The sequence below is a fragment of the Amia ocellicauda genome, chromosome 8 (assembly GCF_036373705.1).
Source record: "Amia ocellicauda isolate fAmiCal2 chromosome 8, fAmiCal2.hap1, whole genome shotgun sequence".
Taxonomy (NCBI): Eukaryota; Metazoa; Chordata; class Actinopteri; order Amiiformes; family Amiidae; genus Amia; species Amia ocellicauda.
The window spans coordinates 38,077,057-38,221,235 of NC_089857.1; the positions used below are offsets into that span (position 1 = coordinate 38,077,057).

Here is a 144,179-nt window from a genome sequence, read left to right on the forward strand (position 1 = left end):
CTGTTGTCTTTTTTCTATGAAGATTACTCCTCATCCAGCTCCTTTGGTGTGGTACTTTTTTGTTTTTTAAGTGAATTCATTTGCTGAAACAGGGCTTGTTTACTCTTAAGAATTCACTGAACTGAATATGTATGTGTGAACATATTGTTTTCTACAATGTTTTAGTAATTTCAGGCTATTCTTGACATCGTGATTTTTCTGAGAATAAAAGGTTGGGTATCCGACAGGGTCGACAGATGCGACTTTGTGAAGCAGCAGTTTGGTCTCTAGGTCATGATTCTCTGGTCTAAACGAAGTGTGAAGGGAGGCCATGTACCTTATCACATTTAGGTTTTCCTTTAAGGTGCAACCATAATACTAATAGAAGTCTAAATTGACTAGATAATCTTCTTTCTATCCCTAGCTCAACACAAAGCATAACCTATGTCTGAAGTGGATGCAAAATAAACTGATGGACATCAATCGAAAGACAGAGCATTGTGCTCAACCAACAAGTAATTGTTGCCTATAATGTTCACTACTTGTTCATGTCTAAATAACATTTGAGAATGCATATATGAGTAAATGTTGTTAGAAATGGGTTAATTTATAATTGTCTTCAATCCTTTTTGGATTACACTTGCTTGTCTCACTGACATATCTGTAACTATAGTTCATGTGAACTAACACAACAAATAAATAGTGGGTAATATAAAAGCTGAAATTAAATTAAACAAAAACAAGAAAGAAAAGAAAAAAGAGAAGGTATTAACATACCCAACATATCATTACACCATGTACTTTTTAAAAAGGTTTAGTTTTTTGGAATTGGTCTATATGTCAATCACTGCTTGCAACAAGTTACACATTTTTAAACTAGTAGCCCGGGGGGTACAAAAATTAGATTGTTAGATTGTGAGAACAATGCTGGAAGTAAAAAATATGAGATCTTTATTGCATGATCAAGTTGCTTCTCATAGCCCAAGGGCAACATTTTCTCATTACATGAAAAATCTATTACTGCCAGAGAAGGGAGTCTATTTGCCATCCTACCGTCAACATGCTAATGAAAACGCTACATTTTCCACGGTGGGGAACATTCTATACAACTCGGGGGATTTATTTTACAGAAAAAGGGATGAATGATAACCTTTTCCTCTATCTCATGCTTTTGTTTGATTTATTTTTCTATTGTTTATTTATTGTATACAGATGCAATAAACAAAGTTTTTTTCTTTTTATGCCGAATGACACAAGCTAACATGGAGATTAATTTGTGTATTAGCTGGCAGGAAAATTGAGATTCACATTCTCTTATGCAGCAATCAGGCTATATTTTGCATTAGAATAAAGTCTTATAGCTCAGGTTAGGGTTAAGCACTGTATTTGGCTAGGGTTAATTGGCTACTTACAGCACTAACCATAGGCTGCTATTAATGTTAGGGTTGCATTTCCTTTGCAAGTAAGAAAAATAACTCAAGACATGATGAAAATGAACTGAAGACATTGAGAATAAATTACCAAATTAAGATATTAGAGCTAAACTGTCCTTCAAATAATAAGACAGTTTGTCCTCAGGCTAGGAGTCTGTTCTGCCAGGGATTGGTTTTGAATTTTAATGCTCCGAAGAAGCATTCCCATGACTTTTTCCATTATAGATTTGTTACAATACTCTCCAATTGCAGTCTCCTTAAATGTGTCATTCTGTAATTTGTGAAATACTTTATTACTCGATTTAAAATTATATTACTACTTCTGTGGTTTTCTAAGGAATACATTCTAATAAAACTATAGCTCTGAAAAATATGTATACATGTGTGCAACATAAATAATACCTGATTATTGGCTATCTAGCCTTTTAGAGTTTTATATTATTACTCCCCTGCTGGAAACATATTATTTAGAATGACTAGTTCTTAAAATTGTAAGTCAAATTTCAGAAATATTGTTACATAAATAAAATAATAAACAAATTACGCAAAAACTATCATATATGCTCTTGTGGAAATAACATTTAAAAAATATTAAATTGCTTTTGTGGCTCAGGAATCTGATTAATGTATTGTCAAAATGGATACGGGAATGTATTGTGCTAGTCATCAACTCTGTTTAAACTGGTGCTTCCCGTTTAAATAATATTGTATTTATATTAGTCTTGGTGTAATAATTTTAAATCCAAGAAGTGAAAAGCTGTTTGCTTTGAGTTTTTTTCTTCTCATTTTAAACAACAAGCTTTGTATAATTAATCCTTGATGCAGATAACATTAATGAAATTAGTTTCTATGCCCACAGAATGCCTCACTCTGTTGAGGAGGTATGTTTATGAAATCTGTTTACAACTTCATATATATATATATATATATATATATAACTTTATAAGTATCAGGAATTCATAACAGTGGAAACATAGGAAACACACACAAAAATATTCTATTCTCTATATATTTCCTGTCTATTATTGTATATCTATTGCAGACAGTCCCTCTGACTAAGGCATTTCTCATTCAAAACAAAAAATAAACAGGTACATTGATAGTGCTCATAACAGTTGTGTTGTAAAAATTATGATTCTGTATCTGTAGTCACAGCAGTGATAATCTTTTTTTATCTAACTCAGTTGGAGTCAAGTAGAGCAACTAGGGAATATTTTAAAAGTATACAAAACCTTATATTCCACAGAGGTAAATCACAATTAAAATAACAATGTAATCATTTCTCGATAACAATGCTTTTTTTTATTTTCCAATCTATAATGTGAAAGCTACTTCTCATACATTTTTCCCAAGTTCAAATAGGATCACAACTATGGCAAAGCAGCATGTTACCACACCTAGGGGTGATTATCCCGAGAGAGAGGTGAGTATTAAATCTGCACAGTGTTCACTACCTTCTAAAAAAAGCTTTTTCTGTAAATGAATGGAAAGTGAAAAGATTAAAGTAAGCAACCTCCGGGGGATTGTGGTTCAGCACAGCCAGCAATTATTTCCTCTTTTCATATTTGTTCCCTCTTTGTGGATTTTGTTTATCAAGTAAAATCGAACAAAACCAAAGACTCACCCCTCCATCACTCATTTCAATTATATGGTGTATGCAGAAAAAAAGAAAAAAAAAACACAAAAAAGTTATCCAGTACAGATTTAATCTGCAATTTGAATCCACTGATGTATTCCTTGTCTTTGGTAATTTGTCAAGAATCCGGCCTACTAAAAACTTTTGTTGATTTATTCATTTTACTAGCATAGATACAGTACAGATCAGGGGTTTGATGCCAGACCACTGTCTACATTGTTTCCCCTTGCCTAAGCATGCCCACTGAAGCATAATGACTGTCTTATAGCCTGGGGCATATTATTGATGGCATCAGTATATGGCCTGATATTATTGATGGTCTTTTCTAGTTCCCTTTTTGAGAGACCCTCCCACTGGACGTTGAGAGTGTAATCTATCACCCTGGAGGTCTCTGCCTTGTGTTGGCTTGGCTTTCCTGAGGCAAGAAGGACCTGTAGAGGGCTGTGAGGCAATGTATCAACAGTAGCTGTGCTGAGAGCCCAGTGCTTGGGATTAAAATCTAATGTAGAAGCACTGAGAGAAATGACATAAATGCTCTCACTGTACAGCATGAATTGACCTTATAAGCAAACTCTATTTGCAATTTGTAGGCTGCCTGACCAGTCAACTGATATACATACCAGTGATGATGCCTCACCTTCAGTGGTGGTCACTGAGCTCACTGGTGCCGTTGAGTAAAACCATAACAACATAGGATGTGTTCTGCCTTCTCGCAGTACAACACTTCCTTTAAAAGATTTACTCCTTGTTGCTGCAAAGAGTGGAGAAAGGCTACTCAGAGGTTGTATAGAGTTTTGTTCTGATACCCCAGCTCTATCAGCTTCACAATGATGTATCTTGACCGGTTCCTTTGTAAAGGAGGGTTTGATGTGGACATAAAATAGCAGCCAGATATGGGCTTCTCAATCATCTTCTGGCTTCTTTAAGAGTAGTGTAGACTGTATCTTGGTGCAGCACACTGATGGCATTATAATCCTAGTTGATAAGTAGCATGTATTATACTATTAGTTTTACTTTCCTGTTGACATAATAAACAGACCAGTTAAAGAGCAGATGTGTGAGTTGGGCCAAAGAGGACAACGGAGAGTAATGGCCATCATTGTCCCTTCACCTCCACATCCAATTAAATAGACTGACATGTCTTTTCCTCACAAGGTCACCCCTTCAGCGTGTCCTTGAGTGGCTGTCTGATAAGAGTCTCCACTCAGTCCAAGTTTAGCACTATATGTCAAGCTGCCAGTAAATCACCTCACTGTACCTTATTTTCTTTGTCAGTACTGATGCTGAAGCGTTATTTTCATTTGGGGGAACTGTAAGAAACTAAATCTGACCAGTGTATCTGTACATATGGAGAACTCTTTTAATCTTTTTCAATAGAGAATCTGATCCTAAGCCATAGTTTAGTCAAACTAGTCAAATTAACTGCAGTAATTTAATAGATTTTAAACTCAAACGTAGTTCCATTTTTATTATAGTGATTGTTGAAACATTTATTAAAAATGTGTGTCATTACTAAATCCAAATTTTAGGAATACATATGTATTCCTTTTGCATTGTTTACGAATGTAAACACCAGACAATGATTACTTTAATGCAAAAAGTACAATTTAATGTAGTGCAGTGGGGTTTATGCTAAGACAATACAACATACTCTATAAGGAACCATATTTGCAGGCCAATCTATATTTGAACAATAACATTTCCAGAATAGACTTATTCATTCAACACTAGAATTGGTTCAAAGAGTGCACCCCTGGACTGACCTAGAAAAAAATAGACATATGTCATCCCAGACATGGACTGCCAAGCTGATTTGTCTTTTTCACAGCCTGTAAAGAATTACAACGTGGTGGTACTAAAGACACGATCTTCAATATTGGATTCTCTCTGGAGTGGAACTGCCTTTGACTTCTCCAGAGGTCTTTGAAGCAAAGTTAAACTGAGTATCAAGACACAGATTAGTGCTACATTGTGTACTGATTTTGGGGTCAGTGTTTTGATTGCAGGTGTGGTTAACCCCTGCTGCTGATTTCTTTTTTTTAATTATTATTTTAGGCAGTTCACAGACAAATTTTCCCGTTGTGGAAAAATCTGAAACTGATAACATGTCATAAGCTGTATGACATCAAGACACAACCAAAAGTCACTTTCCACAAAGATTTTCATCATAAAAAATGTGTCGTTCAAGATTTTACATCAGTTGACATCATATTTAATGTGAAATGTTGTAGGGTTCTGACAGAAACCGTAATACAAAATGATACAAGTAAAGTATATTTAAATTACAGTCAATTAGATAAAGTTAATGAGCAGTGTACATGGCTTGATTTGGCAGATAAAGTGATCTTCTTGCAATCTCAATGTTGAGACATACATTTGCAAATTAATTGTTTTTCCAAAGTCTAATTATTACATTTAATCAAGACCCAAGAGATATTTGTAAGCCTGTATAAATTAAAAAGTGTTACAGGCACAATTCGGTGTCAATTATTCTGTCATTTTCCACTATAAAACCACACCTTATCAGCACTCTGCAACACCTATATTAACCTATAGTGTAGATAATAAAATGTGTTTTTTGTTTGTTTTGTTTTTCAAATAGCAAAACATACATAATCAAATAATGATACTCTGCTAAACTGACAGATTTAGGCTGGTACAATATAATTCAAATATGGTGTGGATCTACTCAGAATTATTTACATCTCCTATGAATTTCTTTAACAGCTGCCTATAAGAACTGCATTGGCATCTAAAGGCAATGCACACTAAATATGTCACTGCCAATATTCCCACTCAAAGTGTGCACTTGAGCTCATATTTATCCAGTACCATATTGGGCTATGTGTGTGTGCTCAGAATGCGTTATTAGATATTGTACAGTTTATTCTACATCCTCAGAAAAGAAACCTAAACAAATAAGAACAACTTTGTATCGATCACCTCTAAAGCTTCAAAAGATTTTGTATCTTTCTTATTATTTCTAGAATAAATTACTGCCATTAATCTTGATCAGAAAGGAATGTATTGCAGGTGGTACAAAGTGCATGTAACTGTGTCATTGGAATGCTACCGATTCAGGTAATATCAAGATAATATAATGGGTCATCTCCATTTAGTTAAATCGAAAATCTGTCCGTCGGTTACAACATTGAAATAATCTGATCAAAACAAAAAGCAAAACATAATATTATATTACAGCAGCCACTGATCTGCTCTGGATCCTATCACTTAATAATTATAAAGCAAAGCTGTGCAATACTAAAAATCTTCCCAATTTCAATTCCTTAGATCACTGACAAATATCTTCAGAGGAAACAAACAATAGGATAGGATACAAGGCTGCTCCTTTGTAGATAACTCACATGATATCATTAAATATTTTATCTTGTGAGCACCCCTGGTATTGTGCTAATTCGATTCTTTTCAGAAAGCGTAATATATTATATATTTCATACCACTTGTGATGATTTCACCAAAATGGTATTGCAGGAAAAATATGTTTTTTTTCTCAGTGCATATCACGTATATTATCTTTGTAATGCTTAATGTCTTAGAGGCAATGGATTTTGTGTGGGAAGGCAAAGATACAAAATATTAGCAAATAAGTCATCCTGTACATTTAAAGGCCATAAAAACATGAATGACCAATGACAAATTGATTAACTGAGTAGAAACATGCTCACGGCTCCCTCTGTACCTTTTAATACTGACAGTGAACAAGGGAGAGGGATGTTCAGCTGGTCAATCTCTATCTGGCTTTATAATTAGTGCCTTTGTTGTACAGTTTGTTCACCTGATCCTTGAGATCAGGGGCGGACTGGGCCCAAAAAATGGCCCTTGACTTGTACCCAGGGGGGCGATTGCTGGTGAAGTCTGGGTCCCAATAAAGTGTGGTTCAGGGGGGCGGGGGGGTAACATCACCATCATCATCATTATCATAATAATAATAACAACATATGTGCTGATTGTTAATATAATATAATAATAATAATAATAATAATAATAATAATAATAATAATAATAATAATAATAATAATAATAATATTCACAATCGGCTCAGTTACTGGGATTTTCACGCACAACCATTTCTAGGGTTTACAAAGAATGGTGTGAAAAGGGAAAAACATCCAGTATGCGGCAGTCCTGTGCGCGAAAATGCCTTGTTGATGCTAGAGGTCAGAGGAGAATGGGCCGACTGATTCAAGCTGATAGAAGAGCAACTTTGACTGAAATAACCACTCGTTACAACCGAGGTATGCAGCAAAGCATTTGTGAAGCCACAACACGTACAACCTTGAGGCGGATGGGCTACAACAGCAGAAGACCCCACCGGGTACCACTCATCTCCACTACAAATAGGAAAAAGAGGCCACAATTTGCACAAGCTCACCAAAATTGGACAGTTGAAGACTGGAAAAATGTTGCCTGGTCTGATGAGTCTCGATTTCTGTTGAGACATTCAGATGGTAGAGTCAGAATTTGGCGTAAGCAGAATGAGAACATGGATCCATCATGCCTTGTTACCACTGTGCAGGCTGGTGGTGGTGGTGTAATGGGTTGGGGGATGTTTTCTTGGCACACTTTAGGCCCCTTAGTGCCAATTGGGCATCGTTTAAATGCCACGGCCTACCTGAGCATTGTTTGTGACCATGTCCATCCCTTTATGACCACCATGTACCCATCCTCTGATGGCTACTTCCAGCAGGATAATGCACCATGTCACAAAGGTCGAATCATTTCAAATTGGTTTCTTGAACATGACAATGAGTTCACTGTACTAAACTGGCCCCCACAGTCACCAGATCTCAACCCAATAGAGCATCTTTGGGATGTGGTGGAACGGGAGCTTCGTGCCCTGGATGTGCATCCCACAAATCTCCATCAACTGCAAGATGCTATCCTATCAATATGGGCCAACATTTCTAAAGAATGCTTTCAGCACCTTGTTGAATCAATGCCACGTAGAATTAAGGCAGTTCTGAAGGCGAAAGGGGGTCAAACACAGTATTAGTATGGTGTTCCTAATAATCCTTTAGGTGAGTGTATATATAAGCTGTGTAGTATTTCAAATGGTAGCCCATATTTTGTACAATCTCTCAAAGACAGAACACCTCAGAAAGTTATTTTTAAAATACCAATAATTACACGAATGTATAATTAAAACATTAAAATCAGCAAATAATTACATTCGTGAGTAACTTTAACTAAGTCATGCTCCCCCACTGTTAGATTAGCCCTTTACACCGTAGAGGTTCTCTCTCTCTCTATCAATGTCTCAATGTAACGATTAATGTCTATATATGTATATATCTATGTATCTATTTCACTTCACCCAGTAATATTATGTATGTATTAATTTAATGTTATTGATATAGGCTAGCAATATTGGAATAGCATGCCATTTGCGCACTTGGAAACTGTGAGATGTAAGGATTAAACAAGGGCATATCGGCTTCTTGAGATGCGGAGCAGGCGGGCTAAAGCGTTGCCTTGTGTGGCACCTGGAATCTGCGAGATGTAAAGCTAAAGCAAGTGAATGCCAGCTTCTGGGGGGCCGGGAAAGCATAGGATATATGGGGCGCCAAATGTAAAACGAGTTTCTTTTTTAACACATTTAACTTAAATATTCTGTTTTTTTCCAGATTTAGTAAACACTTAAACCATTTTTTCCACATTTATAAAGATTTAGTTTTTTAAATAAATGCTTAAAAAATTCTTAATCTCCGTTTTTGAAAAATAAATATTTATTGTTTGATTAAATATTTAACTAAATCCTAAATCTTTGAGTCACAAAATAAATATATAGCTTTTAAATAAATATTTATTCTACATATAAATGTTAAATGTAAATGTTAAATATAAATGTTAAATATAATTATAAATGTTAAATGTGGAGTTTGCAAAATAAATATATAGTTAACATGCAAATACAGTCCCACCCCTCTCGTCAGGTCAGCCTCTCACAGCAGTGGGGCGGTACTTCAGTAACCCGTGTAATGTGAGCCATTTTGGTGCATCGTCGGGGCATCAAATTGTCTGATTGTGTTTTCGTGATGCGGTCAGTGGAGCTATTGGTCACTGATCCACTGAGTGGACACTGGCTCCCAGTAATATACCACAGCCACGTTGTCCATCTAGGCCAGGGCTTTCAGTTGCTATCCACCGACACCTGAAACCTGGAATGGCTCCAAACAGAGGACAACCCTGTTGAACCCCCGACCTGACCGGAAATGGTTCGGTCAGGTGGCGGTTCACGAGGACCCTGGTGCTTAGGCTGCTGTAAATGATCTTAACCCATCTCCTCAAGCCAAGAGCGAGACCCATCCTCTCCATCACTAGCTGCAGGTATTCGTGGCCCACTCTGTCGAAGGCCTTGTCCTGGTCCAAGCTGATCAGGACCAGGGAAAGCCTCCTCTCATTCAAGTAGCCATGACATCCCTGAGCAGCATGGCGTTTTCAGGCGCCAATCTCCCTCGGGGTACCACAGACCTGGTCCGGACCCATGACTTGAGGGAGTGGCTGCTGCAGCTGGAGCGTAAGTGCTTTGGCCAGTATCTTGTAGTCAGTGCACAGGAGGCTGACAGGCTGATAGTTTTCAGATCCTTTGGGTCTCCCTTCTTATAGAGAAGAGTAAGAATACTCTTCTCCATAGAAGGCGCCAGTCTACCCTCTCTGTACACCGACCCCAAGACCTGTGCCAGATCTTCCTTAAGCACCTCCCAAAAGATCTTAAAGAATTCAGCAGGGATCCCATTGGGACCCGGTGTCCTTCCAGAGTTAAGACCCTGTATCACCTGGGAGAGGTCAGTGGTGGTGATCTCTGGATCCTCCTCCTCCTCGTCCCCCTAATTGCGGGACTCAAACAGGGACAGAAAGTGATGGATCAGATTTTGATCCACAACCTTCTGGTCATATAACTCCCTGTAGACCACCGCTGTGCACCACTGTCTCAACAGCCTCTCTCTGCCCTCCACCTCCTGCCCCGAGGAGTCAATCATGGAGGACATTGTAGGCTGTCTCTCCTTCGTCTTCTTGAAGAAGAAGTGGCTACATTTCTCATTGTCCTCAATGATAAAAACCCTGGAAAGGACCTAGATCTTTTCCTGTTCCTCCCTATAGAGGGTGGAGAGGCTAAGTTTGACCCAGGCCACCTCATCAGCCAGGTTGAAGCCTCTGAGATGTAACAGACTCAGGCACTGGAGGCAAGTGTTCAGATGGGAATATCTCGCCCACCTCTCGTGAGCTTTCTGTTTCCCTAGCTGAATGAAGTAGCCCTTGGTTCTAACCTTCACCATCTCCCACCACTCTATAGGAGAATCAAAAAGGTCCCTCAGAGTCCTCCACTCCTCGAGGTGATGCCAAAGGTCTTAACGACATGAGGGTCATCGAGCTGAGAGGTGTTGAGCTTCCAGACCCCAGTCCCCGACTCCTGTGTGCTCAGAATGCCTGTGTCAGGAGCCTGTGGTCTGAAAAGAAGACCGCCTCTGATGACATGGCGGTCCTCTCCAGTGGCTTGCTGAGGAGGACGAGATCTATCCTGGAGAAGGAGGAGCCAGAAGACCTCACCTAGGTGAACCGGGACACCAGGTCCTGACCTGCAAGTCCTCCACGAATGCAGCAAGATCCCTGCTGGATCTTTTGTTGCAGGGCTTACTCCAGTCTACATCCCTCAGGGCACAGTTGAAATCACCTGAAATGACAACTGGTAAGGTGCCGATCAGGAGCGGGAATAGCTGAGAGAGGACATTGGACATTGAGCTGAAAGAGGACTCTCTCTCTCTGGCTATTGGGGGCAGTAAAAACTCCCTGTAAAAACTGAATAAAAAAGTATAAACTCGTAGAGAATTGTTTCCCCCTTTGATACACTGGCCCACAATCACAACAGCATATTGAATTTATAATAAATAACATATAGTCCTGGTCATCAGTGGTCATCAGTGGTCATCATTTTCTGTGTGGAGTTTATATGTTTTCCCCATGTCCACGTGGTTTTTCTCCAGGCACGGTTTCCACCCACCATCCAAAGACATGTGGGTTAGGTTGATTGGTCAGTCTAAATTGCCCTGTGTGTGTGTGTGTGTGTGTGTGTGTGTGTGTGTGTGTGTGTGTCTGCCACCCGTCCTGGGTGTATTCCTGCCTTGCGCCTATGCCTGCCGGGATCGGCTCCGGCTTCCCCGCGACCCTCACCAGGATACGTAGTTTTGAAGATGGATGGATGGATGGATGAAAAACTTAGCTTTGTGAGCTGCACTTCCTAAGCACTGATGAAAGCTGAAACATCTGTTGCTTTTTTCTATTGAGCCTTTAAGACCTGATTCCACAAAAAAAATGTCTTTGTTTCCTTTTCAATGCAGTGTGCGGACAGGATCTCTCTTTTCTTCATAACAGAACAAATTATGTATTGGACTCGCTGTCACTACACTACACTACTCTACCACCATTTACAGGGATCATGCCCCCCCACTGCTGTGAGAGGCTGACCTGACCAGAGGGGTGGGACTGTATTTGCATGTTAGCTACATATTTATTTTGCAAACTCCACATTTAACATTTACATTTATATTTAACATTTATATTTAGACTAAATATTTATTTCAAAGTTAAATGTTTAGTTTGCAAAGCCCATATTTAGGATTTAGATAAATATTTAATAAATCGGTAAATATTTATTTTTCAGAAATGGAGATTTAGCATTTAGTTAAGTATTTATTAAAATAAACAAAATATTTATAAGTGTGAAAAAAACCCCACAAGATTTAACTTAAATATGTGAAAAAAATATATACATTTGGCAACCCATAAGGATAAAGCAGCGTTTTTATGCCACTAGCGGGGACCTGTGGTAGTTGTTCCATAGACTTACAATGGGGGGCTATATCGTGAAGGCTCAATGCATATGCCTTTGTTTCCTGGAGCTACAGGGGCGGCCCCCACTCACTTCGATTACATAACATTTTCTTCAATGCATGTAGAATCGCGAGGATCGGGTGGTTTGTTGAATCAACACTAATTGTCCTGCTTGGGAGAAACAAAACCAAATACACCTCCAGCCTGCAGGAGGATCTTAGCTTGACTGAGACACAGTCTGACCATGTCCAGATTAATGGCTCCCTTACTCAGCACTTTCGTTTCTACAATTCTGTCAGCTGTTTAAAAGTAAAGTTTTTTCAAATGAAAAATAGCACATTTTGTTATGAAAAACATAACTATGGTACTGCCCTCGGAATAATGGATTTACAAGCTTTTCCTTTGAATGTATATATCCTACAACCTAAAGGAACAATAACATGAATTTATAATTTAAATAATGTAACAATTATCTCATTCTAGTGTGTGCATGTCACATATACAAAAGCAGGAATAAGAGTGTGTCAGGGAAGTTAATTTCATAGGCATCCTAGACCCAAACAGTTCAGACACCAAGTAACATATTTTGCCAAATGCGTAGCTGAAGCTAAAGTGCAGACTTCAGATGCTAGCTCTACAGGACCTCTTGGACCTTCCTTGGATTAAGATTAAAAAAATCACAACTGCTTTTGGATTATCCAACCTTAAATCAAAGAGAGGACTCATCAGCTATGTATCTGGAAACTTGGTCACCTAATTCAGGCAGGTAGGTCATTTTGTTGAGTGCTTGGAATCATATGTGATGTAGTTTAACGGCCCTTGAACTGAATTCTTACACTAGCAAAGCAGTCTAAATACTGCTGTAGTTAACAACACCAGGGGCACCTTCGATGCTTAACAGAGCCAGACTATGCCATTAAGCAGGCCATTTGAAAAGTTGCACATTTGTTCCCCTGGCATTCCTCTTAATCTGAACCATGTGTTCCCCCTCACTTTAATCACTGCTTTGAGTCCGCTGAGGTCTGTAGAGGTACTGTGGAGAACAATTAGTTGATGAACTCACTGAAGTTGAAATGATGCTCGGCTTCAGATATAAAGGTAAAAACGATCCCATGAAGACATCCTACAATACATATAATAATGCCAGTGCACCCTTTGACAACAAGCAGATTTAGTTTTAATTCTTATCCAAAGTGGAATAAAAGTCCAATACCACACCAATAATGAATTGCTTTGACAACAATGTAACTAAGTACAGTTTGCAAACTAATTACTTCTCTGGGTTGATCAGTTCTTGCCATGGTAACAAAGAGTATATCAAAGAAAGACAAGGCGGGCCTAGCAGCTTCCCTGAGGAGAAACAGGAGGACAGGACTGAAGGAAAAACAAATCCAGTCACATCAGTAAATGGAGTCAGTCATACAGAGGGTGCACAACTGAAAACTAGGACACACAGGGCTTGACCAAATCAAAGGTTTGACCTATCCTCAAATTGCAAAGTACAGACCTGTACCCTATCGCAGTTTAATTTATTGTTAGAAGCCACTTTATACTGTTTATAAATCAAAACGCAATAGGGTACAACAGTATAATTTGCAGGTGGGTCAAAGTTTTGATCTGGTCTAGCACTCAGCCCAGGAGCAGGGGGCCAGGTGTTTAATGTCAGTCAGGGGGGATTGGTGGAGGGTGGTGTATGTGTTACACAGCTTCATTCTGGCACATATTACACATAATCTTTTATTTCATTGTAATATTACTGTATCCTGTGAGACTCAGTGACATTAATATGTGAAAAACATACTCTCTGTGTGTGTCTGTGTGTATGTGATCTACTATTGTGTTCATTTCACAACACATGGTGAAATTATTTGTCAGTTCTTTGCCATGTACAATACATCATAGGCTATATGGTGAGGGGTTTTAAACAGTTAGTATGTTTTAAAATACTGATTTCACGAAACAAAAGGATAGTCATTTTAGATGGTTTCCACACTGGATCTAAGTAGAGGAAATGCAGAAGGAGGTGTGATGTGTCTGGACCTTATCTTTTGCCAAATTACTTCAACTACATCCTAATAAGACCCTTTGGTCCTTGAAGCACCGGACAGGGTACAAACCCCTTACTTAATTACACTAAGTTGGAAACACTGAGGAATAATGGATATGTATATATTGAATTTCCAGAAAATATTTACATGAAAGCTTGAATACTAGCATTCATTTACAGTTAACTTAATTTTATAACTGTCATGTTTGATATTAAGAAATCATGTTGTACCTAAGAGGCATCATTATAATTCACTTTAGTACTTCCCATATATGGTTTAAAAAAATCCATGCTATTTTTTATGATGTGCAGAATATAGAATTTTAGACTAATTGTATTTCTCCATCTGGTGCCTAATCCTATCTAATAGTGCAAGGAACAAATACTGTCTGTCACTGTCATAAGTCATATTCATCACTTTAAACACTCTGCAGATATAGAGGAAACAGACAACAGCACCACTAAATCTGTCACAATCTATTTCTAAGCAGTATTACAATTTCTCCACTTATTCCACAAAATCACTTAAAATACCAAAGGGAGAGTTTCATAAGCACTGGATACAGATCTGCAATTTCAAGCCTATCAAGTAGTTAATCTACCATAGACTTCAATTCAGTAAATTGTGCCTACTGGTGAATTTATTCTTATACATTGAATTGCAATGTAACTGTAACATAATGCTTTAGAAGAAGCTTGAATATCAAGAAAACATACAGATAAATATATCTTGTTCTCCCTTTGAAAGGCCTGTATTTTTCAGCAAGGTCGGGGCTAAAGACGAGATTTCTGAAGATCGGCACATTTTAATTAGTTTCACAACATTAGCGAGAGTCACGTCACAATTGCAATGCTGAGCGGCTGCTGGACAGGTCTGACTGCACCGTGGGTTTAATTTATTTAAAATCACTAATATTTTAATACTTTAATTAAGTATTATACAGGGACATCTTTAGCGTGTGCTATTTCTGCTGATCTTCCCAAATAGGTCACTATCTTCACAGTTAATCTAACGTTATAATTGACTACATTTAATTTGAGCATACCACGGTCCTTACTTTCTACAGAGGGCAAACCGTGGGCTCATTTCCTGCTCCAAAGCAAATGAATTAGACGGGCCGTTTGCCCTACATGATCAGACTTCATTTTGAGGATTTATTAACCAAAAAATAACTACAGGAAAGAAATTCAGATAAAGCCTCCAAGACTTTCTAGTGGACTGTTAAGAATATGAATGAACAATTACAGTGTTGTTTTTCTAGAACTGCTTCTATCTCAAACAGTAATGCATATATTAATGAAAGGGATCAACCTTTAAGAGGTAGAATATACAGTTATAATTTGTATGCCATTTGCTGTTGCAGGATAAAATCCAGTCCCAAGAATATATCAAAAGCCATGTATATTAAATATGAGCGATCTTGTAATCACTTGTAATCACTTTCTGTATTGCACATGAATATCCCTGATGATACACTGTGGATATTGATATAGGTATCCAAGAAATATGAAGATTATTTGTGCCTGTCAATTGTTGATGTACAAGAGATATTCTTTTGTATTCTTGGCACCGCACTTCATTTCCTTTTATTGCACTGGATCAAAATGTATCAAATTGTGTACAGACTGAGTCTATACTCTTGAATGTATTCTGTGTTTTTATTTAGAAAAGAGAGCTAACGCAGAGCTAAGGGGACCAGATTCTTAGGACGGATAAAGACACTACATGGTTTACATAGCCTACAAGAAAATAATACACTGGGGCAAACTCACACTATTTTCAAATAACATTTTATTCAAATATTTTTGTAGAATTCTTAAAATAAATAAATAAATAAATAAATAAATAATAACAATAACAAAAAGACAGACTTAATTTAGTAGTTTAAAATGAAAACACACATACAGTGGTTCTCAAAAGTATTCACCCCCCTTGGACTTTTCCACATGTCATTGTGTTACAACATGAAATCAGAATGGATTTAAACTCCTGATTAAATCTATTCTGATTTAATGTTGTAACACAATTAAATGTGGAAAAGTCCAAGGGGGGTGAATACTTTTGAGAGCCACTGTATTCAGTCATATTTAGGATCACACTGATCTAATTCGTCCTTTAACTAAGGATGCAGATATCTGTTTTAATAGTTGTGTAACTGATGTACATTGTCAATCAAACCAAGAGCCCTTTTTGGAATTTACTTTAATTTTACTGTAAGCTCTTACAGTTCAAAAGTCAATCTAACTAAAGACACCTGTTGTTACTCACCTCCCACCCCTGACACCTGACCAATATGTATTAAAATACATATATAAAACTAAATAAATAGCAAATAATAATAAGAACAACCAAAATAAAAATGGCTGTAAGTGTGGTAATGATTTTGGTTGTGTCACACACCACTGTTAGCCTTCATATTAATTTATATCTGATTGGTCTTTACAGTCTACATGTGTTTTGGGAGTACGTAATTGGTAAAATTGTATATATTTTTTTGTACACTTTTTTTAACTTCAGTGTCCTTTATCTATGATATTTGCCATTAAAACATGAATCAGTACATATTGTGTTGTGTAGAATTTTGAGACAAGCTCAGACAAGTTGATTATATTTTATAATATTACAAAATCTATGATTTGGTACAAATAGATTAGCTGGTGATATGAAAGTGAAATAAGTTCTGATGAGTCTGCTCCTTATGCAACTGCAAGGTTTTTTTTCCTCAAGACCTTTAAAACACATCTGTAGGTCTGTAAAAACTACAACAGTAGTGAACTGATACTGATTCATGACAGATAGAAGTTAAGCAAAGCAACTTCTTATTCTAACGTCATTCTTGTAGTTATTGAATTCAAATGTAGTTTACGAAGAAGAAAAACATGTTAATTTTCTCTTATAAGCTGATAGAAAGAACTCATAGACGACCAAGCTCTTTAGAACTATTTCCCTAAAGATATAAATCCAGTGAATCAAAACTGAAATCTCTGGATCTGAGGTCTTCTTCCACCAAAGCATTGGAAAATCTGTTATTCATTTGAATGCATCATATTTTATTTCTAATAACAAAACATCAAAGCACACAAGAAATGTTGAGTGCTTGAACCAAAACTATAAAATAAAAGTCAATTGCAGTCCCATAATTCACTGTGTCCTACAAAACTAAATAACAATAAAGTAATTACAAAATATATTTTAAAGCCCCAAAACTGGCCTTGGCAAACTATGTTTAATTAATATGATTGTTAGACTGTGAACTTATTTACTCCTGGTTTTTGAAGAAATCTACTTCATGAAAATATTTAATGTGAGAATTTTACACTCAAATTACATTTTAAATGTCAAAATGCACCCATTCTTAAAGATTTATATAAAATTGAACCACAGTTGCTGTTACTGATTAATAATTTTGAGAAGGAGAAATAAAAGGCACTGTCTGGAAACTGGACTTTGAAAAGTCTAACATTCAAGCTACTTCTTCCCACTGAACGTCCCTTCCTGCTGAGGCCCATCAGCATTTGAAAATCTCCCTGGGGGAAACGTCCTTATTACTGATAATGGGAGGCAAAATTATTCAAATTTTAAAATCCCCTTTAATATCACAGACATTGCACTTAATAGATCTTTTTTAATAGGACTTGAGGGCCACCGTACAAGACCACGTTGATATTGTAACCTGCATAGTTTTGGAATGAAATCAATATACTCAACAACACTGCATTCTTGCACATACACCGTCATAACATTATGACCACCTGCCTAATATTGTGTAGGTCCCCCTTTTGCATCCAAAACAGCCCTGACCCATCAAGGCATGGACTCCACTAGACCTCTGAAGGTGTGCTGTGGTATTTGGCACCAAGACGTTAGCAGCAGATCCTTTAAGTCCTGTAAGCTGTGAGGTGGGGCCTCCATGGATCGGACTTGTTTGTCCAGCACATCCCACAGATGCTCGATTGGATTGAGATCTGGGGAATTTGTAGGCTAAGTCAACACCTTGAACTCGAGATTCATCAGACCAGGCCACCTTCTTCCATTCCTCCGTGGTCCAGTTCTGATGCTCACGTGCCCATTGTAGGCGCTTTCGGCAGTGGACAGGGGTCAGCATGGGCACCCTGACTGGTCTGCGGCTACGCAGCCCCATACGCAACAAACTGCGATGCACTGTGTGTTCTGACACCTTTCTATCAGAACCAGCATTCACTTTTTCAGCAATTTGAGCTACAGTAGCTCGTCTGTTGGATCGGAGCACACGGGCCAGCTTTCGCTCCCCACGTGCATCAATGAGCCTTGGCCGCCCATGACCCTGTCACCGGTTCACCGCTTTTCCTTCCTTGGACCTCTTTTGATAGGTACTGACCACTACAGACCGGGAACACCCCACAAGAGCTGCAGTTTTGGAGATGCTCTGACCCAGTCGTCTAACCATTACAATTTGGCCCTTGTCAAAGTCGCTCAGATCCTTATGCTTGCCCATTTTTCCTGCTTCTAACACATCAACTTTGAGGACAAAATGTTCACTTGCTGCCTAATATATCCCACCCACTGACAGGTGCCATGATAATGAGATTATCAGTGTTATTCACTTCACCTGTCAGTGCTCATAATGATATAATGTATGTGTGTTTACCATTCATGATTTTACAGAATTATTTGTCATTCAAAATTGAACTACAGGCTGTAATTTCTCAATTTAAATACTGATATTTTTAATCCTGATATGTAAGGTTTATATTAGTCCCTTAATTTACATCATATAATAGGATAACATCAGAGAACAAATATATATGGCTACCTTGTGCAAGTAATTAAAATTGGTAGATCAGTTTTCAAACACATTTTATTGACAGCTGGTACTGTATGTGAGGCTCTGAAAGGGTGAAAAAATTTTATCAGCAGCAAACAACATCTAAAATGAATGGATTGCTCCTGCTAACTTAACCTTGCCATGGTCAATCTCCAAAAAACAAAGTGAAAATAACAAAGTTAGGCACCTGTTGGGTGGCTCAGTTCCCACAAGTCAAAAGGCATCATCATCTGTTAGATACAAATCAATAGGCCACGGATAAAAGAGTAAGAAACGTGAATGCTGCTTTTCTGAAGAATGTCAGCTCATTAAGGTACATATCATAAACACTTTACAATAATGAACAGTGATTCTTAATGAGTAAGTATGATTCCCTCATGCACTTCCACTGAGTTCTGATGTTGATCACATGTATAAACCCTAACCCTAAACCTAGTCTGTAACCCTGTCTCTAACCCCGACCCTAACCTTGATATACATGTGATTAACAGCAGAACTCAGATGAAGGGCATTAGGTATTCATGTTTTACTCATATATCAATATATTAAGAATTTGTGCCCATTATTGCAATGTGTGGCCGACCCATTAAACATATACCACTCGTGTGTAAATCAAGGTACAAATTACAAGGTACAAGGTAACAAGGAGATCATTTTCACTCCCCTCCCTGACATTTATTTGCAGATACTCTGTTGAATTAAATTCAAATGGTTCTTGATGCATGCCACACAGCCTTTGTACGTGTTATTGGCACTGGTTTTTCACTGCATCCACCCACACAGATTCCTGGGCTGCTGACACAGTCCTCTGTTTGCAGTACCTCTCAGCTCCATCCATTTCTAACAAAACTTGGCATATGTACGCTTATAAATAGGACATAATTGACAATTAGAGGAGATTTAAGTTTTTATGCCAGTGTTTTAAATTCAGCTTCAGGAAACAAAAATGCAATTACTAAAATGAGGAAAATAAAAACAATCATTTCACCCTCCTTTGGTGTTGGTTCAGAATAATTTGGAAAAAATGCAAGAAAGGGGATGTAAAACTTGAAACACAAGCAATATTTTCATATTAAAAGAGTAAATTAACATCTCAAAATGCAAAGAGACAATGTGTAGTATGTAACCCAGTCAGGGGGAAATGAAGGGCTGCAGTTATTATATCTATACCTTCAGAAAATAGCCTATGTAATAATATATAAAGAACATTAAAAGAAACTTCATATAGTACATCTTTAACTTCAAACAGAGACCAATATTCTGCAGTTAATACAGTATAGTGATGATAAAAAACAGGAACAAAGGAGCATCACAGCTAGAGAGGTAATAAAACAAAGGGAATAACCTAGTTTTTACAAGCAAACAGTTGGCTTTTTCATGTAACTTATTGTTATTTTTTCTCTGCATATATTTATTTTTGCCACATCATTGAAGATTTACCAGGAGTTGCTTACTTTGGAGAAATGTTTATTGCAAGAGTTGAGTAGGATTGGAGCTCTTGAGTTTTTAACAGATCCTGTTTTGTGAAGATTGGAGCGTAGATGTTTATTTTTAACACTTGTCACATCATTCTGGTATAGTGCTTTGACTTGACCTTTCCAGTAAGGCAATACACAAAGCAAATTGTGCTGGGAGCATGCATGTATTTATGGAAATAAAGACAATCCTACCACAATTGCATGCATTTTCAGTGACTTAATTACCAGCAGATTTTATAGTGCAGATTGTTTACTATATTTTTAGTTTAAATGTATAAACTGCTGGAAGTACATGATTCATTATTAGTATTAGCTCTAAATAATACTTTACAGATGTACTATTGTAGTATATTTCCATTTAAGTTGAATTTTAGTGAGATCTCCAGTTGATCCCATTATTTTGACCGTCTGGGGAATGTAGCCTACATTGTAACATATCCCTCCATATGTTTCCAATAATGTTCAGCAGTTTGTTAATCTTTGTAACCGGAAATGTCTTTCAAATGACATCACTTGTTTGATGTAAAAATGAAAGTATAAGCTATCTGAAAAGAGGAAGGCGAAATGACCAGACCAATATGACACTGTTGGCATTATTGTAGGGTAGGGAAAGTCGACAAGACATTGACAAAACGTATTTTGCTTTGGCTTTTATTTCACAAACTGTCAAGGTTAGGAAAAGTGAACGTGAAATCAACAGTTTTCTGGACTCTGCCTTTGCTAGTGGCTCTAATGGGGTGTAAATAGTGCGTTTTCGTGTTAGTAAAGGTAATCAGGGACACACTTGATATAAGTCGATAAAAGCCAGAGTTGTTTCCTTCAAATAAACCGGGAGAAAATAAGAATAGCAACACAGTAGATGGATTTCACCGGCTGCGCCCTGTCAGAGGATTTCTGCAATAAAACACACGCTAACAAAACAGCTGTACAGTTTGAAAAGACGACCTTGAAGTAATATGTATGAACGCATTTATTTGTAAAACAACGAAACAACAAATAAATAAATAAGTCTGACAATCCGTGTGAATAATTGTCCTGCAGTTTTAGTAGTAACCACTAGATCATCTCTGCCATCCACCGCCGGAGTGGACGCTTTGCAATCTTATTCCCAAGCAATTTTTGGCGAGATAACCCGCTGGCATCGGAGTTGATTTTACTTACTAACCCGTACTGCCTGTGTAAATAGTTCAGATGCTGATTTGTTCTGCATTGGTACAATTTCCCCTGCAGATTTGTCAAGTGCAGGTCCTCTAATGATGGGGTATTTGAACGCTTAATGTAGATGTGTGCTATGCAATGCTGAAGGGAAGAGCAGACTCGAGCATCTCTCACTATTCCCAGATTTCTACAATACATGTGTATCTGCGGATGGCTGGATCCTGATCTTTAAATATATCATGCCACACTGTCCTGCACGATCCAAGCTGATTTCCTACTGTTGATTGCAAGAAATACGTGTCTACATGGAGAAACGTACAGGAGTTAGGGAAAAGAAACACTCCTCTTGCAAGAACGCGGATCTATCTTTCTGAGACCAAAAAAAATGAAATGGAAAACCTGGAGAGGCGTTTTTTTGGTGTAGCATTACTATTTCCCATTTTTTAAATTGTATTTGATTTTTTTCTTCTAATTTTGACATGCACTGTCGCGCAGGCGTGCTGGCCGGGATCCTGCAGCCCTGGCTCGGCACAGTTGTGGTCCACGGAAAGGAAAGTGTAGCACACAGACCCTAAAAATGAAGGGGGCACACGTTTCTTCCTGTGGTGAGGGGATTTATTCGTGATCCTGAAATACCTCCTGACCTTACAGAAGCATGTCAGGGAAACCAAAGGCAGAGTCGTCAGAGGGAGCAGCCTGCAAAGCCAAGGTAAAACAGCAGATCAAGACCATTGTGGAGGATCTAGAAATGGTCCTGGGAGACTTGAAGGATGTAGCAAAGGAACTCAAAGAGGTCAGTGGCTTTGTTTTTTGGGGGTTTTCCTTGATTTGTTTAGATCCTCGAAATTAGAAAACTTTTAACAAGTTAAAAGTGGAACTAATTTAAGTTTCTTTTTTTTGTTTTTGTTTTATGGCTCATGGCTTAACAAATTAAGCAATGGGAAATGTGCAGATATTGTGTTTTCAATTGTGCTTTGTAGACCTTGCCTGGGGTTCATTGTCAGGGGACTTGTTATGGGCAGACAGCATACACACATCTGCTTACAAAGTGTGTTTGTGTACCTGCGGAAATAAGTGTTTTGTTATTTTGTTATGGCGCAAAATTACTTTTGTGTACTTGAACAATTGCCATGTCTTCATAAAGACTCCAAACATATCTATACAATGTATGCAATGTATGATTGTTGTTGCTGATGCTGTGCATGTTGCATGCATATAGACGTGACCAGGATCTATTGAATCAAGACACTTTACCAAAGTCGAGTCTCGTTTATTCTGCCAGTAATCATGGATTGCCTTTTTTTGTGTTTGTTTTGCTTCTTTTAATAATAATAATAATAATAATAATAATAATAATAATTATTATTATTATTATTATTATTATATATTGTTGCTGTTGCGAAAAATATACAGACTATGGCTATGCTGTCTAGCACGTCATATGATTGCATTGAACTACATAAAAAAAAAAACACAATACAACAATATCCTCATTACAAATACACACATTCCACTTACATCAATGTCAAAAGCAAGCACTGTGTTTTATAATTCAAATATCTCTCACATGTTTTTGATTCATTGGTTTATTTCTTAAATGGTACTGTTAGCTGAGCGGCAGTCTATACATTTGGTATTCATTTACTTTGCTCAGTTCTTCATTTACTTGAAAAACAAACCTTCTGGCATGAGTCATGTTGTAACAATGTAGTTGTGGGAGACTGCGTGCATGATGCGTCAGTGGATTTAGTAAGATCTCAAAAGAGAGGCTGCTTTGTGGATTATGTTCTGGTTTAAAATAAGACATCAACCGAGTGTGTCTGTATGTTAAAATCTGCCAGTATTTCTTGAAGATGTTTTTTTTTAAACCTTTCATCCTTAAATTGCAGTGGTAGTTTCAAAATTGGCATATTTGCAATGTAATGTACGCAGTAAGCGAAGTCTGCCGTGGATATCAGCTCGAGTTACTTCGACCTACTTTTTGGTGCCATTATTTAGATTTGAACAGTATTGTAGGCCAAGTTATATGTCATTAGCATGTTATACAAATGATGATTGTTTGTTTTCTGTCCGAACATTATTGTTTTTTTAATTAGTGTGCCAGGTTTGTAGGAAGGATATATTTTAATGGTGGGCACAAGCTTGGAAGCGGGTTCAAGCAGAATGTCGCCCCCTGTCGGCGAACTTGTATCGTGCATTTACACCGAGAAAGTTTCAATCTATATATTATTGCTTTATTTATATGTATAAGTGATGCTTCAATCCAATATATTAAGGTGTGGTAGACCATTGAGTCTTGGAAATGTAATCTTAAAACATTCAGGTGTGTAACATTTGTATATTCTCTACTATCTGCTCAAATTAAAGCAAGGGTTTCCTAGTTCTCTGTTCTTTGTATATTTTAAGCAGTACAATGTGATAAATGCTCATTTTAAGAAGCTGAGACTATATATTGAAAAACAACACGATTTAGTGTATTCCTGAAAAATGAAACAAAAAAACAACAACAAGCATCTTGCCTTAAGCATGTTTTATTAAAGACAGCCTATATCCCGGCAGGAATAGTCTGTTCAACTCTTGACTATGTACTTCACACCGGTTAAAGGGTTTGCAATATACCTGCTGCAGCTACCGTTCTCATTTCCCTTCCTCTGGCCCAGCGACTGCCAAGGGCTGCGACCCAGACTCACATGTCAGCCTTGCTCTTTATCCCCAGTGCAAACCCAAGTGACAGCAACATATCCAACCCTAGAGACAGAATCTGTGTTAGTGATGGGTATCCCACTATACCCTCCGCATGCGGATGCACTGTTCTGGCACCACCATGAGTCTGTGAAGAGACGCTGAAGAAAATATTAATGCAAGACCATAAAAAGGGAATTACATTTTAAAAGCAACTATATGTCTGCCTATTGCTTCTGTTATTGAATCCTATGTGGTGAAATATGATCAACAGTCCGAAGCAGCAGTGGCAGTATAATGCCATCTACATTTAAGTGCCCTGACACAGAGTTCATCTGTTTACTTATTTTAAAAACAGATAGTTGCCCTGACAGAATGCATTGGTCATTCATACCAACCAGTTTAGTGTTTCAAGGTACTGAGTGTATTCTAAATGTATTGAAAAACAAACAAAAGAGAAAACATTGAGCAGTTTAGGAAATAATAGAATTTGCCACATGGCTGCTAAATATTATGTAATGGTTGCATGTGAATAGTGTACATGCTTTTTCATTTACATTTGTATTGCTTATATTCCACACTGTCATTATTATTTCCCTTCCTATTCACTGAGCTAATGATATGCATAATCAACATGTGCTAAATGTATATTTTAAATACAGCATAATGTGCTGTGTCTAACCCACTGTCTGGAGTCACATGGTTCTCCAGGAAATGGCCACTCATAAGAAGACCTTGGTGACTATCCAGTGAACTGTGACAAAGATTAAACACTTGCCAAAGTACTCTGTGCCAAAAAGTACAGATATGTCAGCTGAAGCATCAACCTGAAGCTTTGGGTCTGTCACAGCAGCCCAGTAGAAGATATTGAGGAATCTGAAGGTCATGGATCATAAACCGAACATATTAGCAGAAGAGTTGGTGGGGAATTATGCCAAATCATGCTGCAATCTGACAGGACAAGCAGTGAAAAATAAATGCACATGGGTCAGATGAATGCAGTATGGATATGATGAAAAAAATATATATTCTGGACAGATTCCAAAAAGAAGAATGAAAGATAACTTTTCTTGAATGGAGTCAACAAAGCAGTAACTGTAAAGTCCCATATGGGAGGCAAACTTGTATAATAACATACTACTACTAGAACCTGATGTTGTACTCTCCAGTTCACCAGTGCAGAGACTGTGATAAAGAAGAATAAAAGTACATGTTTCTGAAGTAATGGAATAATAGGCTGTTGTACATATTGTAGTCTTGTTCACTGGTTTATTTTTTCCTGCCTGGGTTGGGTTCCACTCTGTCATGTACCACTTCTGTACAATATACCCCATAGTTCACTTTGGGAATTTTAAAGGCCCTGCAGACTTACTATCAGTCATATATGCAATATGCTAACCAAAACAGCAGTCTATGCTTATAGCCTTTTCATTTTCTATGCATGCGCCATTCTGGCTAGAACTGGCTACAGCACATTGCAGGATGTATTAGTACACAATTACACATTACTGTTGCTCTGTTACTATATGATGAGTTGAGTGTATTGTTAAGATAACACGATACATAAATGGACTCAAGACAATACAAAATGGGCATACACATACGATGAAACACATTATGAACAGTATTTTTTTTCTTTTGTCTGTTGAAGGTTGTAGGTTGCTTGATTACTCTATACTCGATACTCTACAGTACATACAATGGTATAAAAATAAATGGGATTTTCATTACTTCATCAAATTCTTCTATTGGCATTGGAGAAAGACTGGCCAGCATTTCTGATGATTGACTGAAAACAGACTGCCATAGACAAAATTATATATTTTGTAATTGAACGTAGGTGTAGTAGAAGGAAACCAAAATCAACAACTTAAAATAATAGATTCCAGTGAAGATATTTCAGTGAAGTATAAAATTAGTATGTGTCATTTCAAAACTTGCCAAGGTAGAAGTTTTTTCCTAACATGACAGACTTAAACAGACTTTAATTAAAAGTTTGAATGACTCTTGTGTGATGTGTTTTCAAATAGGTGAAGTAATTTGTCTATTGCATTTTATTATCAAATGATTACAGTTTGTACATAAAGTTTGGTCTTTAAATAAGATATTAGTTCCTTTTACGCTGGTGAGTTTTTATTTTTCACCAAAATATTCCTGTAAATGTTGATACATGATCACCAATGACCATTGCCCCTTGAATGTGTCATTTGTTAAAACTAAACATTGATTACTATCAAAGTACAATTAAAATCCAAGGTAATATATGAGGTCACTGATTTGTATATAAGAAATCATCAACTGTTGTATCATGGTAAGCTAGCCACATAATACATAATAAAGGTAAAGATTATTATGGAACAAGTAATCTTAAATGTTCAATGTACAATGATCATTTGTGGGTCTGAAACAAGTGTTCTTTGGAAATTTTTCCGACTAGTAAAATTACAATGAGTTTTAACAGTTTTTCTGATTTGGATATAAATATAGTATAAGATGTTATCCTGATGTACCTTCAGTACAGAAGACCTTTAAACACCCTTGGAGGGATTTTGGTTCCAAGTTAATGATGCACATTCAGCTCTAATCTGAGTCATTCTGCATCTAATTCATGTTTTTCCATGTCTTCCCTAATAAAAATGAAAATCACATGTATGTATGTTATAATACTAGTGTATAATTGATACCTAATACTTAATCCTTCACCCAATTGACTGATTGACTTCTTTCAGTTGCATTTATTTGCATTTATAATATCTATATACATTGTTATATTATTTCCACCTGGATAAAAGTGTTGAAAAGGAACTTGAATTTGATCAAAAGGCTGTAGCATTATCAAAATTGCATTTTCCTTGTTGTTTTATGAATTGCAAAATCATTAAACCAACACATTAATATCTGCTATAAGAGGAACACTTTAAAAACATTTAGGCTAATAGAGTGACAGGTCTTTGTAAGATGCTCTTATGGGAACTTGTATTATGTTAGTTTGCTGCTCAGAATTAGACTTCCAAATATCTCTCCATTATATCCAAGACATGTCCATAAATCTTCCTGTAAATATGTACATGTTTTTTTCTGGACACAACAGCTCAATTTTGGTAAGAAATCGTTCATTTGACAAAAATATGTTTGATGAAGTACAAGTACCAGTACAAGTACAAGTACAAGCACTAGGATATGTGTTGGGAACACATTCATAAATGTAAGCTGTAAGGCTGCAAGGAGTATTATGTTTGCATTCAAACCAAATTGAAATAACTGTAGTTATTGTCTGAGAACAAGGGTAGGAGAGCTATTTTGAGCTTTGACATTTGTAGTGGAAAGGAATGCTGACTGAATAGTCATACCTCATATCCATACTACAAACACATTTCAAGCTGTGTACTTCAATGAGGTTTGCCCACCTTCCATGTTATCCCCATTATATTGTTTTCCGTGGAATCACAGCTAGTTTTGGGTAAAAATACCTGATACCTGATGCCTGATACTTAATGTGTCAAAATGAAGGGTGCATGTCCGTTCATTATCACAAGGCATTGTCATTAAATGACAACTGTGGTGTCATGGTGGTGCCATGTTAATGAACTATTTAACATGTTTTCTATTTAAAAATAAAATAAAAAAGGCTATTACTCATTCACCAACTTTCTATTATTTTCTCCCACTTTCTTTGACTACATCTAGTGCCACATCATGTGTTTGTAATGATTGGACACCTGGAAGAATGTATTCATATGGAAATAGAACAGTAGTTTTAGAGTTTTTTAAACAGAAACATATAGTTTTATAAAAGTGTTGCACATCAAGTGCAAGTGAATCGAGAAAATATAATTAAAGGTTTTTTGTGAATATAAAGACACTGACACATTACAATACTGGTTCCTAAAATAGAACATTCGTGTACATCTTTGTTTGAAACGTGTATAAGGGAGGATTGCAGAGATCTGCACAGGCCATATGATGTACTGCTGGGAGGTTCGAATCAATCAGGCCTATAGCTATTCTATAGTGCACATTCATTCAGATTATGGTGAGTAAGTCATGATGCATCACAGCCCCACTACTTGCTGTTGCCTAACACACCAAGGACCATCCTTTACATCTTTATTGTTTTTAAGGTTTATTGTATAATAGGATTAAGATAAATGATAAGCAGTTAAGTATTGAGTATTGAACAAATAAATTGGTGATTTAATTTTTCACATAGTCTTTCAATCTCAAGGGTGTTTTTAATGTATTGTCTATTGTCGTCTGTATTCTTCTATTGATTTCACCTAATACCTCACAAAATATATTCATGCAGTTATGTTGAATTCTAGGAAAGTTGCCATGAATGTAGCATCTTTGAAAAGAGCTGTGCTGAGAGTTTTGTTCTTCAGATGACCACATTTTTTTGTTAACAATTATTTAAGCAGGGCTTAAGATATAACTAGAAAATATGAGGCATAGGCTATGGTGAGCAAATTGAGAAACATAGTAGGTACATCTACAATACATTTTGGTGCTGTGTAAAAGAAGTACAGTTATTCGTAGATGTGTTCCAGTTTTTTCTTTTCCTAATTGTCCCCTTTAACATGACAGTGGCTATTGCAATGAACCTTTGATTAAAAACTTGTTGATTGAAAGAGAAGATTTACTAACTTGTATTTCCTACTCTGAGCATTTTCATTGCATAGAATAATTTAGGATACCAGTACAAATAATGTGTGCAAGTTATTTACTAAGAAAAGCTAAATTAATTGCTTTGACGATCTTGACAAGAGAGTGCTAAAGGGTTATGTTGAAAAGTGTATTGTTAATATTTGTACTGTGATTTCATGATGGAATACTGCTTTGTTTTCATCCACTATGGTAAATAATGTATTGCATTGTTTTAATGTAATATTGCTGTACTTTTCTTAAAATCTAAGACAAATATAATATTGACTGATTATGTATTTTTGAAATGTACACTTTTATTCCTTACATGGGAACTGGGCAAAACCACATTTGGTGCATCTGTTTCCCTTTGCACATCTGTAGATTGGTTTTATTTGGAAGCAGGTGATTTGCATTAGTGATATTTTAACCAAAGTTGATATTGCTTGATTTAATTATGGCAAGAATAACCTTTGTGGTAATGCATCATGTGATCTGAGCATTGTAGAGGATAACACTACTGGACATACACAGCTGTCCTGTACTTCTCTGTAGAGTAAAGGTTTAAGTCAGTGTTTTGTATAGGGGACTCTATAAAGTAGCGGTGCTACAAGATCACCTCAAGCCAGAAGGAACTATTCCAACAACCAAACCCAAAACAGGAGAAAGTTTGGGAATCAAGCTGATTTCTCAACAAGTGAAAACTTGTATCTTTGATTGTATCTCAGTTAAAAAAACTGTCTGAAAATAAATTGATCTCTTGGGTTTCTACAGAGTTTAGGAATTGGAGTGTGTTGGGGGGTACTTACCATAATGATTCATCGGAATCCAAGTGATGTAACTCAAGAGAATAATGATTGATGCTGCTGTGCCTGAGAGTCAGTTTAACACATGGAGGCGGGTGTTGGACAGTGTACAGTGCTGATGATAGGAGAGGAGGGAGAGTATTTACTCCAGGGATTTTCTGTTGTTGAATATATATATATATATATATATATATATATATATATATATATATATATATATATATATATACATAGGCATATATAAATTCAAGCCTGTATTTATATTTTTAAAAACTATTGTTATGTGTTATAAAACTGAAGATTAAAAGTAGTAATTTTCAGAACTGTATGTCTTTATTAGTAATGGAGATAACACTATTCTCTGGATAGCTAGTTTTCATATTAACTACAAAGACATTGTGATGAAAAATTGAAACCAGATTTATATTTTAGTTGCCATTGGTGTTTTCATTACAAGTACATCATTTATTGATTAAAACTGGCTCCCCAAGGAACGTACCTTTGCATTTAAACTCCAAATAAATCTTGCCTTAAGTGGAGATTACATATAAAATAAAATAAATAGTAGGACACCCTGAAGGCAAGATTTGAGCATGCAAGAGTTTCCTACAAAATAACATTCTTTAATTATCGGGTTATTGTACACTGGTAAGGGACTGAAGCCTTTTACTCTACCATTGATAATCTGCAGTGGAGGAATGTGCTACCACTTTGCATAAATGGAAACTGGGCATTAGAGCTCTCTTAGTGCAGTAACCTTAAGATCATTACTCATGTTTGCTTGTGAAAGTATAGGTTGGCATTTATAGAAACTGGACAGACAGTGACGTTGTGACATTATTTATAGGATAGTGTTCAGATCAGATAATATATACACTGGTAGTCATAATTATGGGGACACTTTGGATAATCTTGTTGAAATACAACTAAGAATAGAAGACTAAGCATGAGCTATTGATTTATGTGACCAATGAAGAGATTAATTCACTGCAAACTGTTAATATCTCCCTTTGCTAGCAATTACATCTGCATGTACTCTAAATGTTCTGTTACACAACTTTGACAGTGTATCGTCATCTATTTCTTGCTGCTCTGTCTTAATTATCTCCCAGTGTACATTTGTTTTGGTTGTATATTTTCAATCTTGTCAGACTCCCATCCCATGCCATTTTCAAAACTGTCTTAAATTATTGATCTGGTTTTAATTATTTAGTAAACAAGTGCACAAAGTCATTATAATGCTGAAAAACAAGCCTTTCACTCAAAAGTCTCATTCCTCAGCTAATTGCATGATGTTGAGGAACACAGTAATATTATACAGTACTGATTCAAAATTAGCTATTCTTGCACCAGCAGAACATCGCTAAACTGTCCCTTATTGCCCAATTCATTTTCCTGCTAACCATGAGGATTATGAAGTGTCTGGTCACACATGTGGGTAATTCAAATTTAGTTTCCTTTGACCAGAACATACATTACTTATCCCATTGTGCCACTTTCCATATTTTATATCAAAGTGAAAGGTGCAGATATTCTCTCCTGCCAGCGCTTCTTAGCACTTTTCTATTTACAGCACACTAACATGGAGAATATCTTGCAAAATCTGTTAGGTCCTTAAACCACGCATTGCTTAGTTTACAACATAAACATACAGCAGTAGTTGCTCCTGACTTTAAACCGTGGGTAGGCTAAAAGTCACTTTTACTTTGGCTTAAGCAGTTGTGGGAGACAAATTGCCTGTGGCATAATTGGCCATTCAAGTGCACTGAAAACAAGTGTGAATTGAAAATAATGTAAAATCAGAAAAGTAACGTAATGTTTCAGCTAACACATTGTATGCCATTTGTATGCACTTTAATTCATCAGCATAAGACACTTTATCAGATATATTTTAATATATATTGAAAGACATAATTAGTAAAAAAGTACAATTGTTGTTTCATTTAATTTAATGTAGGTTCACTCAAACTTAATTATAAGTGAAACATTCCTGTTTGTCTGTCTGTTGTTTGTTCTGCTTACAAGAAGCTTTGAGACCCTATTTATAACACTAATGGTGTTAAGTACTTGTAGTCATTTGTTACATTTTAAATACCAGACAGTTAAACAGGGTCTGTTTTGATTCTCCCTTTTAAGAAACTCCAATTTAGGGTTTGAGCAACCATCATTTTATATACTTATATGACAAATAGATCCAAACATGTCTCAATATGGGCAATGCAGGCATGCCTCAAAATGGGAAAATGGGATATACAGTACCAGGTTAGTCTATAACATTAAACATTAAACCCGGTACCACCACCTGTTTAGAGGCTATAGAAATTAGCTGCAGAGTGGGTGGGAGTTTGTCATCTTAACCAGTATCAATGCAGTAGACCTTGCAAAGGATGGCATAGGTTTAGAAATCAAACAGGCACACTATGGCAAGAGATAAAATGTGCTTTTAACTTAATGTGATAAAAAAAAAAAATGTTTTACCAAAATGACACACAGGCCTCCGCAACCTCTAATGGTACGCTGCCTCTGAACTGCAGGGACAAGGGTTTTTGAAGTGCTGGGCCATGCTGCTTTTCTACAGATGTGTTGTTGTTTTCATTTATCTCTCATCTCCGTGCCTCCAGAGCTGCAGGATACTCTGGTTTTCATTCCACCCACCCTCTTAATTAGCCCATGTTTAACTAAGTATTTGCTTAATCGAACCAATTTAGCGCTTTTCTCAGGTCTTCAGCAGGTGGTGATTTAAAGAGACCTATAAAACCTACAGCAGATCAAGCAACCAACCTAATTTATCTAGAGTGCAATCTCCAATGACCAGCATTGTTGGGTACTGGAATGATTCAAAAGTAGATTATTTTATTGAATTACTAAGGAAAGAAAAGACAATACTGAAATACAGAAATGTTTCTACTTTTGTATTCAGATAGGTTGTTTGTTATTTTGCCCTCCTTTTTCTGTCAAAATTATTTCACAGATGTTACATAAAGAAACTTTTTAAAGCTCTGGTTTCATTTTCAATATAATACGAATGAATAAAAGTGTGTACCTTTCTGTGAGGTTTTATGAGACGCTTTAACAACAGAGGAGAAAGCATTCACTGGTTTCTTCATTGGCTGTTTCCCTGCTTGTTAAAGATTTGTATAGTTTAGAGTCCTCTTACCTAGATGTGAGTTTCAAATTATTACAGTGGAGACGATTGCATATATTATATACTTTGCATATATCAAGGATGTTAATTGGTCAGGCCGTATAATCTGTTGGATTTCTGAGGAATAACCTGATTGAATTTAATGGACTTAAGGGTTGTGTGCTGTAAAATTGCTTATTGGTGCAACTATAATGCTGTGACATAAATCACGAAATACAAATATTTTGAAATATTTCTTCTTTTCATGATGCACGAGATTTTCTTCCAGGATCAATGTTTTCATATAGAAAATGATGGGCATTGGTATATTATTTTAATAACTGTAGGAAGATTTCCATTGTATGTAGTTCACTTATTTTGTGAGCGTATGCCCCTTGGTTTCTCCCTCAGTGCGTTCAAAAAAGAGTTTTCATGATAAAACTAATATAGACATTCAAACATGTGTGCTGAATCATGAGAAATTTGTGTGGGGTAGTGTTCTAAAAAATCTTTGTGATTCAGGGCCTATGAGGGATTGATATTGACATGAATCAAGTGAACTGTGCTACAGTACATCTTTGTCAATAACCCACTCACTCAGATGCACCATTATATTTTAATTCAGACTGCCATGGTTAAAGTGTGATTTTTCTGTTCCTGTGTGCTTCAGTTTTATTTTCCCAATTGTACTGTCACCTGCAAAATCATACTGGAGGATGATCAAATCCAATTATCTACAAAGGAATGGGGGCTGCGTATGTATTTTTTTTTTAAGAAAATGTAGCTTTTTTTTTTACAAAATAATTCAAAATGCTTTCATAGTTTACTTGACACTAAGTATGAGAATATGCTTAGCCTACAAACTAGGAGGTCATCCTCTGGAAACATGGTTTTAGAATACTGTCTTGATCCATTTTTCATATACATTATGTGTTTCATATTAGCATTAATCTTAATTCTGCATCAAAAACCAATAAAATATGTCATGCCAGGAAGTCACCTTAAAATGACTCCCTATACAGTTTCCAGCAGTAGTTGAAAGTATTCACACCCTTAATTTAAAACAATGTTATTCAATGATTCATTTAGTTGAATTTGTATTTTTCACTAACTATAACTAGACTTGCTTATTAATGATATCTTTGCCGACACCTTTTGTGTTGTTTCCAATTTTATAATTCTTTGAATATTTCCATATTAACTTAGTGTACATCAGTCCAATTGAGAAAGTTACGTCATTCAGTATAATTTCTCCCCATGCGCAACCTTGTTTGGGATCCCTAGCTGCTTGGAACAGCCAAAAGCATGTGGGCTGAATCTCGAGCAGCCCCATCAATCACAGCACTAGAGTCCCAGCCAGCCACACAAGCAGTAGCCTGATGATTCTCCTCGACGATTGTATCTCGGTTAACACTGGTGTCACTTGGCTAGCTTTACTGTGGCCCACAAACTTGGTTCAACCAGTGACCTGTAGGCCGTAGGTCTCTTCCTATACTCCAAGCTGAATTTAGTGAATGAGATACCTAGGAGGCTTTATGCCCAATGTGTTAATTTCTCTCCATCACAGAGTAAATTAACTTCAGTTTATTTAAATATAAATAAACATTATATGCAGATGTAATCTATATATTATTTACACAGCAGTTACATTGATATAGAAATTGACTTTACTGGGCAAATCAGACAACACCCAACGCATAATGAATGTAAGAACTTCACAGACATAAATCTTATCCATGAGCTTTTCAAGCTCAGCTGCACCAAGTCATGAGGAGTCACAAATGACACACACTTCTTTAAAAGTGAGAGTAAATGAAATCATTAGACCCTTTCTTCAGATGCTCAATGGTATACATGAAATGACATGTTTTAAAGCGAACCCTTCTGCAGTGAACTTCCCTGTCACACCGTCTGGTGTTAAGAGAGATGTTACCAGGCTAAGGGAGCATATCAACAACTGATCAAAGGAGTATCTTTGGGGAGAGATCGGATGAGATGGATAGCCAAGTAAAGGCTTGTCAAGTTCATCTTTGAAAAATAAGAGCATCATGTGCCATTGTAATATGGTGGAGACACACTGTTGCCCCCAGTCAAAATTCTGAGTTAGATTTGTCATGGATGAATCAAGTGTGAAACCAAAGCATAGATATGTTCCTTACATGTAGTCACTTTAGAAATCAGTATAATTCAATTTACTTGGGACATTAACCCTTTTAGACATTATACATGTTACCATGAATATGTTTTATATTAAAACGCTTATGAATTAAGATTGTGATATGATGTGTTGTGTTAGCCCTGATAGCATCATTTTGGAAGCATACAATGTAATTAAAACTTAATTACAATATGTTTTTATATGATAATGCAATTACCACATTTTATAAAACAATAACAATGAAAGTCAATAACAGTAAATAGTCAATTGTATTAATATTCAGACTCTAAATCCATTTCCATTCAGGTTTTGATGTATTTGAAGCAAGAGAAAGCACCTTCATGATGGAAGGGTCTGAATGATGGCATAATGTTTAATATGACATGAAGCACAGTTGGTCTCAGCACATAGGAATCAAAGTGTAACATTTTATTCACAAAGGACAGGAATCTGATTTCTGTTTGTTTTGTCAAGCTTGACTGATGAAACACTTGCCCAGGAGATGAAGTGAGACTTCTCCTAAGGGGGGATTGAATGTGACGAGTGTGACTCTAATTCTTTTACATCCGTGTTTGTGGAAGTGCTTCAGGAATAAAAATGAGTTGGGGAGGTTGGAGTTCATGATCAGTGTCCAGGGAAGTTGTGTAACAAAATATGACGGCACAGAATTGAGAGTTTAGATGATTGCAGGATGTCTGTTTCACTCTTTAAACTTCTTGAAGAACAAAGGAGAGCATTCACAAGATATAAAAAAAGACTTGTGTACTATGCCATTTTTTAAATTAGATTTGTATCCATATATATTTTTAAAATATTGTTTTAAGTGATTTACTTACATTTTGCACTAAAAGTAAGCTCAGTAGTGCTCAAATTAGGTTAAATGTCAGTCTTGGCGAGGGTCAACTTTACAGTCCCCAATAAATGCAGACTATAAAAAGATGTGGACACGTGTGGGCCATTGTTTTTCACACGGGTTTAAGCATTTAATTATGAAAATTGTCATGATTTACATTTTTTAATTTAAACAGATGAAGACAACTGAGTAATGTGCTCTGGGAATACAGAAAGGAATACCGAGATTTAATTGCCGAATAATATATCGTAGTAGGGAGAGGTAAGATAGATGAGGGCTTTCTTTGTAAACCTGGGGATTTATTGAGGACATCGGGGTGAACTCCCCTGTCCATCTAAATACTTAAAACCTCTTAAATCCTTGAACTTCTTTACAGTTTAGATGTAAGGTGAACTTTTTACTGAGAATATGTCTGTACTGAGTAACTGGTTAAGCTCTTGAAATAGTAGCTCCCTTTATTAAATCACCTCCTTCCCCTTTTCTTGCGGCACTTTTCCTAGCAGGAGTGCAGGTCAGTCCAGAGGAACTGAAAATTGGTTTTAGTTGATAATGATTTGTGCTCTGACCTGGAAGCAAGATCTACCTTATTATGAGTATCTAAGTGGGTGAACTGAAGGTCAGATAGTTTAGCACTTAACAGCTGTAGGAACACAAAATGTTTTCTGGTAAAAAAACAACAACAGCATTTGATCTGTAAATCCTAAATGTTTGACTGCAACTAAAATGCATAGAACATATGTAACCTGGCTTTCTGAAGTGGGGTTACACAAACACAGTATTCTGATGTTTTTTTCAATCTTCTGTATTTTTGATTGAATAATGCAAATGTGGCGGAGCAATTATAAATTACCTTTCATGGCAGACGTAAGAAAAAGAGTTTGAGCTTTCTAATCCTCACTAGCTTTCAAACACCAGGTATGTGGTGACATCAAGTTAGTATTTTAAATGTATTAATGGAATGTGTTTTTAACTTTTAACTTAATTTTAACTTTGTATTCACTAATTCAATGAATAAATACAAACTTTCAATTCCATTTACTTCAACAGCTCTCTACACATGTGTGAGTCTCTGCTTATAGTGTTTTATTAGCTAGCTTGAGAAACCTCCCCCCCATACAGTGCCTTTGCAAAAGTATTCAGACCCTGTCAGTTATTACGCTTTGATGCTTTAACATGTGCAGTCATGACAATTTGAAGAAGGAATGAATGTATGTTATAGACACAACCTACTCCACACATTCAATGCAGAACCTACAAGAAATAAGTAAATAGGTAATTAATATGAAATTAAAATGGAAATGTCATGATAGCATAAGTATTCAAACCCTTTGGTGTGGCAATCCTTAATTAATTCAGTTGCACAAACTGACCTTATTAAGACACACACTTAGTTGAATAGGCCATTCAATAGGTCTGTCTGTGTGCAATAATAGTGGTTCATGTGATTTCAGAGTAAAAACACCTGTCTCTGTCAAGCAAAGATTCAACCGTGAAGACCAATGAGCTTTCAAAGCAAGTCAAGGATAAAGTCATTGAAAAGCACAGGTCAGGAGAATGGCACAAAAAATATCAGTCTCTGAATATCCATGTAAGCACAGCGCTCCGAACTGAGCAGCCAGGCAAGGAGGAAAGAGGTGAGGGGGTGCCACTGCGATCCCACTGTGAGGCCAGCAACAACTTTGAAAGAGCTACAGAGTTCAGTGGTTGAGATTGGAGAAATGGGCATCAGTCAACAATACCTAGAACACTTCACTAAACTGGCCTGCATGGAAGGGTGGCAAGAAGGAAGCCATTACTAAAAATAAGCTGTCTCAATGCCCACAAGGAGTTTGCAACAAAGCAGTACCTTCTTTGCATAATTGATATATTCTACAGCATTGTTTTTAAACAAGCCATTGAGTACCCCCCACCGACCGCACATTAACCCTCTTTCGTAAATACCTGTTCTCATTACATTGATCACTTAAGCAGTGAACAGCATCCAAGAACGTGTAATTTATGCACAGTCATAAACATGAAATAAATGTGAAATTGTGATGCATTCATATTCCTGCTTTTGTATTTGGGAGCATCAAAAATGAAATGAAATGATCACCATTCATGTGGTGCAACAGGCTAAATTATCATTAGATTGCCTGGTTGCTGATGTTGATTATATTGAAAAAATAGAACAACCACTTTATTTCCCATATGTATCGTATAAGCACTGGCATCAAAGGTAATATTGATAGAACATTGTTTATTTATTTGCAAAGAGATTTGTTTAAGAGATTAAGAAAGCTTATAGAAGACATCTTGTTTGTTTGGTTTTCTAGTGGCTTATTGATGCAAGGAACTCATCGCCGTGCTTTATGAGGGATCCCAGGTAATCATCTCTCTCAGAATGCCTTACAGTCAGCTTAATTTTTCTGTGAATGTTCAGGAAACATCCACACTTCAGTTTTTGCTCCCTCTTTGTAAGTTCTTTTAGAAGTTTAAGTGGTTGTTTGGGTTAACATTTTTCTTTCAAATTCTTTCAGCACAAATCTACACGAAGATTTCTCTCATATTCAGCATGTGTGTCTGTTACAGTGATAAAAAAACAAACATATTAAAGACTTCAGTTGCTCCACTACAGCTTGACAGTCAACAAGATTGGAGAGTACTGCATATATAGAGAAATAGGGTGGTTTGTCTTTCAGTTAAGTATCAGGTAAGCAACTGTGTTCATGAAAAAAGAGTGGAGAATACGTTTTCTTGTTAGTGGACATTGTCATGCAACATATTTCCACTGTATTGTTATTGTTATTATATTAATAGTCAGGAAGGTAGCCAAATCATTCTGAGAAAATATGAACGCCTCTCACTAAAAATATTATTATTATTATTATTATTATTATTATTATTATTATTATTATTATTATTATTATTATTATGTCCTACTTGGGTTTAATAACATCATTCCATGTTTCCCCCATCCTTTCACTGAAGTCCTTGTCCGTGTCTTATGTAGTTGAGCACTTGTCATATGAGTGCTTTTGTGGCAAAATTAATGGGGACATCAGCCTTCACTTTAATCTGAACCAGAATCTTATGTGATTGAAATACAAGACATGGGATGTGGTGCCAAAATTCTGCTGCAAGTCATTTTTAAGGTAATATAAAATGACAAAGCCTTGTGCACAGTCTGAAACAGTTACTAATTTTTACTGCGGACCATCTGCACAGAAATTGATACTGCACCATTTATCTTTTAACCCCTTGGGTTCTTCTTTGTGTCAGAATTTACTGCATGTGTTCATTGCAGTCCTCCATCTTAAAAGGGGTGATATTAATATGATAGAATAAACTTCCAAGATACTCCACAACTTTTACTATTTGTGATGCCTTTTTCAAAATATGTTTTCTCACCAGTGAGTCATTTATCACTTGCAAATACACCTAGGCAACTGTGCATTAATGTTTTGGTAGGTTGTTAGTAAAATTAACTCAAGAAATTTCATTTGGCATTTTAATGTATTAATTGTCATTTTACATTAAGTAGGTTTGTCTTTGCTGAGTGACTGATAGCCCTCAGTAAATGGAGATGAAAGTGGTATCGGTTGGCCTAGCTGAAGTTCTTAGTTGTGACAGATTGTTTTAAACAGTTTGTTTTAAAGATTTTTCAACTGTGCTGTTGGGCATAACATGTTGATGGAGTATTGAAAGAAAGTGAAGAGAATAAATTAAACCATTTAAAATTGACATTTAAACTTAATTTACATGATTGTGACTGATAGAAATTACAGCGTAAAATAGCTTTGGAGAATACTTCATTTCATGTAATTCATGTGTTGAAATAGCATGACTTTTAATAGTTTTTCTTATTTTAACCCCAGAATGAAGTCTTTGCCATTCAACCCATGATGCCACTATATTAACTCAAGGCTCTTTCTATGAGTGAATATGTCAGTGGGCTAAACATTAAAATCAGAATCACTCCATTTTGCTTTTTACATGGGTTTACGGAAATTAAGCCCTAGATGTTTCTAGACATGTTGAGATTTTTTTAAAGCACAATAAAAAAGAGTGAAGGTGTTGCTATTTCCTTGGGCATCATTCAGAAAAGGGACATCATTTATGTGTAGTTTGTATATGTATGTATAATCTCCTTGTAAACTGTGTGTGCCGATACATGTTGTCATCCTTAGGAAAGAACAAACCTGGCACTGAATCCACAGTAGGTATTATTATACCATATACCTGTTCAACTAACTAACTACTTAAAAGACTGATATAATCCCCATGAGTTTATATATTACCTATAAGGATGCCTGCTAGCTTCAGTATATCAATTTTTTAAAGAAATGCCATGCTGGTGTTCGGTTTTTAATGATGAATACATCTGAAAAAAGACTCGGAATCGGATCCTTGTCAATGGCAGATGTCTAGTGCTCATGCTACTTGTTGGCACAGGATGTCACTTCCCACTGAAGCACATCTCCATTGAAAAGGTCTTGGGATGAAACATCAGTATTGATAATGATAGAACACAATTATTCACATTTAATACATCTCTCTTAACAGCATGGACTGGACACTTCATTTATTTTATATTACTGCTGACATTTCTGGCTCTCATGCAGGACTGCGTGTATATTGTAACATTCACAGTCTTAGAACAAAGTCAAAGAAATCCAGTGAACGATCGAAGACATTCAAAAACACACCAGTTCTATCAGGTTCTAGACGAGGTTAAACATTCACATAGTGCAAAAAGTAATGGGACAGCCAGGCGTTCCTCTGCCATCTAAAGTGTACCAGCAGCCATGGCTTACTTACTGGGAATTATATGGTGGTGGAACCTCTAATGCTTTTAAATCTTCAGCAGATAACTGATGCTATTTAAAAGGTGATATAAGTGGACACTGTTAAATGCATTATATTATAGTATGAGTCTAGACAACCTTATTTTAACCATATTACTATAAGACATGATGCTATAACTCTGAGCTTTTTCCTTTTATGTGTAACTAATCTTCCCATTTTTAAATTGATATTTTTTTTCTTTTTCTTTGCTAGAGTCATGGTTTATTCCTCTGTTGATCTCTTAGCATGTTTCATTCTTATTACAGTGTGGATTCTTGCTTTCTTCTTCAAATACTGCCTTTGGTTATATGAATATTATTCTGGAAAAGGTGAACCTGTGAAAAGAGCAATGAAACAAATGGCTTAAATGTCTTAAGGTATTCCATTACTTGAATTGGCCACTCTACAATATAAGCCAAAATTCCTAGTAAATTAACATATGAGTAACACATGAATAATGCCTCATAGATTATATTTTATTCACTTCTTCTGAGTTCTGATGTTGATCACATGTACAGCAGATGAGCTTAGGCTTATACTCTGGGTCAGGGACAGATTTACAGATGGGTTGGGTTTATGGCTAATTCATGAATTAAGCACGTTGTGTCCATTGTTTTAAAGTGTTAACCCTTTAGTCTGTTGACTACAATAATGTGCTCAGAGGGGTGCTCTAACTGTTTTTCCCAACACAAGAAATGTTTGCAGATGGAGCAGCACCTTAAACGGCTCTTTTAACGTCCTATCTAATTAATTAACTAATTATTATTTAAATCAACTTTTCTTATATCAAAACAGAGCAATGGTAGCAAAAGAACATTTCCTGCACCCCATTGTTTTGCTCTTGAAATGTCAGGCCATGTTACGAATATATCTGTGCCAGTACAGAAAGGCAAGTGTCTTGACTAATTTAAAAAGAATATTTAAATCTGGATTGCTGTTGCTGATGCAAAAATGAAAGGCTACTGTGTCATAGTCGCTATGTGCAATTCTCCGAAGAGTTTCCTGTCTTGTGTTTGTGTCTCTGAACATGTTTATTTCATGTTTCGTTTGGTACAATTATCCAAAGGCTTTTGCATTGTGGGTTGCCGTTGTTGTGGTTGGAAATGCAGATAATGTGTCAAAAATCCAGTCACATCTTGATCTTTAAAATATGACCTTTGCGCTGCTGCAGTAAGTAAAATAAAACGGCTGCTGTCAAAATGGGCTTGCTGGTGAGTAAATATTTCAATTGAGGTTGAAAGCATCCAAACATTCTCTGTGACAGAATTCACTTAAAATGGTTACATTCTGCATTAAACTCAATTCCACAGCAAGAAACAACCTGCCTTCGTAGATCTAGGAGATTATGATTGTGCTTGATGAGCTTGATCCACTACCTTTAGCGATTCTTTAAAAGTATTTGAAAGCAGCTTGTGCATAACATACCAGATTTCTAGGATACAGTGATTCATTTATGCCAGATCAGCTTCTGCTTCACTATAGCTATAGACAGGGACTATGTATAATATGGGTCTCTCTAAAGTGCACAACTGAATACCATATAGTCCTTGATTTACATATTCACACCATTCATTACAATTTAAAATGCTGTTTAATACCAGCATATTGGTAAACATGTCGAGCAACTGATTACATATTTTTTGATGATCATTCTACATTTGTTGTGGATTGTGGTATTTAAGTGTAGTTTTGAATACTGTTAAGCAGCAGAATAAGCTAAATGATGTCATTATGCTGGGCGGAGTTTAAAGAAAAACAAGGAAATTCGGCAACTCCGTCCCTGCAATAATGTCGGCTGTTGTATATGTACTCTGACCTGCTTATGTGCTGTGTGACTCCTTCAAGAAATCATTAATGAATTTGTTCTTTGAGACTGCTACGATATTGATTTTCTCAATCATAAGTGACATTTCATGAATGGAAAATATCTGTTTCATAATAGGCAGATGTTGAGTTAAGTTAAGTGCCTTGAAAATGTGTCATTAAAGTATTTTATTTACTGTAGATAATAGTTAAGATTACTGATTTTTCACAGTCTTGAATTTAATGATTTGCTGACTAAAATACTGTAGTTCTGGATGTAAAAGCAGATATCTAGAGTAAAACCATGCTAGGCAATTACATCATGTTTAAATGTGTTTCACAAATGGCTTTTGAGTGGCATAGATTGATTTTGCTCTTTTCTGCTTTGCTACTATGTGATGGAAGCTATTGTTTTGAAGATATGCTTTAATGAATTTAATGAATGAAGTACATTGTCAAAAAAGTTAAAACAACATTTCCTTTTCCTGTCCACAGGAAATGTGGAATACATTAATTTAGACTTGCTGCCTCTAAACATTGAGGGTTTTTCAGCCAGAGGTTAATGCCACAGAATCATCCCATATACAAATGCTTCACTGTCAACAGTGACTTTTTTTTTCTTTTCCAAGTATAAACATTGTGTTGGCGGATACTGTCAGGGAAACTTAATCATCAGGTGAAATGCCCTGCAGGAAAGGAGTTACAGAACTGTCAAGAACAGATTTGGTTCTTTAGAGAAAGGCACTTTTGTCCACAGGGATTTTAACTGTTTTTAGGGTGGAATTGTTAAAGACTGTTAAAAAATTAATACTCCAATGGAGGTTAAGCCATGTGAACCATTTGTTGAAAGTGTGGCAATATAGATTGTATTTTTAGAAGTCCTCCATGCTTTATATATATATATATATAAAATGCATGTATTTATTTTATTTTTTAAAGATCCTTCCACAGAAAGTGTCGGGTTGTATTTCAAATCCTAATCCAGAAAAGGTTTATGCTGCACCATCAATTCTTAGATGGTTACTTTCTGATATTATTCAATTCCAAGTGATGTTGTCTTATACTACTTACCTAGCCATCTGTTCTGCAAAGGGCACTCAGTCATGAGGCAAGGCTGTGGTGTGTTTCCCCTGACTTTTCATCTCCGGAATCAGAGGTGCACAAACAGATGTCACAATCTACATTCATTCTGCAAAACATGAGTCAGTGCCCTGCTTTGACCCGTGCTGCACCGCCTAATATCAGTACATGCTTGGAGGCATGGCTGTTATTAACATGGAGAACGTAGCATTCCTACAAACTATGTGTACCTGCTCTGAACACTAAGCTTTTCGACTTCACACAATGGGGTATAAACCAGTGCATAAAGGGAATGAGTTGCCTGCTGTATATTATTAAGGAAAGTGCATTAGAAATGGTAAGGGATGCAAGATGGGTACAAGATTGGCACAGAGACAGTCAAGCAAAAAGAAATACAGGCACACAGCAAGATACCGTGAATAAATAAGGGTAGCAGAATAGGTGCCAGGGCACAATTATCATTTGACCTATTTCAATCTGTGTGACATGATACAGCAGTCTGGACAAGTTATTATACAAAGAGCTATGAGGGAAAGGAGTAAAACACACACTGCCAGGCCATAGTATTACATATGATGTTTTCTGCTGTTATACCTTAAACATGTTTAAATAATTAGACAACATAAACATAATATGGGAAATTATTAAGATTGAATGTATGATAATAGATGGAAATAAATTAATAAACCTAAAGGAGGGATTATTTCAGTGAGTGGTTTTTAGTAAAAGTATAGCAAATTATGTTCTTGCTTGCATTTTTTATTTGAATACATTCCTGAACGTTCCCCTCCTTTTTTCAGTTGTATTGTAGGAGATTAGCCCCATAATTTTGTTTTCAACATGCAATTTGTTTGTGCTCAAGAGTGGTTCAAACTGTTTCCCCCTAATGTAGGAATAAACACTAAAATACCTTGGCTGTTTTGGCTACTTACAGTATATATTGAAAATACTCAAAACATCTCTACCTCTATAGGTCTACCTATAGTAGAGTAATGTCAACTCTTGGGCCAGGGTAATCTATAGCAACCATACCTTTGATTTACCGTGAAGTACAGTCTTAAACTGGAACATGTGTAGATGTGTAATGCAGATGAATGGACAGCAGATATCTCTTCCACAATATAAAAATACACCTGAAAGTGTGCACAACAGAACTGTATTGAAGGGAAGAGATGCAAATGAATTAAATATGTATAGAAAAACAAAAATGGCTTATTCACAAACAGCCAGAGAACCAAGTGATTTGTCAAGTCTAAGTCTTTTGAAGGTACTTCACCTCTGATCCTTCCTCTATCTGTCTTTTCTCACTTGTCTAATTTCTAATTGATTTCTGCCTCCCTCTGACAGATGAAATCTCTCTTTATGCTCATGTCATTTAGCACCATTTAATTGCTCACTCACATCTAGCATGATGAGCATGAATCACAAATGTGTATTTTACACAAGCAATTAAAGAGAAATAAAATATTCATTACAGCCAAATAATCTAGACATTTAGACAGTTTCCCGAATTTAAAATAATATGTTTTATATTATAATAGAATATTATGGTTTCTAATATGATTTAATCTGTTTTTCCCCAATACACACTTCTAATTAATTAAATTGTTGGTAAATCTACCGCAGTAGCTGTGGGTTAAATGAAGAACTGCTAAGGTACAGACCAAAATTACACAGATGTCAAAGCTACACTGCCAGCCCCACAGCCATTATGTCAAGTGTTTGACTTTAGCAAATGCTCATAACACATTTATTTTAGTTCAAATAGTCTAGCTCTTCATAACACCAATGTAGAAATGTATGGAAACTGAAAACACTCATCCTGGATGTATTGTTTTGCATGTTTGCTTTTGTAATCAGTTCAAGTTATATAACGCTCATGTATTTTGGTAAACAGGCATTTATTGAATTTCTCAGTATTAGAACATTGAGCCTGAAAGAAAATTGCCTCTTGAAGGAAAGTATATTCACACAAGCTGATGATTATTTCTGGCCAGTAATACAATATACAATATAATACAAAATAAAATTATAAAAGTACTGGTTGATTGTTTAACAGAGGATTCAGACAACCTCCACTTCGGTATTTTACAGCACAAACTGTTGAACACAGGTTTTACCAATACAAATTTTGCAGAAGATTTTTGTAGCCATGCAGCAACTGTTCTACATTAGTTTTGTGTCTCTTACTGAAGACACTCTGAGAATAAACTGTTAACATATGTTTAGTGATTGGTAATTTCTAGATTTTTCATATTGTACTTCCACTGATCTACTAATTCTTATATCCACCCCATATTTGGTAGATACACAGCGTTACACCAAATAAAATGGTATTTGTAGAGAAGCGATTTCATTGACCGAAATGTAAATCAGAAAGACAGTTTCCATTTAAACCAGGGCATGTGGCCAAACCAAGCTCTTCTGTTTAGGTTTAAGAGATTGACCTGACTCTGAAGTCAAAAGGTCTGCTACCATATAACTGAGCTGTTCTGGCTGGTTCTGTCCGATTACACCTTTTAATGCATTTTATTTGTTTCCTTTCAGAAGACCCACACAAGCCAGCTAAAACAGGTCCAACCTCTTGTCCCACAGCAAAAGGAGGTATGACTCCATTATGTTTTGCCATAGTGGCTAAAGGCCATTTGTTTGAAGAATAATTGATTAGCTGTTAGCTGCTTAGCTGTGATTATCATTATACCTTTCCTTGAGATAAACCCAAGCTGTTTGTGTTTCCAACATATCCAAAATTTCCAACCAGATTTTTCAAGGAACAATCCCTCCCACCCCTCAACCATAAAGGCAAACACTAATAAGGATCCTCTTGAGTTTTTAGTCTACACACACGGAACAATCATCACTGGAAAATACTTTGACTGAACAAAGTTTTTCTTCCAGGATTATTCACGACTGTGTGGCCAGATCTGCTCAAGTATCACAAGCCTCTATGTCAAGCCCTTGAGGTCACCATTGACATTTTGAAATGACACAAGGTGTTCTAGCAGGAATACCGTGGCTTTCTTCATATTTGCTTTGGACGTGCATTTTTAAAGCATAGCCCGGGCAGACTGTCTTTGGCCTGATAATCCTTTCCTGATAAAACCAGACACAATTTAATTAATATTTCCTCAGATAGAAAGCAAGATAATATCAGCGATTCTCCATAATTTGTGTTTAAATGTAGTTGGTATCTGCAATCATGTATATTAACATTAAAGGCAGAGGTGATGAGTGATGTATCTTATTATAATTCTTATAAATTGCAGTAATAATAGTAGTTTTTATGCTTGGCTTAATAAAGGCTTTTACTCAAGATATGTATAGAGATCTCGCAGTCTCCACCATTTTATAGATCAGGGTAAGAGGTGAGATCATTCATAGGTACATTTTGGAAAATATATGTGCTGAGGATAAATTACTTTTCAAATTTACAAATTCCTTAAATTGTCAGCATATTTGTCATGTTCTGTGTACATAACTTAGATAATTTTAATTGATAGTAGTATGACTGAATCTGCAGTGGATGGGACCTGCTTACCAATCAGTGTGTGTGTGTGTAGTGTCAGGAATACAACAGTAAAACTGGAGTATAAAATCTATTCTCAACATGACATTTGCATAACTATAATTTATGTGAATTAATGACACAGAAAATACTGAAAGCCATTTAGTTCAAATGGAAATTAAAGGTCAGTCATCTAAGATCATAAACCTGCCTTGAAAAATAGCCTTATTATAACATGCAACATAAATAATTTTTAACATAGCTTGAAACCGGGAGGAGCTAGGATATTTAAAAAGAATTTCCTTAAAGAAAGTTAACTTCCCTCTTGTAATGATAGAGTCATTAGCATGAACAAAACACCATCAGCACCCCCCCCCCCCGCGCTAGTGTGAATGAAACATCGTCAGCCCGTCACTGTCTGATCTCAACACCGCACAATGAACCCTGTTGCTCTAGAATTTTTTTTTTTTTAAATGAGTGAACAGAATAATTACAGCAAAGAACAAATGCCCTATATGGACACATTAGAAGGGTTTTAATCTGTTTTAATCTATTCATGTTAGAACCAACAAAATGTAATTGAAGTCTGATTAAGGTGTTCAGAATTCTGAAGGAGACAGACAAAGACAGCCTCTTCCTCCTGCTGAAGCCTGAGCCAGGTTTGAAATTAAACAGATTAGGTAGATTTGGGATTGATAACAGGAGGTATGTCTCTAAAGCTTCAAGAAAAACACAACATCCTATCTCTGGTTGTCTATGGTTCACTGAAGAGTCTTAGCCTTTTAAAAATCTATTTAAAATTTTCATAAGACAAATTTCATATGGGCAGTGGAAAAAGGTCAACTATGATTTAAGAATTATTTTTGACCTTTTTGGCAAGTATTCCTTTAGGATACTATACTTTATTAGATGATGAATTATATATTAAGCTCTTCACAGCTTGTCCCTAAGCAAGCTTCGGGGCAGTCTTGAGCTGTGATTTTGCTTTCATTTTCAAAAAGGTGGCTGTGAAAGAAAACATGCCCTAAGGTACCAGCCAATCAGGGTTTTCTTTTTGCAGGTCATTCTGCACAGTTTTTTTAGAAAGGATATACTGTTGATTTTTATGACAGTGTAGCTAAACTTATATATTGTATTATAATTCAATAATAATATGTATGTGTGCATTAAAATAGGTTTATTGTGGTCAATGCCTTTATCTTGTAAAAAAACTAGATTTGCTTTGAAATGCAAGTGGGTTGTGGTTGTATTTAACTAAAAGGCACTGTGTAGGTTTATACCATAATCTAATGATAAAAACAGATTAAAGAAAATCAAATCACTCAGTAATGATTTTTCAAATAGGATGCAAAACGAGGAACATTATGAAGGAAATCAGAGATGCAGCTGGATAAAATATCTTAGATAATTCTGTATGGCTGTAAACTTCCAATTGATCTTTGTTCCTTTTTTAAGGCATTGCAATGGGGTCATTGATCTGATTAATAAGAGCTTCCTTCTTAACAGAATCAGCCATTTAGATGAGAAAAGACATGAGTATGTTTCTGGGCATTTAACCAATCGGAGGTGGCTCACTGAAACTGTGCAATCTAATGATGTCCCTGCAGACAACATTTCAAAATGGTGCCAATCTGGAAACCCACAAAATCCTTCCAGATGAAAGGCGAATAGGCCCGGCTGCATCTGCCACTGTGTGAGTTGCGTAAATGATAAAACTTCCTGTCTGACAGGAAAATGGGAGTACATTTCAGAGAGATCTTCCATTTACGTCTTTTGAAGTTCATATTTCATACTTGAAGTTCTCTAGATATTGCCTCCACTATCTATTTTTGGGTTAACAAATACCAATCTGTCACCTTTCGACAGAAAATTATAAAAAAATGTAATTTTACATATAAAACAAGAGGAATGTTGAGGCCGGGTAGGTAACTTTGAGAGACTAGCATTATGCTTTAGCTGTCAGTGATTGACAGAGGTGTCACAAAAACAGATCAACAGGTGATGGAGATTATGTAAATGAAGTTGATCGTATATGTACCTAACTGAGGTAACTGAGGACATTTAACAGATTAACAGGTTTACATTTCAAGGGACATCATGCCGGTAGTTAGAACGTCTTATTTATGTATTGGATGGAAAAAATATCTTAAATGACTTCATGAATCTTTTAGAGCTCTCTATGGTAGTTTACTAAAAAGTAAAAAAAATGTTTGACCACATGCTGTTTTTAGGCCTTAGGGGCACAGGCTCCTGCAGTGTAGCAAAGAGAATCTTTCTTCCACACAGGAAATCAGGAAAACCATGTTTTAGTGAACATATATCAAAAGTAAGGCTTTAATTGCTCAAGAAATCACTTCAGAGAGTCTGTATAAATGTTAAGGAAATTAAAGTATGTTTCAAAGGCTTGCAGATGCGGGTCTTTAGTGATCAGTATGATAAAAGGCAGAGTGAAAGTCTCAAACAAGGACTGATCTACCGATAATGTAGATGTTTGTCTTAAAAAGCTTGACTGCAAATACATTATGTGCGCTGTTCCAATTTTATGTCAACAGAGTCAGTGAGTACGTTGTTTAATTTATGAGAATTAGTCTGCCACAGAGGTTCTAAGGAAAACAAAAAATATGTCCCTGCCTCGCAATTTTGAACACAAAACCTAATTGAATCTCCTGGAGACATAGAATTCTTGTTTTAAGTGATGGAAGTCAAATAGTTCACATAACAAAGAAGTTCCACAGCAGTCTCCACTGCGCTAATATTTCAAATTAATTAATGCCAGTTAAAAAATATAGAAAAATTAAGTTTGGATAAACTAATGATTTAAGAAGTTGCATTTTTCAAAATTACAGTGAGGTTTGTTTACACTTAGAAACCCAAAAATATTAGAATAATTTAGTTAGTTGCTGATGCTTCCACATTAAAATATGCATTTAATTTGCTGTGACTAGAAAAAATGAAGTTGGCATTAGCTGTACTTATCCTTGGTGTCTTCAAGTGCTTAAGAATGTCCTAGAATATTCAGCAGGGCATTTTCATAATGATTAATTTGTTTGCCTGTAGGGTTGCCCTGTTAGCACATGTGTATATTTGATAGAAAATCAAATTGAGAAGCATTAGAATTAATCTGATTTAATCTGAATGACAGCAAATTAATTGGCATGTAATTATCAACATCCTAATTCTGTATGAACCTGTCTCTTCAATGTTTGGAAATTACATATAGACATTTAATACAAGATATGTTTAAAAGGTATTTATCAAAAAGGTGTTTACATTATGTAGAACCAATAACCTTGTATTTAAACAAATTTGATAACTCAACAAAGTAATACTCACATGTGAATTAAGATTGTCTCAGTCTTCTTTCATTTTTAATTGCTGTAAATTTGCTTAGCTGTAGTGAGGTGCATAATAAATATTCAGAGATGTCTGAAAGGCAACTTTCTCACTGATATATTTTTATAATTACCTAATTGAATCAGTCATTAAATGGTAAGATTTCGGTGTAATGCTGAAAACAGTTTTATGTCGTTATGAAGTAATTTAAATCTTATTAGATCTAATTGTTTATGGATTTAATTTAAAAACATGAAAGGAGAAAAATGCTGCACTTAGATGGTTCAGTGCTGAAACGACAGCAGGTATGTAAAACAGCTGGGGATTTTCCAGCATCTCTCTATCTTTCTACTGGGAAAGAGCTGGCTAAATCAAACTGTTCTGCAACAACTGAGAGGATGAGAGGACAGATTCCAAGATGGGTTTTGTTTCTTTTAGTTCACATTACACTCAATATAAACAATTTCCTCTCATCCTCTCTTTCTAAGATACCTGTACAGTTGTAGACACACTGAATGTTAAATATATTGAATTGTATAATTGTAAATATGTGGATGGGAGTTTTTATTACTGTTGCTGGAATTATGCTATACTGGCTTGAGTGGACTTTTAGGATATTGGTCAAATGTGTCTGGGGATATTTCATTTAACATCCCAGTTCAAATGTATTACTATTATTAAATACTTCAAAGTTTATAATTATGTAAAAACACAACAATTGCTCTATGATTAATATTCATAGCATATAGCATTTGCTTATAATACACTCTGCAACTATGAGCACACAATCTGTGACAATCTGAAAATGTTGTGATAAAATAAGTCTTCTGCAGCCTGGACAAAGAAAAAAACTTTAAAAACATTCTGCTCTAAGTTTAATAATAGAGAATGGTACTTTAAAAGAAAAAGAAGATTGTTTTTAAAACAGAAAATATTGTTGTCAACTTTCTTCTTTTTAATAAATAATATAATACGTTTTTTCTAATAATGGTTTGTTGAAGTTGCTTTGCTTCATCTAGAAGTTATCCATTTAAGTGGAATACAGACATTAATTTAAAGATTATACATTTTAGGGTCGAGTTTTGTAAAATGAGATGTGCAACATAAAAGATAATTTCCCATCTGTATAGCACACAACGTTCATTCAGTTTCAGTGTGTGTTTGGAGCAGGTTTGTAAATACATTAGTTGCTATCCACATGTGGACTAGTGTTAGTCCCAGTGCAACTCCCCTCATGTTTTATTAACAGAAACGTAAAAGACAATTTTCACTTTACGTTTAAGTAAATACTGATGTTGAATAGTTGGCTACATTAGCTCATTTCTTGTCTGTAGCCTTCATTCCTAGTTAATTTAAAGAAAATATGTTTAGCCAATTAAGATCCAGACTGAATGAAAAAGTTGACCAAATATGCTCATCGGAAAATCCACACCTGGGCCCAATTTCAGTTTCTCTCCATCACTTTCTACTCATTATAAATAAGAATGCAGGAGGGTATGTGTTTGTTTTTTGGCGATAGGGGACATTTGATCTCAGTATAATTCGAGAATGGAAATATTTTTTAATGGTGCCATGCGTTTTGGACCAGCTTCATTATAACATTGATTACTCATACAGAGATGGAAGACTGGGCATATGTTGAAAAAGTGAAGCGAAAATATTAACTTGAAAGTTGAAGAAGGGGGACTCCCGAGTGGCTCGTACAATAAAGCCCTCTGCTGAGAGAGCATCATTAGCACTTTGGGTTGGAAATTGGCCAAAGCTGGGAGGCTGTGCTGCTCATAACAAAGATTGCTGTGGCAGACCTGGTGCCTAGAGAAATAGACAGCTCCAGTAGGACTCTTGCCTGTCCTATAACTTCTGCTTCAAGCTCATGGTGGTGGTTAACAGTATGAAAAGAGGATATCTATCTGACAGCATGTGTTTGAGTGCTCTGAGTTCCCTTCGAATAGCAAGGAAGTGTAGCAGTGAGGCAGTTTCTAAAGTCTGTGTCATGTATTTATATATGCAAAAATATGGGCCTGGCAGTTAGGCAGATGCAGTATTTTTGCTAATGTCTTAATAAACAGACACATTGCAGCCCAGTGGCTTCACATTTGGTAAGCTGAGGATTGATATGAACAGTCGATGGCATTAACAGTCCTCTTGTGAATAGACAAAAAAAAACATGCTTTGCATCCACAATGAGTCTGACAGCTTTCACATTTGCTGAACAATTCAGACTCAGTAACACGATAATGATACAAATAAACATTTAGTTGCTCTGTTACAGACAACCAGTATAATTATACAAATAATAAGTAGTGTGGCATGTGTCTGAAACATAGATAATGCATACACATCACATACTCACACAAACTAGATTTGCATACACATTACACATCTCTGACTGAGTTGAATGAGAGGATCAGGGAAGGAATGCCTTTGACCTTGTCTCCCATTTTATCCCTTAACTCCTCATGAATGCCAGCTAAGATGTATAATACATGGGTAAACATTGTAGAAAGGCAAAAATATAGACCTTTGCCACAAGTAGAGCTAAGGACTACACATAATTATGTTTACTGAAAGCATAAATACTTGTTTTCTGCTCTGATTTTATCTTGCAATTGCCACGCATGCATTCCATGCATTGCCATTGATTTCAATTTCAACTACTGCCTCTAGCTAATCATTAATATGTTGAGCAGACAGGACCTCTATAAGGGAATGCTGAGAATATCAACATAGACCCATTTCTGCTAATCAGTAGGTGCCAACTAAAGAGAAATTAACATTTCCTTTATCTTAATTTCCAGACATTAGAAGGCTGAATGGAGATATTTTGAAGGTCCTAAACACATCACTTGTGACAGGAATGTCCTAGGGCTCTGTGGTGTAAGTCCTGATAGAATATGCAGTGAATAACACTAGGCAAGAAAAGGGTTTTTATTCCATTAAGGTTCTACATGCTAATCAGGAATAAAATTAAAGCCTTTTTTGGGGGAATTTGCTCTTGGTGTTATGTAGTGATTTTGGTATTGGTTAGTTATCACTGGCACTAGTAAATTGAGTAAATCTGCTAAACTGTCCCATGTATATTTAACACAGACACTCATTTCAAGATCTTCAAACAAAGCCCAGATGGCAGTGTCTTTGAGTCTATTGTATTGATGTAAACTTTGGTATACCTGACTGATGCAATGATTTAAGAAACCTTTTCAGATTTCTTAATTTCTTCATTGTTCTGCCTTATTAGTTATTCAAAAAAGGCTACATATTTGAATCCCATTTTTTTCATAAACTGAAACATACTCAATGAACATCTGCTTTGATGGATAAGCTTTTCTATTCTTCAGAGAAAATAAAATATCTATTTGTTTCGCTGATGTGACTCTTCCTGAATGTGTTGTCTTAATGTTTGCTGTGATTTGGGGCTTGTGTGTTTGGTTTAAATTTGTGTTGCTAGGAAGTAACATGATCCGTCTTGGCTTTGCTAGTCAGCAGCCTTTGAGGTATTCAAAACAGGTACTCAGTATTATTAGGGACTTAATTATGGTACACAACGATAGGTTGCGAATGCAACCCCGGTTATCTGAAAAAGGAAGCACTGCCCAAGGTGGAGGGTGGGTTTCTGCACACTTCTGTAGGAACCCGATCCAGAACGTCACTCTATCAAAGCTGTCATTGGCCCCTGCGCACGTCACTCAGAACAGGTCCCTTCCCACTTTCTGTTCTATACAACGTGACATCTGTGCAAGTTCGTCCTCTTTTGCCGGGAGCTAGGACTCCCGCGTGACCTTGCATTCACAACCTACCTAAACACCCTCCGCTTATAATAGCAAGGCCGGCTGCTCTACTAGTACAGCTAGGAGCGAGGCCGTAATCTACTTGCACAATATTTGGCACGGGCAATCTAGCAACTCATGTGGCCTCAGCGTATTATCATGGCAGTGGACCCCTGATCCAACAGGAGCGGGGTCACAGACCCACTGAAACATAACATAATACACAGTCGACTAGTCAACAGAGTAGCCGAGCAGAAAACCCAACAATATGTATCGCGTGGCAGCAGGAACATTCAACTGAACAGTATAGAGTGGAGAGCTCCACTGTGCTGACAACTTAAAATGTCATACAAGCTAACTATATACACACGGGACACAGGAACCAACTCATGCACCACCCGCAGAACACAGGAGCAGTTGACGCCTGCTGATTACAGCAGCTAACACAGGGCAACATTAGCTCTACTGTGCTGACAAATGAACTATGTACACAGCGGAACACGAGACCCCACTCAAGTGCTTACCGCTGAGGGAAGCAGCAGTGGTCACTTGCTCTATTGCACACAGCCAGAATGGCCACAGACCTACTGACCAAAGACCTATATACACAGCGAGGCGGTCCCCCGCTCTCACCGACCGTCACCCCCCCCCCCCCCTCACAGTATTTGACCCCCCCCCTCCTCGCTCTCACTGTTTTTGAACATAACCCGCCCCCCATGCTCTCACATTCTCCTAACCCCCCTGGTTGTCAGGTTGTTAATAATTAATATGAAAACAAATACAGACACACGCACTAGTAAAATGGTGGCGAACAACACAGCCATAAAGCCAACCAACCGAAAAACAGTGATAATAATAATAATAAGTCTAGTGCACACACAAGACACAGAGAGCTCACGTTCTTGGGTCCAGTGAAATGGCAAAAGAGGATGAATCTGTGCAGACATCACGCTTTATAGGGCAGGAAGTGGGAACGGGCCAGTGGCAGCTTTGATAGAGTGATGTTTTCGATCAGGTTCCTACGGAAGTGTACAGAAACCCCCCCCCCCTTGGGCAGTGCTTCCGACTTGAAAGATAACACAAAAATGGGAAGAATCCAGTGAACACACACAGAAAATGTGTAATCGCATGAAGCTAGTCTAAATAGTCTAAAGCCAGAACTACACTGCCAACTACAAATACATTACCTTCCAGCCTGAGAAGGATCAGAGTAAGATTCTGAAACATTCTAGGATAAAAATCTCTCCAAGCATGAAAAGTGTTCGTGGGACTCAAGGGTCAAAATAAATCCCTTTCAACATTTTGACATTTCCAGCTTGTTGGAATTGAGTCCAGCAATCTGTGAGGCATTCAATTGTATTATGATTATCCTAGCTACTTTATATTCAAGTGTACATTAAGGACAGAGAGGCCAAATCACCAAGCACCTCTTTATACTGTCATTAAAGTGCTTTTTATTTATTAAAGTCTTTATTTATACATTTGTCTCTTGCAATCACATATTTCGAGTAAGGAGTAGCTTCTCTAATGTGTGTTTTCAGATTTAAAAAATAATACGCAAAAGGTGATTCTTTTTTTTTTCCCTGTTAAAGCAGATTCATTTAATTTCTATAGGATAATATATGAATTTTAAAACAATGGGGACATAACTCAAATTGAATGAGAAGAGTGTATGTGTAATAGCCCCCATGAATGTTACAGAACATTCTGTTGAGGCACTCTTTGACCTTCGTCTCTTATGAATATATTTTGCTGTTTGACATGCTGGAAAAATGACCTTAAAGCTGTCAGTGTTACTACTGATCTAAAATGTAAGGATGCACAGCTCTTACAGATTAGTGTAGCGTGGGGGTCAGGTCAAGGATCATCAGTACAGAAAATGGTTAGTTAAAGTGTAGTTACTACAAATGGGAACTAAATAAATAAAACCAAAAACCAAAAATATCATGTCAGGGGGGTGATGAGCACAACTGCAAATAAGGCTTTGGATTTTCATTGGTTAATATGCAGTATATTTGCATTACACTGCTAACCATAACATGTTCCTTATTGCACATGCATATTTGATACCCACATTATGTGGTTTTATCTTATCAGTGATTTATTATTATTATTATTATTATTATTATTATTATTATTATTATTATTATTATTATTATTATTATTATTATTTATGTCCTGTATGGACCGGTAATTCATTAACTTCTAAAAGTGTTCTATATTAATAGTAAATCAAAAATATAATAGAATGTATGACTCAAAGGTTAATAGACTAAACAGTAAGACTAATGTCTGCCCCTATGTATGAAGCAATAGTCAATAATATAATATTTAATAATGTGTAATTCCTATCAGACAACAAGAACTGGAGTTAAACAAATATTCTATACCTATAGTACATTAATTGTTAAACACAAATTTGGTATAAATAATAGGTTATTTCACCACAGTGGGAGCTTTGGTGAGAATCCATGAGACATATTTGAGTCGAGTTGCCTTAAAATGAAAGTGATTTTCTGATATGGTGCATCCTTTAAAGATTCAAATGCTTTGTGTGTGTTTTTTTTTTTTCACGTTTGCATATAAGTGATTTTTTGGTTACATGGCACTGATAGTTAGATATCAAGCTTGCTGACCATGCAATTCATATGTTTCAATACATAAACACTGCCCAATCAACTGACTTTGACCTCTGGGGTAAGAAATGCTTTGCTACAGGCATTTGTTTTTCTTATTTAAAGTTGTCCAGTGCTAAAAAAAAGAAAAGAAAAAAGGGAAAAAATGTGTTTGTTAGGTTTAACTGAGCACGTAATACATATAACTGTTCCATTTTTAGAGGCATCTGTAGAAATGAATGCACTTTCCTTTGGCAAGCCAGTGAACAGAATGTCAATTAGTTCTTTGTCTCCTGCTTGGTTTCCCAGCCATGAACTCTGTGAGATAAACACTCACCTGAACAGAATTTATTCTTTAACTGGAGGTTGCAAAAGCCAAATGAGTAAGAAAGCACAGCTGTGCCCAGCATCACTCTAGGGCATATATTTAATCACATTAGGTATCATTAGGAAAAGTACAACTAATGGGATTGGCCTAGTGCTTGTTTTATATTATCTAGAATATGTGGATTGAAGTCCCAGCATTACATTTCTTGTTTTAAACATTCGTGCACTATGGCTTGAAGGGCAGAGACATACTTTCTTTTGAAATGACTAAATTACATTTCTTTCAAATGAAATGCATGTCTCATTTGCTTTTGTTGATCCTTCTTACTAAGATTTTCAGTTTCCAACAAATAAATGGTAACTGCATGTTGCCTTCATGTTGTCACTAAGAAGTCTTTAATCACTTCAAACATAATGTCACCTGACAGCTTAGGGTTTGTTGATCAGAATTGAAAATGTCATATGCATGTTGAATGCTGAAGACACCTTACGCTCTTTAAGTAAATTCAATTTGATTTGCATAATCTGTTTTTCTTCTAGTAAAATACTGCACCGTTGTTTGAACTAATATCACTGATCATACCATACAAATTGAAACTAAGACAAATGTTTGTTTTGTTTCTTGCCTGCTTCTGTTGAGGGTTGCAGCATATACAAATGTCTTAATTCAATATACATTTAATTCCTAAACGAGACTACAAGAGAACAGGTAAAACAATGAAAATCAGTAAAACAGTAGCCTTAATTCAAACGTTTCAAAAGAGACACACGCTATTCACACTCTTACCGGTTGGAGCCATTGAACAGTATCACTGCTATCTGAAATCACAGATTGTAATCATGTTGTCTGGCTGTGCTTGTGATATTGATATCTGAGTGTATTTCAAATAAAATGTATCAGCAATTCTGTCTAAAAGTAACACTAGAAGATATAATGACTGATAGCCTCAATAATATTAAGTACCCAGAAGGAAATCAAATCGATATAAAAACACACACAAGATAAAGAAGGCTAGAGTGAAATTAATGCCGCAAAATATGTGTAAGGAAAGAAATAAATGCAGTATAGAATTCATCAGACTTGACTGATGTATTTTTTAATGACAGTTTTTGCTGTTCTCCTTACATTGTGTAAGAGTTTTATTTTAATCTCCTGCACAACATATGCATGAGGGTCAGTTTGGCTTTGTCACAATATTCTTGCACGCTTCAGTAATGTGTTCCAGGCTCTTCCTTTTTTCCTGCTGGTGTCTTTGTGTTCAGCCCTGTTTTTATCTCCTGCTGCTAAGGTTCAGATCAGGCGTTAGAACAGTCAAGTCTTCATTTGTTTACTTTGGTTACAACAATGTTATGATGAAAATTACCGGTGGTCATCCTGATAGGGTTATTATGAGCAGAGAAAAACCAAGGGTATTATATCACTTTGAAGAAGGGGACTAAAGCATTTCTGTACAAATGTTCATTCTATTGTACAATATCACCTGCGTCTGCACAAAGTAACTCCAAACCTTCATATTAAATCACTGTGTTTTACTGTAGGCATGACACAAAATTGTTTGACTAACCTCTTGGTTTTAGACCTATAATTCCCTATAGTACTAGTTTCTCAGACAAACTTCTTTACTCTCTCCATTCATATAAATAGATATGATGTGAACTTGATGGGGAAATCAATCTGAGTGTGTGAAAGGATTAGATTTGAACTTCCAATCTGTTTTTCTGTCTGTCTATCTTAATGTTTTATTTTCTTCCTTGTTTTTACCAATTTACATAGTACTTTTGATGTATTGGTTCATTCTGTGTTATGCTGTATAACATTAAAGCTGGACAATTCTTCCTACAGAGAATACCCTTCCTTATGAGTTCAATTTAAGAACATAAGAAAGTTTCCAAACGAGAGGAGGCCAGTTGACCCATCGTGCTCGTTTGGTGTCCATTAATAACTAGGTGATCCGAGGATCCTATCCAGTCTATTTTTAAATGTTCCCAAATTTTCAGCTTCAACCACATCGCTGGGGAGTTTGTTCCAGATTGATGACTCTCTGTGTGAAGAAGTGTTTCCTGTTTTCTGTCTTGAATGCCTTGAAGCCCAGTTTTCATTTGTGTTCCCGGGTCCGTGTGTCACTGCAGATCTTGAAAAGCTCCTCTGGTTTGATCATCTTCCTCCATTCAATGGTAAATCCTATAAGAGATAATAGTACCTGAGATCAAACCTTTTATTTCATTGTATTTCTAAAGCATATAACACATTGGTATGGTGGTAATGTTTTAGTTGCCCCCTTCTTAAAAGGGTTTCACAAATAATTTTGGTGGACAAATTTTTTTTATGCAAGCTAAAGATGTATGTATTAATATAACTGAATATGGTATTTGTTGATACTCTGTTGTTTGGTTGGAATATGGATTTGTACATGTGTACATCTTATCAGTCCTTTTATGATCATGCAATTCCTATATATCTTACTTGTAATAAAGTAGTAGAAGGTATTTCTGAAGAACATTTTAATATAACTGATCTGCCTCATTATTTTGCCACAAATTATGGCTTAAGATAATATTTATGTTACAGTAAATAACCTATGTGTTATACATGTTTTATGTTATTATTTTTTACTCTTCACAAATGCTGTTTCTCTCTGCATGACAGCCTCTAGATTTAAGTGATATTCATGGTGATGTTTATTCATGTGAAAGCTGTCATAGTTTTATCTGGAATGCAGTATACTTCGGCGTTGCTATGTGGTTATTGTTGTGTGCTTGGTGTGCATCTGTGTTGCTGTGGTACATTTTTTCAATAAGCAAAATATCTTAACATGTTTGCTTCCTAAACCATTAATCACCATTTTACAGATACAGATTTAGAATGGGAACTTACAAAAACAAGCTGCGAAAAATAAACTGTACTTGATTTATTGTGGGTGTAAATATTTACTGCCATTGTAACACACGTAGTACGTAATCTTACTGCATGTGCATACAACATTGAAAAGATAATGATCTATGACTAAATGTTCCTGCTAATAAGGAAATGTAGCATCAATTATAACCAAAACAAACCATAAACAAAATGGATTCTGGGCTTATTTTTATGCCAAAGTCTCATGTGTCATGTTCTACTTTACAATTCACAGAGATGACATTTGGTCTTCGGTTTGACATTTATTTTTTGTAATGTCAGAGCATTTTAGATTCATTTGGAGGTAACTGGGTCAAGTTTATAAATTTGTCTTTAATTAAATGTTCATTTTTATTACATTTGTTGCTCTCCATTATTGAAGCTTTTTGTGTTACAAATAAATACCCAGAATTATTAAATTAACTATGTATTTCATGCATACATAACACATTTCTTTTATGTGCATATACTGGTTCTGTTACATTCACATTCTCTTATTGTGAGTTTGGGATTAGTCTACCTTTTGGGACTCTGATCTGCTGAGATGATCTCTGCTAACGACATTGTTGTTTGAATCTTTTACTGTTCCACTTCTTGAACTAGAAATTATGATGTTCACACCATATGTGTATTTAAAGATAATTATGTCTCATCTCTTCACACAGAATATTTTAATTATACATAATCTAGGCACAGCATACTATTACCAAACTTTGTAAAATTTAAACACTTCATCTCTTTTTTTAACTAATGATAATCTCTCTTCCTTTCTGTCACTGCACCTGCAATATCTGCACTCTGAAACGGTCTTAAACATCAAGGCATGTGAGATAAACATTACACCAAAAAAACTGTTTTTCCATGAACCTTCTGAAGGACCTTCTGAGTTTCATTATATTCTAAAATTATCAGACTGGATTTGGATTTGGATCTTTTTACATTTTTGACAACTGTTTCTAGAGTTTGGCACATCAGAACAAATTCATACTCCAGCCTTTTGTGTTTGCTGACAAGAAAGTCAGGGGGTATGATATAAACAGTCAGCAGTCCTAAATTTAAGTGATTTTGTTCTACAAAAATAGAAACAGACATTTGAAAAGCATTTAATCCATCCCACGTTATCATGTTTTCTAAAGTGGAAAAAAGTTATTAACAATAAATCAAAGTTGCTTGTATTGCATACATAAACACAACCATTATAGTATGTATCTCTAACATTACATAAAAGCATAATATGTGGATGTTTGAATGATCTTGTTACTGATTCCAGATATTGACTAAATGTTGCATTTTAGCAGTTTAGTGGTGTCAATCATTACTCTCAAACGAACTGAACACCTTCATTATACTGTTTGGAGAGGAATCCCCTAACAAACTACTGCACATATTTATATCTGAGTATCAAATAGCTATACCTATCTACAAACACCTGTTATATTGTTTGTATGACATACCTTACGTTTAACAAAAGATAAATAGGTCATATAGTTAGGTCCATAAATATTTGGACAGTGTCACAATAGTCATAATTTTGGCTCTGTACGCCACCACAATGGATTTGAAAGGAAACAATCAATATGTCTTTTACGTGTAGACTTTCATCTTTAATTTGAGGGTAGTTACATCCAAATTGGGTGAACGGTGTAGGAATTACACCCATTTTTATACGTGGTCCCCCCAATTTTAGGGGCTCAAAAGTAATTGGACAAACTAACATAATCATTAATTAAATTCTGAGTTTCATTACTTGGTTGCAAATCCTTTGCAGTCAATGACTGCCTGAAGTCTGGAACCCATAGACATCACCAGATGCTGGGTTTCTTCCCTGGTGATGCTCTACCAGGCCTGTACTGCCTTTAGTTCCTGCTTGTTCTGGGGGTGTTTTACCTTCAGTAATTCCTACACAATTCACGCAAGTTGGATGTAACTACCCTTGTTGGATGTAACTACAGAGTCAAAATGATGACAATTGTGTCACTGTCCAAATATTTATGGACCTAACTGTACATTACCTCTGCTTTTCCATTCACATTGCTTCTGCATTATTTTTCTACACACTATTATAATGTATTATAGAATAACCCAATATAACCTGTGGGGGGTGGGAGGTGGGGGAATGTATTTTGCGTGCTTGCTTTTAGTTCTATCACATGCTTTTAATGTCCTCATCTGAACAAGTGACTACTGATGGGCCAATGTTTCATCAAGACATTCACTACTAACCCACTCCTGGGGAATTGTACTTGGCAGAAGCTTGAGGTTTGTCTACCTCCAGCTTAGAGGTGGTTTTAGTCTTATTCCCAGCCGGGCACAGTAAAGAACTGTCTGAACACACGCAGAATTCAGTTTAAGAGTTCTTCTTGCCCCAGATGTAATCTTATTGCTTAGTTTAGATACATGCAGCTCAATCTATTAATGCTTCTGAGCATTGTTGATTTCAGAAGCACGCTGTTCAGTTTTCTGTGTGCTCAAGGCTTAGCTGCCTCTAAATGCGGGGTATATGTAAATCACGACTCCTGCTAGGCTGCTATGGCACACGTATGAACTTGTGGCTTTGGAGTCTAGTATGGGTGGATTTTCTCCTCAGCACAACAGTGTGCCGCTAGTCTGGGGGATAGGGTTTTTATGAACCAGTACTTCAGATTGTTTTTATTACCAACTTTTTGGCTGACTGAGAACAGGTAATAGAGGGCAGGATCACTGGGTGCTATGTATGTCATTTAAGCCTTACTGTTTCCACTCTAACTGGCTAAACATAAAAAGGTTATTTTAAATGATTTAATCAATGCAAGTAGGTGAGGTCGTCCCCTTCCTTAATAACACATTTAACGGAGTTTAACCTTTTTTTCAGAAAGGCTCAGAATAAGGTTCAGGAGGTGAAGACCTGTTGGTGGGGGGGTGGAGGAAAAGGTGCTCTCATCTTGTGAAAAAGCAGTGTTGTAGCTTATTGTTCGGATTCACTGCTTCCACAAGGTCTGTCAATGCCGAAAACATCATTGTGATGCTGAATATTCTGGCTGCACATTCTTTTTATTGTATGCACTGCATTTTTATATTTCTACTATTACTATTACTGTTGCAAGTACTGTGGTTATTACTATTACAGTTATTACCATTGTTATTACAGTACATGCAATTTCATTCCTATTGATTGCTTTTGCTTTCTTATGATCAGAATTTCAAATTTACTAGCACGCAAAAACTAGCTGGAGATCTTGATTTCTTTATAAAAAAATATATACTGGCTGTTAAATAAACACCATTTCAGTATACTGCCCTCTTAATGTGAACCAAAACCTGAGGGTTTAGAAGCTGCTCACAATAAGTGTACAAACTGTATTGCCGGTTATGCAGTTAATTTAATCTTAAACTAAATTAATGTCCTGCAGATTTCCAAGCTGTAAGGCATACTTTTTAGTATTTGGATCTGTCTTGGTAGCCACTGTGAAAACTTATTTTTGTGTAAAAACAATTCCCATGCAGTCAGTCTGGGTAAATCTAAAACATATACAGTATCACATTTTGTATGCATCTGTTTGCCATCTATATCTGGAAGGCCGCTGTATTTTCTCCTCAAGACGTAAGCCATTTGGGTGAAATCAACTCGTGGCACTGATTTATTAATGAATGACAAGGGCATAATTCCAAAAAGATGGTTTTAAATACAGTGACACAGTGGGCACTGCTGTACATGAACACAATTATGACTTGTTGATGTAGTCAACAGAGGGTCCCAGGAGTGCCGTGGAGCATTGACTCCTGGAGTGCCATGCAGTACTGACAAGGGCCGATTGCCTGTGGGCATGGGGGGTATTTCTAAATTATGCCTCTTAGCACCTAAGCTCCACATTCCCATTCCAAAAGTAGCTCTATATGTCGTTTCTTCACAATCTTGATTTTTTTACCATAGAGCAGACCAAAAGCCTTCCTTATTTAAATTGTGGTCTAGTTCAGTGGTTGTCAATCCTGGTCCTGGAGGTCCCCCCCACCCTCCTGGTTGTTGTTCAAACTGAGCTCTCAATTACGTAATGGAATCATTCATTGAAGTAATAATGTGCTTACATTTGACTTTTTTAAATTGTTGATGTAAAGCTGATGTAAAGTTGTTCCTTAATAAGATCATAATTTCCATATACAATTTTGTACTTAAAACCCCTACTGTTTAAAATAATTAAAAGGCTCTGCTTTAGGAAATTACATCAGTTAAACAATTTTAAAAAGTCAAATGTAAGCACATTATTACTTAAATTAAGGGTTCAATTAAGTAATTGAGAGCATTGTTGGAATAAAAACCAGCAGGGAAGGGGGTCCTCCAGGACTGGGTTGAGAACCATGCCCCTTGTCCACATTTGTCCACTTGTCCCCTGTGTACTTTTACAATTAAAGCTAATTTAAAGCTACATAACGTGAAATTAAACTTAATTATATTTACATCCGTAGACACTGGAAAGAGCTTACTTGAATTTTGGATTCAGTATAAAGTGTTTTATGGAGTTTGACAGAAATCTGTGATTTAAAGATGAATGGCTTATTTTTCTACACAGAGGTTTTAAGTGGTAGTGCCACATTTTTTTTGTTTTGTTTTTTTTATTTCTATGCAATGTCGTATAATTTATGGCTCCCCACGTACCCAGCACCACGGATTAACATACCCAATTCATCATAGCCCGCCTGACTCTGATTACCTTTCCCTGTACTTTGCAGGTAGTCGACCAGATAGACTCACTTACCTGTGACCTGCAGCTAGAGGAAGAAATGACAGACAGCTCCAAGACAGATACACTTAACAGCAGCTCCAGTAGCACAACCACAACCACCGCCTCCAGCATGGAAAAGGTCAAGTTGCACTGCGAAGGACAAATCATCAAGCCTCCATCAGCCCCTCCAGCTATCCTGACAGTGCTAAAGAAACCAAACCCTCCCCCTCCTCCACCACGGCTGACTCCTGTCAGATGTGACGACTCAAGTAAGACATTACCTTCAGGGAACCCTGTTAAGACAAATGGGACTCTTCTTCGGAATGGAGCCTTACCAGGGATACAAAAAAAGGTGCCAAACGGAGACGTATGTTGTATTTCCCAAATCATCCCAGACAAAGTGCCCATACCACCGCCTCTGCCTAGGCCTGAAAAAGACAGATGCCCGCAGACAACTCGAGAGCGAGTCCGATTCAGCGAAAAAGTGCAGTACCACGGGTACTGTCCAGACTGTGACGTGCGATACGATATTAAAAACAGGGACGTGCACTTACACACTGAACCGATCCATGCAAAACTAAAACCGCCACACCACTGCCCTCCCCCGCCTCCACCTCTGCCTCCTCTACAAAATGGCGGGATGGGTATTAGTATCAGTCATAGTTTCCCCCCTGTGAATCCTGCATCTGTGCCTCATCCAGTTGCTCCCAAACCACAGAAGACTATCCTCCGAAAGTCAACGACCACAACCGTTTGATATATGTACCGTTTGACAGCTTTTTGACAATATTACTCTTATTTTTTTAATGTTATGAGCACTTTCTACTCCAGGAAAAAAGGAAAAACATGATGTCATACATACATACATACAAACATAAATACATACATACATACATAGATACATACACATATAAAAATAACACTACCCACCAGTCATCTTGAGGACAGGAAACACGGAACAAACAAACATGGTAAGTGAAGAAAAAAGCCTTCTTATACATTTGGTGGAAGATAATGCTTTTTATGTTTTGTTTTCAAAAATAAATATAGAGTTCTCTTTTTCCTTACAAACTGTGTGACAGATTGCTTTCTGTGTTGTATATGTTGGATATTTTGTCACATTATTAATAATTGAACATGTTATGATCTTTTTATAAAAAGCATTATGAAAATATGCAAAGACATTTGCTTGCAGGATTGAGTACTGATGCAATGTCATAATGCAATGTGCCTTCATCAAATATGCTTTATATTGGTTTTAATGACATGCTAATGTAACGGGTGTGCGTGGTCTGTCGTATATCTGGCTAAATGCACATCCGTTGACGTCTACGTGATCTGCGTTGTGTTCTGTGATTGTGACTGTGCTGACGGAAGGAAGGACCCGGACTACAAACAGCTACTGGTTGCTCCTTTAATGCAAGCCGTATGGCGGTGGTATCTGTACAAATCAGTAAAAAACAGAAAAATGTTCTTTAACATGCAGTCTCTTCCACACACGTAGTTCGTCAGTCTCCTCCTCTCAGTGAGCAAAGCGCGAACTCAGCTAATTTACACTTACATAGGCAATCTAAGTTAACATAGTTCCTACGTTAACACAAGAGTGATTTAGATGACTTTAAAAATAAAATGAAATAAAATACATTTCCAATACATTTGATTACATATGGTTTTCAGAATGTTAAACACAACCAGTAAAATATTTGTGTAAATAATGAACTAACTGAATAAACATACCTGTACAAATCAGTAAAAAACAGAAAAATGTTCTTTAACATGCAGTCTCTTCCACACACGTAGTTCGTCAGTCTCCTATTAGCAAATAAACACACAGGTAACCCCGTAGCACTGAAAAACATGTGTCTCCCGTATAACTTGTAAAAGTGTATTTACAGGGCTTACATTTTGACAACACGGCTGCATGTTTACACTCTTAAGACTAGCATTCACTTTATAACTGCATATGGTTATATTATATTATCTACAAAACGAAATAAACTCTTAATGATAACCAGCGGAAAAATCATTACCTCCTCTCAATGAGCAAAGCGCGAACTGAGAGAGGCGCAGAGTTGACGTCGTAATACTGAGACCTCTTAAAGCAACAGTACAGGTATTAACACTTCAGTTTGAATATACTCTAAACCGTACAAAACATGTTATGAACTTAATAAAACACATATTATTCAATATTTATCAGGATTTGGTGAAGTTTCAACAACAAAAAAATAATAATTTCAACCTGGTTACATTAACATTGATTTAACCAATTCCTAAGTTAAGATTTTTATACTTCACATAGTTTGCTTTAAAAAAATAAATAAGGAGAATTACTGGCTCTCAAATTAATATCAATGATATGTCATAGGTGCCAAACATTTTCACTAAGCTAAAGCAATAGAATGTCCATTATTAATGTGTTAATTAATGTATTGTATGCATTTACGTGTCTAATCATCTGTCAGGATATCTCATTTTTTGCCTATACAGTAATATTACAATCTTTTTAAAATATTTGTTGGGGTTCTTTGAAAGATTTACTACTTTAACAGCATAATAAGAATGCTTATGAAAACTATTAGAACTGCCTTATGCAAGTTGTTCCATCACTCTTCATCTGACATTGTCTGTCTCTCACTCTTGATTTCATTACAATATTAATGATTAACAACAACATTAAGAATTGTTACAGCACGCAATAGACAAGCGAGGTGGGAAAATTGTGTTTAATTGCTGGTTTATGTAGAAAGATGTAAGCATGAAAGGAGGAAATCTGTTGATATTAACAAACATATGAGCTAATAATATGGAAATACACAAATGTTCTGTCATAATGATTTAAAAATAAAAATAAAAATTATAATGCAAAGTGACAGATTACACTTCCCAGTGTGAATGTGTATCATCATATTGCACAGTATTGCAGAATCTTTTCAAGTCCCTTCACTTGGCAATATCATTAAAAGTGAAAATGACAATGTCTGTAAATAAAATATTACCCTTCCAAATTTGATAGAAGTATCACACAACACCTTTGTCAAATACATTAAACCACTTGATTAAACTAGTCATGAACTTGATTTGTATGAACCTTTTCCTCTGGTCTCCTTTGCAGTTATACAGTACAACCGTAGATGGATTTTTTGTAATATTTTGTAAATGTGTCTTCTGTGCCAGTAAAACCTTTTCACTATTGTAAGCATAGACATCACCAGTAAAAAAATCTCCACAAAAGAAAAAGCTGAAACAATTGCAGTAAAAAGCATTTAAACTAGATTGAACATAAAAAGTAATCATATTTCAGAGTTAAAAGTATATAGGGCTATAAACTGTATTAATCAAAGCATACTGAAAGGTATGGTGAATGTGTCAATGTGTTTATATTCCCACCACAGTGTCTTAATATACCGTTGGCTGTGTGCGTGTGTTTTTTAATCAAATTGGGCGGTCTCGACTGAGACACCGGCAGTACTGGCAAAGGCTTTCCTACACAGATTTTATTGATTAGTTCTTACTGATTACCTCTTTGTGTGTGGCTTTGTTTTCTCATGGCTCGTTTGTGACAAATATAGACAAGCTGTCTAGTGGGGATCGAACGCTCAAACCGCTCATCCACTTCATCCATAATCATTTTTGTTTAATCAGACACTCGGTTCAGGTATTATGTTAGTGGGAACCAGTATGGATCAATAATCTGAATAAGTGATTATTATGGGTAAAGCTGATGTTTTGTTTTTTTCCTCTCAAAGCTCTTAGGCAGAAATCAACATTTTATGCTTTATGCTGCAAAACAGTCTATATGATCCAAAATCTGAATGAATGACTGTGTATTAATTTCCACACCTGACCAAGAAAAGCCTCTAATAGCAAAAGTGTCTGGGATAGCCGATCATGTTACAGTAGACTGAACTACTCAGTAAATATCTGCTGGGCCCCAAGATGTACATTTCCATGTACTTTGTATTTTTAGCTCAGAACTGTATGTTCTATTCAGCTGGATTGTTTTGTGACATTTGTGAGTACTGCAAATCAGACATCTTGGTAAGCAGAAAACCCACTGACTGAATATGACACAGAAATGGATCATCTACAGAAAGGTGGTGATTTGCCTCAGGTTTTGTAGACTGTAGGCTATCAAGTCAACATTTTTCATGAAATCTCAAGTAATTTATAGACAATGGAAAGACGTGAATTGCAGTCTCTGACATTTCTTCCATTTTCACCTTTCACTCAATTCTGCCTTGGAATCTGAGCTGGATAAATGTGTTTTTAAACCGAGTTTAAGTAATTTCCGTGCTGCACTGAGCAAGGGGAAGTCAATTCTCCATGCTTAGCAGAGAGCCCTGAGAAGTCTGATGTGGGATAGTGGCAGAGTGCTTTTATGTAGATGTATTGGAGCATACAATTATTATAAAATGGCCAAATAAATTCAGAGCAGCAGGGTTGGACAGTTCATGGTTTCGTTTTTATTTAGGACAGATTCACCCTTTATCTCTCGGAGTAGAGGTCCTCCCTATTGCTTGCTGTCTGTCAGTTAACAATGCTCATTCAGTCAATATTAATCGTGTGGTGGCAGTGTGATCCAACCTCACATGCCTACAGGCTGGCCACAAAAAATCTTCAAAACCTTCCTGATCCCTGTGGTGTTAATCAGTAGAAACCTGACCCAGTTCTTATATATACTTGTAAGTGTTTCATCCAAATATATACTTAATGTGTTAGTTTGTTTTAGTGAACATAAGTTATGTGTAAAGAATATTCTAGGTTGTAGTGGAAATGTTTTCAGAAAAATATTATTACACAGTTGATTATTAGGATTAGTTAGGAACTGTCGCTCAAACACTCATCTGCATTTTATTTGATATATTCACTTTTATTAAGTGCTACCTGGGAAATAACAGGAAGTATTGGTGTTGACGAACTGTTGAAGCTCACTCTATTGAAAAAAGGTAATATCTACATATTCTTCCAGCGACCCGATATTTATTACACAGGACCAAGGCTCAAGTCTGTGTTTTTAAAACTAATAGACAACTGCCTTGGTTAAGGAGAATTGTTAGTTGACTGTTGTTGGGCTTATTGAACCTCCATTTAGCAGTAATGTGAAAACACAATCCCAGCAACCAAACTGATATTGGCTCATGGTTACAGCCCAATAGGGGTCAATGTAGAGTCAAATCTATACGTAATGTAGTTTTGTTGTCTGTGTGTTTTGACAGAAATAAATTGAGCTCTGTGGGTCCCAATGACAAATCCTTATAAAAGTGAACAGTCTTTACAGTGGCATCATAAGAAAAAGTGTAAGGAAAGGGAAGAAGGCAATAAGCAGCACAAACAGCTGAAGATACTCATCTTCCCCAACTGGAGCCAGAATTACAGTGTCAAAGATGAGTTATAAAAGAGGTGAAGTCACTGTTTCTGTAAGGGATGTAAACCAGGATAAGTGAGGTAGATACCTAATAGTCAATATAACACTGGACTACAAGCTAACAATTTATATTTATATAATAAATATGATATATATAGCCCTACATTTGCTGCCAAACAGTATATCACAGATTGCATTGCAGTGCACTTTGTCTTCAATACTCTCTTGTAGTGGTTGGGGAGTTTTTACTATTTTGTCTATTTGGCATTTAAACATAGTGGGACTTATTATTTACACTGTAATTATAAGCTTCATTAACCATACCAGCAGTTTAGTTTAAATGAAATTGAGAGATAAAACCATCAACATTTCAGAATTGTGAACCTTTATTTGGACCTGATATGGGCATCTACAAAGAGATACATTATAATAATGTATTTTCTCAGTATTTTAAAAGTCTATAATAGGTATCGTCGAATAACGCTGTGTAAATCATTCCCCAAGATGTACCTTTTATAAAACAATTTTTAAGTCAAAGTACCAAAGAGTGTTCCACACATTACAAAGGCAACCAGTGTATTTCAACTTCCTATTGTGGAAGAAAATAAGAAAATGCATCAAATATAATCCAGCAACAAACACAATCTCCTCTTTTAAGAAAGTAAATGAAAGCATTCTGGAATGGAGTTCAAAACAATATGAGAATGGTAAGACACATTAAAGACTTGAAGATGACATTTAATGAGATAAAGTTTAAGAGAGCTTTAAAGCCATGGATCCCAAACACCAACTGGCTCTTGCTGGTCCACAGCACATTTGGTGCTGGTCTGTACAGTGTTGCACGGTATTCCGGTACTGAAAAAGTACTGCGGTACTAGAGTGTTGAAAACGGTACAATACCAGCATTTAAAAAATAATCAACATTTTTTTATTATGCGAATGACAATTTGATCTGACTAACAGGCATCTGTCCCTTTAAGAAGAATGCTGACAGTGGTGACGTATTTCTCTTGGCGCGTAAACAGCGCAGACTCAGTGTAATATGAACCGTGCAGAAAGTGTGACGTTGTCCCATTCTGAAGCGCAGTTCTGCACAGAAATTCAGAGATGCAAGTTCTTGGAGTGTTTCTGTGTGACATCACTGAACTCCACCCACAGATATCTGTGCAGTATCGGCGCAGCTCCAAAAACCTGCTGCGGGAGGCGAGCTGAGGCTGTGACACAAAACACTATGCAGAGATCAAGAGGGGCGTGTGAAGCTTAATGACAACTACTGCTGCCCCCTAGATACCGGAGGTGAACGACAAAGCTGTGAACATTGTCAACACCATAGTCACATTTTTAGATCGACACTTTGGCAATATCAATGCTTTATCAAATAATTACATTAATTATTTTAACAAATATAATGTAAACCTATAATAGTAATAATAATAATAATAATAATAATAATAATAATAATAATAATAATAATAATAATTAGGGCTGTCAGTCAATTATTAAATATTTGATCGGTTAATCAATGGACATTAGCTGATTAATTGGTAGATTCATTGGATACTAAAATAAGTATATACGTGGTTGTGCCACACCCCAGACAGCACAGCAGCGTTGGGCCAACGTCAGACAATAAAATATTCTACTTTTCAATATATTTAAACAACAGTACCTTTAAACATTTTAATAATAGTTTGAAAGTGAACTTACCTTCAGCGGGCTCTTTGGTCTGAGCTCATCTGAAGAGACGCTCGAGTGCTTTCAAATACTGAAGTTGGGAACATTTTTGACAGTATCAAACATATTTATAATGATTATTATTCATATATAGTGAGGGAAAAAAGTATTTGATCCCCTGCTGATTTTGTACGTTTGCCCACTGACAAAGAAATGATCAGTCTATAATTTTAATGGTAGGTGTATTTTAACAGTGAGAGACAGAATAACAACAAAAAAATCCAGAAAAACGCATTTCAAAAGTTATAAATTGATTTGCATGTTAATGAGGGAAATAAGTATTTGATCCCCTATCAATCAGCAAGATTTCTGGCTCCCAGGTGTCTTTTATACAGGTAACGAGCTGAGATTAGGAGCACTCTCTTAAAGGGAGTGCTCCTAATCTCAGCTCGTTACCTGTATAAAAGACACCTGTCCACAGAAGCAATCAATCAATCAGATTCCAAACTCTCCACCATGGCCAAGACCAAAGAGCTGTCCAAGGATGTCAGGGACAAGATTGTAGACCTACACAAGGCTGGAATGGGCTACAAGACCATCGCCAAGTAGCTTGGTGAGAAGGTGACAACAGTTGTTGCGATTATTCGCAAATGGAAGAAACACAAAATAACTGTCAGTCTCCCTCGGTCTGGGGCTCCATGCAAGATCTCACCTCGTGGAGTTTCAATGATCATGAGAACGGTGAGGACTCAGCCCAGAACTACGCGGGAGGATCTTGTTAATGATCTCAAGGCAGCTGGGACCATAGTCACCAAGAAAACAATTGGTAACACACTACGCCGTGAAGGACTGAAATCCTGCAGCGCCCGCAAGGTCCCCCTGCTCAAGAAAGCACATGTACAGGCCCGTCTGGAGTTTGCCAATATCTGAATGATTCAGAGGAGAACTGGGTGAAAGTGTTGTGGTCAGATGAGACCAAAATTGAGCTCTTTGGCATCAACTCAACTCGCCGTGTTTGGAGGAGGAGGAATGCTGCCTATGACCCCAAGAACACCATCCCCACCATCAAACATGGGGGTGGAAACATTATGCTTTGGGGGTGTTTTTCTGCTAAGGGGACAGGACAACTGCACCGCATTAAAGGGATGATGGACGGGGCCATGTACCGTCAAATCTTGGGTGAGAACCTCCTTCCCTCAGCCAGGGCATTGAAAATGGGTCGTGGATGGATATTCCAGCATGACAATGACCCAAAACACACAGCCAAGGCAACAAAGGAGTGGCTCAAGAAGAAGCACATTAAGGTCCTGGAGTGGCCTAGCCAGTCTCCAGACCTTAATCCCATTGAAAATCTGTAGAGGGAGCTGAAGGTTCAAGTAGCCAAACGTCAGCCTCGAAACCTTAATGACTTGGAGAGTATCTGCAAAGAGGAGTGGGACAAAATCCCTCCTGAGATGTGTGCAAACCTGGTGGCCAACTACAAGAAACGTCTGACCTCTGTGATTGCCAACAAGGGTTTTGCCACCAAGTACTAAGTCGAAGGGGTCAAATACTTATTTCCCTCATTAACATGCAAATCAATTTATAACTTTTTTGAAATGCGTTTTTCTGGATTTTTTTGTTGTTATTCTGTCTCTCACTGTTAATATACACCTACCGTTAAAATTATAGACTGATCATTTCTTTGTCAGTGGGCAAACGTACAAAATCAGCAGGGGATCAAATACTTTTTTCCCTCACTGTATATTATATTTTAAAGTTGTATAGGTCAATGTATTAAAACAAGTTGCACTGATATCGTATCTGTCGGCATTTAGTTGGACATGATCCATCTCGCTGACCGTAACTGCAGTCCAACCATGCCAACCATATGACGACGTCGGTCATCCTCCACCTCCTCGACCTACTGCTGTCCGATCATGCCAACCATGCTGACGTTGCCCCAATGTCCTGTGCTATCTCGGACAGTAATACTTAAATACATTCTAGGCATTGATATTACAGTATAACAATGCTGAATGGGAATGGTAAAGATAAAATAAAAATAAAATGATATGTATATTAAAAAATAATCACTAAATAATTATAATTAGCAAATTATAATGGCTACAGAAAATGGGTGTTGTGCTCACAAATGATACTGTAAACTCACAGTGCCCTTGTAAGAAAAGCACTGCATGCAAATTAAACAGAACCTTTACTTTGTCTATATTTCCTTCCGAATCTGGTTTGAATCCAAATCTAGAATATTTTCCCATTAGTGGCTTGTAACCCTGCAGTTTGTGCGCAGATACTGTAGCTCTAGTGATGTGATATCTTGCGTGATTCACCTTTATAATTTAACACTAGAAGCGCAGGGCTGGTTAGTTTGACCGATTAAATCTGAATTACTCTGTGTTCCTGAATACACTGCGCATACCCGTTTGTGATTTTTCCTATATATATATATATATATATATATATATATATATATAAAATATGCCTACTGCATTTTAGCTGCATCAATGCAAATCAAGTTAAAGTCACAATCTCTACCTCACCTGTCTACAGACTTTCATGTGCTTGAAAAACACACGCATTGTATAGCATTACAAGTGTCTTCTTACAACTGTAGTCAGATTGAGTGGACAGAGCGATTACCCCGCAAATAAACACTTGTTTCATTTATTTGTTTTGAATGTGCACTGTATCCGTTTAGAAAACAAAGCGCTTTGATGTTATTTATACCAATCATTGTAATGTTTTATGTTTGTACTTCCATTGGCCGTATAGTTAATACCACAAATAGCCGGGCCTCATTGGGGAAAAGTTTGGGAATCACTGCATTAAGGCATTTCAGGCTGATAACACACGCTCTTCTAGAATCCCAACATTTGATACCGAATATTTAGTTATTTTAATACCGTTACCTGATTAGAAATGCTCTATTCACTTACTGTTGGCATCTTCTAGAGTTAGAAGGCCGTCTTTGATAAATATCTGAATTGAGGACTCTAAATTAGACTGTTCTTTTGCATCTAGATCACTATTGAACGTGGCCTTTAAAGTCATTGTGTGATGGTGGCGCTGCTTTTGTAACTGGACTAAACCCCCTGAGATTGTCCTTGAATAATTAAAAAGAAAGCTCACAGGTTAATTGAATTCCAAGTGACTCACAACTGTTTTCTCTCCCAACCTGGAGAAGAGGCAGACATGAAAATGTAATACAAAAACAAGTTAGATTTATTACAGATCAATGCAATTGGCACTCAATGGTTTGCCCTGTCCTATCTCAGTCAACTGGAATATTTATTAATATATGCAATTAGCAGGATTATATTGGGTTTAAAAATATTTTACTGTTACACTCTCAAGAGAGCAGTTATGCAAATGAAGTAAAGATGTATTTTGTGTTTTGAAAGAAATTAAGTCAATGTAAATGCATCAATAGTGGTTTTATTTAGTATTTTTGTCCATTTTATTACATGATCTGACCTGAACTCCTGATAAAGTGTGAAGCCTCTCTGGTGTGATATTTACTTAATACATATTCAATACTCTATTATTTTCTATACTTTATAAATATACATGATTCAGTTGAAACCCATTATTAGTCATTATCAGACAGTGCTTCTGAATGTAATATCTAGGACCTAATTGTTTGGAGATTTATACGAGGAAAGGAAGTGTATGGGCAATGTGTTACAATTATTTTACATAGACTTTTGGCTTTGAGCTCACATTGAAGGGGCCCCTGTCCGCCGGTAATTCGGTAAAATGTGTTGTTTTGGGTGACTTTTAGTATGCTGGCCCTGCCATTCATTTGAGTGTAATTGTTCTGTGGTAGCCAATGGGCTTATTGATTCTGTGTGATTAAGTGATGCTGCATTCAGGCTCTCATCAGAAAGTCATACATACCACTTGGTAAAGTGGTGACTATTACTTTAGTCCATCTGAGTGATGGCAGAAAAATGTGCCTGAAATATGGAAATCGGAGACCATGGAGATCCGACAAAAGAATCTGTTGCTGCTAATGTGTTTTAATAAGCACATGGACACCTTGCTTTCCTGTCAATGAAGCAGGAACAAGAAAGTAAAGGTAAATGTTTTATTCTTTCATGTTTCTAGGCTACATTCACATTTACCACAGCGATATTAAGCTGTGTTTTGTGTACCATAATCATCTGTCACTTTCCATGTTCATGTCCTCTTAAATTAGACATAATACCCTGAAAGGTGAAAGGTTGCATAGTACGTCACATATCGTAAACTTGTGTATCATCCAGAATCCAGAGTTTTCCACTTGTAAATTGCAAACAGCTGATCACTTCATAAATTAAAGTAGGAAAATTGTTATTTCCCAGTTTCTGATACCACCCGAACGCAGCATGAGGTTCCTGCCTGAATCATTGCTTTTCTTAATTTCAATAATGCAAAACATTGGTACCAATTACTGATGTAAAACAGATTGTATAGTAAGTTGAAATGCAATATTACTTAGACAGTCATGTAGCTTTAAAAATGTGAACAGAACATGTTTGATCATGGTCTTTGGCCTTTTTCCAGGTACGTACTGCATGGCACAGATGCTTTGTCTTGGAATTAGATTTCAGGAAATGTTTTGCAACCTCCATCTTAGACTGAGGCAAAACTGGCTTCAATTAGTATCCTATCCTTCAGGAACTCTTAACACTTATAGATAACAGCATTTCACTATTCAAATTAGGTATCTTCAACTGCACCACTGAGTTATGCTTGGTTATTAATAAACAAGCATACCAAAGTAAAAATATCTCAGATTAATATTGCATTTGATAAGTTTTAGAACAATAAAGTTAACATAACCGTAATAAGGGATTTACTTTCTAATTTAAATGTGCAGTTGTGTAACAGATGTCATTGTTTAACCTTAGTGTTACAAATTAAACATGAATAGAACCCTACAAAATGCACAGTACATTTAAACTACCAACTCACTTAGTATTCATTCAGAAGCCTTGAGATGTCAATCAAGCAACTCTAGTGAAACTGACCTGAAGCGTAATAAGTATTGAACCCATCAACTGTTAATTATATAACATCTTCTCATAATGAGGGATAATTATAGCTTTCTACAAGACACACATTCGGGTGAAGGTTAGCAGAAGAACAATAAATGTCTCTTTAGCCTCATTTGACCCGAAATGAAAGTAACCAATGTAGTGTCGTCTCTAATAATCACAGATAGGAAACAAAGCAAAGTATTGTGTAATAAGCCTGAAATTAGTAGTTTTTAATTGGTTGTGTCTATCTGTATAAATCATGATAAAACTTGAAAAGAAAAAAGTGAGCTCCTCTGAATACATGTAGTTAACCCAGAATGTTCAATCCTCAAATCGAGTAAGCAGAACACTATAAAATGCTTAAATAATTTGGAGAAGGGTTTTAATAGTGGCGCTGGGTTTTGGCTGGTAATGCTAATGTAATAGTCATTGTTATTTGATGCATGAAGTACAGTTTAAAATCTCGCCTTGATTGCAATTCGCTGAAAGGACCAGACACAGCCATAAAGTTGTGCAGCACTACAGATTCTTGTTTTATTGAGTTTAATTATTTAGAAGTTGTTTGTAAAAAAAAAAAAAAAAACTAAGTATATAATGATCAGTCTTAAAAACACACTTTGTGAAATTGTGCTGATCTATTACTTGTAAGTAGCTGAAGCCGGCTTAGAAAATGAATGACACAGCAAAATCTGCAGCAACTATACTTTATTGATGATTCTAGCAAAGCAGATAGTTTCCCAAAATAATGCCAGTGGTTTCCCTTCAAACCTTTGGAAACGAAGAGCCTTGAGTTACTGAAAAATAGTTTGTGATGCACTCAACCTCTGTGTTCCCTGGAAAAGTTCTCATTCCACGTCACGCTGGATGACGAAACTGGCCTGGGAAACTGTCAGGGTCTCTAACCAGGCACCCGCATTAGCAAAATGTGTATCTTAATGCTAAGAGCTGTACAGCACTTGATTATATCTTACAATACGTCTCTGCAATTTTAAAAGGCTGGTCTGTTTAATGAAATGTCCGCTAGCACTGCTCTGGTTGCTGGGGGCACACAAGCTTGGATGTGTGCTCAATGTAAATGGCAGACCTGTTGGGTTGTATCTGGTAATTACAGGCTGACCAGAGAAGGGTTGTCTTCTGCTGCCCGTCTTTATGCAGTAGTCATAATGTCAGATTTTCTCTTTGGGTAAACTGCTAGGAAATTGTCCATCTAATTAATTCAGTATAGAGCCGGCAGTTTGCCAATAGGGCAAATAAGGATCATACAGTCTTGTACCATTTGTGTGGTGGCAGTGTAATCTTATCCCAAGCTCTGGTGATGCCTGTCTGGCACTCGACTCTCCTATAATATTCCCTCAAATCCCTGTGTATTAAACTCAACCTCCTCTGACTGACTTCAAAGTGGACCTAGCTAAAATTTGTAAGGCAGCATCCTGCTTCCGGCTTCCTGCTTGACCTAATTGTAGTTATATGTAAAAATAACAATACACGCCTGATTTAACTTCAAATTCGAGCCCATGAGAGAACATTCTGCTGTCATGTGGAACATGGTTTGTAAACCAAGTTCATCACATTGGTGCACACAGAAACTAAGCACCATTGCATAAAAACATATCAGTTTTCATACTGCAAGGATATGTGAACAAAATGAATCTATCCTTTATAATACTACATAATAAAAGGTGGTCAGTGTGTGTAGTACCTAAACATCCGTCAGCATGATGTTAACTGTTTGTTATCCAATGTCAGTTTGCAATCACACCTCCCTTACTACCAACCTATAATTAAGGTAGATTTATTATGAACCGTTGCCCTTTAATCTGTTTACATAGCCAGACCCCATTTTAGGCCAGTGACTTTATTGACTGTAGATGGCTTAGATCCAGCCGGCATCATCAGACACCATCTGAGCAGGTAGTCCCACGGCATGGTGATGTAAGTCAGTGCCAACCTATTGGCAACCTGCAGCCGTCTGAGGCTTTACAGAAAAGTCACAGACATACAGTATAATATATGGTTTCATATATATGAATCTATTATAGTTTCCCGCCCTTTTCATATAACATAAGGTATTGTGTCAAACTTGAAACAATCTTAGGGAAGAACAGTACAATTTTTTTATTGTATCAATCGTGAAACAAATGTAGCTCTTAATGCAAATAGTATGAATTATTTATTAAGCTTGGAGGCTAGTGATTAGGCCTATAAATTACAGAGCAAATGTTAAATGAATCTGGCACGGAGCGTATCAGTTTATTGAAGGGAAAGATAAGTGTCTGACAAGCACTCTTGCAGCTGCAGTGTCCAACTTTTTAGCAGGGCTCGATTAGAATCTAAAGAAAGCTAGAAGATGTTCAAGATCTCTTAAAGATGACGTCTTCATTTACTTTACTTCTGTGAGAACTGGAAGGGGAAACTTTTAAGAGGCAGACCTTATTCTTATAATGAACATGTATTGAATGTGTCTGTTACATTAACAAATCTTGACAGACTATTACTACAGACGTGAGGTTCATCTAAGGTCGGAGCATGGTTTGAATGACCAGAGCTTCAAGTTTGGTACAACACTGGGAGAAAAATTCTATTTAATTAAAGCAATTTCATACTGAAATACACAGGATAGATACAATCGCACGATGAAGAACAGTTCTTTAATATCTCCTCTTCTCATACTTCACAAATAGCACTTTCTTATAGGCATGGCGAAAACCAGGACTTACAGGACAAATGTAAGATTTAGAGTTTGCTTTGATGGTAGATAACACAAGCTGACCCAGACCCAAGGTGTGAAATTTTGGCCACACAACACAGTTGAAACTGGCTCAGGGCTATACATACTCACCAATATGTTTGCGTTTCATGATTGTGTTTTCGCAGCACTCAGGAAAGAAAGATACAGACTGCAGTAAGTTGGAGGATAGAAACATTAACGTGTGATTCACTGATTTTTATGGTAGAAGTAAAATGAGGTCAAGGGTCATTGTTGGAGTGAAGATGGCACATTTTACTTGCATGTTGCAGATTTCTTAAAACGCAAACTCACTCACTGTAGTTTTCTACCTCGTTGTTGTGGTTGGTGGTATTTTTGTTCTCACTTTTAACTGGTATATGTTTATGCCATAGCATTATCACAGGATTTATTAAACAAATAAACTACATATACAACCATATAATCATATATATTGGTATTACAGTGTACATTAGTAGTAATTGTATAGAGATCATACATTCAGTTATATTGAATTCAATTAGCAATGTATTCTCTTTTCCAGGTGCAAATGATAGTAAATAAATAATTGAAAATAAGAGCCCTGGGTGCAGAGTAGTTTTAGAGTCTAAATCCTTTTATAGTTAACTTAATCTGGTTGCCATAGAGAAGAGAAACAGGATAACTTTTTTGTATGCAGTATTCACCTGATCAGTAGGAATTGACCCTAAGGCTTAAATGGGTTAATGACTGGAACTAATCTATCTAAACCTCACAGAGTGAGTTGTAACAGGATTACTGGCATGACTTCTCTTCTATGTGCAGCTGTGCCCCTGACACTTTATATATATACACACACACACACACACACACACACTGTATACATATACCGTAAAACATCAATTGGACTACTATTGGACACCGGCTCCTATTTGAGACCAATACGTATTATAAGTATTGGAAGTTTTACAGTATATAGCCAATGACATGTTATTTGAAAATGCTGTGAAAAAAAAAAAAAGAATTACGTGTTTCTGAAGTATTTCAAAATCGATTAAAACTGTTGAAATGTTGCTGTAGACTACGCATTTAATTTCTTGTAAAAATATTTTCCACAACATGTCTTGGTGGATAAATCAATTTACAGCCGTCGGGTAGGTTAACACACTTCCACTTTACAGTCCTTTCAGTTCATACTCAGGGCAGTCGGCCTTCAGTGTGGCTTTAACAAAAGAGGCATCTCCCTTTCTTAAACTCAAATGATGTGTTTATTTTTCCTACATGTTCACTGTCAGCTGTCTTCTAAATGGCAGACACCATTCTTCCATTTATCATTATGGTATATAAGTAAAATAAGCAATCACTCATTATCGTATGCATTTTAGTTTTTCTGGTACATGTTTGAATCCATCAGTCCCTCCTAACAAGGGCACTGGGACTGCAGGGTGAAGAACAGCTCCAAAGGAAACCAAATCATATCGTATGCAAGACTTCAAGGGTAAAAACAAACTTGGAATTTAACTAAAATAAAAACATTTAACAGCCGTAAATCCACACTGTATTGCTGATGCGTTGTTTTCTATACTTACCAGGAGTATCTGAAGTCATCAGGTCTACTGCATTGTATATCTGGATTTATTGGATTTTTGCAAGTTGTCAGGCCCGCTTGATCTCAAGTGATCAAGCACCGCATTACCTTCCCAGCAGCGCACTCTGTCACTGTCTTTGGTGTAGTTTTTAGGTGCATCTTTTGCTCCGTTCTTGGCAGACAGTCTCTGCTCTTTGAGGGCGATCTTCATATTTTATCTTTAGCTTTTAATACGACTGGTAATATATTTCATTTGTAAAATCAACAAAGCCCTCAAAATATGTTCTCCTGCTCTTGGTAAGGTAACTTTGTTAGTGTTCAGTTCAAAGTCTTCAGTTCATGTGTTCAGTAATATAATATAATATGTCAGGGGAGGCCACTGCTGTGAAAAAGTATTAGTGCAATGTGGTGACGCAACAGTCGAGAGTTTGAATATCAGCCTTGAAAGCAGGTTTAACCCCTTTGTGAAGCAGTAACTGGCCATCGAGCAAGGTATGAATTTCAGTGCTGAAGGCTCCTTTTGCTCCAGAAAACTTAATCACAGCTGGACTTACATACAGAGAGCTTAAATGCAGCCTCCTATCTGTGGTAGAAGCTAAGCCAACTATTATATTGTGTATTTATTTAATTTATTACTGTTAATGCTGTTGCTGTTATTATTAACTGTACTACATTGTTGTTATTAATCGTACTAAGGCCTGCCAAGTACTCAGCAGCAGACTAGTACTTGATGTAGAGTTTATGGGAGAGTTTACATTGCAAATTAAGGTTGGCTGGTGTGCAGATTTAACTCTTTGATGTAGTAATTTTACATAAATATTCCATCTATGTTTTTTAATAACCCACTTCATCTGGTACAGGGTTACCTATAGTATAGAAATATTGTTTTGTCAAATACTTATATATGTATTAACAGCACCATTTCCGATGGTACCATTTCCGATGGTAGAGAGTGGATGAACCCATAAGTAAAATAATAATACATTACAGAGTTATAGGAACTACCCGGCCATGGAGCTGAAGTGGATTATCTAGCTAATGTGAAATTCTAAGGTTGAATAGCTAAGAAAAATATATATATTTTTAAAATTGACCAAATCCCCCCTCTTGTTTTTATCCTCCATTATGTCATTATGCAATTAAACATAAACATGATGATTTTTTTAAAATGACAGTTAGAAGGAACACATTCCATTATTACTCCAGAGAGATCTTAAATTAAAAAGGAAACCAATAATTTTCTTGTCTGAAACGAGGTGAGACTCTAGCGAGAATATTAAAAAAGACTATATCCATTTGGATATGTTAGATGCCTAAAGGAAAAATATAATCAGTTTGTGGATAGAAAGAGAGTTTGTTAGAAGAGGGGCTGTGGGAAATAAATTTGTTAATATCAACTTATGATATTTACATTAGAATAAACACAATCACTTGAAACCAAAGAATACCTATATAGTCCCTTGGTTTTAGAATACATGCGAGATATGTCTTTTATGTATCTGGATGTGATTGGAAAGACATTTAAGAAATAAAACAAGAAATTTACCAGAATAAGGGCTATTAGGAAAATCAGTAATTACATAATGTTTTGGAGCTGTCTATACAATGTGGATGTGAGAACATTCTTGACAGCAGGTCATTTTATAAATAGATTTTTTTATAAATAGATTTTCTTAAACATTTACAGTTAATAATAAAGGTTTATTCATTATGAAAACATGTTCAATAGAAAACATACAATATTGCATACTCAACTTACTCATATTTCACAACAGGCAGGCATATCTTTGAAGAGTATAGTAGTAAAATCCTTCATATCAGTTGAAAATAGTCAGCTTTATGTTCATTAAATTCAGCCATCAAAAAAGCGAATGTTATCTAAGTCCCTTTGAATAGCCTGTGCTGATGAGATTGTATCTGCTGAGTCTGCTATTTTAGTATCATCTGCAAATTTGACAAGTTAGCTAACTATCCCAGAGTCCAGATCATTAATGTAGATTAGAAAAAGCAAAGGCCCTAGTACTGATCCCTGTGGAACTACACTAACAACCTCACACCAGTTAGAAGCGACTCCTCTAATCAACACCCTCAGTTTTCTATACATCAACCAGTTCATAATCCATCTACTTACATTACCCTGAATCCCTACAGCTTCCAATTGGAGGATCAGTCTTTGGTGTGGAACCTTATCAAAAGCTTTTTGAAAATCTAAGTATATCATATCATATATGCTTTCACATGATCTACAGCTGCAGTTGCATGTTCAAAAAATTCTAATAAATTAGTAAGACATGATCTGCCTCGTCTAAACCCATGTTGACTATCTCCAAGAATATGTTTTTCATTAAGATGCTCCTCTAATACTTTTTCCAACATTTTACAAGTAATGCAGGTGAGACTGGTCTGTAATTTTCAAGTATTATATTCTTAAAATATAACCATCCATTTTCAACTGAATCTGTATACAGTGTGCTCCAGTCTAACTCTTCTAAGTGCTGCCTCATATCTTCAAGGTTAGCTTTCCTGAATAAAGGTTTGCTTTTCTAAAGCAGTCATTCATTTGGAGAAAAATAATCTGATTACATCTATTTGTCCTTCACTTCTTAAAGCACATAAACACAAAGGCAGTTAAGAGGAGGCATTTATTAAAATCGTCATGATTTATTTTAGTTCTCTGTTAAAAAAGCATAATTAATTTCCACCTTAACTGATGTCTAATTTATACAAATTAATCAGAATTCAATCATGTGCTGTAATAGAAGTGTAATTATCTGCATCTTTGAGTAACACAATCAGAATCTATATATCCCTCATGAAGGTCAAGCATACACAATCAATGTTGTTTTGTATTGTTAGATATTCAACAGATGACTAAAATATTTGTTATTTAGCTGTGATTTATGTCACAAGGCAATGTAGTTGTTTTTAATTCTATATTTATTAGATGTGTTTATCTAACAATGTCATTTTTCAGTAAGCTTACTCTTAGGGGTATTGCAAGTGATTATATTAGAGAATCACAGTAAATAACCATTTATTGATGGGAAGTTAAAACAATACAGCCAAGAACATAAGCATTTTAGGATGTAGAGCCATAATAAATACACAAAGTGTCTGAAATGTGTTGAAATATAGTGATCTATGAACATAAAACTATTATTTAAAGCTTTATAAAGAGCTTATTGTCTTTAAGGAGGTAAGTCAGTAAGCTATTGTCAGTGCCTATGCTTTTCCATTAATATGTAGGTATATATAACAAAGGAAGTGCATTCAGCATTCATGTACATCTTTTTCTAAGCGTAATACAAGGCTATGTTTATCTGTATGTACTTGAACTTACTCTGCTGTTTTTGTTCCAGCTGAAACTGAACTACTTTGGCCCATGAAATCAACGCAGCTGCCATGCACAATTGTTCATGTTTTCTTTGTGTTGGTGAAATAAAAGAAAAGAAGAATGAGCTGAAGTTTTGATCTATTCCAGGATACAGTAGAGAGGGCTGAGATTGGGAAATGCTGATTTCTACATTAAAATTAAATGAGTTATATAATAGAATGAAAACACCTTCTAATATTGACTTCATACTTATGCGTATAATACATTTCATCACAATTGAAGCATTTTATATCTGAAGACATTTAAATCAGCTATTTTGCATGTATATTATGGGTATATATAGCATAACGTTTTACAGTGCAAGCCATACATTTGTCACAGACTTTGATACCCAAATCCTGTCTTTGAGGATTGCAGTTTTCTAGATTTCATTCCATCTAAGCTATGAATTACCAAATTGTGCTCCTGTACTTACCTGCTTAAAGTATAACAATTGGTTTCTCTGTATCTTTAGCTGATGTTGATTTAACCCCACCAGTAAAATATTCAAATTAATGCTGTAATCAAGTAAGCACTAATCAATTCTCAAATTTTAAATGTGAACAATGTTTTTTTTTTCTTCTTCTTCTTATACATTGTCCCAGCTGACAAAGGACAAATGGAAGTTCAGAAAGAAAGAAAGAAAGAAACTGTCCATCAAGACAGAATAAAAATGAGGTAAAAGAGACTAAAAATAACAAGTGATTTGTGTTCGGAAGTCACAATGATCCACATGGATACAATTAACTCACAAAGGAATAATTGTGACTTGTATTTCTGGCAGTAATTACTTTAAGGGTAAATTAAGAGTAAATTTAAGGGTCAGCTTTTACTCAGTTCCTGGCTCAGATTCAAAGCTGTATATTTTCTAAAAAACACACACAGACAGACAGTTCTTCCATTTAGAATGCTGAAAATGAAGAAAGTATTTTTTTTCTGAACGCATACTTGTGGAGTCAATTTATTTTTTTGAAGTAGCAATATAGTCATGGGACAGGTGGAGTGGAGAAATAATAGTGCAGTGGAGATGCATATAGCTCACTTCATACTGCTAAGAAAAAACAGGGAAATGAAAAATCAATGCAGGTAATCAAGATCTGATTAAGATTTATTTGGCTAAAAGTAATCATAAAAGTTTTCTGGAACTAACTTTAACTTGACTGTTGGACTTTCATTAAGAATTTGACATGGATGGAGGTGTATTGTAGCTGGGCAATTGATTTAAGATTATCGATGTGTATCCCCAGTTTATTTGGACCCTTGTTGATGAAATGAGCATATAAAGAACTTTACAACTTTACAACAAAACCTAGATTCTCACTTCTTCAACACATCCTTTTGATATTATGACTAAAATGTTTTGTAATGGCTTAATTCTACAGGGTTTAGGAAGGACGAATGAAACAGAATCGTGTGTGTGCCTTTGATGGTACAGATGAATGGGTCTCCTGCAGGTGATCTTACTAATGAGCCTAGCTCCCTTCCAGCACAGTTGGAGACTTGATTCGGAGGAAGTCTTCAGCCATAATCTATATAATGATATAGTGACAATGAAAAGAGCAATAGCTCTATTACTAGCATTGTTCAGAAATACAAACACTTTAAAATAATTAGACTTTTACCATTTAAGTCAAACACAGCATAGGATAGGACTGTGGGACTCCAGTTCTTCAATGGTGGATGATTTAACACAATCAAAATTATAGCATGAAATGGTCATTCTGGGATATATATATATATATATATATATATATATATATATATATATATATATATATATATATATTGATTGATTGTGTTCAATCATCCACCATTGAAAAACTGGAGTCCCACAGTCCTATTCTGTGCTGTGTTTGACTTAAGTGGCAAAAGTCTAATTATTTTAAAGTGTTTGTGTATGTATATATATATATATATATATATATATATATATATATACACTCACCTAAAGGATTATTAGGAACACCTGTTCAATTTCTCATTAATGCAATTATCTAACCAACCAATCACATGGCAGTTGCTTCAATGCATTTAGGGGTGTGGTCCTGGTCAAGACAATCTCCTGAACTCCAAACTGAATGTCTGAATGGGAAAGAAAGGTGATTTAAGCAATTTTGAGCGTGGCATGGTTGTTGGTGCCAGACGGGCCGGTCTGAGTATTTCACAATCTGCTCAGTTACTGGGATTTTCACGCACAACCATTTCTAGGGTTTACAAAGAATGGTGTGAAAAGGGAAAAACATCCAGTATGCGGCAGTCCTGTGGGTGAAAATGTCTTGTTGATGCTAGAGGTCAGAGGAGAATGGGCCGACTGATTCAAGCTGATAGAAGAGCAACTTTGACTGAAATAACCACTCGTTACAACCGAGGTATGCAGCAATGCATTTGTGAAGCCACAACACGTACAACCTTGAGGCGGATGGGCTACAACAGCAGAAGACCCCACCGGGTACCACTCATCTCCACTACAAATAGGAAAAAGAGGCTACAATTTGCACAAGCTCACCAAAATTGGACAGTTGAAGACTGGAAAAATGTTGCCTGGTCTGATGAGTCTCGATTTCTGTTGAGACATTCAGATGGTAGAGTCAGAATTTGGCGTAAACAGAATGAGAACATGGATCCATCATGCCTTGTTACCACTGTGCAGGCTGGTGGTGGTGGTGTAATGGTGTGGGGGATGTTTTCTTGGCACACTTTAGGTCCCTTAGTGCCAATTGGGCATCGTTTAAATGCCACGGCCTACCTGAGCATTGTTTCTGACCATGTCCATCCCTTTATGACCACCATGTACCCATCCTCTGATGGCTACTTCCAGCAGGATAATGCACCATGTCACAAAGGTCGAATCATTTCAAATTGGTTTCTTGAACATGACAATGAGTTCACTGTACTAAACTGGCCCCCACAGTCACCAGATCTCAACCCAATAGAGCATCTTTGGGATGTGGTGGAACGGGAGCTTCGTGCCCTGGATGTGCATCCCACAAATCTCCATCAACTGCAAGATGCTATCCTATCAATATGGGCCAACATTTCTAAAGAATGCTTTCAGCACCTTGTTGAATCAATGCCACGTAGAATTAAGGCAGTTCTGAAGGCGAAAGGGGGTCAAACACAGTATTAGTATGGTGTTCCTAATAATCCTTTAGGTGAGTGTATATATGTGTGTGTGTGTGTGCCTGTGTGTGTGTGTGTGTGTGGGTGTGTGTAAAACATTGTTCAAAATATTCACTGATAGTGTGGTTTTCATGTGTGTTGTAAGATGTCAGATCTGAGATTTGTACCATTGTCACAAATGTCTGCTGATCAGCACCACCACCAATACATATTAATTCCAAAGTCTTTGCTCGGTTCTCCACAACTTTATTTCTTTCCAAATAGAAGTGAATGTAACTCTTAAGATTGGAACCATTTTCGGATGTGTTTTGTTCATGTATTCATTCTGAAAAAAATATATTTTAGGTGTCATTTGTTGTATTTACCTTAATACATTTGCTGTGAATAAGATATTTATTCATTTTTTACTAGTATATTGGAAGCTCAAACAAACAAAAAACATTAGCTTTCATTTCAGTAATCATCACAGGAATGTGATTGTTTTATAACTAAGCACACCTTTCATTTCATATATATCTTTCTTGGTGTTTACCTTATTAATTAAGTCCTCCTTACCTTATTAATTAGTCCTCCTTCATTGGACTAATAGTTTTTTTAAGAACTTAATGTGCTCTATTGTTAGGGAAAGTAATTAAAAAAATTTGACCACAAATTAATTCACACTCAAGAATATACATTCAAGAGTTCAGTGCTGTTTTCACAAATCAGTCTAAATGTGTATTACATTCTTAATGAGTAAATTACTGATGAGTATAAGTCAGCACATTTCTTTCTAAGTGATTGGCAGTCTCCTCCTCTAAATACTGAATTTTAAGAACATTATATTCAGAAACTCACTTGAATACATTACATGTATTCATTTTTGCAGGATATTTTAATTGCTATTGATGATATGATGTACATAGATAATTGCGTTGGAATCCTCAAAGTCATGTTCCCCTAAAATGATTGGGGAAAGTTGTATTAAAATAAATACATAACTAAAAGTTGACAGGAAGAACGCTGGAGACTTATAGGGATACAGATGAGTATTAATCTTACTTAATGGTTATATTAATCCATGTAAATTGTACAAGGTACAGTATCTCTCAGAAGGATTAGTGATCTGGTCCTGTGGTTGAAACATGTGGTTTAAATAATTAGGAGGAAGCCTACCAATGGTCTGTGATTACAAGAATGGACCTTTTGCAATAAATAGAAAGTTCTTTGGAAGGCATTCCCTTGCAAAGTTGCTAAAGATCAATGTAAAACAAAAGGATATTGAAAGAATGCAGAAACCTTAAACTGTTATCATATGAGGTACTGACTGGGAAACTATGGAAAATCAATACATATTTTTTGTTTTTACTCTTATGCCACTATCAAGATCAAGTATCAAGAGATTTTCTTTTAGTTGAAATGTACAGATACTAATTATTTTAAAAACGATGTAACTAAGAACGCTTATGATAATTGAATGTTCCAAGATCATGAATTCACAGGCTTGCGGGTAAATGTAATGGTAACAAAGAGTAAAACTGAAAAAAGATTTGCAGACCTACCAGATTTACTGGAGAGATACTAGGTGTTTGGGATGCAGCAACAAATCCACCAAGCTGTGGTTATTGATTGATTTCACCGCTGAGGAAGAGTGATAGGGGAAGTTTGGACTGCCTGTCAAATATCATATATTTTGTGACTATTCCATAAACAAAGATGGTGAACATAATCATTAAAGCATAATATGGCCAACATATAGGAAACAAAAGACATGTATAGAATGGGAAGGTTTTATGATGCTTTATAAAGCAAGATTTGTATGAAGTGAGCAGTGTAGAGATGCACACTTTAAAACAGGCCTTGTGCTTCTTGTGAAGACCACATTTGGACTTATCTTTTCATTAAATACAGCTCAACATTATTTGTCAAATCCTTACAATCTGCACTTAAGAAGCCAACAAGTAATTTGCTGTTACCAAGTCAGAGGTCTCAGAAAAAAAGGAGGTTGCTTTATATCATGGCATTTTCTGCTTTCACTGTTTATTTAACCCATGTAAAGAAAAATACTTTAGCATTTAGTATACTTTGTACTTTAGTATAACCACTGTAGTTTATTTCATTTTACTGGTTGAACCAGACAAATATGCACAAGAAGAGAGAGGGGGGGAAAAGCTATAAGTCCCTACTGATAACATTTTCACACCTGACACACATACAAACAATCTGGGCTGAATGAACAAAAGAGATACCATATTCATTCCTGGTCAACCGATAATTCACCAGTTAAGCATGCACAGTCACGAAGGCAAATAAAACAATCCTCCAAAAGGCAGTGGCGTTAACAGAAGTGAACATATATAATGGGAAGCAGCTCTACAGCTCTATGACTACTCAGCCAACTAAAATATATTTCTTGTTGTTGGCTTTCCTTGTATCCTCCACTGCTGTAACCTCATGTATAAGTTGATCTTGTACAGCTCTGCAGTTGAGTGGAGACTGCCAAGTTTCGAATTTACGAGGAGAAAACACTGCCTGGAACAACCCATGATATAATGAACTAGGATTCACCCGAATAGACAAAAAAGGAAAAAAGAAAACTATAACAGGATTTGTCCTCATTAAAGCTTCCCTTCTGTAATTATTTCACAATTTTTGGAGGTTTGTTCTGTGCCCATACAGAACAAAAACAACATGACTGAGACTAATACTTGGTGGAGCTATCCTTTATCTTAGGAAGGCACCAATGTGGTTACACAGTGTTTCTCATTGCAGTCAGCAACTGAGATTGTATTGGGTGTGAACAACTATGTGCTATGGGATATAGTGTCTACTGTATGGACTTTAAAAGTGCATAGGAGGCATTGCTTGAAGTGAACGATCACCATGTTACAGTCTGCAAACAAAGTCTTTCTGCAGCCTGTACCTATTATTATACCTAGCAATTACTTGCTTACTGTGTCCATGGAATGGCCAGTTTGAAACTCGGGTCTTTACTTTAGGCTTTGTCAGATTACTGCAAAACCTGGCGACTGTTTCAATAAATAAATATAATGAAAAAATGTCTCATCTTTCTGTGCTGTACAAACTGGCAACCAAACCGATGGTATCAAAGCTTTCATCCTCATATCAATACACAATCATACCAATATTAGCAGCTATCTAAGAGTAAGCACTTATAGCTTGGGAGTCGGTTGTGTCTTCACCCTCAACCTCAGACCACTGGTGTGATGAGGTTGCTTGTGTTAAAGGTGGTGCAAAACTCATCCAATTTCCTTTGCTTTCCTTGTTTTTTCTCTTCATCATAAAGTTCCTTGTAACACTGAGTAGGACTCCTGATTTGCCGACACACGGCACAGATAGTGGTGTTCACTTATGTCATTCTGTACAGTTTCTTCTAAAATCACGGTTTGTCGAGACTCAAGGACATTAAAGACATACAGCGGGTCAATGGTGTGAATTCATAAGGAATGTTATAGGGAAGAGAGAGGAAATATAGCGGGGACTACCCTTATAGTAATTTTCAGCATGAGGAGCTATTATATGTTTCCCATTTTATCCAGCAGTTCCTAATCTACTTTGATTTCCACATTTAAATGCATTTTTAATGTAGTTGAGTTGGTCTCATTTGTCCTTTTTTTTTAATGACTGATTCATATCCTGTTCAATTTAAGGTCATATATTAAACCTTTGCAGGCTGTGGTACATTCCACAGTTTACACAATGTGTATCATATTTTTTAAAGGACAAATAAGCAATGAGTTTAATTTTTTTTTTTTTCTGACGGAGATGCAGAGATGGATCATGACCATGATGTCAGTCAAAATATGTTGATTTGATTTGTGTCTTGTTTGGACTGTGTTCAAAGAAGTGAATTATTGTAATTGACAGTTCTTATGAGTTTATCTTTTATGAATGGAAAGTCATGTTGACAAATGCATATTTGAAAGACATTGCATATCTATAGAGCCCCAGAGACGACAGATGAAAAAATGTATTAAAAGCATGGTTCACTAATGCATGCACACTCTTTTTTAAATTAATGTCCATGACTTAGTAAATCATGCACACACATTATTAATTATTAAGGTTCCGCATTCATGGGCACAGTTTACTAAACTTTGATCACAAATAAAAAAAACATGCACACAAATTACTAAACCATGGGCATGCATTAGTAAACTATACAAATTCATGTTGTGTTTTTATTTTCAACTATTTAATCTGTGGGGCTCTGTACATACCTGTTTGCCTGCCCTGTTTATGTGTATTTGATCTTTTTACACTTTCAGATACCTATTTTGTGGACCCATTTTTGTTCTTGTTATGCAAACATAGGGCAGAACCAAATGAAAATATGGACATATCCACAATCACCGAAGCATTTTGTTTCAAGGGCTGCCTTTCCTTTTATCTTATGATAACCTTCCTCCGTGTACCAAGTTTTTAATTTGTAATGGGCAGGTGGGTGAGAGGTCTGATTCGCTCAAAGCCACAATGTGTATTGTAAGATTTCTAATGTTATTGTGTTTTTTTTGTGTCCCTGCAGCTCCTTCTGGCTAGATGACAAAACAGCATTTGGAGACATGTCAGTAAATTTCAATCTAAGTGGTGCATCACCGAAATTTCAACAAACAAGTTTGGACTGAGCAACCAATCCTGTGCCCCCCTCCGAGCACCAGAAATCTCTCATATCCAGAGTGAAATAACTCCGGAGTAATCCTCAGCCGAGCATCTAAGATCTGACAGCCACAAGCTTACCCACGACGAATCCTCAAATCTGAAGTTAAATCTCTACTATTTTCACTGCAGCATAAAATACATCAGACCAACAGCTTGGGGATCTCAACAAAAGCAATCAACATGTGAAACCCTTGCAATTTATCATTCTACCTTAAAAAAAAAAAAATGGGACATTGAAAAATAAATGTCTTGTAGGACTCCAGAAGAAGGGAACATTTACAGCATTGAAATACCTATCTGGATAAAGAAAGCATACATGAAGGTAGTTACTAAGAGTGGATGAGGGAGAATATGTCTTATCAAATCATTGTTTAAGCCATAACGATCAATATTGACATACACTCTTGTGTTTTCCCTTTCTTGTCTATATAGTAGGGAAATAATTACATGAAAAGGGACTGTTTAAGATTCCTGGCAATTGTATCTCAATGGGCTTTGATATTTGCACTGTCACTTCCACTCAGAGAAATGATGTGTGCAGTCACCTGCACCGAGAGCCTCGCAGCGCCAGGCAAGCGCAATCTTGCAAGGGTTCAGCCAGTGAAGAAAATCATATTGCATTCCCTGCTTAATTCTAGAAATAATAATAATGAATTATAATAATACAAATATATAGAGATATATAAAAAGAAAATAGCAAAAATAGCTAAATATGCCAAAAGAGAGGGTAAACAATAAAAGGAGATGATTTGGGGAAAGAATCAAGGAGACATGTAATGCTGACTGCTAAATTGTTCAGTGCCATGGAAGTGCTATCTGGGAAATAACAGAAAAGTTCAATTTATTTCGCAATTGTTCTTACATGTATTTGGCTTAGAAATGCTTTTATAATTAAGCAATCAGAATTTTCATGGGCTGTAGAAAACAGCAACCAAGCACTTTTTAATTTGATATTTTTTAGAGAATAATTGTTTCTATGGATTACCCATTTCATGATTAGAATCTGAATTCTTAAACTGTATTTGTTTACATCCATTTATAGAGTGTCATGATGTTACCTACGTGTTTAATGATAGCTGGCAAATATCAGACCTAAAGCTTTAAAGTTAACACTTTAAGAATGATTAAATATATTTCTATTTGTACATCAATATATTTAGAGGTATTTTATAATAGAATTTTGGAATACAAAAAAGGCTATTTTGATAATTATAAGATGGAAAGGGGTGTAAGAAAGATGGTTATTAAAAGACATGTCTGCTTTTATTCAAACAAAATTATTCCTACATTGTATTGTTTTTGTCATCAACGAAATGCTGTATAATTTCACGTTTTACTTCAGACGAATGAACGAACAAATAAGTAAATATAAAACCAAGTTTTTATTTTTTTAGAAATTCAGTTATGTGCACTGTTTATGATATGCATTTTAAAAATATACTTTTTTACAGAATGTTTTAAACAGTTTAATTTTGAACAAGTCTGTGTTTCTTAGAGTTGCAACTATGTTACAAAGTGCATCTGAAGTCAGATTATAATAATATACAGATAATCCCAATCTGATGATTATATGAGATATGGATAGCATTGTGTGACAAATCAACAGGTAGAAACAATTCAAAACAACATTTTAAAGACAGTGACTGGTTGGTATTTACATAAATCTTAAAAGAAGGTATTTTAACATTAGTCTAGAGAAATTGCAGTTTTCCCCCCATGGATAAAGAGGGTTATTTCACTACAGAAATACAACCTGCCATGGATGTGTCAGATTGGATGAATTACTAAAACCAGTTTAAGTTTTAGCACAATTTCAGTTTTACAGTTTGTTTATTTTTTTAAATAGCATTTATAATTATGTTTAATTGGAAATGTTTTCAAGGATGTTTAGTTGAATAATTTCAATTAAAATTAAAAGGTCTGAGATCAATCTACATTTTCAGTGTTTTTTTCACAATTATTTTCCTCACCATAATTTTCATATAACCAGAATTAAATAAACATTCTACATTTTTTGATGTAATTACTTACATAGGAATTTTTGTAACAAAATGTAAGATGATCTTCCTCGTTGTTGCTCTTACCACAGTAAAACAAATTCACAGATTAACTCCTCTAATCTTCTGTTTTTTTCATGCAATTAATACAATCACAAGACTGTTACTTTAAAGAACAATCAAGTTTTTTAGAATTTTTAAATCAAGCTTGAAATACTTAACATAAGTGAATAATAGAATATCAGTCTCATCTGTTCATGTAATAAAACTGTTGTTCATGATAATCATTCTGATAATTACACACTTACACTACATGTTTAAAATTCAAATTATCCACTAATTGATTCAGAGTCAGTCTTACCATATTTATTTTCACATGAAGGAGGATAATCTAACTTAACCATCTTAAACTTCAGTACTTAATTTCCATAACACAGAGTCTTGGAGAGCATGCACAGCCATATGGTTTTTAATTGACTACACTTAGCTTCAGTCCAATATTAGTTTGAATGTCAGCTTCCAGCACAGAGAAAGAGACCATTTGAAAATACAATGCTATTAACCATTTATAGGTTTTCAGTAGATGGCGATACATATATATATATATATATATATATATATATATATATATATATATATATATATATATATGATTGTTTCTATACTTAACTTTAGTATTGATTGATTCAATATTATAATCATAATTTATGGTATATAATGAAGAAAAAATAAGTACTGTATTAACCTATTTCTTTAAAGTATTTGCATATAAGTGGTTATTTCTTAATTTGACTTTTATATGAACCAAATTCCTATCATATCACTATATATATATATATATGTTGAAAAAAAACTGTGAATGAGTGTTCAATTAACCATCAATTAGATTAAATGTATCTTGATATCAAATGAAAATTAAAAGCTTTTAATGCATTAAATATGTAATCTGGTGGAGTGCGATCTCAAAGAATATGAATCCGATTGTCATGATCCTCATACAGAGAAACTGAAAATGTATTATCAAAATTAACAGTATAAAATGTATAGAAATTAATTGCAGACTTACCACTTAACTCTTTAATTAAGTTAATTTATGCACCCATCTCAGGCTAAAAGTTTAAATGGATGCTTTAAAGAGCACAGCTGTAATATCCAAAGGGATCCCCTCAAGAGACTGAAGCTGTGCTACAAAATATATGGTAATTACTTTAAGAATATGCAACAGAAAACTGGTTAGCATCAAGCATCTTATTTTCATTTGCATCTTCTTTACTATAATGACAATGTAGAAGTCTAAATGATGACAATTCACAATTTCCTGTAGTTTGGCTTAATACATATTTCATGTGGAAGAGTAAAAATCCTTCTGATAATGGCTGCATTGAGGATCACATGTAAAAGTGATGGATTATTTTGGCGTATCTTTCAGCACCGGGGAATGCTGAAACCTCCGAAAGGCCCTGATCCAATTATAAATCTTCCCTCAATTTTGAAATGTACTCCATAGCTCAAGGTAGGTGCCCAGCTTTGGGAAATAATAGACAAACTAGTATAATTTAATTTTGCTACCACTCTTATAATGTCCTCATGGTGTTCTTTTTCCACATGCAAGTGCAAGAGATGTTTGAAATAAAATATAAACTCCAAGTATATACATATACATGTAGAAGATGTTTTTGGCCTCCTGTTACTATAAGCATTTCCTCGGGCTCATTTCACAGAAACTCCTGGTCGACCAGCTAGTAGGAGCTGCTCATATTGGCTGGGTACCTGAGGGGATGCTCTTGTTAATTTTCCTCAGCATGCTGTTATTGAGAAACATCTTTTGAGGTCTGATGAAATATGCCAAGCCTGAGCTCCCTCCAGCTCAGTTGTATCCCATGAAAATAGTCACAGATGCCCAGATTCTGTTACTTTCAGGAATACAATTTAATAGTGTTGGTTGCAAGGAGTGACCCTGGTCGTCAAATAGCTGTAACATTGCAAAAGTCATGTTGAAATGGAATATTATTCCCTTGGAGCAAATGCCTACATTACTTCCAGGTAAGATAAGATCCTCCATATAAAAGTGTTGTAGCTGGGAAGTAAAATCAGAACAAAAACACAGACAGCACACAGCTTTAGTGCTCCTACATGGGATGCAGGTTATTTTCTTCTGAGCCACATGCTTTTTCAGCATTCAACACCACCAAAACCCTCGGATAAGCAAAGAGGCTGCGCAATGTCAACTTAATTTGATTCATATCTCATCTGGAAATGAAGGCAGCTGCTCATAGAAATCAGATAACTCCACATGCTGTAAAGGTGAATGGAAAATTACATTGGATTTTATAAATGAATGTTCTAAGTATGCATTGCTTCATCTGAAAGAAAAAAAACCTGCTTGCATCAACATTCAATTCTTGCAATACTGTGGTATTCTATTGATGCTCAAGGAATTGTGGAAACCAATACCATTTTCCCTTAGGAAATAAATGCTTTTTATTATTCTCATATTCCACAAACACTATAAAGCAAATGCAGTAATATATAAGCATATTGTGACCCTAATACCACAATAATATGTAACTAGAGTCTAGCCAGCAAGAAAGGCTTCAGTTAATTTGCTTCATACTACCATCCTTAACTCAGAACAGTACAAAAAAGTACAAACAAAAAACAAAAGGTTAAATTAAACAGTGAAAACCAGATTTAAATACGTTGTCACCCAAGGAGCAAAATCTGGTCTTATCCTGTGGTATAACATGCCTGGCATCAATGGATCTTAAATTGCATTCAGAAAGGAGAGTATATTCTCCAGGTTAAAAGGTGCTAAAGCATTTACACCCTTATAAGTAAGATGCAGAATTGTGTAATCAACCTCAGCTTTCACAGAGCCAATGCAATCTGTACACAAGAACAGCTATGTGCTCAGGCATAAGTTTGTCAGGCACATACTGCAGCTAATTTAACAGCCTAGCAGAAACCCCTGTTAATAATGCATTACAATAGTGTATTATTGATTAAATAAATGCATGCATTACTTTTTTTCTGCACTAGATACAGACAATAAAGGCATTAAACAGGCAGTATTTCATAAATGGAAGATCAACACCCTGGTGGCATTCTTACTATGAGCCTCCAAAGTGTTTGATATATTTTTGCAGGGATCAATTCACAATACTGAAATATATACTTACAAAAGAAAAACACTGAAGTGGTTATCTCAAGCGCCCAGTGAGATTTCTGCTAAGACTAAAACCAAATCCGGCACAGGTTAAAAAAACATTCCCCATGTGATATTGGGACATTGTTTTATTTCAGCAGGGGAAAGACAGCTATTCATTGAATCTCATTCAATCAATCAATCAATCACTTTTTATTTGGTATAGCACCCTTTGCTAGGTTGCCACAGGTTGCTTAATTGATTAAAATAACAATATAAGATAGGGATTAATACAAAATGTAAAAGTAAATCATTCAGCATGAGAAAAACAAAAGCTCCAATAGGATGACAGACAGTTATAGGAGAATATAAATCTCTGTGGGTCCATGGCTTAAGGCCTAGGTCTAATGGTTGTCTCTCCTCCAAGCAATGTAACAAAAACAGGCAGAATTAAGATCAAAAAGCTCTCATATAGTGCTGCTGTCAGTGGACTTCCCTGGAGGAAGGAAGAGTAAAGTTAGGTTAGGTTTGATTGAGAGAAAATTCACCAAACTTCTTCAACTCTTCAGATCCTGTTCCAAGACTGTTTGATCTTTACGCTCTCAAACTTGTCTGGCTCTGTGAACCTTATCCTTTTCTCAAACTGGGCACACTAGCTCTTTTCACTTTTCCTTTTCTGTGGTGATTGGACGGTTCAAATTCTGTGATATCAGGTGATGTGGTGGTTCACCAGTGATCTAGTCTGAGGACAATCCCCATTTTTAAATGGTCCAGTATGCAGCCAATGTGCAGTGTTTGATCTGCCTCTTAGCAGATTTATGACTTTCTCTGTTGACTTTATTAGAGGCAGCCCTGCTGAGACAAGGTATCCTGGTGTCCATTTTGTTTGCATAAGCTGGTACTTGATGTTAACAAAAGGGTTAGCTTCAGGGTTTTATCACCTAGTCTGTTAGACACACAGGCTCCATACAGGGGACAAATGCAGAGACTGAGAGAAGAAGTTGGCTTCAAATACATTCCAGAATAACAGAAATGTATGACACTACCAACACAATGCTACAATCTATATCTGTTGGTATAGCTTCTCTTTTCCATGTCACACCTGGAACATAGGAATTTGATGCAAATATGATATGCATTAATATTATATTTTGAATATATTATAATGTGCAAATAATGTATAATGTTATAATATGCAACGATTATATGTTACAATATATATTGTGTACAGGCATGAACTGTTGCAGATATGTTAAAATATACACATTTCAAAATAGCACTTCCTTGCCTGGGATTAAATCAAAACTTTGACCCACCTGCTAATAGAAAACTAGAGAACTATACTCAGTTGCGGTTTCATTTTTAGTAAGATGCCACTAATCATAAATATAACCGTTATAAGGTACAGGTTTGTAGTTTGCTATTAGCGGGTGAGTAAAAGTTTTGATGTAATCCGGCCCCTTGTTTTATTTTCTTTTGTATGCTTTTGCTTAATAAAATACTGGTAAATCCAATACATTGTTATTATTTACACATTAATTATTGCACACATGTTTTTATGCCCAGACAATGGAAAGAATTCTGAGCCATGTTCAAACCTGCAGCATATTTTTCTGCATTGGGGACCGCTTCTCCATTCAACAGAGACCCCAGTGTACAAAATTAATATTCTGGCTGTAAGCAGGTGTATTATTCTTCAGTTTGGTTGAAATGTTGATAAACCATTGAAACTGACAACATCATTGCACATATATGTGAACTATGGTTCACCTTGGATGGAGAGATTTGTGACCCGTAAGGCAGACATATTAGGAATCTGTTGATAAGTACAGTTAGCAATTCAATATAATGAGCTCCAAAGACTACACGACTCAGGAAATGTGTGATTTACAATGAGCATATCACAAACTAATATCTGCCAATATTGCAAATACAAAGTAACAAATCACCAAGTTTGTGATTCCCAGTTTTGCCCACCAATCCTGCTAGACAGATTATCTGTGATCTAGGTCTATTGCCTCCATGTCTCTGCAGCTTTTTGCTTAATTGGTGGTAGTTCATGCCTTGAGTCATCTATCAAACATGTTCAGTTTATGCTTCTTTCCCTCACACTAGCTGTAGATAAGTATTAGTGTACTGGAAAAATAGGACAAATGCTTCCTTCACTCACTGGCTTTATCTCATGACAGAACATGTATCTTTTTCAAAGACTCACTGCAGTATTACAAGACAAGGTCAAATAATTTGACTTTAAATGGAATCCCTGTGTACTACCTAACAATTTGGAGTTGTGTTTGCATATTATGTTCCCTTGCATAGTCCATATTTTCTTTGCTTGATGCAGACACATATTTGGCCTTTATACTTTTGAGGAGCTAGACACATTAAGGAACTCACAATCCACTTTCAGATAAGTATGATTTCTCTGTCTAACATAAGCAGACATAACTATGTTCTCTATTTTACTTTTCAAAGCTGACCCATGATCATCTGATAACCATACACTGTCTTAGCTACTGTATCTCCAGAACAAAATGCATTAGCATAGTTTTGAGTTTTCTTAAAATGTTTTTTTTTCTCTCTCTCCGTCTTACAGAGCTGTTAAAATTGATGGCAAGTTATTAAAAAAGTCATGGTAAATTGTGATTTATATTAAGTCCATCATCATGGTGGTGTCAGAACCAAATGCATATTTAATCAACAGAAATAGATTAAACCATGTTAAATAATTTAAATCAAATCTTCATAAATTCAGAACATATCACACAGATAGTTGTGCAATTGAATCCCCATGTCTGCATTCTTCATTTATTCTTCAGTGATAACCTGTCAAAAAAGATTACATGGCACAGACTTCCAGGTACTAACAGATCGAAATGGCATATTTTTGCATTCTCTATTATCCTGTCTGAAGATATGAATACCAGTCCTATATTTGTTTTAGAAGAATGCATGAATATATTCAAATCCTTGAGCAACAGAGTGAGTCAATGAACAGACCAGGGGGGATCTCTTCTCTGTGATTAGACTTCATTGTGTTTTAAGGAATCATATATTTAAAAGTTAGAAAAAGGTATTGTTTTCTCTCAATTTGGATTTTATTAATTCAGTTTTGGAGGGCAATTTTTGACAGACACTTCAGTTATCAGATTTTACTTCTTATCCAAATAATAAGTTCAATCAAGTTTGCTGTATATTTTTCTCTGTTAGCTAAAATCAGTTTAATTTGATGATGAATATGAAAAGCTACATTATTCATGAAATTTGTCCTGCAAACCTGAAGATGGTCGTGAAGGCATGCATGAAGCAAAATAAATAAATAAATAAATAAATAAATAAATAAAATGGATGAATTCACTAAATTCACTGTCTCACAACATTAAAATCAAAGCCACAGAACAAAAAAGAAAGAAAGGGACAAAATGGAAAGAAAAACTGTAGTAAGCGTTTTTTGTTTCTTTTTCTGAAAATTAAAATCTAAGTCATTGAATACAGGTTCTAGTGACAACAGCAAATAAAGGCACATTAAACCTCTGAAGACATACTTTCCTCTCTGACAGCTGATGTGTAGTCTTTGAAATTCTCAAGACTGACAAAGTAAGATATTTTTTCACCTTAGTTATTAATATAATTCCAGGCATAGATCATCATCTGCTGCCCACAGAGCACTGCTTAGGGCATTTTTGTATGCCAAAAGATAATCGTTAGTAGAGCTGCAGGTTTTTAACTCTAGTGGCTAGTTTCATGATCCCTGTGTTACACCTATTTGGTGTTTCTATTGGTTTCAGTATAGCCATAGATTTTCTAATCCAGATGGGAGACTGTAAGCTTGATTAAAGTTCATTGCCCCTCATATGCCTTGTGCTGAATGCTGTATGAAGGTCGAGAGAAGTTAAATGCATTTAGAGAATCATCTTGTTACATACAAATATTATTCAGGCAGAAGTCATTTTATTTTATATATATATATGTATAGTTGACATTGAATTTAATTTTCAGATGGGAATGTTCCATTACTTTGCTTCTGGTGCACTTTGTCATTGCTCTCTTTTTTCTGAATAGATGTGATCTGAGTGTTACTCTTCCATTTTGAAGTCATTTTATTCCTTGGTGAGTTCATTCTGGATCTTGATCAATTAAACTAAGAATGCACTTTATCAAGTCAATAATGGTTGCCAGTCTTTCATAAACCTTTCTGGTTTCATCACCACTACAGCCTTGTAGGTTTGTAGATGTTGTGGTTTAAATGCCATTATCGTGTGCTGATGTTGTTAAGCTAATATTAATTGATATTGAAAGTAACTAGTAACTGGATGTGGAGGGTGAAATATCACTTTTTTCAAGAGAATAAAATTAAAGAGTAAAACCTATATCATAGTGATGACAGCAGTAAAGAAGAAGAAGAGGTCTCAATGAACAGTGAAGTGAAGTATCAGATGCGATTTCAGAAGTAGGCTATGCCACGAAGAAGATGAAAAATGGAAAAGCACCTGGAGATCCTAAAAGAGCTGGAGATTAAATGGAGAAGATTGTGAAAAAAAATTACAAAGTGTCTCAGAAATAAACAAATAGGAGATAATTGGAACAATGCAACTTTCATTCTCCTTCAAAAGCAAGTAGACAAGGAAGATCTATTTCTCATCTTATACAAAGTATTTACAAATATATTAACACATCACCTTCAAGGCACCCTGGACTTCACCCAAACAACAGAACAAGCAGGATTCAGAGTGGACCTAACACAATGGATCATATATAGGTGTATGAGAAGTATTTGAAAGATTGTAGAGCACATGAGCTTCCTCTGTGCTTGGGCTTTGTTGACTACTAAGAAAACAACACATTGAGGAAACCTATATAACTCTTATTAAATTAAATTATATTTGACAATGCTACATCAACAATGCAACTCCACCAAGACACTAACAAGATTAAGATTAAGAAGGAGTATGTCAAGGAGACACAATCTCTCCCAAACTCTGCATGGCAACAGGAAGAAGTTTTTTAGAATTTGGACTGGGATGGAAAATAAAAAATGGAATCAAGAAAAAGGAGCTAATTTGAACAACATGATTTGTCGATGGCATCATCATATTTGGAGAAACACCTGAAGACCTGAAGCTTCAATTTCAAGAACTCTCAGATGCAAGCAAGAAAACTGGATTTAAAATGAACCTGAGTAAAACAAAAGTCATGTTTAATAGCTTTGTTAAATCTAAGAAAATTGAAGTAGATCAACAGAAGAAGTCAAAACTCATGTCTACCTTGGACAATAAATCAGAGCAGATATATAATGGACGAAATCAAAAGAAGTTAAAAAATAAGATGGTGTGCATTTGGAACAAACAACATGCTGTTGAAAGGAAATCTACCAACTTGCCTGAAGAGAAAAGTATTTGATCAATGCATACTCCCAGTGCTCACTTATGGCTGTGAAACCTGGTCATTAAATGCAAAAATAATACAGAAACTGCGGACGACACAAAGGAGTATGGAAAGATGTATTCTTTGAAAAAGTATTTAAAATGTAATTGCATTTAAATTAAAGGAATACTTGTATGTGGAAAAATACTTAATTCATATGTATTGTATTTTGATCTGGAATTGTGAAATGTAACTTTGGTTTATTGCTAGGTATTTCCCATACAAAAAAGTATAGTTAATCGAAGGGTAGAACATTTTTGGATGCCTTGATTTAGCTGCAAAAATCCATTGTTTAAATAGGTAATGAGAATAATTCTAAACAAACACCTTAATCCTGCACAATAATGTGAATGTAAACAAGTGTGGGTGACTGAGAAACATAGTTGGAGGCTAGTGATATTCAGGAGCTTTTAATCATTAGCTTAATAGATCACTGGGACTGTAAACAAATATGTAATGAATATTCAGCATTTAGCATGCAAAATCTTACCTCACTGAGATTATTAATTTTTTTTTTTTCAATATATGCTTTTAATATATGCCTCATTTATCCCCAAATCAGCGAAAAATCGAACTCCAACAACCCACTACAGGGTGTCCCATAAGTCTGGAATCAAAACAAATGATAAAAATGGCAATACAAATGCCTTATTCATAGAACATGCTCAATGTGTCCATTGTTCCTGATACACAATTCCAGACGAGATAGCCAGTCAGCAAGCACATGGAGAATGATGTCAGGAGTAATGGTTAAATATGAATTAATATTTTTTCTCTATGATTCCAGACTTATGGGACACCCTGTATTATTCAATAGATAACATGTGAACATTGTTTCCCCAAGAAAATATATTCCAATACTTTTACAGGCCTCTAAAAGTCAGGAATCCAGAATAAAGATTATTCAAAGAGTAATGGTCTCCCATAAAAATGATTTTCCTTAGGGAAATAAATTAGATACTAAACTATTCAGTTAATTTAATCCAGCTTTCTTAGATTAATGTATTCATTACAAATACACTGGCTACCCATCTTAGCCACATAAATAAATGCATATTACAGCTCTATTTCAAGATCATTGTTTTAATTAACACTGTAAAACTTGATATTCACCATACCCCACATTGCCGTTGTTTAAAACTGTACTGCTCAACACTTGCACATCTATTCTCAACCCTTCAACCATCAATGATTAGAACATCTGCAAATCAGATCATGAGATTCTGTGAAAGATGTCTTTATGATAGATGTATTTATTCATTTTTCTTTAAAGATAACATTGTGCGCACTAACTTGAACAACTTAATTTAGATAAAGATATTGCCTTCTCTTCCAGGCGAAACATTTTTTCATTCAAAACACCTTTTTTACGTATAGAGGCACTCGAGTCTTATTATAAAGTCCTCTTTACTGCCAGCCATTACGCAAATAAATCTATTTTAAGGAGAGACTGACACTCAGCTGTGCTTCTGTTATAGACTTCACAATGTTGAATGAGATCCATTTATAATATTCATTCAGGGGAGCATTAAGAAATACAAACAGTCTAAAGCCTACTGGGATTAAAAGGCCATGCTGACAATAGTCTATATGGCTGATGTAGGCAGTAAGCCATTCATGTTGCATAAAGGAAAATGCATGGGGATGGCCTGCAACAATATTGCCATTAGTGTTTGATAGTTCAGAAATAGGTATACATAACCAGATTTGTATCATTTTTTACATATTTATTTACTTTGTGTTTTGTCATGATCAAATTAAGTATGTTTTAAAATGTATTTTTTATCTGATTAAAATGTAGTAATCAATAGAAAACTTAAAGAATAAACAAAAAGCAACAAGCTTTGTAATGCTCCTTAAATTCCCCCTATGAGCATTTAAGATGACTGTCTCTCTACAGCCTACAATTTTTAAATTTCCCTTGAATTTCTTTTAATTGTCAATCAGCACATTATAAAAAGTGACTGTATAATAATATTGTGCCATATGATAGGCAGTCCTTCCTCTGTGACCTGTTAGAAACTGCCAACAATTCAGTTGGTCTCCAATAGATTTAAATCTGAAATGAAAATGTGGGGAATTTGTTTCCAGACTGACATAAATATCAGCAAGTTGCCCAAGTTAGAACAATCACACACCCGCTGTACATAATAATATGTACACAAAATACATGCAGATGATCAAAGTCACATTGCACAGTTCTGTATATATATGCATTTGTTATTCCCAAAGGTGTTGGCACAACAAAATACCTATTTGTTATCCAATGAATGAATAATACTGACTTCTGTGTTGCAGGTAACACAAAGCATTCTCCATAAATATGCTACACTGAAAAATGGTGTGCAGTATTTTTCCATCGATTGACTGCAGATAATAACAGTTTCATATGCTTTTAAGCCCCACTATTGCCAATGTTGTGGAACATTAACCAACATAATTTGCTCCTGACATTTCTCAGTGTCAGGACTTTGTCCATTATTGAGATTACGTATCTCGTATCAGATTACAACTTGTTTTGATTAAAGCTGACCTGAAATTCGTGGACCAGCAAAGCGGATATAACACAACCCCAGTTTCACGAGTGTAGGCCTTCACTGCCCTTTTAGCAGCCTGTCCATTAGCTCTGCAGAAACACTTATGCCTCTTATAAGCCTATGCAATTAGCCCTTTAGTTCTGAAAATGTTAGAAAATACCACAGTTTTATACATTTGATAGGTCTGAATATGTCACTGTGATCTAAATGATACGTATCTGCAAAGTATTACGAATATGCCAATTACATGTGTTCCTGTTCCTAAAATAGAGACCTCAGTAACTTTGGAAGAGAGGTGATTGTTGGGGCACATTTGGCAGGAGCTTCAGTAACCATGCTCAACTTACTGATGTTTCACGAGCTATGGTGTCTAAGGTGATATCAGCACTCAAGTCCGAGGGAAAGATATCATCAGTAAAGGGCAACAGTTGGCGGAAGTGCACACTCCAGGATCCTGAAATATGTCTGTTAATATGAAGTGCAAGGCAAAACAGGTTAGGAACAGCATCATTTGCTGAGAAGAATGTGTGCTGCAGACCACACAGCAGCTCCATAGAAGAGGCTACAATTAGAACACACTTCTGATAGAACCCATCTGTGAGTTCCCACTCTGTCGATTGTTTGCTGCTGCGTTGGTGATGCTTTGAAGATTTACAGCCCCCGACAGCCTTGCTGTGTGTGTGTCAGAGTTAGAGGGTGAGAGTAATGATGCAACCTTTCGTCTGAGGTTGTTACTCAGGCAATGTTGCCTGAGCTGACTAGTTTAGTATAGAATGTGAGATGCACACCTCATAATACCTCCAGTATCTCTGTATGCTTCCTGTTCCAAAATGTTACTCATGTTGCATTACTTCTTTATTTTGTTCACAAAGTGCTCTTGAAAGCTGCTGCTTTCTGTGTATGCATATCAGGTTTAATATCAGCTAATGCGTAAGGCAAGAGTAAGACAAGAACAGGGAATTAATTTAATGATTTCAAGAATCACGTAAACTACAGGATAAATACCCTGAAAATGCACCGCAGTGCTGAGATAATTAAAGTCTGGGTCCCTCTTCCAATTATGTTACTGAGTTTGCACCAGACATATCTTATGAGATCCTGTTTTATACGAATCAGACCCTTATTTTAGAGAAATTGTTTTCCAGTGTTTCTTTTATTATGACTATTAAACTAGCATGCTGATTTGGCAGAACACATTTTTTTTTTTTTTTTTTGATAATTTTATACTTGCCTTTACAATATAACATCTAATTATACAAATAGGAATGCTCAAGATACATTTGACTGAAAAAATATATTAATCTTATTATTCTCATAATAATGAAAGCTTAAGTTGAGGTTAAATATCATTACAAGTTTATGCTGGGCTGGGGAATGTGATAGATTAACTTTGGCTTCCATTAGTGCTATTATTGTGTTTCTGCAGAATAAACTAAATGCAATTAGTGTTGGAAAGGGGGTATAGGTTCAAATCATTGTGGTGACTAGTTTTGGAGTTCTAGCTATTAGGCATTTGGACTTAAGTGTATGGTATACAGTATCCTATATCCTATAGCCTACTGCCACTGACTAGTGTACAGCTATTCATATTTGCATTTTAATTTGTAAGTAGTTTTAAATGAGGGGTGATTACTTAAACAAAACAAATATCCAATGCAAATATAACATAGGGAACTGTAGGGATATCACTCAATTAAGCAGTGCCATTTGTACACACTACGGGTGAGTGCTATCAGTTTTATGGTTTCACATTCTGAGAGCTTGCAATTTACTCTCTTAACCGAATGAATGTATCTTCCAAAGATCAATAATTATAAATTTTGAAGATGACACCAATTGCTTCCTATATACTGTAAAATATGATCCCAGCAGGCTCTGGCAAGCACAACTCAGATCTTATTTACCACTGATGGGGGGGGGGGAAATCAATCAGCTTTATCTGTGGTTTACATTTTTAATCTAGTGACCATATCTTATAGACAGGGTTCATAAATACTCCATACTAACATAATTTCATGTGATCAGTGTTTCAATTTGCTGACACACACAAGAATCGTTAATTTATGGCTAGACAGAGAGAACTATTATTTAGTTCAGAGTAAATCACCATTAAGTACATTATTCTATCTTATTCATATATACTTATACTCAATGGCAGGGCAAGCAAACCTTGAATGAGCATTGCTCTAGAGGGGATCTAATCAGACTGAGACTGCACAAATGCCTTGATGACTGGTCAACAGAATTTACAACAAATATCTCTGAAAGCCAGATGTCTGGAGCCACTACACACCAGGAGCAACCGACAATTATTGGGATAAGGCTCTTACATAATGGATTATTTAAAGTCATGAATCTGCCCATCAGCACAAGTTAAACATGACCATTTCTACTAACAGTTATTGTCCTTGTTTATGCTTTATAAATATGTACTACTTTGACATTACTGATTACAGTATGTACCCCCTGCTGAGCATACATCTCCCAGGGAAAAGCTTTCAAACATCACAGGCCCTATGTTCATATAAGATTGCATTACATTTTGCATTGTTTTAGTCCATTGTAGGCTGGGCTAGATTGGCCCTGATTTCGGTACAGACTAATATGCTATGTTTGTGGTATTGCTGTCTGAAGTTGCTTTACTGGTATTTATTAATTTATATTGTTGTTCAATTAGATCAAATTAACTTATATACGAGGCTCTTACAGTCCTCTCCCTCTCTCTTTCTCTCTCTCTCTCTGTATATATATATACACTGAAAGAGAGAGAGAGGACTGAATTCCAATGGTACAGCTACTTAAAATCACATGATGAATTTTCTGAAAGTATTTGTAATTGGCCCTCAACTGCAGTGAAGAGGTTATTTCACAGATGAATAAAACCAGGATACTTTTATTTGCTGTCCTTGCAGAAAAGAATCCTTGATTATTTGCAGACATTGATGTATAGCACAATAAAGTTCTGTACCCCAGATCTCTGATAAGAAAATTATAAAAGGACACAATTGAGTCTACAATGATTTTACCCAGCCTGATATTTCACGTTGTAATTATTCTTGAAAATAGGACTTTTAATCTGAACAGTTCAAATCTTTGTGATCACAGAAATTCCACCACCCACAGTACATTATGTCTGCTCCATCCAACAATTGTAGAGATCATTTGGATTTCAGAAAACACAATCCCCAGGAACTTGGACGGAAATGCAAGTAAATGTCTTATACATCCATAAACACCGACAGTCAAAACATATGGGGCCACCTTCACATCTGATTTATATCCAATGAAAGAAAGCAGGAATTAATTCATTAGAACTTCCATGTAGTATTTGTAGCCCAGTATAAACAAAACCACAAACCTTGAAAACAAACCTTTCTGGTGTTAAAATGCTCATGAAGGTTGCTTAATACAGGGTTTGTGTTATTGGCTGGGATTTCTTGGTGAAATTACATAGGAGAGTAAATAATTATAATTATAATGTCAGAATAACAAAACAATAGTATACCCATGTGAATGACACTTTTTCTTTTAGTTGCATCCCCAGCACAGATGCTAAACATAGAAGTCAGTTTTACTTAAGGAAATCGTTAATAACGTCTTGGTATTCCAATATCCATCTTATCAGAGATTTTATGTTTTTGATTTGTTGATATAATCCATAGCAGCTGTAAACTAATTAAACATAATGTTTCTCAAAGGGATAAGCTAATGCAGAAAATAAATCAACGAGTGTTGATGTATTACCTAGTGTCTGCTGACCTTTCCAGCTAATTCACTCTTTTTTTAAAGGCACAGTGTTGTGATGTTGTGGTATTTATTCTACAAAACCTGAAAGACTGAATTCTGCTTAATGCATACATTATACCTTGATCATATAAAGGCAGGATGTACAGAGGATGTTTTTAAGAAAACCTTTACTACTAACATCTGTGTACTCAAGCTAATAGTGTAATTAAAAATTTCAAGCAGAAAAAACAGTTTGATGGTGTGATGCACACACACAAACACATACAGATGTAGGGCTGGTGTTGGAGTTGATGCAGATAGTCTTCAGAGAGACAGGAGACAAGAGAGGTAAGGAAGAGGCCTGCCAGGGCAGGGGGCAGATGCCAGGAGACCTGCCAGGCTGGAGCTGCAGCAGCCTAGGCAGGAGATTACCAGACCCTTGGTGAGGAGCTGTGTAGAAAAGTCAGCAAGGGAGGCTTGGATTCCTCTAATGTAGCTCAGGAAGAATTGGCAGAGCTGTGTTAGACTAAAGATCTGTTCAAGACACAGCTGTTCGGACTGCACCTGTAAAACCAGAGGCCTCCTCTTCTAGACAATATAACATTTTTACATACTAGTGAGTGAAATTACTATAGCTCCTTGTTATATCTATATTTATTCTTGCATTTTAAATGGACTTAATTGTAACTGTATTCCTACTGGTAATTCCGCCTGTCTTGACCCCACTACATGTACCACTGATCTAATTTCTGGATTGATGCATTTCTGTTTTGATTTAACTTCCCTTTAATAGAATCTTGCACTAGAATCTTTGGAATTGTATTGCATAATATATTGTCTTGCTCTTATTGTATTGGGCTTTGTGAAATGTGCTTATTTTGTGAGTTTTATTACTGTAACTAATAATCATAGTAATTATACAGTGTTTATGCATCAGTGTAATGGAAGTCTAGTGCATTAATTATTCAATTCCTATCTTAACACATTGCATTTCATTACAAAACAAATCTGAAAAAAAGGTGCAGGATATTGCTGCCATCTAGAGAACTGCCAGAGAAAGACTGCTTTTCTTGGAGAGAATTGTGTTCTTGTTCTTGTACAAATACAATTATAACAACCTCCTGTGTACCTCTGAGAAGTGTCATCTGAGCAGTTTCCCTTTACCTCACAATGGATGCAACCGAGTGAAGGACAATATTGGCAGATACTAAGAAATCATGAGCACAGTGAATGTAAACAATGCCAACAAGCAACATGAATATACCAAATCATAACAGGATCTGTGATTTGGTTCATGCTCTATTTCCTCCCAGTGTGCCCTTTAAATAGTACAGGCAAATAACTCCCTGGAGTCTTGTTGGAAATGGTTGATTCATGGTTGCTGATGCATTATTGGCATCCTTATAATGCAGCAAAAAGATTCAGACATGGAGCTGGAAATCTTTTATTGCTTTAAGCAACGCTGATAGACAGTAGAAATCTTTAGGAAGCAGAAAGTGTTGCTTATTCATGGACCTTGCTGTCCTGTTGTAGACGAAGTGATGCAACCACCAGTATAAGACTATATTATTTCGGTGCTTCAGGATTTTTGAGAAAGTCTCTCTGGTTGTCCGTCTCTTTGCCCATGCAGCTTTTCTGTCAGAGAAGCTTGATGACAGACAAACTTTCAGGTTCATTGATTGTACATGGGAGCATTTGAGCTCTACCTATATGAATTCATTAGCACTTATGTTTAATATTGTTGGTATGTTACTGGGAGATTTTCTATAATGTATTACCAGTAATCAATTTTAAAAACAAGCTGCTCTATAGTTATATGTCTTATATGGTAACAAAAAAGGTAAAATAATGATAAAAACATGGTAAACTAAATATAAATATATAGTAAAAATGAGTATATGAGTAAGTAAAGTATAGTGTTCCATGGTAAAAAAAAGGTAGTGTACATTGGTGTAGCAAGGTAAAAAATAAGCAGAGGTAGGGATTTCAAAGTACACCACACAATACATTACTGTATTTATAGGCTACCACAATACACTACACAACACAACATTTGTTGTTATTACCACATTACACTTTACTTTGTACCACAGGGCAAGACACCACAGTTTACCATGTTCTTACCACAGTACACCACACCACACTTTAATGTGATTTTAGAATGGTACACCACACTACTTTATAGTTTTTGTTACCACAGTATATCACACTTCACTTTACTTTAATCATTTTGGATGATATTGTGTAAAACAAGTTCAGATACGGAAAAAAGTACATGTTTGTTCATAGGGGGACAATTCTAGTTGAATTATCAGTTTGTGCAGGTCTGTTCAACTACTGATACTGAAATGGAAGAGTGTTTTGGTTTAATATTTTTCATCTCTACCCCCCATGAAGATGAATTTCCATCCCTGCTATATATTCACTTTGATTTGCAAGCATTTATTATGCATTTGCCAACGTTGTTTCCCACTTCAATAACAGTTGACAGCTCTCCGCCTTGCTGTTAAGTGAATGCCATTCTCCCATAAGAACTAGGGACTCCGCTAAGTATAGTATAATTAAACGTGCCTCAGCAAGTGTAATCTGTGCTAGTTTTGGTTATTCCACCAATTACTGCTGTGTCCCACAGTGTGAATCCTTTAGAGAATTGGGACTGGGCTGCTTTGAACATATAGAATCATAGAAAGAGGCAATATCAGTGCTACATTGTCTGCACTGATCCTTGGCAGGCTTTCAATGTCTCAATGAAATCTTAACAGAGTTATCTTTACTCTGTATACAATATGCTTTTCAGTTGCAGGACTAGACTGGTCTGGATTGCAGTGCTGAAATTATATTTTTGCCATGTGGATACTAAAATCGAACACAACATTGTGGAGAGATTTTCACAGACGCACAAAGTTTGCATTACCTTGGAATTGATTTTATCAGTATTTTGTGGGTATTTGAGGTCATTCATAAAAGCAATGAGTTTATAAAAGTATCGCACTGTTGTTTACACAATGCCATATTGCCCTTTTCATTTCTGAAGAAACTAAGCAGTGGGTGACACTTGTCCCTCAGCAGTGATAAAGAAAGATGCACTGTATTGCAAATCAATCCTGCATGCTGATTGGGTAATGTCCTTGAGTGATGCAGAGCTCTGATAGACCTGATACCTTTAACAATCCTTTTATCACTGACGCATTGTGTGAAAGATGGAAATAAATACAATTTTAAATTAATTCCTATATATAAACTGTACACACAGCAGGAAAGATACTGAAATACTGTCAGAAAGGAGTCTTAATAGTCAAGGAAATATACTTTGCTATGCAATTATCCCCTTCTGTATACATATTATATGATAACTTTTAAATGTCTGGTAGATTTGTTTTTCACTGTATGTCACTAAACTAATTAGTTAATTAACCTAATCTGTATTTTGGGGTTAGTGTGATAAAATAACAGCGGTGACTAGGGCAAGAGGGAATTTACTGCTGCAGCCCAATATACTCCTTAGGTGGATTGTGCCAATTCAATGTTCTGATCCCTGCTAGGAGAATAATTTAATTCTTCTGATGAAGTCATCAATCAGGTAGTCTCCTCCGTTTTCAACAACATGCTCTAGTTGAGCTTGTTGAAATCCTTATAACACAAACCTTGGCTTTCTTGTGATTCTTGTCATTTTGCAGAAATCAGCATGGCTGTTGCAGGTCTGCTCAAGTAAAGAATTTCAGTTTCTCCACATAATTATTTGTATTGTAGATACTTAGGCAATACATTGCATATATTCAGAAACGGGGTTTAGGATAGATCTTAAAATACAATTATATGGATTTGCTTCGCTATTCTCTATTTTCTCATTACAAACAATATATACAGTGAGGGAAAAAAGTATTTGATCCCCTGCTGATTTTGTACGTTTATAACTTTTTTGAAATGCGTTTTTTCTGGATTTTTTTGTTGTTATTCTGTCTCTCACTGTTAAAATACACCTACCATTAAAATTATAGACTGATCATTTCTTTGTCAGTGGGCAAACGTACAAAATCAGCAGAGGATCAAATACTTTTTTCCCTCACTGTACATATACATATACATATACATATACATATACACATACATATAAAACAAATACAAACCGTTTTCATCAGTTCATTTAGACTTAGACCAGGGGTGTCAAACTCAAGGCCCACAACCCAAATACAGGCCCCCAATGGTTTTTATCCGGCCCCTGTAAAGGTGATTAGGCTTGCGACCAGGGCCGGCGCTACCTATAGGCAGAGTAGACAATTGCCTAGGGCCTCGGGCTTGGAGGCAGGGCCTCCATAACCGTGACATCCCTATATGCGAGTGTAACAGGGCTCATTCGTGTCATAATGAGCTTGTTACAAAGTGACGTAACCCCTCGGTAAAAGTAGTATAGTGTTAATCCTCCTGTGGTAGGAGGCCCAGCCTGTTAGTGTAGAGGGCTTAACATTGTACCACGCCGGAGCCGCTGCGGTGTGGAGTGCCGTGGCTCATGGCTCAAGTCCCGGGCGGGGAGCCCTGACCTGCATCGGCCACACCAGTCCACCAATCAAGAGGGGGACCTCCAACAAAAATTTTGCCTAGGGCCTCCAAATGTCTAGAACCGGCCCTGCCTGCGACAGCTTGTGAATTAGGAAATTGCGGTGAAAAAACAGGTCTGGTTGCTAGGATGCATAAAAAACTACGGGAGGAAAATTGTCCTGGGACATTGACAAGTTACCATTGCATCTACACCAGGAAGCGTTGTGTGGGAAGGTGCTGAATATGGATCATGTAATGAGCTCTGTAACAAAAACTTGAGGATTGAGGATCTAGGTTTGAATCACTGCCAATTCCAAGCATTCCCTGGGGAGCTAAATATGGCATTTTGCCTTATTACACAGAAGTTCCCTGGCTGAGTCAGGGCCTATTACTCAAAACAAATTTTGAACTGTGGGGAGAGATCAGACTTTTTCTGCAAAAAAAAGGCAGACAAATATCAGTGCTCTCGGATGAAAGCTGGCTATGTGATTTTTCATTGCTTTGTGATGTAACTGAGCATCTTAACACCTTAAACGTGAAGCTACAGGGCAGAGTGTGAAGGCCATTTTAACTTAAATGAATTTATTAATGTGCACCAAAATAATTTTACATAGTGGCAATCTGAAACAGCAAGTGAAACTCCCTCACGAAAACGGTGTCGGGTCTCCTCAACAAATGAACCCTCTTAGAGCTGCAATTAGTTAAGATGTGTGTTTTGAATAATTGTAAGTGTTAAAAATGAAGTATAATTCTAACAAATTTCATTTAGATTGTTGTGAATCTTGTTGAAATGACAGTGAATACTTATAAATAGGGAGGAGCAAATATGTGTGCTGCACTCGAATGGAACGTGAAGTTATCATACGGCCCACGGTAAAATTGAGTTTGACACCCCTGATTTAAACAATTCAAATTAATTATACCTTTTTAAACCTAAGCTTATTTTTTCTAATTACTGTTTTGTTATTCTACTTACTGTCTCTTACTATTTATTGAAAGCTTCCCTAATTGTTTTTTCACAAGAACATATTTGCTGTCATTATCAATCTAGTGTGTTCAATTTACTCCTTAGCTTTTTTCTGTATGTATTCCCTTATCTGTTCAACTTTGTCAACGTGAAAACAAATCTAAAGCTCCTGTGCCTCAGGTAATGTAGTGATGGTTTGTCAGAGAACATTTTGCTGTAGACAGTGCTCATTATATCTATAAAAGTCCATTGAATCAACACAAATTAATGCAGGATAAATTCCATGAAACAGATTATGCATTATGTACATTGAGTGATGCAGGTTCCTGCTGTGGCTTCAGTATTAACAATTTATCAGGAGAATGTTCAAAAGAGTCCCATGTGGCGAGGCAGTTAACGAGGAGATGCAAATATAAGATGTTCCTTTATAACAATTCATGCTGTTCTTCCAATGTCGGCTATAGACCTCATTGTGAAATAGGCATTGTGTACACTGCAAACATTCAGTTTTTCTTGTTACTTGGAAGAAAAGTATACCTGAAAGTGGTCTCATCGACATCCTCTTTACAACACAAATATATCTGTCTCTTATAACATACTATAAATCTACTGTAGGTAAGCAGTTATACCAAATATTCCTAGCACAAAAATCACTATTCAGATGAATTATTAATTATTTTGACATAAAATCCAAATAGTATGATGTATAATGTATGAGTATTCTTATACTAAACAAAACTACAGATTAAAGTATTAAACATAAATAGAATGTTTCTAAGATACTAAGCAAACTATTATGAAAGCTTAAGTATTGCAATAGTGTTGATGAGACAAGCTACTAATTAAGCATTTATGGTCTTAGCATTACTTCCAAACATACTGACCACAGAAACAGAAACATCATAACATGACACTTTAAACTTGTTTGTCAAGAAGTCTGACACAAGCCTCTTACATACAATGTAGCTATTAGCATAGCAATCCATATTTATCCTGTAAGCATACTTTTCGTGCCCATATTGATTGGTTTCCAATGATGGATACTTGTTGCTCTCTTTGTCAATCCTCTCCACAACATTATGAAGGCAGATGCCAGGGCATACATCTGAAGTGGATTCCTCGGTCCCAAATATCTTGTCACAATAATGAGAACTTTGTTTTGTGTGGTTTTGTGTGCATTCAGAAACATTTTCCAAAAGGAAAATCTGTACATGCATTTAAAATTCGATATTTGGAAATACATGGAAATACACAGAACATTGTGAAGTCTGAGGAAAGTCAAGTAGTTTATTTAAAATCCAATAAAGAGCCGATAAGAGACACAAAGAATGTATATATTTATGTAAGATGATGATGATGTTGATTTATTATTACTATTATTATTAAATATCCTTACACCTTAAAAAAGACCACAATCATAGCTCAGTTTTAAAGCATAGTACGTGAGATGGGAACTCAATACTCTGCAAAGCTCTGCACAGTCACACAGTGAATTATAATATGTGACAAGGTTCAAATAATTAAATATTTTGTTGTTGTTGTTGCTGAAAATCATAATTTTTGAACAATTCAATATATTTTATATCTGTCCTAAGTATCTTCTATTTTAAGTTATAAAGCTGTAAATGACAAGAAGTCCAGGTTGTTTATTAAATCTGCGCATTTGTAATGGATTTGGTTGAAAAGTCAAAATCAAGGTACAATAAAATAAAATAAAAACATTCCCACTACCCTCATCCCTATCTTACCCACAGCTCGGCTGGGGTGGAGGTAATTAAAGAAAGGAAAACTTGAGCGGTGGATTAAAGCTATGTTCACATGACGGGGGGGTTGCATAAACAGGTTACACCCTTAAGTGGGCCCACACTTGTCCCAGAATAAATAAAGCAGTGATATATTCAATGTCAAACAATCCGTCACAGTAAATTAATCAGATAATTTATGTACAATGAAACCGAGCTTGCAGCAATATTCTTAATACCTACAATTTGAGATGGGTCATTGTTTTTTCATATAAAGATTTATCTCTTTTGCAATTATTTTGAATATCTGTGTAACAGGGCACAAGCCTCACACGTTTTCTGTTTCTTCTCAGCTAGGTAGATGAACAACATCAAATACAAGAGTACATTACCCATCAATTAAGTAAAGTAATCCAGAAAAGGTATAAAGGCTGATATTCAGATCAAAGCAGGTAATATATGCCCAATGCATTTAAATTTCCCAGATTTTCCCACAATAAATATTCAATAAAAAACACAATAAAGGAAATGCACAATCCTGTAAGAAAAAACTATTATGCAGAGTCATTTGAATCAAGAATATCAAGACTGAGCTCAGGCATTACTTTGTGCATATTATAGTAAGTAAGAAATGAGTGCAGCATTTTTAACAGTTAAAAATGCAGGATGGACGATTGCTCATATATGGACCCAGCAGAAACCCATATATATTTGCCAAGGTATATGTGTCTTTGAAAATGTTAATAAGGCTACGGTGCAAAAAGAACAGACCAAAGATGGACAAAATAAGCTATAGAACGAATCCCAAGAGATTAAACAAGACTTAAAAGTAGATCACATAAAAAATGTGAAGGTAAAATAAGAAACTTTACAGGAAAAGAGAAGCTCTACATTGAAACAAGTGGAAACATCTTGCAGAGGCCTTTGTCCAGCAGTGGATCGATAAAGGCTGGTGATGCTGACAATTATATGTGTCTTTGTGTATATATACTGTACATGTGTGGTTGTTAACAGTGCAAAGAAAGTGAATTGAATGTTTACTTCAACATTTATTTAATATACTACTTTTTTCCCTGAAATTCATAATAACTGTAGAACTGTTGTCACATGCTTATTTAGTAGTGTTTTTCAGAATCATTATAAAAATAAAAACACTATTTTTAACATATAATAAGAATAATGCATATTTTAAGTAATATAAAAGCCCTTTCTTTTGTATTCTCAATAAAACTATTGGATGTGCTTTAATATCATGAAATATGAGAAAAAGCAGAGAGAGCTTGTGCTTTTCTTTCCCATTCAAATGTATAGAGCCAGGACATGCATGCGCATTAACATCATATTCACAGTAAACGGGTGAAATAAGGAGCAGTTGTGGCTGCTTTTCACCATCTTTCAATGTCAACCTCATTTCGCCCAAACTCTCTATTCTTCAACCTGTCTGCAAATACGTATTAACTCACCAAAATGACAGAAATAAGCACATGACTTCGCTGCTTTCACTTGAAGGTGGCGGGCTGTTTCTTCTCAATATGTAATCTGACACCTGCATTCCAGGGCTTCAGAGGATCCTTTGGATTGGGTAGATATTTGTAAATTCACAGTCTGATAAGATTTTGAGGGCTGATGACAGACCATTGGTCAATACCATGCCAATGTTCTGCATTTGTGCATTGAATTGCAAAAAACAAGAAATACGGAATGTAAAGAAACTGCACATGGAATTTCAGCTACAAGTCTCATTCACAAATCATTTACCCATGAATTAATACTTTGTAATTGATGTCCCAATTTTGGGCGGATCCAAAATTAAGGGAAATAATATAGTGAAAATGTAAATGGAAAGGAGAGCGGACAAATATAAATGTATTTAAGATATTTAGTAAACAATACTTTAATATAGTTGAAGAACAGCAATTTTGAGATATACAGTAGGGCTTCAATTAGCGTAGCCTTACAGAATTGCCGATCCTGACACTTCACCCACCACACGTCACTGATATATGCACATTTTCCATAACTGTTTAGATAACAGGAACTCCAAAGATAGCTAGATGAATACAGCATTCCAGTATAAATCCCCACCATTTTGTACACCTTTTCTTTTGCCATAAAACCTTTAAATCGATGTGTGGTTGATAGCTGAAGAGCTTCCCATTTGTTAATCTCATGCCGTTTTGAAGGATTTTGACATCTGTTGGTACAGCATCACCATCTGCTGCAGATATGGTCAGATGGAATAGGTATTAATGACATGGAACAAACAACCGCATCAAGGGTGAGTCCTGCCCTTCCACTTCACTGTTCAGATGTGCTTCTGCTGGCAACAGGATCCATGTAATATCCTCACCATGCCATAGTAATGTAGGTTTTACAGTGTGGTGAGTATGCACACGTTTCATCACAATATATACAAAAACATCAATCACATTAATCACAGCGATCAAGTCACTGAGACACATATCAACAAAGACATTACGTATATGAAAGTCAAAATAATCAGATATAAGTTAATTAACTTGAAATTGTTGCTGAACAAGAGAAGTATTTTGAAAGATTATTCCAGGCATCCAAAACTGCATCTCATTAATTTTGTACAGAGTGTGATGTTATTGGTTAGCTATGCATCAAATAGATGCTGTTATGACTCCTAGTTATACCAAATTAGCTTCTCAGGGGACTTGTGGGTCATGTGACATTGGACTCCTGAGATTGAAAGAAAATCAACAAGGGCTCACCATGATTACACCTCCTCACAGACAGGTAAGAGCACATGACTAACCTTCTAGATTCAACATCTCCAGTTCATGGAGTAAATTAAAATACATGTGTCTGCTATTTTCCCAGCACACAAAAGTTTCTGCAAAGGGATGATGAATGCCATGTTCTAGACTTGGTAGAATAAAAAAGAGGATATAAATGGTGTTTTACCTGGGGTTTTTATGATGATTTATAAAAAGACAAGCTTCTACTGATTTGCTGAAATTTTAATTGATGTTGCTAAATAGTTTGTTTTGTTCATCACAGCTTGGTATTAATTGCCTTATTTTGCTATTGTAATTAGTTCTTCTGTTTGCAAAGGCAGCAGCAAGCCCACCTGAAGGTCAGTATTATAAAGCAAAGTGTACTTTTCCCAATAGCACATGTACTTGGGGGGTCCAGATGAATCTAATGACTCATTCTAGCTGCTTTTGATCAATGTTGATGCATTACAATAAAGGAGACTACAACAACATTGGAATCTATGATCATGAATGAGGATGTGACTGAAATAAGCAATTCAAATACAAATGAAAACTTTAAAAAGACATCAGGAGCTATTCTCAGCCAAGACCTTGCTGGCATGGCTTCCTCTCTGCATCACTTGGAGAAAAATATATTCTATGGTCTAGGACTGATGACTGCCAGAACCAGCTACATGGATAATAAATTGCTGAATCTCACCCTCTTGCATCATTCTCATCCTTTAAACCTGTCCTATTGTGTGTCAATATGGATCATTTAGGTTTGGCCAATGCAGTTATTGTTTATTATTATTTGTTGTTGTTGTTGTTATTGTTGTTGTGAGGATACAAGTTATTGCTTATATCTCCTGATGTCTGAACAGTGCACAAAGGGATGATTCAATATCACACAGTAACTCATGTCAGCAGTTACTATATTATAGTAGTAGTAGTAGTAGTAGTAGTAGTAGTAGTAGTAGTAGTAGTAGTAGTAATAATGGTATGCCATCAACTGTAAGAGCATTGTATGAAACAAAGTTAAAGAACATCAACTTTGGACTTTTTTTTCTAACGTTGTTTCAGTTATTTTGCCGTTTTTGCTTCAATAAATAAGCAACCAACTCAGCTTTAAAGAAATAAAGGGTTTTAAATATGTTATTCATGGCAACATTACTTTGTCAGATTGATTTTGCTGAGGGTTATGATGATATTTATATAATAGAATATAGGAGAGAGAAAAAATAAAAATAAAATGCATTTATTGCTGCTAGTAGCCATATGCTAATAAGTGTGCAGTTTCATTTTTTAGCATGCCACATCAATTATTTTATTTATATTTCCTTGCCAGAATTCTGTGTTAGAATACAGACTGGGGCATAGTTTACTCAATACATTTTCTTCTTCCCGGGCCTGTTATTTATGAGAAAAACATATCTCCCGTTCTGAATTTCAGGCAAACAAATTTATCTGCTTAATATACAAATGCATTATTTATTCTATCTTTACATCTCCTAAACCTGTATGCTTTTTTCATATATTGCAATACCAATTTATGTTTTATGCAGTCATCTTCCAACCTAAAACAATTAATCACCAAAACGGCTTGCACCACTTTACCCAGAGCTACCCAGAGCTCCTAATGGATGCTTCTACAACTTTTATGAAAATAAATAACTGTTTCTGTTGTTTATTTCAAATGATAAACTGATAAAGGATGATAAATGATGAATTGAATTGGCAAACTATATGCTCACAAATCAACAAGGTAACATTAATCCACTGTGCTGTTGAATACGATAACATTCTTGGCAGTATTTGAGAACTGACGCTTAAGGCATGACTGACAGTCACTCATGAAAGGATAACAGGAGGTAAAGCCATCAGCATGGTACTCAGGAAAGAGTGGGGAGGATAATCCTGGTGATGCCTCCTTCATATTAACAGTCCTTCAGTTTTTTATGTGTTAAATGTGACGCACCACAACTTTGACCATTCAGCTATAGCATCAAAATCCTTTTGGATTGACTCCACTATGGTTCTCTTCTTCTTGGAATTGAACCAACAACTGTGTGGAAACTGCAATTCTACAATCATGTGTAGTGGGCAGGTATTCATCCTTAGACATTGTTACAGGTTATTAAGGAAAGGGGAAGGACACATAGGTTACCCATGCAGCCTTGATAGGTCACATGGCCAAGGATGCACCACTCATTTACCAGCTAAAATAAAGCGGTAGTAATATTGGGCACGTTTTCAGAAGGTCGAGGGGATGCGGGGGATTTGACCTTTGACCTTGAACTTGAGTTGAACTCGAGGGCCCCTTCCTAGGGGAGCGTCACCAAATAATTAGCGTATTAGAGGGTGGAGTTGACAGGGCACTGTAGGAATGTACAGGGTGGTGGGGGTCTTCAACTGTTTTTCAAACCCTCCAAAAGAGTTCTGTTTAAGCCAGACTGATTCTTTAGTAAATTAGTAAATTCTCTATGTTGTCTCTTCAACAAGTCCAAAGGGGTTACCACTTTCACATGGACAAGAGTTATGTCGGTGTGATGCTTTTTGAGCTAGGGGGATGGTGAGGAGATGTCTATGTCTTTTTTAACCTCGGGTCACTGAAGAATTAGAATATGTGTGGGCGGAGTTTACAGGGCACTGAAGAAGTAGCATACCGTAGGGGAGAGTTTCAGGGCATTTATTGAGGTTGAATTTGACCAGCCTCATGGCTGAATGGGTTCTGTTTCCATTTGAGATGATGTTACAGGGCCCCTTTAGAGTGGAATATGCCAAGAGAATATGTAAGAACATATTTTTGTACAAAATAAGAATGAGAGATGTATCTATTTTATTAAGTGCTTCTTTTTATTGTTAATAACATACACAGTGTGGAAAGGAAGGAAATGATGCTACATCAGGCCACTGCAGAGAAAATGAATCAGAACTGAACTGGTCCTGTTTCTGCTCACGTTTCAAAGATAATCAGTAAACTATCAAAAGAGTGAATGAGAATCTTCAATGCAGTTTTAAATCCTAGATAACTAAGCCCTGCTATATGCTGTTACGTCCTAGTTGTTGATTTGACAGATTTGTTCAGGGTGATGCTGTGTCTGTCAGCACCTTCACTATATGTACAAAAAAAAGAAGAAAAAAAAGCTTTATGTTATCAACAGACTGTATACAGTTAAAATGTGAGACCAAATGGCTAAACTTTGCTCTTGAAACAGAGAAGGGCGTTAAGAGGCTTCTGGAGATGCCTGAGCATAGACCCCCAACCCATACAGAGGCACTTAAACACCTCTTGAGGAAACCTATGAGTAATAAAATGACTTGGATATACGCACTTAGCCCACAAAGTATTTTACACAACTAATTAAGGATTGTGACATATGAATATAATGTAGCCCCTATTTCTGTTTGTGGTGTGTGTTTTGATACAACTGGAATTGACTTGGATATAGAAAATATATTTTATAAAGCATTTCCCATATTTCAACATTTGTAGCGAAATAGTCAAATCTATCACGTCGATTCATCTAATGTATTTCAGTGCACTGCATGTTTCAACACAATTGTAAATTAGTGAGATATTAGACAATAAGTCTTATAAAGCAGTTTGCAAATCTAAATATCTGAAGTGAAATACAGCTGGTGTCTTGCATATCTGTACAATATCTCCCCTGTTTCTGTTTACTGTGCATGATTAATGAAGACTGTTGCATTATTAACTCTTTATTTGAAGGTTCGAAAATGGTCTTTTGAAGAATTGGAAAATCAGAAGTGTTTCTCACACTTTACTACAAGAGTCACTTATTTGCAAAAATGGTGTAAAACCGTAAAAAGGAAGACTTAAAGTCAGACACCCAGATAAGAACTTCATAGAATTTACACAGAATATAATTTAGAGATGTTACTGAATTACGTTACTCAGACAGGGTAGATGTGCATGACCGCTGGATTTGTACAGGATTTTTGGTGATCAAATTTCAGTCATTAGGGGGTCTAGTTTTGTTAGTTTTGCTAGTTTTTGCTAGAACCGTACAGCTCCCTGCAAACCCCCACCACGGTGCTGAGAGCAGGACGTCCTGCTTCTAAAGCCCCTCTACTGCTGGTGTGATCGTGTCAGGGCCTCATGACTCTTGTCTATTGGAATGACTGTGTAAACTGTTTTGGTGAAGTAAATTCTTAATAAAACGTTCAAATATTCAACTGTGTTGGTTTTGTATTTACAACTCACCCTGTTATTATGGTTATTTATTTATTTATCGATTTTCTCTATTTCTAGCCCATCTCTCTTTTTATGTGCCTGATTGTTTTGTGTTGAAAAAAAACCCAACAGTGTGTAACCCTATCTCACTAAAGACCTGCTTGATTTACACATGATCTGGTGTACCTCTTGTGTGACTGTGTCTCCCTCTGCATTTATCTTCCACTGTTTTCTCCTTCTTGCCTCTGTCTGTACTCTGTTTATGTGTGCTGCTAGGTAGGTCTCACTTCCTGAGATGCTGAGACTGGAGAATATTTAATTAGAAAAAGTATAAATCTACTGGTTTAATAGACATATACTTAATTATTTATACATATTTAATATGTCTAAAGTTACTTGAGTCTTATTACATGTTTTTCCTAACATCAGGGGGTTCCATTTTTATTTCTGTAAGAATGTTATAACATTCCCACATACTATAAGGCTTTTGTTTGACCTTGGAGAGTTATCTAACTAACAAAGACTGCTTTGATCATTAACATTTATTTTATATTCTGTATTTCTTAAGTTAAATAAGTATGCTTTAGTTTCATGTACATAATGTCAGGGGAGGAATGTTTAAAATTGTGTTTTCAAACGTCTTACTGTCAATACAACCAAGCCTATTAAGGTCTTCAGTCTACACCCCAATCTATTCCAATGTGTAAATTATATAAATATACATACACATATAGGTTTGTGTTTAAAGCATATTGAGTGTATTTACTTAATCGTATTGCATGAATGGATTGCATTAGATTTATTTATTTATTTATTTAAAATAATATGATGTTTTGTTACTAATATTATTACAAATGTTGCTTTTATTGAGTTTTAATGAAATTTCCCAGTTGTATATAACACATATATTCTATGATTCTTATATATTTAAGGATTTCTTAAGTAAACTTAGTAGCGTTACATTTAATTTACATCACATGGTGGTGTGAATATACACACATACACACACCTTTAAAACGTAATAATAGTATTTATTCAATCTTTACATTTAACTTTTGTTTAAATAATACGTTTGATATATTCTGCAATGACGGAAAATATTGGTCTTGGGTAGGAGTAGTATTTACTGTTATATATGTTGATTACTGAAAGTTTCAATTTACATTTTCTGTATTACATTTCTTTTAATTTTGCACATATTCAGGATTTTCTAAAGTTAAGACCATTTAGACTGACTTTTCATTCTTTATCTCTGTAAGTAACAGTCACTAACTATTAAAAGCTGTCTAAAGTGGAGGAAGGTTTGAAACTCAGTTTTCAGAAGGGCAGTGATCTCCAGCCTGCACGTCATAAAACCACTCTACCGCGTGAATACCAGCAGTCATGTAGACAAACATCAATCAAACAGACTCTCTCTCTCTCTCTCTCTCTCTCTCTCTCTCTCTCTCTCTCTCTCTCTCTCTCTCTCTCTCTCTCTCTCTCTCTCTCTCTCTCTCTCTCACACACACACACATGTATATGCTTGATCATTGTATTTATTCAAGCTTTACATTAACCTTTTCTTTAAATCAGACGTTTGATATTGTAACTCTGGAAATTCATTTTATTGTGTAGTAGTAGATAATATTGTTTATTTGGGTTTCCATTTCTTTTAATTTCATGTATGTACAGGGTATCTGGGCACATATTTTTTACACAGCCTCTTGGTGAGAGGACCGCTTCTAAAACAGTCGAGATCTCTAGACATTTCTAGACATTTCTCATTATTACTAAGTAGCTCCGTGTGAAGAAAATACTTATTTATAGAGGGTCTCTTTTCATTATTTTTCTTTTTTTTCTCCCTAAGGACTCTGGTTTCTTTTTCATTCTTTATATATTTTGTTATTTGCTAATATGGCGTGTTTGGAGGAAGTTACTTGTTCCTCTTAAACTACCCACAGCCCCCACCGCTTCTGCAGATCGATATCACTCGGCACATCCCTGCTCTAAAGGGGCCCTGTAACATCACCTCAAATGGAAACAGAACCCATTCAGCCATGAGGCTGGTCAAATTCAACCTCAATAAATGCCCTGAAACTCTCCCCTACGGTATGCTACTTCTTCAGTGCCCTGTAAACTCCGCCCACACATATTCTAATTCTTCAGTGACCCGAGGTTAAAAAAGACATAGACATCTCCTCACCATCCCCCTAGCTCAAAAAGCATCACACTGACATAACTCTTGTCCATGTGAAAGTGCTAACCCTTTTGGACATAAGAGACAGCCTTGCATCACTCACATAGAGAAAAATATCTAATTTACTAAAGAAGGGCTAAAATAGAGCTCTTTTGGCGCTTCACTCATATGGAAAAAGAGCTATTTTACTAAAGAATCAGTCTGGCTTAAACAGAACTCTTTTGGAGGGTTTGAAAAACAGTTGAAGACCCCCACCACCCTGTACATTCCTACAGTGCCCTGTCAACCCCACCCTCTAATATGCTAATTATTTGGTGCCGCGGGACACGCCCCCCTAGGAAGGGGCCCTCAAGTTCAAGGTCAAAGGTCAAAACCCCCACAGCCCCCCTTCCCGAAAAAGTGCCCTATATTATTATTATTTTTTTTTATATATATATATATTTTTTTGTTTTCTTTCTTGGCAGACGCCCTTTTCCAGGGCGACTTACAAAATATAAGTGCAATACAAAGTGGAAGATCCCAGGGGAAGAAAGTGTCAGAGATACTGAAAGAAAATTCTTAGACCAACAGGTCTTTTCCCAAGCTTTTTCACAAGCTATTTAGATGTGAGAATGATAGCCTACTGACTTGCCCTGAAAGGATTTCCTCACAGTTGTGAAAAAATCAAGTCCTCAAGTCTGTGTGGAATTGAGAAAGTATGTATTCTGTAACATGCCTAGCCCTTAAAGCAAGAAAATTACTAAAGATCAATCATTAGCTTTATTTTTAGAAAACCGGGAAAGTAAATATGAAAACAAAACTGACACCTCTCCCTTCTCACACTGTCTGCCTTTGGAGTTAGTGTTTTGCAATAAGACAAGGAAGTACTAATATGACATATGACATTTCATATGCTGACAGCCCTGGATGTTTCTTTTCCCCAAGATGTAAAACACACTGAGAAACAAAATAAGTGTATAATAAATAATTCTCACAGACTTTTATGTTGCATAATATGTGAGTGATTTTAAAAGCAATGTAAAACAGGCAGGGTTTTAAAATAAACCATGTGGTGCAATTTGGATACAAAACATGGACCGCAAGTGGGTAGTCTTGGAAAACATGGTACTACCTATTTCTCTCTTACCCACTTCTGCCACCTTTGTGTTGATAATCCCAAACATGGTCATTGTAGGGTACAACTTTGATTCAATCCAGTGATCTTCAAAGAGCATGATTCTAGATCAGATTCTCAGGAACTTTGATTTATTTATGTATTTGCTTAATTTTTGGCAGAGAGTTAGCAGCTATATTTTCCAAATTTTTCCAAGCTTTGCATGCTAGATGTGTCTGAAATTAAAACTCCTTCAAAAACACCAGGAGGAAATTAATTTTACCCTTGAGGCTGGAAGAATGGCTTAGTAGGCAAATAAATAGGAATGACATATGACGCTATCTAAACTTGCCAGTGTCTTTCCAAATTGAATGCCTGTAGGGAACAGGAGAATGACTTATGCAGTATAGTGTCATGTTTCTCTAATGAATAGATACAGCTTTCATTACATGGAGAATTCTTTCCATGATAAATAGTGACAGGCAACTCTATCTATCGATGCATTTTAAAGACGTATGTTTCCTCGCAGACTGGATAACACACTTTTATGTTTGATGGATATGGTACAAACAAGTACAAGAAACCTTACTTACACAAATTAAATCTGTAATAATATGTAACAGAAAAAACTAAACAGAAATGCAGATGTTTCCCAGTTGATTATAACAAACAAAGGTCCTGCATCTGGATTCAAGCCATTTTTGAAACTCAACCCACAGACAGGGTCTTGGACATTCTCCAAACACTAGGTATTCAGCGATATATGTTAAATATGTACCAGAGTACTTAATTCAGTGGAAATGAGGAATTGGATGTCTTGGTACTTATGAAATGTGTTCCAAATGTTGTTGCAAAGCATTAATAGTACCACATGCTGAGTATAATGATTCCTGAATCTATCAACCTGTAATTATTTTACATGTTTCAGAAAATAGCAATCTCGATTATATATTCATTACAATAAGTTAAATGGCTGACTAAACTACGTACACACACACTCACAGACCTACGCCAGAATTATTATTTGGAAATGGCGACATTATAGATACACTGTTACTTAATTTCCCAATGGAAATGGTGAGATGTGCAGGCGTGCCGAAATCAGCAAACAAAACTTCAGGTATCAGAAGTACAATCAAGCAGTACATCAGAGGATTAAGTGAAGGGAAAAAGAAATCACGAGTGAACATCAATTCTGCTACAAGCAGACACTGTTGACAAACAGCAGGTGTCAAACTCATTATTCACAATCAGCTGAACGATGACATTGTAGAGTTAAAGACCACCTTCAACCGCTTGGCATAACTCGTGATTAATCTCATGAAGAAATACAAACTGCTGGTCATTAACAGCATGACGTTAGCTTACAATACATCAATCTATTCTAGTAAAGTGATAGAATATAATTACAAATTACTGAATCTACATGAAAGGGGATGTTCATTTTAAGAACTAGGACACAGGAAGGGACCTCTGTCATTAAAATGTGTCAGTTGTATCAGGGATGAGACAAAGTAACTTAGTGAAGTTTTATTTTTCACTCTTTTTATAAATAGTTTCAAGTGAGCAGGCTGATGGGGAATTGACCAGCGGACTGGAGAATGAAATAACTACCTGCTCACAACTGAGTAGCACATAATTCAAGATTTCTTAGTATTCAACACAGACATCAACTGTAGACTGGTGTTAATTGCTTTTGAAAGCTGTACTTGGGAGAGCAAAACCAGTAAAGACAAAGTCAAATTGTATCACTTCAGAATACAAGCACCTTTGTTCAAACTAGACCTCAAAACTATTCATCCCAAATCCCAACACTAGAAATAAAGAAAATGTAGAACAGATTGCCATTTAGCATTAGAGAGATAGTATATCAAACTTATAGAGAATGGGACACTACTGTAAAAGTGACCAGAAAAAAGACAAAAATACTGACAAATTAAATGCAAAACTCTGATAATCTAAAGTTAAACACTGAATACATCAAACGTTTAAAAGAATGTAAGACATTGTATCGCAGATGACAACAGATTGTTCAGCTGTGAATTAGCAAAAGAAACAGATAAAAGCAACTAAACCATAAAGAGAAACATAGAAAAAATGAATCTATGATATGGTTCCCAGGTTTATATATCTAACAATATCCAACAAATGTGGTTGTAAACTGAACTGATAAATTGAGTCTCTTAAAAACTAAATTACCAATTAGAAAAAGATTAAACTAGGCAATTACAAGACACAAAGGAAATTTGTTTTATTTGTTCACCATTTTACGAGTGTAATTTTATCACAGAGTATTGCATCCTTTGTCTTTCCTTTTAATTCAGAAGATATGCACTGTTTTGTATTTCCTCTACAGTCACTACAGTCTCAGTCACTGTGAGCCATAGTAGTTGGGGCTTTTTCAAATTAATTACAGATATTGCGTAGTTCCACATACTTGAGGTTAGTGCTACAAAAAACTAGTTAGTGATTTAATGTCTTTTGCGCTTATTTCTTGCGTCTGAAGGGTACTACGGAAGTCAAAAACGAAGGTCCAGTTTGGTTCCAGTTAGATTGCTGAGGCAGCTTGCACAATTTTTTGCTCCATGTCTCAGAAATTCTCTGCACAGTTAGGTAACACAATTAAAGAGCCTATGAAATCAAATCTTCAGCAAATATAAGTGTAATAAACTCAATCGACAGAATATTTAAATTAAACTAAATATACTGTATGCAGCAATAGTGTGTGTATATCATCATCAATCATCAATAATGTGTGTATATCATCATCATCACCATCAGTCTATATGGATCCACTGCTGGATAAAGATGTTTCCACTTGCTTCGATCTACAGCTTATTTTTCCACATCACACCTGGACATTGTATTATTTTGTCTTCCCAACTTACCCATCTGCCTGAATATAAAAGTCTCTGTGCATGCTTCTTTATGGGTGTGAAACTCTGCAGAATGAGAGAATCTGCAGACAAAACAAAGAAGCATGAAAATATATACTTGGAATAACAAGAGCATCTACCCTACTTTTTATTTTCTCATAAATTATATTGCATAAATGTATGTGTCTAGTATTAAAAAAAAAAAAAAAAACATGTAAGCATGCACGTGTGACCTATTTTAAGGAGCATCGTGTTTACAGACCAGCAGGCATCCTCTTCAAACTCTTAGTAAATGGATGAGGCAGAGTGTGTTTAATTCCATTAGAATAGGAAGACAAAAATCAAGCTAATTAAAATATACACATTCCTATTCTGTGCTATTTTAATGGTTGCAGTAGAGGTGGTAAGGATTAATCAGGCAAAGTCTCTCCCAATAGCAGTCAATGTGTGTTTCTAACATTGTATTGAAATCATTTAAATCATTTTTATGCGAATTGTTCTCTGTGGTTCCAAGGTGGCCTCTTCAACACCCTATTACTCTTTCATGGAAAGGCAGAGACTATACAAATGGCCATATTTTCAATCTAGAAACTCTAACCATCTTTTCAATCTAGAGCTATATATTTCATAAAAAGAAAACTGATTATCACACAGATTACACACAGATTTGACATTGGTCTAGGGTTTAGATTAGGTTGCAGTTCCTGTAGGGTATTTCATTCTTCTTCAACACTTGTCACAGAATTATTTCCATTTTAATATAGCCTAATCTTAGAAAGCTTTCAATTCCACAATGAAAGCTGCTTAGCCTTTTATATGCAAAATATGTATTAAAAATAAGTTAAATTGTATATTTGACAAAAGAATAGAAGATTGCCAATCGGTGAATAGAACTATTCTGTCAAGTGCACGAATTCTCTCTTTTTAATATCTGGGTATTAATTGGTATTGCTATCTCTACCGTCTGTGTTTTTATTTTTTTGAAGACACGACCCTTTAAAATGTCATTATCTAATGAGAAACAGTGTTAGTAATATGCAGAGTCCTAATGTAATATGAAGGTTAACCAGTAGGAATTTCTGTGTGTTATGTCACTACACACAGAGCTGCCTAATGCTGTCACATGCACTTACAGTTTGTAACCAAGAGTAGTTTGTTTATTGAGGTATAATTTCCATATCACAAATTCATCATGTCCTCCCTAAGTATGTATGTCAGTTATCTATAATTCATGCTCAATAGTATAAGTGTGATTTACTGTTTGGTCTTCAATAACAAATAAGGAGTTTATCAGAGATTTTTCTGACAGCAGTTAGTGGTCAAGATGGAAAGCAATCTGTGTTTTGGAAGTATAGTTTAGTAAAAAAATCTACAATTTTATCAGTAATGTTACTGTAAGTAAAGTAGATGTTTTAAAAGCCTGTTGTGCATTTTGTTTGGACTCTCTGGGGGAACATTATACATATGTGGACTAGCCTAGATTATTATTTTGGAAACCTTTAGCATACGACTAATAATAATAAATAACGAATACAATAAAATAAAAAAAGTAGAAAAGCATAGGAATGGTATATTTTGACTAGCAAATACATCAAATGTGATAATTGGTGGGACTATATTGCTCAGTGATGTGTGTATATATAAAGAGAATTTAACTGAAGGGAAACATGGCATCTAGCCTCTCATTCAGCTTCCAGGTTACAGAAGCAAAACAGACAAAACTATATACAATCTAGACTACATTAAAAAGACTGAAGAGCAAATAACAATCCCCAAAAACATCTCACCACACAAAAGCAAAAAAATTGGGAGGGGAAAATCACTGCTCATGTAATGAAATGTTAAAATATTTAATATTGTGTACGTGAATGAGTTGTCAAGAGTAAGGTTGTCATTTGACAATATTATCCAGCCTATGCTCCGTAAACATTTTCTCTACGGTAAACGTCCCTTATGCTGGTCTTTTTTTAATTTGTCTGATGTTATTTTTTTTATTTTATTCCATTCCGACCAAGATAATGGCACTTAATCCAGCTGTTAGTCTTGGCTTATACTCTTATTAGAACTATTATTATAATAATTCCATGCAAAGTAGATTTTGACAACAGAAAAGTAGGTTAAGTAAGACCATAAAAAGGAATCAGATTGCACATTCATTTATGATCAGTTTAGCTACTAAAGATCTGAATATTATGTAAATCAGGAACAATTAATTCGGAAATATCATATCTAGCCTTCAAATGATATTGCCAATATATCTTTAGAGACAAATAGACTTCTGAGTCTTACATAGCCATTTCTAAACAGGATATTGATAATGGATCTTCAAGTTGTGGACCAAATCATTTGGAAATGTACTAAAAGCAAAGCATCTACTTTTCCTCCAGGTCGTTCATGTGAGACTTTATTTTCTTCCTTCTTCAGTTCTCAGTTGTATGTCTGATCTTCAGAGACATAAGTGCCAGCATGCTTTAATGGTATTATGTTTTATAATCAGTGGCAGCTATGAAATGTATATATTTTAAACAGTTTAAAAAGTGACAAATGTCAATTACTTATGCTGATAATTTATAAGTTATTATCAAAGTCTATTGGTCTATGAAACTACATTTGATGCAGTTTTTATATATATAGATATATATATATATATATATATATATATATATATATTCAGTAAGCATTGCCAGGTGTGTCTCATGAGGTGTATATAATTTATTCTTGTAATCTAGAATCACTGTTCTCTCTGCTTATTAATATTTAAATTCCACAGCACATCAATATGGAAATTGTTAATGAACGCTATCATACCAGTTAAAAAAAAAGTTTAACACGAAACTATAAGAAAAGTCTAGGATGGGAATGGTACTTTTGTCCCATTGTAATCTGCACTCACACAATTACAGTGGGGGAAAAAAGTATTTGATCCCCTGCTGATTTTGTACGTTTGCCCACTGACAAAGAAATGATCAGTCTATAATTTTAGTGGTAGGTGTATTTTAACAGTGAGAGACAGAATAACAACAAAAAAATCCAGAAAAACGCATTTCAAAAAAGTTATAAATTGATTTGCATGTTAATGAGGGAAATAAGTATTTGACCCCTTCGACTTAGTACTTAGTGGCAAAACCCTTGTTGGCAATCACAGAGGTCAGATGTTTCTTGTAGTTGGCCACCAGGTTTGCACACATCTCAGGAGGGATTTTGTCCCACTCCTCTTTCCAGATCCTCTCCAAGTCATTAAGGGTTCGAAGGCTGATGTTTGCCAACTCGAACCTTCAGCTCCCTCCACAGATTTTCTATGGGATTAAGGTCTGGAGACTGGCTAGGCCACTCCAGGACCTTAATGTGCTTCTTCTTGAGCCACTCCTTTGTTGCCTTGGCTGTGTGTTTTGGGTCATTGTCATGCTGGAATACCCATCCACGACCCATTTTCAATGCCCTGGCTGAGGGAAGGAGGTTCTCACCCAAGATTTGACGGTACATGGCCCCGTCCATTGTCCCTTTGATGCGGTGCAGTTGTCCTGTCCCCTTAGCAGAAAAACACCCCCAAAGCATAATGTTTCCACCTCCATGTTTGACGGTGGGGATGCTGTTCTTGGGGTCATTCCTCCTCCTCCAAACACGGCGAGTTGAGTTGATGCCAAAGAGCTCGATTTTGGTCTCTTCTGACCACAACACTTTCACCCAGTTCTCCTCTGAATCATTCAGATGTTCATTGGCAAACTTCAGACGGGCCTGTACATGTGCTTTCTTGAGCAGGGGGACCTTGCGGGCGCTGCAGGATTTCAGTCATTCACGGCATAGTGTTTTACCAATTGTTTTCTTGGTGACTATGGTCCCAGCTGCCTTGAGATCATTAACAAGATCCTCCCGTGTAGTTCTGGGCTGATTCCTCACCGTTCTCATGATCATTGAAACTCCACAAGGTGAGATCTTGCATGGAGCCCCAGACTGAGGGAGACTGACAATTATTTTGTGTTTCTTCCATTTGCAAATAATCGCACCAACTGTTGTCACTCCTAACTGAGTGCTCCTAATCGCAGCTCGTTACCTGTATAAAAGACACCTGGGAGCCAGAAATCTTGCTGATTGATAGGGGATCAAATACTTATTTCCCTCATTAACATGCAAATCAATGTATAACTTTTTTGAAATGCGTTTTTCTGGATTTCTTTGTTGTGATTCTGTCTCTCAATGTTAAAATACACCTACCATTAAAATTATAGACTGATCATTTCTTTGTCAGTGGGCAAACGTACAAAATCAGCAGGGGATCAAATACTTTTTTCCCTCACTGTATACAAATTCCATCTTGAACCCTTATTAAATCCTGTTGATTCATTCAAAATACAATCAGTTAAGTATCTCTTTAGTGCAGATACACTTCTAAAGATTTGAATCATATTAGTAAGGCTTATGTGCACATGAGGCTAAATTTATTATATAACCCAAAACCCTCCTCTCACAAGAATCATTATTTGCTTTACAGAATCCTTGGTCTGATGTTATGCATATCTGAGACATTACCACATCTGTACTGACTGATTATTTTAAAATTCAATCAGCCTACCTCTTCAATATATAATGGAATTCTTCAGTTATATATTTTTTAGATGATTCCTGCTGTTTCGTCTTCAGCACATGTCTTATAATTATAGGTTTGAAAAATAGATGAAATGAGAAGTCTCTGATATTTCAAGGCAGCATTGCATATATTTTATGTTTAGTAACTTTTAGGTACTCTGGGAATATGTCATAATATACACATCTATCAGAACACCCCTTTGCTTCTGTACATTTTTATTTATTGTGCATATGAAATCAAACAACTGTTACAGGAAATCCTGAAAAACTAGGAAAAGCACTGTTTTTCATAGGAGATGTAAAATATTTCTTATTCACGCCAGTGATCAGAGGGCACACCCTGATGCACAAATCAACAGAATATAAACCATCATGTTAAAGAGACCTTTACACTTGACCTCACATGTTTAAGTATAAAAAAGTAACTAAGTAGAGAATGTACTTCACTGCATTGTTTTAGTATACTATTTCTCAGGAGTCAGAAGTGCATCAACCGGTGACAGGATCATAATTCGGTGAATAAATATGGCAACAATTTCAAAGAAGGAATGGTGTGTTGTGGCAGCGACCAAGGCTATTATAGACATATTACCACCAGGATATTCATGGAGGAGAGCACAGCTCCTACATATTCCCTAGCATAAGCAGCACCTACAAATAAAGTTAAATAAATGCAAAATTAAGTTAAAAGAATCTCTGGAAACCTGTCAATAAATCCACGCATGGAAAGTATCCTTAATTCCAAATGCAGAATAAGTGACGTGACAAGGCTTTAGATGATTGAGTGAACATTTAGCCAAGGTAATTGCCAATTTGCACTTTGATGCACTTAATCAAAATGGGTTCCAGATTTTTCTTTGGTCATTTTAATTACTTGCATCTTGACCTTTTACTACCACTAAGTAATAACATGATCTCTTAAAATGCAGGTTTCAGTGAACTTCCTGCCTGCTTCCTGAAGCTGATTAATTTTCCATTACAGGTTCCTAAATCTGTCAGATGATCTTTGTTGAAAGTCATTCTTTGTTATTTGAAAACCTCTTTATAGAAAACAAATAGCATGCCAGAAAATAACACCAGGAATGGTTTAGTGATTAATATTGTATTAATGTTTGAAGAATGCAATACCAAGAAGTGTGTTTTGTTTGCTTGTTTCTTGTGAGAGAAAAATATATTGTAGAATAAAATGCTGGCTTTAAAAAACAAATGTGAAACAATAAACTTCATAACATTAAAAAATAAATTGCACAGTTTGCAAATCAAACCTGCAACTTCAAGTTGACAGTGCCTGATGTAAGAGACTGATTAACATGGGATACACTTTCTATTAATATTTGTAAGTTAAGCTTCCCTAATAAAACCTAATTTGTATATTTTCCATTGTTGTGAGATGGTAAACCTTTAACTACATAACAGTTTAATGAAAATATGCTATTCAGTAATGTATTGTTAGATATTCATCAGTGCAGGAGAATAATTGTTTTAATTTAAGTAACTTATGTATTAAAATATCAAATTTCTCCAGTGATATTAACAATATTAAAAGTAATAAGATGCAAAATCAAAACACAAGACCACTCCATTGATCAATTATGGAACTGTGCTACTTTATTAATGCATATTTAAAATATGTTAAGTGATTTATCTGTTTACTTTATAAATGTCCATTAGCACTATGTGATTTATAATCAATGTAACACATTTGCAGTGACTGTTAAATTATATCAGTCCTTGTGTCTGTAATTTGAAAAAGAAATCAATCTGACTCAATTGTGCTTGGTATTTTATATTACTATGGTATGCATAATCATGTCTTAGGATGTCTACAGTTTGCTCTCTAACAAGAGCTGTGAAGGTAATTGTCTTATTTAGTGGGTTGTGCAGAAAAGGAATACAATAAATTATGTTCCGTTGCAACTGCATACTTTCTATACTCAGAACTGCTAATATCCAAAACTCGTGGTAATACATATCCTGTCTTTTAATTACTCACCTAATAGTTTGGTTCGAGTTGTCTGTCTTATCTGCCCCTATAAATACTCATTTAGGAATGAACAAGATAAAATTCTATGTTTTCATCAATGGTACCCCTTTAAATTAAAGCAAGCCTCAACCTTATTATACTGCTTACTTCTATTAACAATTTATCTATTTCCAGCTCTCCAGTTCTGTCTCTTATCTCTTTGGTCCGTCATGTGTTGAATATATTAAGAACAAAGCTTTTATATTATCATGCAAATGACAAATTTCCGTATCCTATTTGTCACAGAGAAAGATGAACTTCATAATTTTGCTGGGTACCCAATTTATATCCATATTTTTACACAAGGAAAGTTAATGCCAACCGTGATCAGATTAAAAGTCAATGGGGTAGTAATGGAAGTATTGATTAATCATATTAATGTATTGTCCAACTGAAACAAAACAGAAACGGAAACACTTTTGAAGAGCTTCATATGAAAAATCAGCATTTGAAAGCATCAGTGCTGCTTTGCATTAAGAGGAATCCCAGCTTAGTTTGATTGTATTCACTGCTAATATATCTAGAAGATTAGCTACAAGGAGGTTGCCAAGAAGCTTTTCAGTTCTTAAAACATTTCCTCTCATATTTGATGTTTGCACATGTTAAGAATCCTGTAGAAAATGAATACCTTTTACCAAACTTTTTAATATTATTTTTTACATAGATTGATATAGTAATATAATATTACACCCCCCGCCCCCCTCCACCCCCTTTCTGAATTGTGGGGTTTTGGGGAATACAAACTCTCAGAAAATATTGACAATTATGACATATTCTGGAACCAGACAGTCTACTGATCAAAACAAGACCATCCACATTTTGGTAGAAGTAACACACACCTGTACAGAGCTCAAAATGTCAAGATGGAAGTGTACAGTGTACTAATACACAACAATTTTACATAATTGGATCTGAACTTCTCTGTGTTTGATAGAACATCACATATATACTGGATTAATCATCAGGTTCTTCTGAACAAACAAACAAGACTATTTGCAAAGAAATCCAATTGAAACTGAGTGATCTGTGACCGTCTGAATGAGACCCCCCCGGAGCAGACTGCGTGTTTACCCCCCGGGCTCTGAATGATGGCAGGCGACACGGACACTGTAAATCAGATGTGTTTGAGAATGAAACGTAGCCAAGAGACAAGAGAATAAGCTTTCAAATGATGTGCACATTGTAGGAATGCAATGTAACTGCTATGCACAGGAGCTGCGCGTAACACTGCCAAATAATGCTTAAGAGGGTGTAGTAACACAGTACATAACTCTGAAATGTACATTATGTTCAGTTTTTGGTAACCTAAACTTTATTTTTAACCTCTGGCAGTTTACTGCTTACCTTTGTGCCTTTGTATTTCAGGTTATTCACTGGAACTGCTTAAATTTCAATAAAAACTGGAAAAATGGGGGTGTTCTAAATCTTTTGCAGTGTAGTGTATATTATTAGCTTTATTAGCAATAAGAAGTGTCGAAAATGAAAAAAACAGTATTTACAGGAATGTGTTTATTGACTAAACCCATTACATATATAATATACACTCACCTAAAGGATTATTAGGAACACCTGTTCAATTTCTCATTAATGCAATTATCTAACCAACCAATCACATGGCAGTTGCTTCAATGCATTTAGGGGTGTGGTCCTGGTCAAGACAATCTCCTGAACTCCAAACTGAATGTCTGAATGGGAAAGAAAGGTGATTTAAGCAATTTTGAGCGTGGCATGGTTGTTGGTGCCAGACGGGCCGGTCTGAGTATTTCACAATCTGCTCAGTTACTGGGATTTTCACGCACAACCATTTCTAGGGTTTACAAAGAATGGTGTGAAAAGGGAAAAACATCCAGTATGCGGCAGTCCTGTGGGCGAAAATGCCTTGTTGATGCTAGAGGTCAGAGGAGAATGGGCCGACTGATTCAAGCTGATAGAAGAGCAACTTTGACTGAAATAACCACTCGTTACAACCGAGGTATGCAGCAAAGCATTTGTGAAGCCACAACACGTACAACCTTGAGGCGGATAGGAAATAGGAAAAAGAGGCTACAATTTGCACAAGCTCACCAAAATTGGACAGTTGAAGACTGGAAAAATGTTGCCTGGTCTGATGAGTCTCGACTTCTGTTGAGACATTCAGATGGTAGAGTCAGAATTTGGCGTAAACAGAATGAGAACATGGATCCATCATGCCTTGTTACCACTGTGCAGGCTGGTGGTGGTGGTGTAATGGTGTGGGGGATGTTTTCTTGGCACACTTTAGGCCCCTTAGTGCCAATTGGGCATCGTTTAAATGCCACGGCCTACCTGAGCATTGTTTCTGACCATGTCCATCCCTTTATGACCACCATGTACCCATCCTCTGATGGCTACTTCCAGCAGGATAATGCACCATGTCACAAAGGTCGAATCATTTCAAATTGGTTTCTTGAACATGACAATGAGTTCACTGTACTAAACTGGCCCCCACAGTCACCAGATCTCAACCCAATAGAGCATCTTTGGGATGTGGTGGAACGGGAGCTTCGTGCCCTGGATGTGCATCCCACAAATCTCCATCAATTGCAAGATGCTATCCTATCAATATGGGCCAACATTTCTAAAGAATGCTTTCAGCACCTTGTTGAATCAATGCCACATAGAATTAAGGCAGTTCTGAAGGCGAAAGGGGGTCAAACACATTATTAGTATGGTGTTCCTAATGATCCTTTAGGTGAGTGTATATATATATATATATATATATATATATATATATATATATATATATATATGTGTGTGTGTGTGTGTGTTCCACATACCTTTTGTTTGTTTTGTTCAGCCATATTTTTCAGTTAATTTCATTTTCCAAGTTAATTTGTATATTTAATGGACAAATCTGCTAAGTGGTTAAAACTCATTTGAAGGTAATAAAATATTGCTTAGGTAACTTTCAAAGTTGCTTGTTTGGTTCATCAAGCATGACATTTATATGAAGACATATGCCATTTGAGCCTTAAGGTTTGGCATTTGTTCAATTGCAAACCACTAAGTATATTTGCTTGTCAGCATAGCAAGATCTAGAATGTCATCCCTGTCATGCAATATTTACTGCACACCTTTCAAATTTCCAATTAACCCAGATCCTTTGAATACTGATATTAGTTTATTATCTTCGGACCTCATAAGTTAGAAATTTCAGCAATGCCATATTTAAATCAGCAGAATCAAATAAGCCAACATTGTTGAATTTAAAGTGATTTAAAATAAAGAATCCATCAATCAACTTCTAAATCAGATAACTTAAAAGGGTTAAAGAAAAACAAGTACGAAAAATACATGTTTAGACACAAGAACATCACAACACCCCACCTTTCCCAGAGCAAGGACCATGGTTCTCTGCAACACATTTCTAAAGGAAGAACTCCAATTATACAATTAATAGGATATAACACATATATTATCATGTTATTACCCATGTTTAGTGTAGACAGGGAATATATAAATAAATCAAGAAAAAATCCTTAATTTACTGGTATATGTTTAGCATATTCATGAATAATGTGATGATTAAATTGAATATATACTTTTTTCATGCCTTTGTTTTGTAAAATGAAAACCAGCACATCCAGTCTTGGCAGAACATCCAGTCAAAGTCTCTGCCCAGAATAAAAGATTGAGCTCAAATTCCTGCCTGTGCGAATGCCAGGCGTTCTCATGGAGTAACACACAACTGGCCAATCTCCATTATGGTAGGGTTGGTAATCCTGATTTGGATCACAGCTGATGTCAAATGTATAAACAAACAAACAAACAAACAAATAAAGAGTAGCTTATAATTATAATTTGCAAAGTGTCACAAGATATCTGTACCATGTTTCTGAAAGCCAGTAGCCAGATTAATTCATGTTTGACAGAATTTATATTTTTGTTGGCGAGTACTGTTAGACACCTCAAATGCATGGCTACTAGCCAGTCAAGCTGCAGGAAGCAATTTTTCCTATGCATTAAAATGGGATATAGAGCAAATCTAGGTTATTTCATGTAATGTTGGTGTTTAATCATTGATGGGTAAGGGAAATGATAACATGAAAATAAAATTAAACAAGACGACTTGCAGTCATTTAACAATGGGATGTGAGCCTCAGAGTCCAAAAAAACGAAACAAACAAATGAACAGAAAAAAACACAGTGACACACAGACAGCAGAGCTTCAGGCATAATATTTCTGATTCTAGGAGATCACAGAAGATCATAAAGAGAGTTATTATATTTCATTTTTTCTTTTGGTGATGGATGCACACATAATGAATTACGTTTTTTGAATATGCTGTTGTTTCTTATAAAGACGACAGAGCACGGCACTGTTTAATTTAAATTGTACATTTAAAGCTCATTAAAGTATAGCCTTCAGCTACTCACCCCCTACGTTTCCTATTTTAACAAGGTGTTGGTAATCATTATTGCTATTTAAAAAATAAGAAAGTACTGAAAATCCGTCAAACATTTGCTAACACACACACACACACACACGATCTAAAATAAAGAACAACATAAAAACAATGTCTAATGTTCTGATATATGTTACTGTGGAATGTTTTCCATGATTCTGCCTCTTGAAATGTATATATTTAAAAAAATCATCCTGTAATAACTTACTCCCAAGTGGAAAGGTCAGCTTGAGTTCAGAATTCTCATTGCTTTTGTACTTCTATTGGTATTATGAATGCTTATTACTTCGGATTTACTCGTGATCCCCCAAGTTCAGCAGGGTTATTGAACTGGATTTAGATTTAGAACCCAGCTTGAGCAAAATGAACGATACACCTCTTACAGATACTGACAAGGTACATCTTGGGGTTTTGAAGACATAACTTCATACACAAAGAATTTTCATACTGTGCAAAATCAAACATTTTACATGGAAATTATTTTTCACCAAACATTCTTGGTTCTCCTCCCTCCTCCACTGGCTGGAATTCATTCAAAGTACGGTTTTTCAAAAGGCACCATTTTCTATTAGATTCAAATTTAATTATGTGGATTAATTGCCAAAGATGTACACTTAGCTTTATCAGTTTAGTGAAGAGACCCTACAACATAGTTATTAAGCTGAAAACCATTGAGCTCACATAGAATAAGGGTAACCTACCTGCTGCTCAGGATCTTTTGGGTCTAAGTCAGTGTGTAATTGTATTTTAAATCAAGTGGTACTTCTTCATTTTATAGTATCCATTCAAGATTATTATTTGATTCTATATACACTCACCTAAAGGATTATTAGGAACACCATACTAATACTGTGTTTGACCCCTTTCGCCTTCAGAACTGCCTTAATTCTACGTGGCATTGATTCAACAAGGTGCTGAAAGCATTCTTTAGAAATGTTGGCCCATATTGATAGGATAGCATCTTGCAGTTGATGGAGATTTGTGGGATGCACATCCAGGGCACGAAGCTCCCGTTCCACCACATCCCAAAAATGCTCTATTGGGTTGAGATCTGGTGACTGTGGGGGCCAGTTTAGTACAGTGAACTCATTGTCATGTTCAATGTTTGAAATGATTCGACCTTTGTGACATGGTGCATTATCCTGCTGGAAGTAGCCATCAGAGGATGGGTACATGGTGGTCATAAAGGGATGGACATGGTCAGAAACAATGCTCAGGTAGGCCGTGGCATTTAAACGATGCCCAATTGGCACTAAGGGGCCTAAAGTGTGCCAAGAAAACATCCCCCACACCATTACACCACCACCACCAGCCTGCACAGTGGTAACAAGGCATGATGGATCCATGTTCTCATTCTGTTTACGCCAAATTCTGACTCTACCATCTGAATGTCTCAACAGAAATCGAGACTCATCAGACCAGGCAACATTTTTCCAGTCTTCAACTGTCCAATTGTGGTGAGCTTGTGCAAATTGTAGCCTCTTTTTCCTATTTCCTATCCGCCTCAAGGTTGTACGTGTTGTGGCTTCACAAATGCTTTGCTGCATACCTCGGTTGTAACGAGTGGTTATTTCAGTCAAAGTTGCTCTTCTATCAGCTTGAATCAGTCGGCCCATTCTCCTCTGACCTCTAGCATCAACAAGGCATTTTCGCCCACAGGACTGCTGCATACTGGATGTTTTTCCCTTTTCACACCATTCTTTGTAAACCCTAGAAATGGTTGTGCGTGAAAATCCCAGTAACTGAGCAGATTGTGAAATACTCAGACCGGCCCGTCTGGCACCAACAACCATGCCACGCTCAAAATTGCTTAAATCACCTTTCTTTCCCATTCAGACATTCAGTTTGGAGTTCAGGAGATTGTCTTGACCAGGACCACACCCCTAAATGCATTGAAGCAACTGCCATGTGATTGGTTGGTTAGATAATTGCATTAATGAGAAATTGAACAGGTGTTCCTAATAATTATTAGGATTATTAGGAACACCTGTTCAATTTCTCATTAATGCAATTATCTAACCAACCAATCACATGGCAGTTGCTTCAATGCATTTAGGGGTGTGGTCCTGGTCAAGACAATCTCCTGAACTCCAAACTGAATGTCTGAATATGAAAGAAAGGTGATTTAAGCAATTTTGAGCGTGGCATGGTTGTTGGTGCCAGACGGGCCGGTCTGAGAATTTCACAATCTGCTCAGGTACTGGGATTTTCACGCACAACCATTTCTAGGGTTTACAAAGAATGGTGTGAAAAGGGGAAAACATCCAGTATGCGGCAGTCCTGTGGGCGAAAATGCCTTGTTGATGCTAGAGGTCAGAGGAGAATGGGCCGACTGATTCAAGCTGATAGAAGAGCAACTTTGACTGAAATAACCACTCGTTACAACCGAGGTATGCAGCAAAGCATTTGTGAAGCCACAACACGTACAACCTTGAGGCGGATGGGCTACAACAGCAGAAGACCCCACCGGGTATCACTCATCTCCACTACAAATAGGAAAAAGAGGCTACAATTTGCACAAGCTCACCAAAATTGGACAGTTGAAGACTGGAAAAATGTTGCCTGGTCTGATGAGTCTCGATTTCTGTTGAGACATTCAGATGGTAGAGTCAGAATTTGGTGTAAACAGAATGAGAACATGGATCCATCATGCCTTGTTACCACTGTGCAGGCTGGTGGTGGTGGTGTAATGGTGTGGGGGATGTTTTCTTGGCACACTTTAGGCCCCTTAGTGCCAATTGGGCATCATTTAAATGCCACGGCCTACCTGAGCATTGTTTCTGACCATGTCCATCCCTTTATGACCACCATGTACCCATCCTCTGATGGCTACTTCCAGCAGGATAATGCACCATGTCACAAAGGTTGAATCATTTCAAATTGGTTTCTTGAACATGACAATGAGATCACTGTACTAAACTGGCCCCCACAGTCACCAGATCTCAACCCAATAGAGCATCTTTGGGATGTGGTGGAACGGGAGCTTCATGCCCTGGATGTGCATCCCACAAATCTCAAGATGCAAGATGCTATCCTATCAATATGGGCCAACATTTCTAAAGAATGCTTTCAGCACCTTGTTGAATCAATGCCACGTAGAATTAAGGCAGTTCTGAAGGTGAAAGGGGGTCAAACACAGTATTAGTATGGTGTTCCTAATAATCCTTTAGGTGAGTGTATATATAGTCCTTTATGTTTGTAATGCTTACTTTCTGATTTTTCATTTTACATCAACACAAAAGTTAAAGTTACGCAACTTTAATGATTGGTTACTTTTTCAAAAGAAAAAGAACATCAGAAGCATTTCATCCAATTTATAACTTTGAATGCTTTTTTCAGTTGGTAGAGTATATTTGTTGTTCAATTTACATTCAAGTGTGGCACATTCCTGCAGAAATTACAGATGGTGTAGCACATTGTGATATGGCTTCTATAAAGCATTTGGGATGTCTATAGCAGATGGCAATACATTTTGAAGAAGATATAAAAGCTAGTATGTTCTGGTTATTATGATACAATTTCTTGTATGTCTCAGTTCCCAGTTTCTGGGAGATTAAAATCACTTTGTGGACAGTGAGTCTACTGAGTCTTATGATCATATTTTCTAATTTATGTTTATGTAAGTTACAATATGATAGTAGGTAGTGTAACACAAATCCCTTATGTATAACCATACTTGAAATACTTTTATGTTATTTTCCAGTGCTCTAAAACTGAGGCTTATTAAACTTCAATATAATATTGCTTATTGCTTGTCTTTTTGGTGTCTTACGATGGATGACCTCTGTACAGTGTGCTGGGAAAGCATAGCAGTTATTGGTTACTTAGGGACATACATGTTTTGACATGAATCATGGTAGTGTAAGGCTTATCATTTAAATGAAAGAGGCTGTGGGTTTCATTTATTAATTATTTTAGTAGATGCCTGCATAAAGCTGGAGAATGAGAAGGTAAAGACACTCCATCAACAATTCAGTGTTGAATGCAGAGAACTGTATAAG

At 36.0% G+C, this 144,179-nt stretch overlaps 1 protein-coding gene and 1 long non-coding RNA gene across 3 annotated transcripts; one reads left to right on the forward strand and one right to left on the reverse strand.

The window, feature by feature from the left end:
- The first annotated feature begins 20,793 nt into the window (after positions 1-20,793).
- prr16 (proline rich 16) lies at positions 20,794-94,236 on the forward strand. Of its 2 annotated transcripts, XM_066711316.1 has the most exons (4): positions 20,794-22,179; positions 45,908-45,964; positions 64,508-65,471; positions 91,874-94,236. In XM_066711316.1, exons 1-3 carry the CDS (start codon positions 22,042-22,044, stop codon positions 65,255-65,257), a joined length of 945 nt encoding a protein of 314 aa, XP_066567413.1. In that variant the 5' UTR covers positions 20,794-22,041; the 3' UTR covers positions 65,258-65,471; positions 91,874-94,236. The 2 variants fall into 2 exon arrangements, with proteins under 2 accessions (XP_066567413.1, XP_066567414.1); XM_066711317.1 differs by lacking the exon at positions 45,908-45,964.
- Positions 58,015-66,740, reverse strand: LOC136754987 (uncharacterized). The gene is made up of 3 exons (XR_010817614.1): positions 66,238-66,740; positions 64,534-64,650; positions 58,015-59,089 (listed from the first exon to the last, which is right to left on the reverse strand). It is a non-coding gene; the product is annotated as an uncharacterized LOC136754987 (long non-coding RNA).
- Positions 94,237-144,179: the final 49,943 nt, after the last annotated feature.

What these genes read in the sequence shown, in the direction of transcription:
- prr16 (XM_066711316.1), top strand. Translation starts at nt 22,042, where the DNA reads ATGTCAGGGAAACCAAAGGCAGAGTCGTCAGAGGGAGCAGCCTGCAAA. An exon ending in TAGCAAAGGAACTCAAAGAG is followed by an intron (nt 22,180 to 45,907) that starts GTCAGTGGCTTT and finishes GTTTCCTTTCAG; the next exon opens with AAGACCCACACAAGCCAGCT. An exon ending in TTGTCCCACAGCAAAAGGAG is followed by an intron (nt 45,965 to 64,507) that starts GTATGACTCCAT and finishes TGTACTTTGCAG; the next exon opens with GTAGTCGACCAGATAGACTC.